Below are 144,179 nucleotides of genomic sequence, written 5' to 3' on the forward strand. Positions count from 1 at the left end.
AGAGAAAGAGGGACACGGTATGATGTTTACTATAATATCTTGAGCTAAATATTTAAATGGTTTATGATATAACCTGTGCTTTTCATATAATCAACATCAAAATATGACAAAAGTAACAAGGGTGACAATAAAAATAGTAGAAGAAAATAGTTTGATATTAATCACCTATTTGTAATTTACTATATTCTTATTATTCAATTTTTCTATCATTCAACACTACATTCCAAATTTTAATTTCATCATTTTTCGTCATTAAAGTTATTCAAAATATTTATCATCTCAACAATCTCAGGTAACTAAGAAAATTTAAAATTAAAATGACTAGATTAATATGAGACATATTTATCATATTTAAAATATTATATTAATATTAAATGATTTTACATATTATTGATAAAATCAATAATCTATTCATTAGATTTTATTTGGCCTCACATGACTAAAACCAACCTAGATCCATGTTAACTCCAGATATATCAAGCACCAAGAGGGATAAAATCTCTTGAGGTGAAAACTTTTCCTCAAGTTTTGCACTCAAACATGAGTTTTGCACATTAAGAGATTTGATTCCTCTCATTGCTTGTTATATAACAAGCCTATGGGCCAAATACCATGGACCAAATTATTATTAATACCATGCAAAAGAAAATTATTAAATCTAGATATATGGGAGGTAAGAAAAAATACATATTTTGGTAGAGGTGGAGAAATAGGGTGACTCACAAGGGAGAGATGGAGATAAATTGAAGGAAAGGGGAGAAAAGGAATGAGGAGAGAGAGAGGGGGAGAGGAGTGAGAGAGGTAGAGAAGGGTAAGAGAAGGAGAGAGAGAGAGACTTAAATATGGAGGTGGGAGAGAGAGAAGAAGGGAGGGAGAAGGAGAGGGGGAGGGAGATAGTGAGAGGATTAGAGGGAAGAGGGATATGGGGGAAGAGAGAGAGAGGTAGTAGAGAAAGGGAGAGAGACAAAGGATGAGATAGAGGACTTCAAAGAGAGGAGGAGAGAGGTAGGGATATAGAAATGGATTTCGAGGGGGATAGATGGAGGGTAGAATAAATATATAAAGAGCGATAAGTGAAGAGAGGAGTGACAAGGGAGAGATGGAGAGAGAGTGTCTATGTTTAGGGTTGAGATAAAAAGAAATAGAAGGAGAGATGGATACAAGGGGGGAGTGAGGGAGAGAGAAAGTGAAAGGAAGGGATATAGTAATATAGTTGGACAGAGAGAGAGAGAGAGATCAGGGGGCAGATTGATGGAGGCAAGAGAGAAAGGGAGAGAGAGGAAAGATGAGATAGAGGACTTTAGAGAGAGGGAGAGAGTAATGGGGCAAGAGAGAGGATTGTAGGGGAAAGACAAAGAGAGAGAAATAGAGAGAGAGAGATGGGGGAATAGAGAGGGAGGTAGGAGAGAAACAGAGAGAGTGGAAGGATGAGAGAGAGGACTTGAGAGAGAGGAGGAGAGAGGGAGGGATAGAGAGATGAAGTGGGAGAGGGAGAGAGGGATGGTAGAAAAAATACATAGTGAGTGAGAAGTGGAAAGAGATACGGAGTGAAAAGGGAGATATGGGGGCATAATGTACGTCTTTGGGGATGAGTTAAAGAGGAAAAGAAGGAGAGATGGAGAGAAGAGGGGGGGAGAGAGAGATGGGCATATAGTAATGGAGTTGGAAGGTGAAGAGAGAGAGAGAGAGAGAGAGAGAGAGAGAGAGAGAGAGAGACAGAGAGAGAGAGAGAGATAGGTGGGAGAGAAAGGGAGAGAGAGGATTTCATCACCTCTCAAAGGAAGGACTTCATCTACCTAAGACTTACAGTTTCATAGAATACGTACATGATGATAGTACTATGACTTTACCACTATTTCCATTTGATAATTTACGAGCTCTTTTCTAACTTGTGTTTTTCTGAGTACATGGAATTGTTAAGTGTAATATTTATTTTCAATTACTTGGTTGATAACTACTTTATATTATGAAAGTTATGGATCATTCAAGATCTATAGAGAGAAATGATCTATCTCTAGATGATGCTTTCTTAATAGTGCATTGAACACTAGAGTAGTATATTTTTGTTTCTCTCATCTATATATATATATATAATTCTCTCTCTCTCTCTCTCTCTCTCTCGCACATTGTGTGTGTGCATTTTAGGAGTTTAATGCTATTATATTAATTGACGGGGTCATTTCCACCAAGCTTGTTACATAAAAAATAATAAAATTATAGATACTACAAAATATGGAAAATAAACAACCCTATCACCTTCAGTTGTCATTTTATTTGTAGGAGATATGTTATTCATTTAGCCAGTTGCTAAATTCGATTGGATCAACAAACATAGTGAAATTTATATAATTTTCAAATGTGATCTATTTACCATGGATGCATTACTAGCGTTAATAAATGTTGCAAGGAATTGTGTAGAAATTCCCATTGTAGATAGCCTGATAATGCAATATACTAAAGCAAAATACTAGATCTACTTCTACAACAAACTTTACAGAAGCTTAATCAATTTGAACAAGATCAAATAGAACGCATATAACATAGAATGAGAAATCATACACATGAAACATAGAGGAATACTCAGGGGAAAGCCTTAGCTAAAACCTTGATCTCTGTATTATCATACAAGTGAAAATAATCTGGATTACACAAAGCCTTAGCTTGGAAGCTCTTCAGCTCTCAGTAAAATCCATCAATACATCTCACAGACTGAATAGACACAACATATGCCTTCCCTCAATCCTCCAAGCCTCCTATTTTCTTGCGAAATTTTTGTTGTGGTCCAATGATGCCACCTGTGTGAAGTCTGGCCTCATACAACTCACTAAACTTAGAAATAATTGTGCAATCCTTAAGGAATGAATTCATTCTGCATGCAAGAGATATTCACAATGGAATATCCTACAACTGATAGTACATTGTCCCACCATCTAATCTCAATTGGGTCTCTGAAAGAACTGACATGCATGAGTTATTTATGAGAGAATATTCAGTTATATGAAGTGCAGTAGTTACATGCATGCATGCATTAATTAACTGAACTCACAATTCCTCCAACTATTGGAACTAATCTAACTAGACTTAACTCAATTAATTGAGCTAAATAATTACAACTCAAAATTACAACTCATCCTTATCTCTTTAGCTAAGGGATAAATTCCTCAATAAAAGGAATAACTATTACACGTCCTCACATAGAATTCATGTTTGATTTTCCTTAACTAATTAACTCAAGATGAATTAATTAATTATTTTACAAACAGCTGCTAAGATCAAATTCAAATTTTAATTCACAATTTTAGTTGAGGGACCAACTAAAATTGGAATGTATCTTGAAATTCTATTTATAGCAATGTTATTTATAGAACTTCTATATTTAGCATTTCTTGTTGCTATTTTCAACACCCCCTCTCAACAAGAAAGGGGTTATCAGTCACCCCAATCCTGTCTCTGTGGAACTCAAACTTGCATTTTGGCAATGCCTTAGTCAAAATATCTACATCCCGCTCCTCGGTTGAAACATACAACAACAACATGATCCTCTTCACCACATAGTCTCGAAGATGATAGTAACATATATCAATGTGCTTCGACCTATCATGAAACACTGAATTATTAGAGAGTTTGATACAATTATCGCAATAGATCATGGTTAGATCCATCATTTGACCAAACAATCCCACTAGAATCTTCTGCATGCAAATGGCCTCGGACGTTGCTTGACTGGAAACCATGTACTCAGACTTTACTGAGTTAAGTGCAACTGACCTTATTTCCTACTGTACCAGGAAACTGCAGCTAAACCAAGGTTGAAGATTCCTCCAGAAGTTCTCTTTTGGTCTGATGTACTCCCTACCCAATCAGCATCCGTGAAGCCCTAAAGCTTCACTCCCTCTGTCCATCTGTACCACAATCCATACTAAGATGTGCCTCTAAGGTATCTCAGCACATGCTTCATTGCCTTCCAAAATAGCTTGGTAGGTTGAACCATAGGTTGACTCTGTTAGTTCACCGCAAAGAACAAATCTGGTCGTGTGTTCACTAGATAGATTAGTGAACCCACAAGTTGTTGATAAAGAGTAGCAGTTGCTACCTCACCTGAAGTAGCATCCTCCTTCCTCCAGTTACCAATTAGAGGAGTTTGCATGGGCTTGCACTTCTCCATGTGGAATCACCTGAGTATCTAATTGGCATACTTGCCTTGAGACACAAATACTTCCCCATCCTTCTGCTACACTTCCGTGCCTAGAAAGTAGTGCATGAGGCCCATGTCTTTCATCTCAAACTCTCTTGCAAGGTCCTTTGCAAGACTTGATTAACTGATCATCACCTATCAAAGTTAGATCATCAACATAAAGTACAATGATCAATGGCTTACCTTCTACCATGATGTTGTAAAGATTCATATCTACTTCACTCTTATTGAAGCCCAACCCAGTGAAATAGTTGTCGATCCTGGTGTACCAAGCATGAGGTGCTTTCTTAAGCCCATACAATGCTCGCTTGAGTTGTCACACATGTGACTCACGATCAAAGGTCTCAAATCCTTCGGGCTGCTCAAAGTACACCTATTCCTCAATCTTCCCATTGAGGAATGCAATCTTCACATCCATTTGATGGATCTTTCGACCCATTTGAGCTGATAGTGCTAACATTGATTTGATATATGAGTACCTTGGTACAGGAGAAAATGTCTCATTGTAGTCGATCCCCTCAACCTGTGAGAAACCACAGGCAACAAACCTTGCCTTATGTTTCTCAACACTGCCATCACTTGCCTGTTTTACCTTGTAAAGCCATAGGGAACTCACCACTGACTTGTTCGCTGGTCTTGGGACAACATCCCACACACTGTTCTGAATGATAGAGTCGTACTCCTCTACCATAGAATCAACCTAGACTGGTTGTTGCACTGCTTCCTCAAAATAAGAAGGTTCGATCACTACACACTCCCCAATTAGGGCCATGTGACCAGTGTACCGCTCAGGTGATCTCCTCTGTCTGTGTTGAGAGGATGGTTGTGCCACATTCTCTCGTGCATCTAACATCAACCTGTTAGCTTCTTTTGAGTGTTTCTGCTCATCTCTAGAAGCCTCTGCATGAGTGGATGTCTCCACTACTAGATCCTCTACATGCAGTTTCTCTGCATCAATATGAGGCTCCTCCTCCTTTGGAACCAAACATTCCTCCTCTGCATGCAACTTGAGCTCCCTCTCAAGTGACACTTGCATGGATTTCTACTTGTCAAACTTTAGATCTCTGCACATTACTATCTTCTGACTGGTAGGCAGGAACACTTGATAGTTGTGGGGTGTATCAGTGTACCCCAAAATTATCCCCAACTCAGCTATTGGATCTAGCTTCTTACCAACATCTTTGGTCACATGGCAATAAACCATTGGTACAAAGATCTTGAAGTGACTCAAATCTGGTCGCTTCCCAGGAAAGGCCTAAATTGGTGTCTTCATACCCTGTATATGGTGCAGACTTCTATTCTGCAATATACTACTATATTGCATGCCTCAACCCACAAATGAAGTGGTAGGGTTTGGTCATGCAATATCACTCGAGCTGCTCCCACAATAGATCAGTTCTTTCTTCCAGCCACCCCATTCTTCTATGGGTTATGGGGTGTTGTCAACTCCCATTTAATTCCTTTTGTTACGCAGAAGTCCTTAAAATGTTGGGAGACATACTCTCCACCCTTATCGCTTCGCAAGGCTCTTATTTCTTTTTAGATGTTTTCTCTACCAAGGCTTTGAACTCACAAAACCTCAAGAAGGTATGATCCTTCTTTTTCATAAAGTAGATCCAACATCTATGAGAAAAATCATCAATAAAAATAACATAGTACCTTTCTTTAGTGGTGGAGGATATAGGGAATGGTCCACATACATCTATGTGAAATCGCTCCAGGATTGCTCCAGCTCTACTATCTCGATCATGAAAGGAATATTTTGTATACCTACCCAAGGTGAAACCTTTGCATGTATCCACTCACTCCAGCTTTCCCTTGCGTAGTCTACTAGAAATTTGTTGCATGATCTTCAAGGCCCCGTGGTGCAAGTGGCCCAATCTTCTATGCCATATCTCGCCAACATATTGGCTCTGCACCACCTCTTCTTTGGAACTCAATGCAGCACAGTCTTCTACCTCCAGCTTCTAGAGATTCTTTAGTCGAATTCTAATTCGCTTGGTCTGTCCAGTGTCGATATGCCTCAGGAATACCTTTCCTTTACCAAAGACTACATCATATCCTTTATCTTCTAGCATAGCAATGGACACAAGATTCTTCTTTAGACCCAGTACATACATTACATCAGTGAGGGTGAGAGGAGCTCCATGCTCCCTTTGAAACACAACTGTACCTTCACGTGAAACATGGTACTTTCCATCATCGCCCATCTCAATGCGCATCTGGAGATCCTTCTCCTCTAGGGTACTGAATAGATTTTTATCACCTAACATGTGGAATGAAGCTCCACTGTCCAGCTACCAAACACATTCCTCCATGTATGAAATCATGCATGCGATGAGAGAGAAATCAAACTCAAACTATGAGGCCAGTGCCTCACCATCTGATCCCTTCGAGGATCCTTTCTTGGATTTCTTTTGTGGACAATTCGTAGCATAATGGCCCACCTCATGACAATGAAAGCATCGCACTTTTGATTTGTCAAAATTATTCCAACCATGGGAAGAACTTGATTTGGGATGGGACGCCTTCCCTTTCCCTTTCCTAGCTTTACTCGCTAAAGCTATATTTTCTTCATCATCTTGTTTTGATGAAGATCCACCTCTGGTGCTTCTTCTTATCTCCCCCTGCATCAGTTCTGACAAAAGTCGTTCCCAATATAGCAGCTTCTCTCTTCCATTTACCGAGTCTTGGTAGCTATGCCAGCGCTTAGGAAGACCGAGGAGACCAAGACTCACCATGTCATTGTCAGCAGTCGTGATCCCTACACTTCCAAGCTCATCCCTACAGGTGGTGAGATTGGTCAGGTATGTTGAGATCGTGTCTCCCTTTTCACACTTGATTTTCTGAAGCTTGTCTTTCAACGCCAGCTTCCTTTGATTGTTGTTCTTCTGATATAGATCCTTCAATGTTTTCCACATTGAATACGGTGTCTCCTTCCCATGGAGGCTCGAGACAATGTGGTCTCAAACTCCCTCCAGGAGGATTCTCCTCGCTCTAGCCACACATTTCTTCCATTCCACCTATTCTTGGGCATTAACTGTTGTGGGCTTGGGGACTTATTGATCAATGAATTCCTTCAAATTGTTTTCCTCTAATACCACTTCCATACTCGAGTCTCAAACAGTTGAATGCCATTGGTGAAATTGAGATGTGATAAGAACTCGATTTCTATAATTAGGAACTTGAAATTTAGAACTTCTCCCTTCTTGTATACTGTCTTTTTCTTTGATCACCTATGCTCCAATACCATGTAGAAATTCCCACTATAGATCACCTGATAATGCAATATACTAAAGCAAAATACTAGATCTACTTCTACAACAAACTTTGTGGAAGCTTAATCAATTTAAGCAAGATCAAATAGAACACATATAATAGAGAATGAGAAATTATACACATGAAACACAGAAGAATACTCTGGGAAAGCCTCGGCTAAAAACCCCAATCTCCGCATTATCATACAAGTGAAAATAGTTCGGATTACACAAAGCCTTAGCTCCGAAGCTATCCAACTCTTAGTACAATCCCTCAATACAACTCCAAACTGAATAGGCACAACATATGCATTCCCTTAATCCTCCAAGCCTCCTATTTCCTTGCACAATATTTCTTGGGGTTCAATGATGTCACCCATGTGAATTTTGGCCTCATACAACTCATTGAATTCATAAATAATTGCACAATCCTTAAGGAATTAATTCCTTCTGCATGCAATAGATATTCACAATGGAATATTGCTGCAACTGATAGTACACTATCCCACCATTTGATCTCAACTGGGTCTCTGATAGAAATAACATTCATACATGCATTAACTAACTGAACTCACAATCGGTTCCTCCAAATTTTCAAACTAATCTAACTGGACTTAAATCAGTTAACTGAGCTAACTAATTACAACTCAAGATTACAACTCATCCTTATCTCTTTAACTAAGGGATAAATTCCTCAATCAAAGGAATAACTGTTGCATTTCCTCACATAGACTTCGTGGTTGATTTTCCTCAACTAATTAACTCAAGATGAATTAATTAATTATTTTACAAACAATTGCTAAGATCAAATTCGAATTTTAATTCACAATTTTAGTTCACGAACTAACCATAATTGGAATGTATCCCGAAATGCTATTTATAGCAATGCTATTTTTAGTACTTTTATATTTAGCATTTCTTGTTCCTATTTTCAACAAATTTCACTAATAATAAACATATTGACTTAGTTTCAATAAAAAAATTGATTTCTCTTTAGACATATCATTGAATCTCATGAACCTTTTTCCTAGGTATTGAGATCATGTTCTTATAGAATCATTCTGACATTCTGTTTTTCATAAGATCAACTTCTTGGACTTCTTCTATATATTTTTCGTGAGGAATCACCCTTTTGAAAGAAATATCTCTTCCTTTAAGCTAATATTTACTTTCTTTGAGCCTAACAAACACCATTATTTCTTACTCTCCTCTCATGAACTAACCTAAATTCCTTCTCCTTTTCCCTTTTAACCATCACAACTTTCGAAATTTGTTCAAATTTCAGTCCTCCAACGATCTTAACATAACAACCTATCCTATTATTTCATTAGCTTTACATGTTTTTTCCTCAGTAGCTCCTCAACTTTCACTTTTTTGTCATATGCCTAACTTCTTGTCTTCCTCCACCTCCCACATACACAATTATTTTATGCCTACTTTATCTATTCTTTCCCTTCTTACCATTATTCCTACTTCACTTCTACACACTCAATACCTATAAAATCTATATTTTCACGTACATATAGGTAATCCCACATATATATATGAATATATCAATAATCACCTGTATGTGAATCACTTATATGTGTCTATCATGGGGACAGAAAAACAACAGTATCAATACAAATTATTTTTGTTTTTCCTATTGGCCATGCATCAGATTTATTATTGTGTGTTTATTAATATGTTTTCATTCACAAAAATGTGTGTTTTACGTGTCTCAACTCATTTTGCATATGCATGATTGGGTTATTTCATAGTTTTGTAATAATGTTATCATCCATATACACAATTGCATGGATACTCTACTCATGTTAGCATTTATATTCCTTCTTTAATGCATTTTTTTTCCTTAGTCACATATAACTATCAAGGATATGGAGAACATTGTTTTTTATCAAACATGGGTGGCTCAAGTTAATTTTTAATGTAATTAAATTAATAAAATTATTTGTATTTTAGGAATCATGTGTGACTCAGGGATCTCGTTTGAATAATTAATTAAATTCACCTTAATTAATTATTTTGACATTTTAGATGTGAGATTCATAGTTTTTTTAAGTATCATTATTTATATTAAAATCTCATTAATAAACAACTTTATTGACCAAAAACCACTTCTTTTAAAATTAAGATATATTCCATATTTCAAATATAATATCAATATACATTATATTTGATTTCTAAATCCAAAAAAATAAATAATCTTTAGAATTATTTCGTAAATGTATTTACTTTTATTTTATTCCTAAAAGATAAGTTGTAGTACATCCTTCTTACTCAAATGAAGTTTAAAAAAAAACATACATTGTCTATCAACTTTGCACTTTGTTGCAATGTACCTAACTTCTTGTCCTCCTACAAAAAAATTGTTGACCCTATCACCACAACAATTGCTTGACTCCACTGGCCAAGGAAACGATCACAACGGAGGGAACATTATCAATGCCTTCAACTATATCAAAAAAAGAGGGCGAGGGATAACTCAAGAATTTTACTATACTTACAAGCCTGAGAGAAAAAAAAGCTGTGTTGCTCACAAAAATGTTGAGGGGAAAAAAAGTTGTTTTGCTCACAAAAATATTGGATAATAAAAAACTCTTGGGGAACCACATGGGGAGAAAATGGATATATGAGAATTAAATGAGGCGCTTACACACAAGGAGGAAAATGCGGTATTGCCTTGATGAGCACATACCCATACAATTAATGCATTGGCATTGAATTAGATGTTGATCACATTATCAAATAATGATAGCAATTGGCTTGACAAAAGTTTGGCAAATTACTATACAATAGTGTGAAAATTTACCCTTTATTTTATTAAGCATAGGTAAAATAAATTCTTAATTTATTTTGTAGAAGTTTAATACTTCACTTATATTATTGTATTGCATTATTGGTAATATATTAAAATAATTTTAATTGGAAATTTTGTTGTGTTTTTGTAAATTTTAAATGGAAGTATGAAAAGAATAAAATGATGAAAAATATTTATGTCGGTTCTAAATTTAGATTTATTTTCAAAAACAGATTAATTTAGATATATATTTCATTTATGTATTTTGTTTTATTTTCAATTCATATATATATATATATATATATATATAATTTTATGACAAATAACTTGCTATTGCCCTTAGAGGTGCTCTATAGTGTAGGGGTAGATCTAAGGTAAATGTAAATTTAACATGTAATGCTTAACATTTGACATTTGGGTCCTATTGAGAAATCAATCTAATTATTATTATGTATAAACAAAATATAAATTTAAAATATGAAGAGGTTTGCAAACACTCAAAAAAGAGGTATGGTAAATATATAAAAATATATCAAATAGGATAAGAAATCAACACCTAATTGTCCCTAGAGGGGCTCTATAGCCTAGTATGGGTGTAGATCGCACATGAAAATGTAAATATAAATGTAGATGTAAATGTAATGTTTAACATTTAACATTTGTAATCTAATGTCTCCCCTATTTAAAAATCAATATAATTATTAGTATGTATAAACACAATATAAATTAAAAATATAAAGAGGTTTAGGAACACTAAAAAAAGATGTATGGTAAATAAATAAAATATAAATAAACTAGAGGTATGGTAAATAAATAAAATCTCCTTTTATATTTTATATTTACAAAAACTCAAAAAATATGTTTTATTTAGGTGAAGCATTTTGGCCAAATACCATGGAACAAATAATTATTAATACCATAGGCCAAATACCATATTTATAAAAGAGGTATGGTAAATAAATAAATATAAAAGAGGTATAAAGAGGTATGATAAATAAATAAAAATATATCAATTAGGATTAGAAATCAACGTCTAATTATATATCAAGCCTAAAATCAAAAAAATTGTTTTATTTAGGTGAACCCTATGGGCCAATACCATGGGACAAATAATTATTAATATTGTGGGCCAAATACCATATTTATAAAAGAGGTATGGTAAATAAATAAATATAAAAAATGTATAAAGAGGCATAATAAATGAATAACAAAAAAAATTAACAAGATACATGGTAAATAAATAAAACCTCTTTATACTTACTAACAATCAAAGAATATGTTTTATTGAGGTGATGTCTATGGCCAAATACCATGGGCCAAATTATTATTGATGATGATGATGATGGTTAACATCCATTGGGACCAACTTTGGTCTATCGACCTAAAGACACAAATTATTTAGTTTGATTTAAGATTTTATTCCTATGCTCAAAAAGCTTGGAGAGAAGCCTCCCAAGCTCACGATAATTTTGACATCATAAAAGGCTAGGAAGGTCAGTATTGTGACAAAGATATTGAAACTGGGATCTAATGTGGTTGTATGCAGGGCACTCTAAGAGGAAGTAGTTTTCATCCTCAATGTTCCTATTCTCATAGAGATGGCAGATCCTTTCCATCCATGGTGTTTTAGGAACTGCCCAACTACCTGTTTCACTATGGAGCTAATGAAAAAACATTATTGACCCTGATATTAATATTAATATTTTATATTATTATTAAATATAATATCCATATTAATATATTATAATAGTAATATTATTAAATTTAATAGCTTTGGATTAATGCAATATTAAATTTGTTATATTATAATATATATTAAAATATCATGATATATATTAACTCTAGATATATATGGGAGGGAAGAACAAAGACATAGAGTGGTAGAGGTGGAGAGATAGGGGGAGTGACAAGGGAGAGATGGAGAAAAACTGAAGGATATGGGAGAGGAGAAATCAAGAGGGAGATGAGTGAGAGATGTAGAGAAGGGTAAGAGAGAGAGACACAAAGATGGAGGGGGAGAGAGGGAAGGGGAGAGGGAGGGAGATACTGAGAGGATTGAAGAGTGGAGAGAAAGAGAGAGAGAGAGATGTGGGAAGAGAGAGGAAGGTAGGAGAGAAAAGGAGAGAGAGGAAGGATTAGATAGAGGAATTGCAAGAGAGGAGGAGAGAGGGAGGGAAGAATAAATACATAGAGAGTGAGAAATGGTGAGAGAGGGAGTGACAAGGGAGAGATGGAGAGAGAGAGTATATGCCTAGGGGTGAGATAAAGAGACAAAGAAAGAGAGATATAGAAAAGGTGGCTAGAGAAGGAGAGAGGGATGGATATAGTGACATAGTTGGAGAGAGAGAGAGAGAGAGTAATGGGGGAAGAGATAGGATTGGAGGGAAGGAAGAGAGAGAGAGAGAGAGAGAGAGAGAGAGAGAGAGAGAGAAGACTTGAGAGAGGAGGAGAGTCATGGGGGAAGAGAGAGGGTTGGAGGGAAAATAGAGAGTGATGGGGGAAGAGAGAGGGAGGTAGGAGAGAAAGGGTGAGAGAGGATGTATGAGAGAGTGGACTTGAGAGAGAGGGGGAGAGAGGGAGGGAAGAACAAATATATAGAGAGTGAGAAGTTGAGAGAGAGAGGGAGTGACAAGGGAGAGATGGAGAAATAGTGTGTATGTTTGGAGGTGAGAGAAGGAGACAAAGAAGGAGAGGTGGAGCGAATGGGGGAGAAGAGGATAGAGGAGAGAGGGAAGGATATAGTAATAGAGTTGAAGGGTGAAGAGAGAGAAATAGATAGAGAGAGAGGATGCAACGGAGTGGAGAGAGGGAGGGAGAGGAGGGAGGGATAGATATATAGATTGGAGAAAGAGCATGTATGTTTTGGTGGTGATATAGATAGACAAAGGGATATAGAAATATATATGGAAAGTGAAGAGAGGGAATCTGAGAGAGATGGAGAGAGAGAAAGAGGGACAAAGTGATTGATAGATATCGAGTGAGAGACCACATGTGTTGGGGGGGTCGAGATAGAGAGACAAAGAAGGATAGATGGAGGAAGATATATATATATATATATATATATATATATATATATATATATATATGGAGGGGGGAGAGAGGGAAGAATATTTATTGCACTACATGCATTGATTTTTGTTTATATGGTGATTTCTAGTCCTATTTTATTGCTTGCACTAGATACATTAATTTTAGTGTAGATGCTGATTTCTAATGATATTTGATTGCTTACACTAGATGCATTGATTTCAATGTAGATGATTTATAATCCTATTTCGTTACTTGCACTATATGTATATTTTTCAATGTAGATGTTGGTTTATAAACCTATTATCTGACTTACACAAGATGCATTGATTTTAGTGTAAATGTTGATTTCTAATCATATTTGATTGCTTGTATTACATGCATTGACTTCAGTGTAAATGTTGTTTTCTAATCTTACTTATTTTCTTGCATTAGATGCATTGATTTCAATGTAGATGTTGATTTCTGATTTGATGTAATTGGATGTATGATGGTACATTAGTTTTAAATTGATTGGATTAATATTGTGCATTGATTTCAGTGTAAGCATAAAATATTATTGACAATGTACATTGATTTTTGTGTTATAGTAATTCGACCTATTAATATTCGAGAGAAAGAGAGACAAGGTATGTTTACTATAATATCTCGAGCTAAAGATTTAAATGGTTTATGATTTAACCTATCCTTTTCATATAATCGATATGAAAAGACGACAAAAGTAACAAGGGTGACAATAAAAATAGTAGAAGAAAATAGTTTGAGATTAATCACCTATTTTTAATTTACTATATTCTTATTATTCACATTTTCTATCATTCAACGCTATTACATTGTCACTTTACATTCAAAATTTTAATTTCATCATTTTTCATCATTAAAGTTATTCACAATTTTTATCATCTCAACAAACTATGGTAACTAAGAAAATTTAAAATTAAAATCACCAAATTAATCTGAGATATATTTAGCATATTTAAAATATTATATTAATATTATATTATTTTACTTATTATTGATAAAATCAATCATCTGTTCGTTAGATTTTCTTTGGCCTCACATGACTAAAACCAACGTAGATTCATGTTAACTCTGGATCTATCAAGCACCAAGAGGGATAAAATATCTCGAGGTGAAAACCTTTCCTCAAGTTTTGCACTAAAAAAAGAGTTTTGCACCTCAAGAGATTTGATTCCTCTCGTTGCTTGTTATATAACAAGCCTATGGGCCAAATACAATGGACCAAATTATTATTAATACTATGAAAAAGAACATTATTAACCCTAATATAATTATTATTAAATTTAATAACTTTGCATTAATATAATATTAAATTTGTTATATATATATATATATATATATATATATATATATATATGGGAGGTAAGAACAAAGACATATTGTGATAGAGGTGGAGAAATAGGGGGATTCACAAGGGAGAGATGGAGATAAATTGAAGGAGAGGGGAAAAAATGAATGAAGAGAGAGAGAGGGGGCGAGAGGAGTGAGAGAGGTAGAGAAGGGTAAGAGAGGGAGAGGTGTAGGTTTTAACCCTATACAGAAATTACCTGCATACGAATTCTTAAACAAAGAAAATAAACAATGGGAGAGCATAACACATAAAACACATATGCATAGAGATTTTCCCCTGGATCCCAAAACCTGGACTACTACCTTGATTTTTCATTATGTTCCTTTCATTGTTACAATACATATTTATACATGCCAAAGCATCCAATACCATGGACCGAAATCCATCGCATCCAATACCATGGATCGAAACCCATCGCGTCCAAAAGTAATGTGCGAAAATCATGCACAGAACCATAGGTGGGTCTGCCCAACGTAACATAGGGTCCAAAACAAAAATTTTCCAGGGCACTGCCCCGGACCCCATAAAGTGAGGTTACGGGTGCCCTTCAAACCCCCTATTAACTATGTGGAAATAATATAATACAACCCAACAATCTCCCACTTGTTGTTTTCTTTCCACAGGGGGCCACAGGAGAGCTTAGTCATTTTTCCAGCCCTGAGATGCCCATTTCTTCTCTACACCAAGAGAACTTCTCATAGCTCACAGATTTTGTCAATGCATCTACAATATTCTTCAAAGTGTCCACCTTTACCAGCAACACCTTTCTGTCTTCTATCATATCCCTCACAAAGTGATACTGAACATCAATGTGCTTTGTCTTTGAATGATAAGCAGGGTTCTTTGCCAAGAAAATTGCACTTTGGCCGTCACAGTCTATTCTTATAGCTCCCTGTACTAACCCCATACTTGAACATAATCTCTGCAGCCAAACTGCTTCCTTGCTTGCATGAGTGGCTACCATGTATTCTGCCTCTGTAGTTGATAGTGCCACTACAGATTGTTTCTTACTCATCCAACTAACTGCACCTCCAAATAGGTTAAACACATACCCACTTGTAGATCTTCTTTGATCTAGATCTTTAGCCCAGTCTGCATCAACAAAGCCATGAATACCCAACACTCTGTCCAATCCTGGTCTTCATTGGTAGCACAAACCATAATCACTAGTGCCATGCAAATACCTGAAAACCCGCTTCACTGTTGTCCAGTGCTCCTTCCCAGGTTTTAACATAAACCCGCTCAATACTCCCACTGCATGTGCAATATCTGGTCTAGTACATACCATTGCATACTTCAGGCTACCCATTACACTTTCATATGGAACACGGGACATGTCCTCTTCCTCTTCTTGTGTCTTGGGACACTATTCAGTAGATAACCTCACACCTACAGGAATAGGAACCTTCACCGATTTACTATCCGGCATATTAAACCTTTGCAGTATTGTCTCGACATACTTCCTCTAGTTTAACCAGAGCTTCCTTTTGCCCAATCTCTTTTAATTTCCATGCCCAAAATATAGTTTGCAGCACCAATATCTTTCATGTCGAATTTGGAGGACAATTGGGTCTTCAAATCCTCGATAATTTCTTTGTCATTTCCAACCAGCAACATATCATCCACATAAAATACCAGATAAATAACACGGTCACCAATTAATTTAAAATACACACAATGATATGCTTTGCTTCTGGTGAAGCCAAGTCCCCGTATAAATGTATCAAATTTCTGATACCAGATCCTTGGTGACTGTTTTAACCCATACAGAGACTTCTTTAACTTGCATACCAGTTCTTTCTTACCCTTCACCACAAAGCCTTCAGGTTGCTTCATGTAGATTTCCTCTTCCAAATCCCCGTGATGAAATGCTGTCTTCACATCCATATGTTCTACCTCAAAATCAAAATCAGCAGCAACAGATAAAAGTAATCTATAGAAGTTATCTTGGCAACAGGAGAAAAAATATCACCAAAATCAATTCCCAACACCTGGGAATAACCTTTTGCTACCAACCGAGCTTTGTATTTCTCCACCTTTCCTTCTGCATTTGTATTCTTCTTGAACACCCATTTGCTGCCAATGGGTTTCCTTCCAGCCAGCAACTCCACCAGATCCCAAGCCTCATTTTTGTGCAAAGATGCCATTTCATCAACCATGGCCTCTTTCCAGAGTTTTCCATCCTCTAAATCCACTGCTTCCTTCACAGTTCTGGGATCATCATCAGTAACAGACAAAGCAAAATTTGAACAGAAAGCAGATGGACTATACCTTTCTGGCTGCCTTCTTTCTCAAGCTGATCTTCTCAGAGCCGGAGTTTGTGGCTCTTCATCTTCTGATTCCTCCTCTGCTACAGAGTCTGATTCTTCCTCCTTTAGTTCAAACTCTATCTTCACAGGTTCCTTTGGATGTACTTCATGTTTAATAACATCTTTCACCTCTATGAACACCACATTTCGACTGTACACAACCTTCCGTGTGACTGGGTTCCAAAGCTTATAACCCTTTAAACCATCTTTATAGCCAATAAAGATGCACTTTTCATATTTAATATCCAACTTGGTTCGTTTCTCCTTTGGAACATGTACATATGCATCACATCCAAAGACCCTCAGATGTGAAAGAGAGGGTTTCTTACCAGTCCATACTTCTTGTGGAGTCTTATCCTCCAATTCTGATGAAGGTGACCTATTGACCAGGTAACATGCAATATCTGCTGCCTCTACCCAGAATTCCTATCCTAACCTGGCACCACTAAGCATGCTTCTTGCCCTTTCCATCAACGTCTTGTTCATTCTTTCTGCAACTCCATTTTGCTAGGTGTATATGGAGTAGTATTTTTTCGTGCTATACCACACTTCTTACAGAATTCTTCAAATTCCTTGCTACAAAACTCTCCACCATTATCTATCCTCAACACCTTTATCTTCTTCTCTGTCTGATTTTCCACCAAAGCCTTAAATTCTTTAAACCTGTCAAAGACTTCATATTTCTTCTTAAGGAAATATATCCATGTATTCCTTGAGAAGTCATCTATAAATGATACATAGTACACAGACTTACCCAGTGATGGAACCTTCACAGGTCCAAACACATCACTGTGTACAAGCTCTAATATCTGTTTCGTCCTCTTACCATCAGAGGGGAAACTCACCCGATTTTGCTTCCCATATACACAATTTTCACAGAAATCAAAATCCAGAGAGCTATTATTCATACCTTCTACCATACCTTTACCATGAAGTATTTGAAGTCCCTTCTCTCTAATATGTCCAAGCCTTTGATGGCACAACATGGTCTTCTCTCCAGAGACCACTAGATTTTCTACTCCATTTCCAGGAACCATAGAACTATTGCACCCATCAACAACAGTTCTACCTTGTAGCTTGTACAGAGTTCCAATCCGAACTCCCCGCATCAATATCAGTGCTCCTCGAACCATCTTGCAGGTATCATTCTCGAACACTATCTTTAAACCTGCATCATCCAACTTGCTTACAGAAATTAGATTTCTGGCCAATGCAAGAATATGCAGAACACCCGGAAGTGTTACAACCCTTCTACCTTGCAACTTCAACTTTACTTTTCCACGACCAATGATTCTAGCCTTCCTATCATCTCCTAAGAAGACATCACCACCATCGTATTTCTCATACTCGCAGAACCACTCTCTATGGTGAGCGAAGTGAAAGGATGCACCTGAATCAGTAAACCATGCCTTTTGATCTACATGTGTACTTGAAGAAGCCAAGTACGCATCCCCACCTTCATCTGAGGTGGTTTTCACCTCTGCAGAAGGAGCATCATCAGATCCCTTTCCTTTATCAGGAGCTTTAGATTTACAATCCCTTCTGAAGTGCCCTTCCTTTCCGCATTTATAGTACGCCACCTTTGTAAGTATTCCTGGAGATTTATATCTCCCTCTAGATTTAGATCTCCCACTCAATGACTTATTTTTGTTTCTATTTAGGGACCGTCCTCGTACAGACAAGGCATCACCATTCTGGCTCTCCATATTTTTTCGTCTAATATCCTCCGTTAGCAAGGCTGAGACTATTTCATCAAACTGGAAAGCAGTTGCATTGCTACCTATTGCAATAACCAGACTATCCCACGAATCTGGTAGAGAACATAACAAACTGATGCACTTATCTTCATCTGAAATTTTAATCTCAATAGATGATAATTGACTTACCACAGTATTAAACGCATTCAGATGCTCTCTCACCGAGTCTCCATCTTTCATCCTCAGGTTATACAACTTTTTCCACAGGTACATTTTATTCACCAGAGACTTAGACTGGTATAAAGTCCCTAATTTGTCCCACAAAGCCTTCGACGTAGCTTCCCCTGATACATTCAGCAATACTGAATCTGAGACACACAATCGTATTGTGCTCTTTGCCTTCCGATCCAACTTCTTCCATTCTTCATCAGTCACTCCCGTTGGTTTAGTACCCAGATCTACGGCAATCCACTGATATTTATCCACCAACAGATCCTCCATCTTGAGTTTCCACAACTCAAAACTCTGACCATTGAACTTCTCAATCTCTATCTTTCCACTGCTCGCCATCTTCTTTCACCACCAGAATCAATATCGCAGATCTCCCACTGAACAGGGTCTACCACAGGCCCGAGCAAAAAACCCCTCAGCAACAATGGCGTCCCCTTGAAGCCAAAACAACTCTGATACCAAATGTAGGTTTTAACCCTGTACAAAAATTACCTGCATACTAATTCTTAAACAAAGAAAATAAACAATTCGAGAGCATAACACATAAAACACATATGCACAGATATTTTCCCCTGGATCCCAAAACCGGGACTACCAGCTTGATTTTTCATTATGTTCCTTTCAATGTTACAATACATATTTATACATGCTGAAGCATCCAACACCATGGAGCGAAATCCATCACGTCCAATACCATGGACTGAAAACCATCGGGTCCAAAAATCATGTGTGAAAATCATGTACAGAACCATAGGTGGGTCCGCCCAACCTAGCATAGGATCCAAAACCAAAATTTTCTGGGGCGCTGCCCTGGACCCCATAAAGTGGGGTTACGGGTGCCCTTCAAACCCCTTATTAACTATGTGGAAATAATATAACACAACCCAACAAGAGGGAGGCTTAAAGATGGAGGTAGGAGAGAGAAGGAGGGAGGGAGAAGGAGAGAGGGAGGGAGATAGTGAAAGGATAAGAGGGAAGAGGGATATGGGGGAAGAGAGAGGGAGGTATTATAGAAAGGGAGAGAGACAAAGGATGAGAGATATAAATTCAGAGAGAGGAGGATAGTGTTATAGACATTTTTGGGCACTACAACCCCAATCATAAATGTCCGTAAACCAAGGGCTCTTAAGTCCCTAAAAGTGTTGTTCCGACCCATAAAAGAACAAGGTCAACTGATTACATCTTCTCACAGAAGTTCTCCATGAAAATCTACTCAGAACTAGTCAAAACTGGACCATTTCACCTGCTCCATAGGCAAAATGTGTTGCATCCCACCTGAACACACACAGTAGGTGCGATGCATGTCAAAAATCCCTTCTATGGGGTGCGATGGGCGAGAAGGGACAAATGGCAGGGTCAATCCGCAAGGTGGAGGAGCATGGAATCTTCTAGAAACTTCTCTTGTGACACTTTCCTCTCTGAATTTGACCAGGGATGAGTAAGAGACCATCAATCTCCAAGTGGAATCAAGAACTATCAGAGAGAGGACACTAATCAAATCTCAAAAGCTGACTCACCCCCCTTGCAGACATCTATATATGGATCCCTCATCCCAGAGATCCAGAGGTTGGAATTTTGTATCTTGTAAGGAAGTGATGTTGGTTTCTTGGTGCAATATCATAGTGTTGGGCGGTCTAAGCTTTTCACGAGGTGAAGAAGGGCTTCTTGCTAAGAGGATGATGCTGGGTCAGAACCATTGGTTGTAATCCTCTTTGCTCTTTCTTGATTATTAATAAAGCTATTCAAGTTTTCCTCCACATGCTTGTGTGATTGATGTTTTATGCATTTGTATGGTTAATATACATGTGATCCTATATTGCTTATGATAATAGATCTATGTTCTCGTATAGTATTATGCTGCTTTGATTCTACAGGTACTCTTTGAAGCTGGGTATACAAGGAAGCAAGTAGCAAAGGACTATCAGAAGGGAGAGGAATCAAGCAAGGAACCGAGCACATGACTGAGGTTGGTCTCCTTTATTCTTCTCTCATCTATTTGCCATAAAGGAAAATGAAAGTGGTTTTAGTGTGTTTGTTTCTAAGGTAGCTATCACCCTTAGTGGGACTAGCAGTTCTGTATAGACATTAGTTTTCCCGATAACAAAATGGTGACTCCGTTGGGGAGCGAATAGATTGTTTGTTTATCTACATTTGTTTACTTTATAAACTTACAGATAGAGCCTGAAGCCAAGCTAGCTAGCCTTCGAACTGCATTTGTTTTACAAATGCAAAGTAGATAAATGCTGCTTCAGTCAATCTCCGGGTTTTGTTTATAAATTAAACATTTGATTTACTAGCTCTCTAATTTCCCTTGTGGTGGCTCTAGTAACCTCTTTAGATCTACCCCTATGATTGATTTACTGATTACCACTTGCTCGGCCTAAATCCCTGAAGTGAACTACAAGTTGTGACTCAGAACCCTTCAAACCCCTTATTAACTATGTTGAAATAATATAACACAACCCAACAAGAGGGAGGCTTAAAGATGGAGGTAGGAGAGAGAAGGAGGGAGGGAGAAGGAGAGAGGGAGGGAGAAGGAGAGAGGGAGGGAGATAGTGAAAGGATAAGAGGGAAGAGGGATATGGGGGAAGAGAGTGGGAGGTAGTAGAGAAAGGGAGAGAGATGAAGGATGAGAGATAAAAATTTAGAGAGAGGAGGATAGTGTTATAGACATTTTTGGGCACTGCAACCCCAATCATAAATGTCTGTAAACCAAGGGCTCTTAAGTCCCTAAAATTGTTGTTCCGACCCGTAAAAGAATAAGTTCAACTGATTACATCTTCTCCCATAAGTTCTCCATGAAAATCTACTCAGAACTGGTCAAAACTGGACCATTTCACCTGCTCCATAGGAAAAGTGTGTTGCATCCCACCTGAACAAACACAGTAGGTGTGACGCATGTCAAAAATTCCTTCTATGGGGTGCGATGGGTGAGAAGGGACAAATGGCAGGGTCAATCCACAAGGTGGATGAGCATGGAACCTTCCAGAAACTTCTCCTGTGACACTTGCCTCTCTGAATTTGACCAGGGATGAGTAAGAGACCATCAATCTCCAAGTGGAATCAAGAACTATCAGAGAGAGGAAACTAATCAAATCTCAAAAGCTGACTCACCCCCCTTGCAAACATCTATATATGGATCCCTCATCCTAGAGATCCAGAGGTTGGAATTTTGTATCTTGTAAGGAAGTGATGTTGGTTTCTTGGTGCAATATCATAGTGTTGGGTGGTCTAAGCTTTTCATGAGGTGAAGAAGGGCTTCTTGCTGAGAGGATGATGCTGGGTCAGAACAATTGGTTGTAATCCTCTTTGCTCTTTCTTGATTATTAATAAAGCTATTCAAGTTTTCCTCCACATGCTTGTGTGATTGATGTTTTATGCATTTGTGTGGTTAATATACATCTGATCCTATATTGCTTATGATAATAGATCTATGTTCTCGTATAGTGTTATGCTGCTTTGATTCTACAGGTACTCTTTGAAGCTGGGTATACAAGGAAGCAAGTAGCAAAGGACTATCAGAAGGGAGAGGAATCAAGCAAGGAACCAAGTGCAGGACTAAGGTTGGTCTCCTTTATTCTTCTCTCATCTATTTACCATAAAGGAAAACGAAAGTGGTTTTAGTGTGTTTGTTTCTAAGGTAGCTATCACCCTTAGTGGGACTAGCAGTTCTGTATAGACACTAGTTTTCCCGATAACAAAATGGTGACTCCGCTGGGGAGCGAATAGATTGTTTGTTTATCTGCATTTGTTTACTTTATAAACTTACAGACAGAGCCTGAAGCTAAGCCAGCTAGCCTTTGAACTGCATTTGTTTTACAAATGCAAAGTAGATAAATGCTGCTTCCGTCAATCTCCGGGTTTTGTTTATAAATTAAACATTTGATTTACTAGCTCTCTAATTGCCCTTGTGGTGGCTCTAGTAACCTCTTTAGATCTACCCCTATGATTGATTTACTGATTACCACTTGCTCGGCCTAAATCCCTGAACTGAACTAAAAGTTGTGACCCGAAACCCAGTCAAAGTCTCTTCCCTGGTCCAGCGCATTGTTTGTTCTGTGAACTTCAAATGCATCGCACTTCTCGAGTGTAGTAGGTGCACTGCATTTCAGTTTCCCTGTGTTATAGGTGCACTGACCAGACAAGGCCTTGTTCCTAAATTTTGGTTTCTGTGTTCACTCTTTCCAGTTCTATTCAAGGGTTTTGCTGCCTGTAGTTAGTACACCTCTGTTTGAAACCCCTTTCCTTGCTGTTATTCTACCTTCATTGTGGAAAGAACTGTAAATGTTTTTTTATTTATTTTGAGTCATTTTCAATTCTCCCTTACAAATAAGTAGCGTAATTATACTTTCGTTTCTTGATTTGAAAGTGTTGCAAGTGTCATTTTCAGTCATAGAATAGAATCTGATTGTTCTTGATAGTCGATTACACTGTTACTCTTGTATTTGATCTAAATTAGTAGTTTTTCTAGTGTCGAAAGCAAGTTTTCAATTCCAAATCGCAAAGTGTTGTCATTATCCTCATTTTGTCTTGAAAAGAAACTTGTTAGTAATTGTTGCTTTGAAAAATAATTCAGATTTGTGCATTAGCTTTCTTTTTATCATTTACATATTAAGAAGGCTGAAAACAAATACATGCATGTGCATTTGCATTTAGACTCTTTGATTGGTTTGATTTAGGACAATGCATATAGTGTGTGCTCTTTGCTCTTTGTTGAAAGAACGCCATCTCTCTTTCCTTAGTAGCTAGGATTTTCATTTGCAAAAAGAAGACTAAACAACTGTTTATCATATTAGATTGCATTTTAGGAATTGTACATCTACATGACGCGGTGAACCTGAAAGGAAAATTTCTTAAACAAGATCAACTATAAAATAAATTTAATGAATCTAAAAATGCTTTGGAACCCAATGCACAACATCTAGAAGTGTTGTGGGGAAAAATGCCTATGCAGGACGATCCTATCCACCTAAGGTGTGACAGTGCCTTAGCAACAAACGAGTACAGCTACACTGGTTTCTTCCTTTATGAAATGTGAAATAAGAGAGATCAATAGACCTACCGGTGTCTTTCGTTTGTCCCTCGATCCAATCTCCCTTCTCTTTGGGTGTTCACAGCTACTTGCCTTCTTGCTTATCCAGCTACAACTTCCTGCAAGATCACAAGAGAACAGCTACTTGCGACAAGAGAACAGCTACTTGAGACAAGAGAAGAACACCACACAAAGACAGATGTTCACATTTATAACTAGTTTAGGATTAGAAATAAACCAAATACACTAATACATTTATACATCAAAATACATCAGCATATAGGAGAAACCAAGATAGCTTTATTGATGAATAACAAGGTTCACGAAGAGATACAACCCATAGGGCTCCAATCCAGCATCTCCTTCCCAACAAATGGAATTCCTACCTTTAGCCCCTTCAAAGCATTAAGCACCCAATGATTCCAGTCTCAAACCAACAACAATTCTTTGCAATAATAAAATTCCAGCCTCTAGATCTCATGGAGGAGAGATCCATACATAGATGTTTGGAGAGGGGATGAGTCAGCTTGAGATCTGACTAGTGTCCTCTCCCTCTGTCAGTTATTGAGTCCACTTGGAGGTTATTGCTTCCAGTTGGAGATTTGGAACCTCTTACTCATCACCAGTCGAATTCCCTGAGGCAAGTGTCATTTTGGAAGCTTCCTGGGTTCTGACACCTTGAGGAATGAGTCTGCCACTTGTCCAATCTCGCTCAGCGCAGGTAGCCAGTGTTGGATTTGACATTCAGCACAGGTAGCCAGTGGAGCCATTGACATTCAGCGCAAATGGTCAGTGGAGCAGTTGACATGATCCTGAATTGACTTGTTTTTGAGCAGTTTCAGGTGGAGAACTTTTGTGAATTGCTGTGGTTTTTTAGCCTTGTTCCTCTAGGGGTAGGAACAACATGTTTAGGGACTTTGGATCCCTTAGATTATGGACATTTCATGCTCAATGCTGTAAGGCACAAAAATTTCTATAACAGTTGCCCCCTAAAGTATGAGGCTGTTTATCGGGCGAAATGCTTTATCAAGGGGATCCGAAGTTCATCCAATGCTGGGAGGAGACCTGTAATACAATACAATACAATACATTATTTTTCATACTGTTTTCATGATCTAGCTGAGGCGGGCATTCCCATGCTCAGCTTTATAAATACATTTTTCTGTACATAGAATAGACAATCGTCTGATGGTAGACTGATAATTTTGATGAAATTATCATCCTCTGAGTAGGATGATTATCTGCTGCAATGATGTACATGTCAATGTCTTTATCTTTCCTGAATATATATCGTAGCCCGGATGGATGAAACTAGATCCGGGGTCTTCAAACTCGTTCGATCTTCACTCTAAGTACAAGTCGATCCATGTGAGAAACGTTCTGAAGTCGAACATGGAAAGACATCGCTTGATTACCGCTCAATGATGTAAACCATTAACAAGCGCGAGAGGAATCACCGATAATGATAATGACCCTCAAGGTACTGCAGTAAATATCACGTGGTGTGAATAAAGGACTTGGCGTCGAACACCATGCAAAATCTTTCGGTCGAAGGTCATTGATGTATACCTGTCGCCGGAAGTGAGAAACTTGCCATTGTGGCATGCAAGCTTCAAAGTACTGAAGGGTTTGTTCCTAGATCAACTTCTTGGATAATGAGCTGATGTTGACAAGAAGCGATCCGTCACAGGAGGGCCTTGATGGATCCCACATCAGTGACACGGAATGGAGCTAATGATTTTAATGGAGGTGAAAACGATCTGTGACATATGATTCAGGGTGGCGGTCATGAATGGATGAAGGATAATGTATGGCAGTGGATGGGACATGGTTGACTCTTTCTGAACGACTTCTCTTGAACATATGGCGACACTGATGCGATGGATCGGTAGAATTACCCCAAATATGGATGGTATGGCGAGACCATGGTGATGTGGCCGGTGAATGAAACAACCCAACTCAATTGTGGTACGGAGGAAAAGTGTCATGTTCAAGAGCGACTTGCTACCATCAAAGTTTTCTTTAGTTTCTCCCAAATTTTCCCCAGTCATTGCTGACCAGTACCTCTTTATTTTTGTCAAGCTTGAGGAGGATAACATATGCTTGTTCTATAACCTGCCCTTCGGGCAAGCCCATCGCTATGTTTTAACGAGCCTAGCGATAGTGAAACTCGTTCTCGTCTAAAGACAAGTTTGTCGTTATTTAATGATTTTAACGAGTCTAACGACAAGGATAACTCGGTCCTTTTCATTTTTAGAGAGTCTGAAAAGGTACATAAAGTCAACTCCAAAATTCCTTTTTCTTCATCTAATCCCTTAAGTCCGAAAAAGTATAAAACAATACAGAAGGGATGAGCTTTCGATAGTTTTAACGAGCCGAATAAAACAAGCGCTCGATCTTTTTGTGCAATAATCCCTCAGGTCCAAAAAGATTAAAATCTAGAGGAGGGATAGCTCTTCCGGTCGCTTTAACGAGCTGGAAGCCCAAAACTCGGCAACCTTTTCATATTTTATGAGTCAGTTGAAAAGAGCTTAAAAAAGACTCGTCTTCTAAGGAACGAGTGATAAACAGGGATAGCAGCAGATTCCAGGTACAGGTTGGAATTTTCCAATCACGGCAGTGTCACAAGGATGGCTAGGTGAAATCACTCTTCGCAGTTGTTCCTCAAAATGGGTAAACAATCATATGGAGGTGAACGATCGACCAAATGAAAAGTGGAGGTGACGGTGCAAACACGACCAAGGCTTTAACGGCTGATGATATTACATTCACGGTGGTTATTTACCGGGTAGGTTCATTTTTTATTTTAAAATGAGCTTAAACGCTGGTGGAAACACTTGCTCATTGCTTATGTTTATTTTTTAACGAGCATGAATTCCACGTTAAAACTGCTCGGATCTTGCGTTTACTTTTTAACGAGCATGAACTTTGTGCTAAAACTGCTCGAAGATAATTTTGCATGCCCCCAGCATAATAACGCAAATCGAGGTGCATGCATGTTGGTCACTATTTAAGCATAGTAACGCTTGAGGTACAACCCATTACGGGGTTGCGCCAGTGAAATTCCGTCATAATCCATTAACTCGTAGGCTCCTTTTGCTAACACTCGTTTAACAATATAGGGGCCCATCCATAAAGAATTAAATTTACCTGCTCCCAATTTATCGGATTCTTGGTCATAAAGCAAGACCAAGTCACCTTCTCAGAAGACACGGGGTTTGACATTTTTGTCAAACTGCGCCTTGACTCGTTTCTTATGGGTTTCGTTAGCCAAAGCGGCATCACGACGGGTTTCATCCAATTGGATTAATTCCAAGAAACGTGCCTCTTCTTCTGAAGTTCCAGGGAGGAGATCAATTGCGAGTTTAAGCGACGAAATTTCGCACTGGATTGGCAAGACTGCTTCCAGGCCATACACCAGTTGAAAAGGTGTGAACCCAGTCGCATTCTTTACCGATGTTTGGTAAGCCCACAAGTCTGAGTATAGGATTAGGTGCCACCTTCTTTTATGAACCCCGATCATCCTTTGCAACATACGCTTCAGGACCTTGTTGATTGCTTCAACTTGTCCGTTGGCTTGCGGATAATACGGGGTAGAGCTGTCGTGAGATAACCCTAGCTTGGCAGCTAATTCGACCATCATGTGATTGCGAAAATGCGATCCATGATCTGTCACTATAGCCTGTGGTATGCCGAACCTGGCGACTACATGATTGAAAAAGAAAAGGGCAGCTGTTTCACCAGTGTTATCCAATGTAGGCATCGCCTCGGCCCATTTGGTAAAATAGTCAACAACGACTATGATATACCCATGGCCCCCGATCGAGGTGGGGTTACATTGCATGAAATCGATGCCCCATTTGGCGAAAGGCCCAACAGCAACCATTGGCTGTAAAGGTGCGGGTGGTCTTCTAGTTTTGCTATCAAAAATTTGACAAGCATGGCAACTTCTGACTGCGATTATGCAATCTTTGAACATGGTTGGCCAGAAGTATCCTGCTCGTAAGATTTTTTGTGTTGTTGCATATCCAGATTGATGCCCCCCACATGCGCCTGAATGACACTCATTCAGGGCTTTTTCGGCCTCCTCATGGGTAAGGCACCTCCTTAGGACTGTATCGATACCACGACGGTAAAGCGTATCACCGACGATCATGTAGTCTTTAGCTTGGTATTGTATACGTTTCTGTTCTAAGTGAGAGGTGTCAGGCCTGAATTTTTGGGTTTGGAGATAAATTATGATATCTCCATACCACTCATTGCTTGTAGATATCAGAAACAAATTCTCGTCCACGATTGATTCTTCGGAGGTTTCATCGTTGGAAGATGATGGGAGATCGCACAATAATTCTGCGAAAACTAGAGCTTTCTTTGATTTGGATTTTACAAATTCCAGATCAAACTCTTGAAGGATCGCTATCCATTTTGAATATTTTCCCCCCAGCAACTGTCGCGACAGTATATAAGTCATGGGGTTGCAATCTGATAAAATGGTAGTTTTCCGAAAGAGGACATAATGTCGAAACCTTTGAATTGCTTGAACAGCTGCAAGCGCTAGTTTTTCAACATAAGAATATTTACTTTCTGTATCATTTAAGTTTTTACTTAAATAATATATAGGATGTTCAATTCCATCGACTTCTTGAACTAAGACCATCGCAATGGTCGTATCCGCTGCAGCCAGATACAGGTTAAAATCTCTTTGATAGTCTGGGGCATACATTAATGATGCTTTTACTAGAGAATCTTTCAGATCATCAAAGGAAGCTTGCGCCACCTGATCCCAAACAAAAGGTACATCCTTTTTCAAAAGACGAGTATAACCTTTAGCAAGTTCTGCGTAATTTGGAATGAACCTCCTCAGAAAGTTTGCTTTCCCTTGGAGTTTCTGAATCTGAAGCAAATTTGAAGGTGGAGGCAAATTAATGATTGCCTGAACCTTGCAAGGATCGAAACGAATCCCATCCTTAGAGACTACAAAGCCAAGTAAACGACCAGAACCAACGCAAATACACATTTGTGTGGATTGAGTCTTATCTTGTAGTGTCGGCAACGTAGAAATATCGCCCTTAAATGCTGCAAATGATCAGTCCGCTTTCGAAAATGAGCCAGAAGGTCTTAGATATATGGTTGAACGATGTTCTTGATGTCATGGAAGGCATAATTCATTTCCCTCTGAAATGTCGCCCCTGCGTTCTTTAAACCAAAGGGTAATTTTCGATAAGCGAATGTGCCCCACGGACAAATAAATGCAGTCTTTGACTGGTCCTGTGGGCGGATATTTATTTGATTATACCCGGAAAATCCATCCATAAATGAAAAGATTTCACATCCGGTGCATTCATCAATTATCTGGTCAATGAAGGGCGTAGGGTAGTTGTCCTTTGGACAAGCTTGGTTTACATCCCTATAGTCGACACACACGCTAATCGTCCCTTGTTTTTTCATAACAGGGACAATATTCGATACCCAATCGGTTAGAGGAACCGGGTAGATGAAACCAGTATGGAGGAGCTTTTCAACTTCTGCTTTAATGGCAGCGGCTTTCTTGGGGTGCACCTGCCGAAGCTGTTGTCTTATTGGTTTGACATCAGGATACATTTTAATTTCATGTTCAACGATACTCGAGTCAATGCCTGGCATTTCATCATACGACCAAGCAAAGACATCTCTGAATTCGTGAAAAAGAGCATTATATATTTCTAGTTCTGAAGGGGAACAACCTTTGCCGACATAAATATTCTCTACAACATTTGTTTTAGTCGAGATATTTATGGCTATAGTCTCTTCAATATTGGACAAGTTTCGCTCGGAATCCACCGTATTTACAATATTTGATAGGAATTCAAAAACTGAAGGGTGATAAAGGTCATGTTGAGTATCTTCTTCATATTTCGGAAGAAGGGAACGATGGTGGCAATCATTCCATGGTGCCCCCTCAATCAACATTGATTGTAGAATTCCTTCGTTAGTCCCATGTACTTTTGACCAAGTATCTAATGGGGTACCATATTCTCTAGACCTATCTACCCAAACGCTTGATGAGCGTTGATTTGGGTTCGCCTCCCATGCTCGAAATATTGATTGCTACAATATTTATATAGGGCTTGGGGGCAAAACCATTGCATGATCCATTTTGACATCGTCTTCTAAGATCTTCGTAGAAGATATCATGTTGCAGGCTCTTACGAATGCTACTTCTCCTATATAGAATGGAGGTGGAAGTGCGAAAGTTCCCATTAATGTGGGGTCTTTCAGTAGGCCTACTCCGATGTCTTGAAGCGAATGGTTGCTTCCATGGATCATGGGAATGCTTCCTGCAACTTGTGAACCATTAGGGAGGAAGTTTTGTTGGTCGACGATCGTAATCCCTCCTTCAAACGGGAATGCGATCTTCCTAAAATAAGTCGACACAACAGCAGCCATGGCATAGATCCATGGTCTTCCCAGTAGGATGTTGTAGTCAAGATTCCCATCGATGACTTCAACATCTATTTCTACTGTTTTTCCTCCCAGTTCAAACTTCAAGTTATTAAGGATACCGTACGGGGTATAAGTCCTTCCGTCGAAAGCTTTTAATGTCGTCGAAGATCGCGACAAGGTTGGAGATCCTAAAGTTTTCCAGCAACTCATCGACATAATACATGTAGATGCCCCCTCGTCAATAATTGTTCGGTGAACAGTTTTGCTGAGGGCTTTCACTTGAATAAGGAAAGCTAGTTGAGCTGGTAACTGAGGATCATATTCTTTGTGGTCAAAGGATACAAGATTGGAATCCTTAGTATCAACCCCACCAATAGCCGATAACAAAGCCTGCCTTTGGGATGGGAAATTTTGTAGTACTTCAAGAGTCGACATAGCGGATGGCGATTGGGCCAAATCTTCTACTATGTTATAATGCTGCGCCGCTCTGGCGCGAGGATTAAATGTCGACTTGTGTACTACTCCCTTTGGCGGTTTTATTGTTAATTCAGGAATGATGGGTGGTACAACTTCTGTCGAAGTTGTTGTCAAACTACTTGGTTGATCTTTACCTTTGTCATTCAACAGCTGCGGATTCCCGTAATCTTTTTTCCTTGTCGAAATCAAAGCATCATTCTGCTGTTTTGAAACCGACAACATAAGCACTTGCGACAGGGAAGCATTTCCACTATCAACCAGATTTTGACCTGGGTTTGGGAACGGATCAGTTAACACAGCTGAGGTTTGCGAACTTTTGAAGAACCTTCTAAGCTCAGCTTTGTATGGACAATCGGCTGTCCAATGATCCTCGTCACATATCATGCATGGACTTTTTGGTTTCCCTTTCCTAGGAGGGTTTGAAGAAGTTTTTCCAGGAGATGACTCACCCTGTTTCTTCTTCTTCCCTTTGTTTTGCTTCTTCTTGCTTCCTGGTTGATTGGTTTCTTTGCCTTTATCTGCTGATACGACATTTACTTCCGAAGCAAGAATTTCATCTTTTGCATTTTGATCTGAATTCTTACGGGCTTTCTTAGACGAAGCCTTTGTCGATTTCGCGTTTGCCGTGCCAATCACGCCATCGCCGGCATGAGAGTCACTATTTGATTTAGGAGGAGGAGGAATTGAAAATTCCGGTCTAGGGGCGTCAGGTATTTTGTCGTAGAGCGTGCCAGACTGAGTATAAACTAAGTCTAGATATTGTGCACGAGCAATAACTTGCTCCTCTGTTACGACTCCCCCCTTTGCCACATCTTCTGTTATAGCAGGAAGTAACGACTTTATAAACCATTCAGCTAACAGCTGATCGGGAACATATGTTTTCACCATCCTACGACGACGACGCCATTCATGTATATGATCGGATATATGAGTGGCGGTTGTCTGCTTGAAGTTGGTTAATATTTCTGTTCCCGTTTCGTACCTTATCGGTAATTGAAAATGGGTTAAGAAAGTCGTGGCTAGGGAGCTAAAATTGTCGAATGAGGCTCTAGGTAACTCAATATACCATTTTGCCGCCGGACCCATTAACATCCTCTGGAAAAGGCGAAGCCTTATCGAATCATCATTTAGGGTGTTTGATGAACACCACAGATGAAAAGTCATCATGTGATTCGATGGGTCTTCACCTGGATTTCCATTGAATTTAGGAATGTCAGATGGAAGTTTGTGAGGAATCGCTGGCCACCAAGGGGCGTAAGCAATCAGATCGTTGGTTAACCGGTGTAAATCGGGTAACTCTAAAGTTGCCACGAATGGTAACTGTTGATTCAGGTTAGGTGAAGCATAACCAGGGTACGATGGAATCGCCTGAGCAGTGGGCCTTTGCATACCAGCATAATGTAATTGATGCTGGTATGATTGATACGGTTGGTGGACTTAACCAGCGTAAAGCGGTTGGTTTTGACCGTTTTGAATATACGGTTGTCCACTGTTCGCAAAGATCTGCTGCTCAGAACCTTGGTACACTTGTTGGAATTGTGGTTGTTGGTATTGCACTAGCCACGGTTGTGAAGCCATGTTCTGTTGCGCTATACTAACTGTTGGACCAAGGTGTGGGGTAATTGTATCCGTTTGGACCTGTGTCACCCCACCAGTTGGCGATTGTGGTTCTGACCCAGGGTCAAGGGGCTGTTGCATTACAACCTGAGAAATCTGAGGTTGACATACAACAGGCAACGTTTGAACTTGTGACACTGTTACAATAGCCGGTGTGGTCGGGATGTTCGACATAGGTACACACTATTGCATAGAATATACAACCCTCGGTTGTTGAGGTAGCATAGGTACCCAACCACTCGATGTAATTCCAGTATAACCTGAATACTATTGTGAACTCTCGTATGGATACCCTCCCGGAGGGGGCAATGAAAGGGCATACTGCCCCCCATACGGTAGCAATCCGGAACTCAAGGGGATTGTTTGTCCTTGGGACTAGATTGCCCAAATTGACCTCCAAATGGATCAATCTGGCGAGTCTCAACATAAGAGTTGCCGGATATTATTCCGGATGAACAAACTGGAACAGACCACACTGTCGAAATAGTCCCTTGGTGGACTCCTTCTAACGGTTGTGAGCTAGTCGGGACAGCTGGTATGCCGGCAAACATTGTCGGAGTGACGGCAGGAGCTTCTGCTGTCGCTGTGTCGTTTGACACAGTCCTAGATGTTGACGGTTGTTTAGACATTTTGAGTCTATCCAATAGATTGCCTAGCGATTCTACAGGAACTTCCACTTGTGGTGGATTAACTTCTGATGAAGGAAATAGAGTGACCCCGACTCCAAAATGGGTTGGAGTACTTGCTTGCGGATCCTCTGCAATTTCCTCTATCGCAATCAAACCCGGTGGAAGAGGAAGACCGTCAGGTCTGTAAAATATTTCTGGTGCCGAAGAAGGGGTTGAATCGACAGCGACAGTTGTTTGAGGAGCAAGACTCTCTGAACCGGTTACAAATGGAACTGGTTCAGTAGCACAAGTATTTGCCCCCAGACTAGGATCAGTGTTACTGTCCCTCTGTGGCTGTTGAGCTTCATCTATAGAGGCAGGGTTTCCAGAAATGTTTGGAGTAACCGGAATCTCAGATGTCGTCGGAACACTTGTTCTAACTTTGATAGGAGATTTTGAACCGGTTAAACGAGTTCGCTTTGTCCGTACTGTTTTCGATTCCGGAGACAAAGACGGTTGACTCGTAAGCCTCCGCGAATGACGGGGTTTCAATTGACTTTCTTCCACGATTACGGATTACTCGATCAACCAAAATACAAAAGGGGAAAGTGTGTTTCCGAATTAAATGAACTTTTTTAGACGCTTTTAGACACAACTTGCTTTTTCACTTTTAAAGAGTCGAGAAAAAGCTAAAGATGACTCTAGTCTCCTTCGATGTTTTAATGAGCCCGAAGTGAAAAATGCTCGGATGGAATTTTTCTGTTATAGAGTCTGAAAAAGGCCAAAAGGAACTGCTCTGGAGTTCTAGGCAGAGGGTGTGCCAAACTTTTCGCAAAACCACAGAATACTTTATAGGGTACGGGCGGTCGATCTTCGTGAATGCTGTGTTCACTGCATTGCGATCAGTAGGGCGGCCGACACGGCTTCCTAATGATAAAGGATATATGCCTATAGGGGTCTCCCAATATATACGCGATGGTATGTGGGAGCACAATCCATACTAGCGCTATCGTCCCTTAGGAGGAATCACCCACCTTCCACGAGATCGGCAGTCACTAGGCTTAATGACGCCGGAACACGTCTCTAGCCTAGACCTCTATGTTGTGCGTTATGTTACAATGCGTTGTTAGGTTCATTTAGTTTATTTTAGGTTGATCTTTTTAAAGTTTGCCTTTCAAGATTCACCACGAGATGTATGATACAAATTCCTAAATGCAGTCTAAAGATGATAAGCAAGCTTTATATCTTTCCAACTTTGAAAATCCTAGCTACTAAGGGAGAAGAAAGACACCATCTTTTCTCAAAGAGCAATCAACACACTCTAATGCACTTTTCCTAAATCCAACATGCAAACTATCAAATGCAAAATGCACAATGCAGGTGTTTGTTTTCCGCTTTCTTAGTATTGATGCCTACAAAGAAAGCTTTTTGTACAACTTTGAATTTGCTTTTAAATGATCAATACAAACAAGTTCAGCTTTTTCGAAATCAGAGAAGATAGAAGAGATTACACTACTTAACGATTTTCGAAATAAAGACTTGTTTCGACACTTAAAAGAGACAAATTCAAACTAATAAGCAAAAGTAAATATATAATCAATCTACAAACAGCCAATGAACTCTCTTCTAAGATCACAATCAATCAGATCTGAATCAAAGGCTACAGGATGACTATTTTACTCATGCAAAGGAAAACTGTAAATGATGCCACAAACACATAAAAACACTCATAGTATTTTTGTACAAAAGGAGGCGGAATCTAAGCAAAGAAAAGGAGTTATCTGACTGGTACCTATGTTGGTTAAATGCTGCAAAAAAATAGAGATCAAAACAGGGAAACAGAGAGCAGAGAACCCTAGTTGCACAAGGCCAAACTGGTTCAGTGCAACCTCAACACTGAGGACTTGACATTCAGCGCAGGTAGCCTTCACGGGACCTGCGTTGAAATGCAGACTGCCTTCACAGCAGTTTCACTGAAGGAGAAACTCTCGTTTCTCCTGGGTTCTGGGTCACAAATTGCTCAAAAATCAACAGTTTCAGGCCAAATCAAAAACACAAGCAAGGTATATTCAAAGGGATGCTTTGAAAGCTACTAAGATCTATCACAAGGATCATCAAATCATTCGTGGATCCATTGTTTAGATCATAGACAAGTCCAGCAATTGGATCAAAGCAGCAACTTTCTACTTTGCATCCGGGAAAGATGCAGTTTGACTGTTGCTGTCAAGTCTATGATGCAAACAAATGATAGAAACACAAACAAAATGACTAAACAAATTCTTCCCCAGCGGAGTCGCCAATTTGTTGTGGGGAAAAATGCCTATGCAGGACGATCCTATCCACCTAAGGTGTGACAGTGCCTTAGCAACAAACGAGTACAGCTACACTGGTTTCTTTCTTTATGAAATGTGAAAGAAGAGAGATCAATAGACCTACCGGTGTCTTCCATTTGTCCCTCTATCCAATCTCCCTTCTCTTTGGGTGTTCACAGCTACTTGCCTTCTTGCTTATCCAGTTACAACTTCCTGTAAGATCACAAGAGAACAGCTACTTGAGACAAGAGAAGAACACTACACAAAGACAGATGTTCACATTCATAACTAGTTTAGGATTAGAAATAAACCAAATACACTAATACATTTATACATCAAAATACATCAGCATATAGGAGAAACCAAGATAGCTTTATTGATGAATAACAAGGTTCAGGAAGAGATACAACCCAGAGGGCTCCAATCCAGCATCTCCTTCCCAGCAAATGGAATTCCTATCTTCAGCCCCTTCAAAGCATTAAGCACCCAATGATTCCAGTCTCAAACCAACATCAATTCTTTGCAATAATAAAATTCCAGCCTCTAGATCTCATGGAGGAGAGATCCATATATAGATGTTTGGAGAGAGGATGAGTCAGCTTGAGATCTGACTAGTGTCCTCTCCCTCTGTCAGTTCTTGAGTCCACTTGGAGGTTCTTGCTTCCACTTGGAGATTTTGAACCTCTTACTCATCACCAGCCGAATTCCCTGAGGCAAGTGTCATTTTGGAAGCTTCCTGGGTTCTGACACCTTGAGGAATGAGTCTGCCACTTGTCCAATCTCGCTCAGCGCAGGTAGCCAGTGTTGGAGTTGACATTCAACGCAGGTAGCTAGTGGAGCCATTGACATTCAGCGCAGATGGTCAGTGGAGCAGTTGACATGATCCTGAATTGACTTGTTTTTTAGCAGTTTCAGGTGGAGAACTTTTGTGAATTACTGTGGTTTGTTAGCCTTGTTCCTCTAGGGGTAGGAACAACATGTTTAGGGACTTTGGATCCCTTAGATTATGGACATTTCATGCTCAATGCTGTAAGGCACAAAAATTTCTATAACAAGAAGTATAGGCTAGAGACGTGTTCCGGCATCGTAAAACGTGGTAACTGTTGCTTTCATTGTTGGTTGGGTGATTCCTCCACTTTGAGATGACAAGTGCCAATATGGACTTGTGCTCCCACGTACCGTCGAGTATATATTGGGAGACCACAATAGGCTTTATCCTTTATCCACAGGAAGCCGTGTCTGCCTCCATATCGATCGCAATGCACTGAACACAGCATTTGGGAAGATTGACTGCCGTACGGTAAAAAGTATTCGGCAGTTTTGCGATTGGTTTGGTAATCCCTCTGTCTAGATTTCCAGAGTAGTCCCTTTCATTCCTTTTCAGACTCCTTAACGGAAAAGGTCCGTCTGAGCAGTTGTCACTTCAGGCTCATTAAAAATCGAAGGTGACTAGAGTCATATTTTGTTTTTTCTCGCCTCCTAAAAATTGAAAAAACAAGTTGTCTCAAAGCATCTAAAATTTATTTTAAATGAAATAATTATCACCTTTCCTACGTTGGTCTTAGGTTGAGGAAAATGGAGTCCACCAACCAAGGAGTTCCCCTTGGAGGAAATCCTAGTCCCTTCTCCTCTTGGGGAGATTTTGGTGCACCCCATATGGCCACATTGTCGCTTCCAGGATTGACAAACGGCTTACCCATATGGCTCTTCTCAACCTCTGTCATTTAGAACACCACGATTCCTGAACAATCGAGTCAGTAACTAGACGATTCCAGGGTTACCCCCCAACCCTCTACTTCATCCAATTCTTCTCCTCCTTCCTCTTCGCTTGATGAAGCTGGTAAAGCCAAAAATCAAGTACCTGAGAAGAAGAAGGAAAAGAAGAAGAAAGAGAAGAAGAAGAAGGAGCCAAAGGAAAAAAGGGGCAACCAAGCATCATCTAGTGAAAATCCACACACCGCACCGACCAGGCCTAGATCGCCATGTGTCATTTGCAAAGGAGACCACTATCAACGAGATTTTCCTTGCATCTCTCGGATCTTAAGGGACTGGTCTCCTCGTTTTCACAATCCGGTGTCATCAACCTCTGGTGATCATGTTGAAAGTACACCGTCAACTAGTGAATGTGAAGCCCCTGGGCAAAAAGGAAAGTGTAAATTTCCTTGTAAACTGTGTGAAGGCGACCACGTCATCCGCTGTTGTCCCTTCTTAGATGAGGCTAAAAGAGTTTTGGACGACCATCCGGTTTCACCGTTACGGCTTCCTTTTGGATATAAGAAACTCTTGCCGAGTCCGTCACTAGTCGAAAATCCGGCTGACACGTCCTTGTGGTCAGCCGAAGTGTCTATCATTGAAGATAAACCATCTAAATCCACACCAGACGAAAGTCAGAAGGTCGAGGCGGCAGTTGACCCGGTCTTGCCTTCAGAGGATCCATCTTCAGATGATACAGTCACTGAAGAGAACAAGGATGACATCGTCCAAATTATTTTCGTAAGCACAGACTCCGACGAACATGGGGGAAGTCTACTTGTTCCTTTACCGTAGGAAGGAAGTTTGTCAAAATCATATCCGGCCGTCTATTCGGTCCCACCTCCAAGCAAACCTGGTTGTTTCCTTTGACTGGAATCTACTAGGCAGACCCTGTTTACCGGCTAGTGTACCATTTCGAATCATTGCTCAAATATATAGAATGGTCATGGCCGTTACCATCATAGATGAAGGGGTTTTTGTGAGTATCCTTTCCTCATTTTCTTGGAAAGCACTTGGTTCGCCATCGCTTTTGCCTGAAATGAGAAATCTAACAGGATTTGACAAAGGAACCAGTCGACCGTTAGGGATCCTTCCCAATGTGCCCATAACATTGAGAGGGAAAACTGTTGACATGAACGTAATGGTAGTCCAAGGACCCCTGGATTATAATCTACTCCTTGGACGAGACTATATTTATTTCATGGGAGCCATTGTCTCATCACTCTTTAGAGTAATGTGTTTTTTGCACGAAGGAAGAGTGGTCAAGCTCGTATACTAGCTTTCATTTCCCGGTTCACACATAACAAATAGTCGTATACCATCCCTGAATGGTCTTCTCATGCAAGGAATGTCCCATCAATCCCCAGTCCATCCTCCTGATGAGCGCGAGTGATTTGGAGGATATGACTGAAACCCAGGGGGCATGCACCCCGGTCTGCTTCAGCAGGGAAACTTCAGGTATAGGATAGGTTTCCACGAGGGATATATGACTAGTCTAGCACACCCGTCTGTTTTGGAAAATGGGGATGAGACTAGAATAAGATTCCCTCATCAAAGTTATGTGAGTGGAGGCATCTGCGCCACTCACCTTTGTCTATTTCGGTAGACATCGCCAAAGAAGTGTTTTGTTTGTAACACAGATAGAACCATCTTTGGTAACCTGAAAGAGGTAGGCCTTTCCCGATAGAACAAATGTTTTGTCTGCAAATTGAGGGGTAACCTCGAAACTCTATTCTATACCTGGGGGCATGCAAACCTCTTGTAAGCAAGTGAAAAGAGACCAGCGTAACGCTAACCTCATACATTCACTAACTATAACTGCTTAAGTTAGGTGAGTGGTCGGACCGACCATTCGTTTCGCAGAGGGCCTTTTGTTCCAAAAGGCGTCGACGGAGTAAAGGAGAGAGTTTCCTACCTGACTTTAGTGGTTAGCTAACCCCATAAACAATAGTTGGTCACTCCTAGCTTGCATGCAAGAGGCTCGAGAGCAAAATTTTGTAAGGTGCAAGCTCCATAAAAATGGCATCTTAGATGAGACATCCTTATTATATGACTGGATTAATCGAGCAGTTTTAGCGCATAGTTCAAGCTCCTTAAAAAATAAACATAAGTCATGAGCAAGTGTTTCTCCCCGTGTTTAAGCTCATTAAAAAATGAACAGGTAAATAACCATCGTGAATGTAGTACTTCAGCCTTTAAATCCTTGGTCGTGTTCTCATCATCACCTCCACTCTGTATTGGCCGATCATTCACCTCCATTTGATTGTTTACCCCTTTTAAGGAACAACTACGAAGAGTGATCCTGTTAGCCATCCTTTTAACGCTGTCGTGATTGGAAAATTCCGAACCTTACCTGGAATCAGCTGCTACCCGAATTTATCACTCGTTCCTCAAAGACGAGTCTCCTTTAAGCTCTTTTCAACTGACTCGTAAAATATGAAAAGATTGCCGAGCCATTGGCCTCTCCAGCTCATTAAATTGATCGGAAGTGCTATCCCTCCTTTAGATTTTAATCTCTTTGGACCTGAGGGATCATTACACAAAAATATCGAGCACTTGTTTTGTTCGGCTTGTTAAAAGTACAGAAAATTCATCCCTTCTGTATTATTTTATACTTTTTCGGACTTAAGGGATTAGATGAAGAAAAAGGATTTTTGGAGTTTCCTTTACGCCCTTTTCAGACTCTCTAAAATTGAAAAGGATTGAGTTATCTTTCTCGTTAAACTCGTTAAAACCTAATAGCGTCAAACTTGTCCATAACAGACAAGAACGGGTTTCACTATCGCTAGGCTCGTTAAAACATAGCGATGGGTTTGCTCGAAGGGAAAATTATAGAACAAGCATATGTTATCCTCCTCAAGCTTGACAAAAATAAAGAGGCACTGGTCAGCAATGACTGGGGAAAAATTGGGAAGAAAACATGAAGAAACTTTTTTGGTAGCAAGTCGCTCTTGAACATGACACTTTCGCTCCACATCCGAGTCGGGTTGGGTTGTTCCATTCACTGGTCACATCACCATGGTTCCGTCACACCATTCACATTTGGGGTAATGCTACCAATCCATCATGTCAGTGTTGCCAATATGTTTAAGAGAAGTCGCTCAAAGAATTCACCTGTGTCTCACCCACTGCAATACATTTACGCTCCATTCTTTCATAACTGCCACCTTGACCCTTATATCACCAGATCGTTTTTACCTCCATTAAAATCATTTTCTCCATTCCGTGTCATTGATGTGGGATTCCCTAAGGCCCTCCTATGACGGATCACTTCTTGTCGACATCAGCTCATTATCCAAGAAGTCGATCTAGGAACAACCCTTTGAGTACTTTGAAGCTTGCATGCCTCAATGGAAAGTTTCTCACTTCCGGCGACAGGTTTACATCAATGGCCTTCAACCGAAAGATTTTGGGTGGTGTTTGACGGCAAGTCCTTTATTCACACCACGTGAATTGTACTGTAGTACCTTGAGGGTCATCATCATTATCGGTGATTCCTCTCGTGCCTGTTAACAACTTACATCATTGGCTGGTAATCAGGCGATGTCTTTCCATGTTCGACTCCAGAACATCTCTCACATGGATCGACTTGTACTTTGAGTGAAGATCGAACGAGATTGAAGACCCCGGATCTAGTTTCATCCATCCGGGCTGTGATATATATTCAATAAAATAAAGACATCAAATGTACATCATTGCTGCATAGATAATCATCCAATCTAAGGGATGATGGCTCTACAAGAATCATCAGTCTACACTTAGACGATTGTTTGTGTCATGTACATGAAAATGAATTTATAAAGCTGAGAATGGGAATGCCCGCCTCGGTTAGGTCATGAAAAAATTATGAAGATAATTTATTGTATTGTATCTTATTACAGGTCTCCTTCCAGCTTGAAAGAACTTCAGATCCTCATGATAAAGCATCTCACTCGACATCAACAAATTAATGACCTCATGCTTTAGGGGGCAACTGTTATAGATATTTTTGGGCACTGAAACCCGAATCATAAATGTCCATAAACTAAGGGCTCTTAAGTCCCTAAAAGTGTTGTTTCGACCCCTAAAAGAACAAGGTCAACTGATTACATCTTCTCCCAGAAGTTCTCCATGAAAATCTACTCAGAACTGGTCAAAACTGGACCATTTCACCTGCTCCATAGGCAAAGTGTGTTGCATCCCACCTAAACACACACAGTAGGTGCAATGCATGTCAAAAAACCCTTCTATGGGGTGCGATGGGCGACAAGGGACAAATGGCAGGGTCAATCCGCAAGGTGGAGGAGCATGGAATCTTCCAGAAACTTGTCCTGTGACACTTGCCTCTCTGAATTTGACCAGGGATGAGTAAGAGACCATCAATCTCCAAGTGGAATCAAGAACTATGAGAGAGAAGACACTAATAAAATCTCAAAAGCTGACTCACCCCCTTGCAAACATCTGTATATGGATCCCTCATCCCAGAGATCCAGAGGCTGGAATTTTGTATCTTGTAAGGAAGTGATTTTGGTTTCTTGGTGCAATATCATAGTGTTGGGTGGTCTAAGCTTTTCACGAGGTGAAGAAGGGCTTCTTGCTGAGAGGATGATGCTGGGTCAAAACAATTGGTTGTAATCCTCTTTGCTCTTTCTTGATTATTAATAAAGCTATTCAAGTTTTCCTCCACATTCTTGTGTGATTGATGTTTTATGCATTTGTGTGGTTAATATACATTTGATCATATATTGCTTATGATAATAGATCTATGTTCTTGTATAGTATTATGCTGCTTTGATTCTACAGGTACTCTTTCAAGCTGGGTATACAAGGAAGCAAGTAGCAAAGGACTATCAGAAGGGAAAGGAATCAAGCAAGGAACCAAGCGCAGGACTGAAGTTGGTCTCCTTTATTCTTCTCTCATCTATTTACCATAACGGAAAATGAAAGTGGTTTTAGCGTGTTTGTTTCTAAGGTAGCTATCACCCTTAGTGGGACTAGCAGTTCTGTATAGACACTAGTTTTCCCGATAATAGATAGAAGGAGGGGTAGAGAGATGGATTTGGAGGGGGTGAGAAGTAGGGTAGAAGAAATACATAAAGAGCAATAAATGGAGAGAGGAGTGACAAGGGAGAGATGGAGAGAGACTGTCTATGTTTAGGGTTGAGATAAAGAGAAATAGAAGGAGAGATGGATACAAGGGGGAGAGAAGGAGAGAGAAAGAAAAAGGAAGGGATATAGTAATGTAGTTGGATAGAGAGAGAGAGAGAGAGAAAGGGGCATATTGGTGGAGGCAAGAGAGAAAGGGAGAGAGAGGAAATACAAGATAGAGGATTGAGAGAGAGGGAGAGAGTAATGGGGCAAGAGAGAGGATTGTAGGGGACAGAGAGAGAGAGAGAGAAATAGAGAGAGAGATATGGGGCAAGAGAGAGGTGGGCAGGAGAGAAAAAAAGAGAGAGGACTTGAGAGAGAGGAGGAGAGGGGGAGGGATAGAGAGACGAAGTTGGAGGGGGAGAGAGGTATGGTAGAACAAATAGATAGTGAATGAGAAGTGTAGAGAGAGATGGAATGAAAAGGGAGATATGGAGAGAGAATGTGCATGTTTGGGGGTTAGATAAAGTGGAAAATAAGGAGAGATGGAGAGAATGGGAGTGAAAGAGAGAGAGATAGGCATATAGTAACGGAGTTGGAAGGTGAAGAGAGAGAGAGAGAGAGAGAGAGAGTGGGAAATAAAGGGAGAGAGAGAGAGAGAGAGAGAGAGAGAGAGAGAGAGAGAGAGTGGGAAAGAAAGGGAGAGAGAGGAAGGAAGAGAGAGAGAATGTGAGAGAGTGAAGAGAGGTAGGTAAAGAGAGATGGAGATGGAGGGGGAGAGAGATGGTGATCCAGTATTTCTTCGTCTACCGAAATTATCAAAGATCTTTTATTTCTATGATGTTGTTAGAATTTAAGTTAAAAGAGAATAAAATAATACATGTGCATGCTTAAACAAGAGGAAACATGACAACGATAAACAAATCAAGAACACGATACATTTGATAACAAAGTTCACCTAGTGTGGGATACATCTCTGGGCCCAGTGTCAAGATAGTGGAGACATCTTCATATAATGCTAGCAAAGGTGATGATGTAAATGGAATATTATTTTTCATAACAAGTTCATATGCCTTCAAAAATAGTGGCTTGTCTCTCCACAAGATGCTCTCCCTACAGGAACTCTTACTCAAAATGGGCTTCCTTCAACATGAAAAACTAAAAAGATCTCATATAATGTGGCAATGAGTTTTCCCTCAACATAGTTACAGAGGGATCCCAGCAACAATACATAGCATGACACGCTAATGACATCTCACATAATGTGGCAATAATGATCCCTTGACATAGTATCAAACAGGGATCTCAAGAATAATACATCATCTCAACAATAATGAAAGGAAACATAACATGACTCTTTCATGTACCTTCACTTTTGGAGTTGGCCAACAAATGAAAAACTCAATTACTGACACTGATTGCACCAATAAATTTTTGGCGTCAAGTAGTGTAAAATCGACTATCCATTCGTCAAACTTTGACACTGTAAAATCTGGGCCTTCAGGAATCTTTTAAATTCCCCATGATTCCCTAAAGATTTTTCTCCATGCACTGACTGGAGAGATTCCCTTGAAATGTAAAATCTAATCTCACCATTGAAATCCTTGTGGAATTCTAAGACTTTTGAGTGTAAGGTTGGCTATATTCTTACTCTAGCGAATTTCAACCTCCAAGGGAATTTGAAGATTCCTCAAGATTCTTCAGAGATTCCCTGCTAAGGGGAGCTTACAATTGTGATGTTTAGATATCAAATATGAATTCACCGTCATGCTCCCTACGAAAATATGAGAAAAATTATTGTAAACCTGATAACATTTTCACAATGTGAAAGTTTACCTCCTACGGAATATTTTTAGCATCTCAAGGTTATCTACAAAAAATATGTCTCGAAAAGTGTACCAACATAGTTCCACCTGACCCCTTAAAATCATGGTTCTATTCTCTGTCCCACTCATGGTTCTGCCAGATAAGAATTCCTCCACCATTGGCTTCGCCTCTGTCTATTTTCTCTCTCCCCCGTCGAATGGAAAAACCAAAGCTTATAAAGGAGTTAGGTGGCAAACTTTACAAAGCACCTACCCTCGGTGGATTGGTTAGGCATTTTGTTTGATGCAGGGAGGTTGGGGGTTCAAATCCTACCGACCACCAACCTTAGTATATAGTGCGAGTTTGATATCTTTTTGTTTCATTAATACACGATCATTTAACATTTTTCTCGAAAATGGTCAGTTAAATACAATACATCATTGTTGGTTAGATTTTACTATATTTGGTTCTGGTGGTGGTAGGGTTTGACCACCCGCCACCATATATATGGTATGAGGACCATTGGGGTGGCAATGTTTGTGGCCCGCCACTGCACCATTTTTTTGTTTTTTTTTTTTGTTTTATATATAATATATCATTTTTTTTTTTTTTGGTTGACAATAAGGTTTATTAGGAAAATTAAGGGTTCAAAAATTCTACCATTCCAATGGCCAGATTGCATTCATAGATCTTTGTGAATTCATAGGATCATTAAACCTATCACTTGTCCAACATTGACCAGCTTTATCTTCTTCATACAAACTTGGATTTGTGTTTTGTTCACATCATTGGAATTAAGGCGATGAGCACTACAACCTGATCCTAGTTCGAGAGAAATCTAACCACTTTTAATTTTGAGCTATTATAAGTCCTCTTTGACCTCTAAGTGTGTCTATAGCCACCTGTATCATTCCTCCCCACTGACGATATTTTGGTCCTCTAAAATCATGAACATAATCGACAACTTTTGTGTACATTTTCTACACCGCAAGTGTCCTGATAGGTCACCATTCTTTCTCCTTCACCTTTGACTTTCGAATCCATAAGAAACGAGCCAACACTTGCATGCTCTGCAAACTTGTAGTACAATATTTTTCAAATTACGTGCTTAACTACATGAATAATTATTACGCAGGCATCCCATACTTGTCATGTGTTTATAACACATACTCTGTGGTCAAGTTTACATCAAAATGGAAACAATGCCCCAACTATAAATACAAGGCCAAAACATCATTGTTTCTTCAACAAGTGATGGAAAACACATAATCATTTTTACAGTTTAAAATGTAACACATGATTTACAAAGTGAGGCCATGATAAGCTACCCAATCTAGAAAAACAATTTCTTATTCAACAAAGTGAACCACAAAGAATGTGGTAGATTTTCTTGATGAACATTTTCACTATTTGGTTTCTGCATAGGAATTTTGTCCTGTTGAGGTTGCTCTAGATGGAGCCTCCAACATTGGCTCTTTCATGAACACCTATGTTGCAATGACTACAGAATGTCTTCTTCCTCTAGATCTACTTCCTTCCCTACTGTGGAGAAGGCCTTTCATGCCTCATACTCTTTCCTACTGCCAGTCTCTTCAAGCACTCAAAAAACACATGGTTATGTAAACCATAAAAGCTAATTTCTTTTTTTTTTATTCCATGATTTATGTTCATCATTAACAAGCTTGTAATGAAAATTAACTTTAGAATACTAAGACTTGTTATACCTTTCCTAGCTATCTCTTGTGCAATTATGGTGATGACATCTTGCCTCAGCTCTTCCTATGCAATGTGCACTGCCATGGGATGATGGTGATGTGTTCCCATCATTCTCTTTCCTCAATGGTTTCATCAATGTCTTGGAAGCTTTTGACACCTTTGAGATTTATCCTTCGGTGTATCCCGAACCAGAAAATCAAGGTACTTTCACGACCTCCAATGGTTGAGTCATGCATTGGACATTAACACTAAGTCCTCCTCCTTTGTACATCATCTTGGTAAGGAGTCTCATGGTAGTTACTGTAATTGGCACCTCCACATTTCCAACAAAAATAACATCATGTGCAGATGAAACTAAAGAAAAATTAACATTGTTTACCTCAGTTGTCAATTTTGAAATAGGTGATGAGGGATTCTCTAAGCCTTTGCTTCTCTCCAACTTCTCCAAGGCCTCTGGCATGGCTTGTAGTTGAAGTTGCAGCCTCTGCTTCTCCTCTTTCTCTTATTTTAGAAGTCTCCTTAATTCAGTATGCTATGCTTGAAGACTCTAGTCATTCCACTTCAATCCTTCCAAGGCCTCTTCCATGGATCACAAATGAAGCTACAATCGTTACTTTTCCTCTTTCTATTCTCATAGAAGCATTTTAAATTTAGTGTTATCTTCTTCAAGTATCTTATTGATATCCTCATTTGAATGATGAGAATATGATGAAGGCGATGATTGTTCATTGGAAGGTGTTGATGGAGCATCATTCTCTACTCTCTCTTTCTCCCATTCCTCATAAGCTTCATACATTATGTCCACCATTTTGGACGTCCAGAGCAAGGCCTCATACATTTCTTTGTCATCCTCCACTGTTTAATGTTCAATTGTTCACACTCGCAATTCACATTATTGATAAGACCACACTGATACAAAAATTCATCAGGGACTTCTTCATGTACCAGAATTATCCAAGATCTTTGACTTATGTGATGTTGTTCGAATGGCATTTAAAAGACCATAAAAAAACCACATGTTCATGCTTAAACATGAGGAAAAATGAAAACGATTAGCAAATCATAGAAACGATACATTTGATAATAGAGTTCACCTAGTGTGGGATATGTCTCTGGGGCCGGTGTCAAGATAGTGTAGGCCGCTTCATATAACGCTACAAAAGATGATGATGTAAATGGAAGACTCTTTGTCATAAAAATGTCATACACCCTCAACAAGAGTGGCTTTTCACTCCATGAGATGTTCTCCCTGTGAGAACTCTCATTCAAAATGGGCTTCCTTCAACATGAAAAACTAACAAGGTCTCACATAATGTGGCAATGAGTATCCCCTCGACATAGTTACATAGGGAGCTCAACAATAATACATAGAATGACAAGCTAATTAAATCTCACATAATCTGGAAATAATGATCCCTCCACAAAGTATCAAATAGGGATCTCAAAAATAATACATCTTCTTAGAAATAATGAAAGGAAACATAACACGATTGCTTCATATACCTTCACTTCTGAAATTGGTTGAAAAATGAAAGGCTCAACCACAAAAACTGACTGCACCACTGAAGCTTTGGCGTCGCGTAATGTAAATTGACCATCCATTTGTGAAATTCTGACACTGTCAAAATCTGGGCCTTTGGGAATCTTTTAGATGCCCCATGATTCTCCAAAGGTTTTGCTCCATGTGCTAACTAGAGATATTCTCTTCAAATGGAAAATTTGATCTCACCATTGTGATCATTGTGGAATTCTGAGATTTTTGAGCATAGATTTGGCTGCATTCTAACTCTGGCGAATTTCAGCCTCCAAGAGAATCTAAGTTTCTTCAAGACTCTTGAGAGATTCTCTATCGCTTAGTAGCTGCAATTTTTTTTCTCAAATAGAATATTTGAATTCAACATCGTGTTCCCTATGAAAATCTAAGAAAAATTACTCTAAAATTGATAACATTATGACAATGTGAATTTTTACCTTCCATGGAATTTTTTCAGCATCTTAAGATTCTTTGCAAAAATTATGTCTCGAAAAGCGTGCCAGCATAGTTCTGCCTCGACACTACAAATCATAGTTCCATTCTCTTTCCCACTCATGGTTTACCTAGATCAGATTTATGCCACTATTGGATTGGCCTCTGTCATCTATTCTCTCTCTTCCCCGTCAAATAGCAAAACCAAAGCTTATAAGGAGGATGGGTGGCACTCTTTAAAAACCCATCACCCTTGGCAGATTGGTTAGGCATTGTGCTTGAGATTGGGAGGTCGAGGCTTCAAATCCTGCTGACCTCCAACCTTATTATATAGCGAGTTTGATGTTTTTTTGTAACAGTTTCATATTAATACATGATAATTTAATTATTTTTTTGGAAAATGGTCAATTAAGCACAATATGTCGTTTTTGGTTAGGTTTTACCGTATCTAGTTCCAATGGTGGCGGGGTTTGACCACCCACCACCATATATATGGTGTTGGGTCGTTAATATGCCATTATTATTATCACTTTTGAACACTTATTCCACCCATTTCTATTATTCTTCATCATGTCATTTATTATAATTTATTATATAAATCCATTTTATTATGATTTATGCTTCTATGAATGAATATTATTTATTCTCCTTTATTTCTAATAAATTGATGATTATGCATGATTTTATCAATGATAGTTTTAATAAATCAGTTGTAACATTATTCACCATTTTTAGCCTTCAAGATAATTTCCAGATTGAAGATTTGATCATTAAAAGTGCCAACTCAGAAATTCGTTGGAATAAGAAGTGACGATTTTGCGGTTGATATTCTGAGCAAATGAAGCAGAATCTGGAAAATCCGGAACATGGGTTTTGTCCAGAACGGACCCAATTAACTTTAGTGAAGGACGGTTTGCCCAAATTCAGCTTGTACTGAGAGAAACACATGGTTCTTTGAGCATAATTTTCTCAGATTTGTTGTTGCGGCCGTCCTCCAAATCTCAGCTGCAAAGCCAAATTCGTCTTGATCTGGTTGAAAGCTGGATGGAAATATATCTTCTTGTTGATCAATTGGTTAGAATCAAACCAATTTTGTAGTAGAAATCATGTTGTACTTATCTTTATTGTAACTTCTCTCTGATCTCTCTTTATTTAAATCAGAACAAAGATCAGAGATGGGGATGATTTGGGGGATTCGAATGATGGAAAAATGATGGAATTGAGGATTTAGAATTAGAATTAAGAATTCATGACAGGATAGGAGGAAGAAAGGATTGTTTCAGGCTGTAAGTCTCAAAGCTGTTGTTGTTGTAATGATTTTACCATTTAATGATTAATACCTAATTTGGGAGTTGTTCATTCCTTTCATTCTGAAGTAGCCCAGCAGCATCCGCTGGCGGCTAAGGGCCCAGCCTCTGGTGGAGCACGCTGCTGCTGTGTACCATATCTTTAAAATTGTTGCTATGTGATGGTTTGATTTATTTCCTATTCTTTTGAATTGCATTATTTACAGTTTCATGTTTTTATAGTGTGTTGGTAGAATATTTTATGGAATTGTTTTATTGCACAAGTTGAGATTGAATCGCGTGGCTGTTATTTCCATCATAACAGAGATTACTATCCTTTTCAAATTATATTGTTATGTTGTTCATTTCAAATGTAAAGCTTTGATGTTCATTTCAGATTGTTGGTTATTCGATTCCACTAATCAGAGTTTGCTGTTCAGATTTATTAAATGTGATTTGTTGTTTAATTCCTTTAATTATAAGTTTGTTGTCCATTTACTTCGCTGTTCAGTTTGGTTGATTAATTGCAAGAGTTTTCTTTTAAAGAGTTTTCCTAGTTATTTTCAATGACAGATTTAGTTCAATTTAGATTTCCTTTTGATTGCTTTAAAGCAAGACTGTCAACTCTAGAGAACATTGGTTATTGCTTCCTCGTTCCCAGATTGATTGTCTTGTTCTGGTTTGATTTCAATTGCATCAATATCTAGAGGAATGAGTTATTGCTACTGTATCCTCGATTCATGGTTGTTTGAGTGAATGATTTAGTTTAAGAACATTTCAGTTTCTTTCCATTCCATTTCTTGATTGATTTCTTATCTGTCGTTCCATTTCCTCTTATTCGCATTATCTTTGATCTGGTGTGAAGAATGATCTGAAACTGTAGTGGGCATTGACATTTTCTGTCTAGTCTCCAGATTGATGATCTGTTCCTTGATTACTTTTGGTTACATCAGTTTCCAAAGGGATGAGTTATTGCTACTGGACCCTTGACTGATACATTGCTTATTTTTCCGAATGCATGATTTAAGTCTTAAAGTGCTTTGTTGTAAGTAGATTTTATTTCCAGCTTTCATTTACTTTTGGATTTTGATCACTATGCTGCAAAACATTACTCTTGAGTAAATAACCGCCTCAGACTAAGTACACTCTTGAAATAAAAATTTGTCCCTGGGTTGATAATTAATGTGAAGGTAATTAGGAGTTAAAAAGGCACCTTTTTATCGCTCCACATTTTGGCGCCATTGCCGGGGAGAGTGTAGCCATTTCTAAAGAGTAGTGTGAATCTGATGAGTGCCTGCTAGGGAAGAGTTGGATCTTAAAAACGGAAGGTAAGAACCTGCGTGCGGAGCATGTAAAAGCCCTACTCCATTGTCCGCTTTCCTAACATATTTGTTGTTGCTTTGTTGGGTAGAAATAGATGTTTGAATTTTTGTGTGAATGAATTAAAAGAGAAAAATAAAAATTTTGAAAAACAAATCTCATGATTTCTCTCAAGTGGTGATGTAAGCACCACCCATTTCACTAACTGATTGACAGGAACATTTGAAGAAGGAGCTCCGAAGAAACACATGAAAAACAACTTCTGTTATGGTAAGAAATGGCTCACATTTCTACTTTTGAATTTCCTATCAAAGATCTAGGAGGAGTGACAGAAATGCACATAATTCCCCCATCTTCTCTACCAAATTTTCATGGCTTGACAAATGAAGATCCAGATACATTCTTATTTGAGTTTGAGATACTTTGTAGAGGATATGATTTTGTACTAACGATCAAAGGTTGAAAGTGTTTCCTCTTACTCTGAAAGGAGTAGCTCTCCGATGGTTCCTGAGCCTAGGTGGGAGCTGCATCCAAACATGGAAGGACATGAAGAACATATTCTTGAAGAAGTACCAAGACTATTGCAAATCCAATGAAGATATTTTCGGTATGATACAAGGGGAAGATGAAAGTTTGGAGGATTATGTAGATCGATTTCATTATAACCTTCAAAAATCAAAGCATAAGAATTTGGAAAAAGAGATCTTAAAAACACTCCTTCTTAAAGGAATCAAAGATGAATTTTAGAACTCTTAAATCTGATAGGAAAAGGTGATGTTTTTCAGTTATCATATGATGATGTTTGTGAATTGTGCATAAGGTATTCAAGAGGAATCTCCAAGGCTGGTAAGAATTCTAGAGATGTTTGTTCTTTCTTTTCCAAATCTGCTACAAGAATAGGAGACATAAGAGCTGAAATCAATGCTTTATTTGAAAATTTTAAAGTTGATTTTATTAGCTCTCTAAATGAAAAATTGGACGTTTTGCAGGTTCATAAAAATGAAGAATTTGATGAAGTGTTTTGCCCTCATGACCGAAAGGAGCATCTCATAGATACTCACTCTTCCTTATCTAGGATGGAAGTGGCATATCAAAGAGATGGGAAAGCTGCAACAAGGCCTACAGGTATGGTTCAAAACACTTTTTCTCCATTTTCATACTTGCATAATCCATTATGGAATAGTAATGTGTTAGGGCAGCCATGTCAATTTCAATATAACAACCAATCTTATCTACAAGTTTGGCATGGTTCACCTTATGATTGCATGACTACTCTCCCTCATCTTGTAGCACAAGCACATTCTCCATATTCTCCACCAGCTCTTCCACAACATCCTGCTTGCATACCAAATTCATCCACTCAACCCAATCAATCACATCATCACAATGCTCCATTCCTTACACATTTTTCTGCTCAACTAATTCCACACCCTCACCATAATAAACCAGTACAACATGCTTACAATGTTGAACTGCCCAATTTACCCACCCTTCCCACCCATTCTATCTCACATGCGCCATTAGAGAAAACTTATAAAGAGATTCAGAATGTTTCAAATTTAAAAATTGTAGAAGCTATGGAAGAAAATGAGGTTTCTTATAGTATGTATCAACAAGCTATTTTAAAAGCTCAAGAACTTCATGATCTGATAGATATGAGAAATCAAGAAAGTAACAGATACATTGAACATTGGTTTCACTCCATCATTTGTTTGCAACATCACTCTATGCTTCAACAATTTTTGATACCATTTTTTGAAGGGAACTTGGCTTCTCATACCCTAATATCGAGTAACATGCATTTTTCAAATTTGGGTATGTGCATACATGGAGCCCTATTTCGAAAATGGTTCCACTGGAAGTACTCCTATACGTAGTCATATTCATTTTTCAAATCAAAATAGGTTAGTGTAGAAAATAAAATAAATAAGGGAATAAATAAATGCATTTTGTTTTTTTTTTTTGTAAAACTAGTTGTTTCTTTTGTTGCAACATGCTATTGAAATCAACATCGATGATAAATGTTTCAATTCGTTTGTGTATGTAGATGATTTATAATAGAAATAACAATTCTACAAACACTTATATTCATCTTTATCATCAATATGAAAAAATGGCTGAATATCATTTTTTGGCTTGCGGGCTTGATGAGATTTCTGGAAAAACAGTCGAGACAGTCATGTTTTGAGGGACCAAAAGTGAATATTTTTAAAACCTGTTTCTACCTTAGGTAGCCCTTGATGTATACTTTCTAATGTTGGCATTATGATGCATGTGTTGTACTTGATGGCAACCCTCTCATAGAAGATCATCTCACTTGTATACATTCAGATGAATCTTCAGAAGAAATATCAGATGTGACAGAGTGCATGGGTTACCGGACAACACAAAGGGATCAGATGACAGTTCACAAGTAAGCTTTGCCTTCAAGTCCAAAGGGGGAGATTGTTGGCATTATGGCTAAAGTGTTGTCCTTGATGGTAACCCATTCAGGTGATAGATCACAGTACTTCAAGTCAGCAGTAGAGATTGATGATCAGCTATCAAATATTGAAGAAAATAAGCGGTACGCAGGTACACCTTACAGAAGGTGCGTATACGCAGGCCGGTGTTACATAAAGTGCGTACATACCCGTAGTTATCCTGTTCAGGAGGTGCGTAACCCTAGTGCACTCACTTCAAGGCAGAGAAAAGCACACATGGGGTTTCTTATGTTTAACCCTTGGTATTTAGCCGACGGTATTGTGTTATTATGGTTTTGGCCCGTGGTATTGATCCATGATTTGAGGAAGAGCTTGCCTATATAAAGCAAAGGAGATCATTTGGCTTGAGTATGCTTTTGGGTTGAACATCTTATGAGAGCTAAATCTGAAATATTATGATCTCTTGGGAGTAATGTCTAGATCTAAATAAGGCGAATCTACTGATGGATTGAGATCTCTTCGGCGCATGATTAGATCTGTAGATCTGACTGTATGGGTTATTCTTGAAGTCTTGAAATTATCTATACCCGAAGGTACGCAGATACAGTGAAAGAAAAGAGCGGAGATACGCAGGCACAAAAGCGTCGCAGGTGCGCAGATACGCAGGACCAGAAGCGCTGCAGCTGCGGAGGTGCACAGGCAGTTCATTGGACACAGAGCGTAGGTACGCAGAAAGTCTTTGAAGCACAGTGTGTGGGTACACAGGTGCTCAGTTGAGAATAGTTTGTACTGTACGCAGGCATTACATGGGTGAAGCTGCGTACTTCTCTTGAATTATATTTAGCTATCCATGTTTATCATTGCTGTGTTCTGGGTTTTGAAGTGATGTCTGGTTTCTGATATTATGACAGTATTCTGAGAAGTGATAGAGTTTGTTTCAGTTTTTGATAGATGAATGGATCGGGTTCATAATGACTTATCTTCATGTGATCTGATGGACTAGATCTGGTTGATGACTCACTTGTATATGTATGGATCTAGTGCTTGGGTGATTCAGAAGCTTGTTTATGTTGTTGTTGGGTCCAGTATGAAAATTGGATGAAATGTGGCCTTTCCGATTATGTGTTGTGCTTCAGTGTATCCAGTCTGAAAATTGATGAAACGTGGTACCTGGAGGAGAGAAGATTGTAGGTCAGCACCTATGTACTAGTATCTAAGCTAGTACAAGAGCTAAAGGAAATCTTTGGAGCATTGTAGTAGGTAGCAGCCTGCGTACTAGTAAATGGATCGGCTAGTATAAGAGCAAAGGGGGTTGTAGCTCCCGTGTTAGTATAAGACTGCACCAATACAAAATATTGTAAAAGGATTTTCTTATTAAAGAAGATTGAGATGACTTGCAGCAGGTGGTTTTCTCCCGCATTGGGTTTCCACCTTATATCATGGTGTTCATGTGTGTGCCTTATGTGTGATGATCTATTCTATGTTACTTCATTTGTTAACTGATAATATGGTTGATAATGTTCTAAAGCACTCATTGAAGATCAATTAACATAATCATAAGAAGTTGTGGAAGTAGCATATATAAATCAGAGTTTGGAAATGAAAAGTTTTATAAATGTGATAATACTGATTCACCCCCCCCTCTCAGTATTATTTTCAACATCTAACTCAATTTTAACCACTCAATTTGGATTTGAAACTAAAAAGTTAGAAACAAAACATTGACAGGGTGTCTAGTGGGCAGCTCAGGAACAGAGTTGGGATAGTCAGTTTTTGGAGGCATAAATGTTTGAATTTTTAAAACCTGTTACTATGGTAGATTTCTCTATTAATCTAGTTTACAATGCAATTGTAATCACTCATTTTTGATATCGTATGGGGAAGTTATGATCAAAATACTGACTGTCTATCGTAAATCAACACTCTTAAAACTTTGTCTTTTCCGTTGTTCCTTAAAGTATTTGACCTATCAATTCTTCTTGTCTTCAAAACCTATTTCTATTGGAGATAAATAAATGAATATACTTTCATTTTCAATTTAACTCATTTGAATCCGACATCAAACGAAAAACCTATGCTTAAAACACTAAATGTTGGTTTGAGCTGGGTAATCGAAAATGACTCTGTTATGCAGGTTGTTCTAACTAAAATTGACATATCATATCATTAAATTTTTAAAACCTGTTTCTATTGGAGATACGCCTTTGAATTAGCTCTCATTTCGCTTCGGAATCACTCAATTTGGACGAAAAACAAAGAAGTTGTGATTAAAACACCGCTGGTTAGTATGGTCGACCACTTCTCTCTCGCAGGTGACAAATAAATTTTACTTTGTTATTTTATCTGTGGATTTGTTATATAGAGTAACTACTTGTTAGTTTTTTGCATAATTCTTGGATTAGGGGAGCCTGATCACCTCTCTTTCTCCATGATTTGATGTTTTGTTGCAGGTAGACACTCGTTTTTTGCAGGTCTTGGGAAAATAAAGAAGGTCAATTTATGGATGAGTGATTTTTGAAAGAAATTTTAATGAAACAAAGGAATTTCATCCAAGTCATTACCCAACGGATTCATAATAGAAGAAATGAAGAATTGATTTCGATTTGAAGATTCATGTCTTGTCACTGCTGCCAAATTATTTTTCAAAAAGATCTTTTTTTTTACATAATATCATAGCTGTTGTAACTTAATTTACATATTGTTTTTAAATAACATGTTGTTTATTTTCTAATTTCTCTTATATTTTGTGTTTTAGGTATTGCTTCATTCAAAGTGTAACTCATCCTCATCATCAATGCCATGAAAAACTAATTTGTTTTTTTGCATGTTTTCATTTTATGATTGTTCATTTTGCTGTTCCTTTCTGAATGGAACAACACTTATGCCCTTTCACGTTTTGTTGTTCCTTTTCCAAAGGAACGAAACTTTTCATTTTTGTCGTTCCTTTTCCAGAGGAACGACACTTGCATTTTTGCTGTTCCTTTTCCAAAGGAATGACACTTTTCATTTTTGTTGTTCCTTTTCCAAAGGAACGACACTTGTGTTTTTGTTGTTCCTTTTCCAAAGGAACGTCACTTTTCATTTTTGATGTTCCTTTTCCAAAGGAATGACACTTTTCATTTTTTTGTTCCTTTTCCAAAGGAACGACACTTGTGTTTTTGCTGTTCCTTTTCCAAAGGAACGACACTTGCGTTTTTGTTGTTCCTTTCCAAAAGAACGTCACTTTTCATTTTTTTTGTTGTTCCTTTTCCAAAGAAACGGCACTTGCATTTTTGCTGTTCCTTTTCCAAAGGAGCGACACTTTTGATTTTTGTTGTTCCTTTTCCAAAGGAACGACACTTGCGTTTTTGCTGTTCCTTTTCCAAAGGAACGACTCTTTTCATTTTTGTTGTTCCTTTTCCAAAGGAATGGCACTTGCATTTTTGCTGTTCATTTTCTAAAGGAACGACACTTTTAGTTTTTGTTGTTCCTTTTTCCAAAGGAACGACATTTGCATTTTCACACTTTTTTTATGTGTATTTTTGCTTTTTGGTGTGCATTTCCTTTGTTGCTCCCTACAAGGAACAACACTTTTTTTGAGTGTTTTTGCTGTTCCTTCAAAAGAGCAACACTTTGGGAGTATTTTCGAGAGCAACCCTTCCTTCCTCTTGTGGAATTATTCTTAGTTCATCTCAACCACATTTTATTGATTCCCTTTTATGGCATGAAGTACACTACTTTTATGAGGACAAGAATTATGGATTCTTTTGAAGCGAGTTAATATCATTCACGTTATGATCTTTAACAGGACAACTCCTTGATGATAGATTCTTTTCAAAAGGGACACAATTATTTATATATTACTTTACTGCATTGGTTTCTGTTGTACATGATACTAATTGATCATCTTAATACCATGATGGTTCCATCCTACCTGGTTATAATTTTCTCTGTCTGTAATAAATGAGATTATGGGTATTTTTTTTTCTATTGGCATGTTCAACTTCTTCCACCATCCCTGCTCTTAAGGAGTACTGAGCCTCCCTCTTTTTATCACAAAAATGTGTAATAACAACAAAATTTTGTTCGCAGATGGAGGATAGGGGGTCTCATTACGAACCAGCCTAGCATGTTCATAAGGCTGTAACAAAGTGACATTCCCATTATGGCCACCACACCAGGGTTATGATCCACTGGATAACCAGATTATCCTTGGAACATGAGGTCTCATCACGAGCCGACCTGATCACTTCTGCTACATCCCAGTGAATGGCAGTGTGGTTATCTAGTTACCACGCCAGCGCACTGGTCTCTTCTATAAGAACAACACTGAAACTCTCTCGTTATGAATTGAGGATTCTGACTCATATGGGTTAAAAAGCAACCCTGCCGAGGCTATGGATGCCTGCTGGCAGCAGAGGCTCTGCTTATGGTATTGAAGTTATATCTTATCGTCACTTATTACTATAATACCCTTTTCTTATTTTTTCTTTTTTATCAGAGAAGTTATTTCCTTAATTGTTTTTCCCTATTTTGAACCTCTATGCATGTTTTATGATCAATCACATCATTTTCAGCTAGCATACTATCAGTAAAGCATCTTTTTGGCATATTGTTGTTCTTTTTATCTTTTTCATAACTTATAATCAATCCTAAGCGTCCTATCTCTTATTCATAACTATCTTTACATACTCTGCTCTCATTATAACCATAACTCTTGTCGTCCTATCATTGATATGTGTACTCTACTATTGTATTGTTCATTCCCTTGCCTTGCCATCAACATAACACCTTTCATAGGCTTTATGGTCATGAAATCCCTTTTTCAATTGGAGAGGGGAATGTATGCATTATGGGATTGCATATGACATGATTACTGCACTCTGCAATAACTTGTTGGTTTGACAAAATATCAGTATTGCATGTATACAAAAGTTTTTCTGATTGAAATTTTTGCATGCATCTTATCTGTTGCTATTCAAAACTAACACTATGGATTCAAGAACATTGTATGCCAAATAGTGCTTTTTTTGCAGGAAAAAAACAAGTATGGGCAGAATTCTATTCATAGCATGACCAAACTATTGCACTTAACAGAAGAGGCTCGCGAACGTGAACAATTCTTCAGACATGATGTGCTTACCTGGATTCCACCTTTTGTATCACTTTCAGCACCAACTCTACCTACATCATCTTCAACAAATGCCAGTCCATATATGTCATTCCATATTTTTGGAGGTAAAACTTGAGGTAAAATCACATAATTTTCTGATTTATTACGAATTTAGGAGAATTTCATAAAAATCCATTTTGAGCATTATTTATCATCCTTCACTCCACATCTGTACCACTTCCCATTTTTCAATGACATATCATCTTTCAGTTTGGGGGAGTGTTGCTTTCATTCATTTCTTTCTTATAACCATGTTATTCATATTCTTTATCATCCATTGCTATTCTTATTCCTTCTCAACACCTCCCTTCTTCCATGTTGTTTTACACCAAGCATAGAATTCAACAGCTGGTAGCAACCACCTCTATTTGTTTTCTAGCATCGCATGAGGGCATGCTAATTTTTCAGAGAGGGGGAGGAATTGCTACGCATGATGGATGTTTTCTATTTTCTTTCTCATTTAAGGCATACAATTTCATTGTAGAAATTGATTTACATAATATTTTTAAAACTATGAACTCATTCTTGTGATCTCTAGGAAACACAAACATACTATTAAAATATACATACCTAGATAATTTCAAGATAAATTGGTTCATAAAATTTCAAAAATCATGCACTCTCACCTATAGCCATTTTGTTTATATCTCATGATCCGTGCATCAAAACAGTCTGATTTTTGGATCATAAAGGCATTCATATATTATAAATTTACTTGTCAAATTTCAACAAAAGCTAGTTTGTAGTTTTTGAGAAAATGGTTAATGAAGTTTGCTGTTACTTATATCATATTTTGTTGCAACTTCATATATACATATAGTTGAATGTCAATGTAAAAATTGTTATTCCTTCATCAAGATTACTAAAATTGAATATTCATTAATTAAGGAAGAATTCATTTGTTCTATCCATTTCATGAGCTGAGATGAACATATTTTTTATTGTTTGGTTAACACATGGGTTTTTGTCTTTGGGTTGCATGAGGACATGCAATATATTCAGTTTTCATTTCATGAGGACATGCAACATATTGAGTGTGGGGGTATGTTGGGCCGTTAATATGCCATTATTGTTATCACTTTTGAACACTTATTCCACCCATTTCTATTATTCTTCATCATGTCATTTATTATAATTTATTATATAAATCCATTTTATGATGATTTATGCTTCTATGAATGAATATTATTTATTCTCCTTTATTTCTAATAAATTGATGATTATGCATGATTTTATCAATGATGGTTTTAATAAATCATTTGTAACATTATTCACCATTTTTAGCCTCCAAGATAATTTCCACATTGAAGATTTGATCATTAAAAGTGCCAACTCATAAATTCACTGGAATAAGAAGTGACGATTTTGCGGTTGAGATTCTAAGCAAATGAAGCAAAATCTGGAAAATCCGGAACATGGGTTTTTTCCAGAACGGACCCAATTAACTTTGTTGAAGAACGGTTTGCCAAAATTCGGCTTGTACAGAGAGAAATGCAGGGTTCTTTGAGCATAATTTTCTCAGATTTGTTGTTGCGGCCGTCCTCCAAATCTCAGCTACAAAGCCAAATTCGTCTTGCTCATGTTGAAAGCTGGATGGAAATATATCTTCTTGTTAATCAATTGGTTAGAAGAAAACCAATTTTGTAATAGAAATCATGTTGTACTTATCTTTATTGTAACTTCTCCCTAATCTCTCTTTATTTAAATCAGAACAGAGATCAGAGATGGGGATTATTTGGGTGATTCGAATGATGGAAAAATGATGGAATTGAGGATTTAGAATTAGAGATTTAGAATTAAGAATTCATGATAGGATAAGAGGAAGAAAGGATTGTTTCAGGCTGTAACTCTCAAAGTTGCTGCTGTTGTAATGATTTTACCATTTAATGATTAATATCTGATTTGGCAGTTGTTCATTCTTTTCATTCTGAAGTAGCCTAGCAGCATCCGCTGGCGGCTAAGGGCCCAGCCTCTGGTGGAGTACGTTGCTGCTGTGTATCATATCTTTACAATTGCTGCTGTGTGATGGTTTGATTTATTTCCTATTCTTTTGAATTGCATTATTTTACAGTTTCATGTTTTTATAGTGTGATGTTAGAATATTTTATGGAATTGTTTTATTTCACAAGTTGAGATTGAATCGCGTGGCTGTTCTTTTCCATCATAACAGAGATTACTATCCTTTTCAACTTATATTGTTATTTTGTTCATTTCAAATGTAAAGCTTCGCTTTTCATTTCAGATTGTTGGTTATTCGATTCCACTAATCAGAGTTTGTTGTTCAGATTTATTAAATATGATTTGTTGTTTAATTCCTTTAATTATAAGTTTGCTGTCCATTTAGTTCGCTGTTCAGTTTGGTTGATTAATTGCAAGAGTTTGCTTTTAAAGAGTTTTCCTAGTTTACTTTCAATGACAACTTTAGTTCAATTTCGATTTCCTTTTGATTGCTTTAAAGCAGGACTATCAACTATAGAGAACATTGGTTATTGCTTCCTCGTTCCCAGATTGATTGTCTTCTTCTAGTTTGATTTCAATTGCATCAATATCCAAAGGAATGAGTTATTGCTACTGTATCCTCGATTGATGGTTGTTTGAGTGAATGATTTAGCTTAAGAACATTTCAGTTTCCTGCTATTCCATTTCTTGATTGATTTCTTATCTGCCATTCCATTTCCTGTTATTCGCATTATCTTTGCTTTGGTGTGAAGAATGATCTGAAACTATAGTGGGCATTGGCATTTTATGTCTAGTCCCCAGACTGATGATCTATTCCTTGATTAATTTTGGTTACATCAGTTTCCAAAGGGATGAGTTATTGCTACTGGACCCTTGACTGATACATTGCTTATTTTTCCGAATGCATTATTTAAGTCTTAAAGTGATTTGTTGTAAGTAGATTTTATTTCCAGCTTTCATTTACTTTGGGATTTTGAGCACTATACTGCAAAACATTACTCTTGAGTAAATAGCCACCTCAGACTGAGTACACTCTTGAAATAAAAAGTCGTCCCTGGGTTGATAATTAATGTGAAGGTAATTAGGAGTTAAAAAGACACCTTTTTATCACTCCACATATGGTATGTAGACCGTTGGGGTGGCATGTTGGTGGCCCACCACCCCATAAATTTTATTTTTATTTTTTATATATGATATATCATTTTGTTTATTTTTGGCTGAGAGTAGGAGTTATTAGAGAAATTAAGTGTTCGAAAAATTCGACCATTTGGATAGCTGGATTTCGTGCGTCGGGTCTCCATGAATTTGTAGGATCATTAAACCTTCACATTGTCCAACTTTGAACAAAACTTTAACTAAATCTATCTTCTTCATATGAACTCTTATTTGAGTGTCGTTCACACAATTGAAATCAAGGCAACGGGTAGTATGACCTAGTCTTAGTTCAACATCAATTTGACCACTTTGAAGTTTGAGCTATTATAAGCCTTATTTGACCTATGAGTGTGTCTAGATCCACCTAGATTAGAGGGGGGTAAGAGAAAAGACATATACGGATACTGGTGGGGAGAGAGAGAGAGGGAGTTATAAGGAAGGTGGAGAGTGAGGGAGAGAGGACAACAGGAGGGAAGAGAGATAAAAGTGGGGGAGAGGGAGAGCATGGGAAGAGACAGAGAGGGAGTGATAGATAGATATATTGGAGAAGGAGAGCATATGTTTTGGGGGTTATATAGACAAACAAAGGGGTAGAGATATATAGGTGGACGGTGAAGAGAAGGAAGGGAGAGATGGAGACAGGGCGAGGGGAATATAGATATTCATAGATATGGACTGAGAGAGGATGTTTGTTTTGGGGGGGGTGAGATAGAGAGACAAATAAGGAGAAATGGAGGGAGATACAGAAATATATGGAGGGGAGAGAGAGGGAAGAATATTTCTTGCACTATATGCATTCATTTTAGTGTAGATGGTTATTTCTAATCCTTTTTTATTTCTTGCAATAGATGCACTGATTTTAGTGCAGATGTTGATTTCTAATGATATTTGATTAATTACACTACATGTATTGATTTCAATGTAGATGATTTCTAATCCTATTTGATTGCTTCAACTAAATTCATTGATTTCAGTGAAGATGGTGACTTTTAATCCTATTTGATTGCTTTCACTAAGTGCATTAATCTCAATGTAGATGTTGATTTCTAATTATATTTGATTTCTTGCACTAGATGCATTGATTTTAGTGTATATGGTAATTTCTAATCCTATTAGATTGATTGCAGTAGAAGCATTTATTTTAGTGTTGGTTTTTAATCCTATTTGCTTACTTGCACTAGATGCATTGATTTGAGTGAAAATGTTTATTTCTAATCGTATTTGATTATTTTCATAGGATGCATTGATTTTAGTGTAGCTGTTGTAATCTAATCCTATTTGATTTCTTTCACTTGATGCATTAATTTCAGTGTAGGTGTTGATTTCTAGTTATATTGTATTGATTGCATTAGATAGATTGATTTCAATGTATATGATTTCTAGTCCTATTTGATTGCTTGCACTAAATTCATTCATTTTATTGTAGATGGTGATTTCTGATCTTATTTAATTGCTTGCACTAGATGCATTGATTTCAGTGTAAATTTTGGTTTTTAATCTTATTTCCTTACTTGCACTAGATGTATTGATTTGAGTGTAGATGTTCATTTTTAATCATATTTAATTACTGCATTAGATGCATTGATTTCAATGTATATTTTTTTTTCTAATTCAACCTATTAATATTGGAGAGCAAGAGAGACAATGTATGATGTTTAATACAACAACTGAAGCTAAATTTTTAAATGGTTTACAATTTCAACTGCCCTCTTTATATATTCGACATGGAAATATCACAAAACTAACAAGGGTGAAAATAAGAATAGTAGAAGAAAATAGTTCGAGATTGGTCACAATGAATACTATCTATAATTGACTACATTCTTATTATTCACATTTTCTATCATCCAACACTATTACATTGTAACTTTGCATTCAAAGATTTTATTTCATCATTTTTCATAATTAAAGTTATTAACAATATTTATCATCTCAAGAAACTAAGGTAACTAAGAAAATTTATAATTAAAATGACAAGATAAATCTTAGACATACTTAGCATATTTAAAATGATTATATATATATATATATATATATATATATATATATATATATATATGATAAAATTAATCAAATGTTCGATATATTTTCCTTAGCCACACATGACTGAAACTAGCCTAGATGTATCTTAACTTCGGATCTATCAAGCACCGGGAGGGATCAAATCTCTCGAGGTGCAAACCTTTCCTGAAGTTTTTCAATCAAAAAAGAGGTTTGCACCTAGAGATATTTGATCCCTTTCACTACTTAAGAGATCCATAGTTAAGATGGATCTAGGATGGTTTTTTAATAAAAAAAAGTCTTGAAAAATCAAGACTTTGGGTTTAACCTTTTCTTCCTTTTAATTAAAATGCATCTTAAGAATTATATTTATATTTACAATAATGTATACAAAATTATTATTACACTGCCCTAAGCAATGTGAGTTTGAACTAGTGTAATCTTAAGTCAAGTTTCTCGCTCATGTAATGCTAAATAGTTGCATGGATCCTTCATCAATGTAAGCATTTGTTGTTTGTAGTACATGAGTGTGATTGTTAATTGATTATAAACATAATGGTTGAGATGGTCCTTTTAAATAATCATTTTTGAAATCACTTTTATTATTTATAATATTGTGTTACTATAATACTAAAAAATATTCTGAAGATAATAATTTAATATTTATTATTAATTAAGATTAAATTAAATAGGATTTTCAAATATTATTTATATTTCATAGTTAAATTGTTTATTATAATGTGGTTCAAATGTTTTGATTTATCCATTAGAAATATATAATTTAAAAAAAATCTATATTATGTAAATTGAAAAAATATAAATTATTTGAAATATATTTTTGGTATTTTATTGTTGGTTTGATCCACCAGGAGTTTAAACCTTGAAACCCATGATTTACATGACACTTCATAACACAACAATGATGAATTAAATTTCCCCAAAACATTATCGAAATTAACTCCAAATCTATAAGCGCTGAGAGTGATCAAATATCTCGAGGTGCAAAACTATTTTTTGAGTGCAAAACTTGAAGAAAAGTTTGCACCTTGAGAGATTTGATCCCTCTCAGAACTTCATAGATCCAAAGTTAAGATGGATCTAGGCTGGTTGCAGTTGTGTGTGGCCAAGGAAAATCTATCGAACATATGATTAATTTTATCACTAATATGTAAATACATTTAATATTAATATAATAATTTTAAGTATGATAAATATGTCAGAGATTTATCTAGTCATTTTATTTTAAATTTTCTTAGTTACCTCAGTTTGTTGAGATGATAAATATTGTTAATAAATTTAATGATGAAAATTTATTAAATGAAAATTTTGAATGCAAAGTGACAATGTAATAGTGTTGAATGATAGAAAATGTGAATAATAAGAATCAATTCAATTAAAAATAGTCTTCATCATGGTCAATCTCAAACTTTTTTCATCTACTATTCTTATTGTCTCCCTTGTCAGCTCTATCATATTTCCATATCGACTATATCAAAAGGACAATTGAAATTATAGACCATCTAAATATTTAGTTTGAGTTTTTATAGTAAGCATCATACATTGTCTCTCTTTCACTCCAATATTAATAGGTTGAATTAGAAAACAACATCTACACTTAATTCAATGCATCTAATGCAAGTAATCAAATAGGATTACAAATCAACATCTACACTCAAACCAGTGCATCTAGTGCAAGTAAGAAAAAAGGATTAGAAACCAACATCTACACTGAAATCAATGCATCTAGTACAAGCAATAAAATAGGATTATAAATCACCATCTACACTAAAATCAATGCATTTAGTGCAAGCAAACAAATAGGACTAGAAATCACCTACTTTGAAATCAATGCATCATGTGCAAGCAATCAAGTATATTTAGTAATCAACATCTAAATTGAAATTAATGCATCTAGTGTATGCAATCAAATGGGGTTACAAAACAACATCTACACTGAAATCAATGCATCTAATGCAATTAATCAAGTAGGGTTAGAAATCAACATTTACACTCAAATCAATGCATCTAGTGCAAGTAAGTAAATATGATTAGAAACCAACATCAATACTAAAATCAATGCATCTAGTGCAAGCAATCAAATAAGATTAGAAATCACCATCTACACTAAAAAAAATGCATCTAGTGCAAGCAATCAAATATAATTAGAAACCAGCATCTACATTGAAATTAATGCATCTAGTTGAACCAGTGTCGCGATTATGAATAGATGGCGACAGACTGGTTCAGCAGAGGATTCTAGGGTTTAGCTAAGAGATTGACAGAGGGCAACAGGTACCCATGGAGGCCCAGGGAGGAGGGAGCTCCACTCCCTCCTATAGTAATGTGGTTACAAACAGAGGAAGAGGAGGGAATAAGGCCAAACCTCCATAACCCTTGGATGTCAAGACAAAAAACACTGAAACGCAGAAGGCAGAAGGCAGAAAAACCCAATCAGATCAAGGGGCCCTCAAAGAAGACTAACAGGAGGGGAAAGCGCAAGATAGAGATCAGGGAATAGAGAAGAAAGCCAAGATGGGGCCTTGTAAACCCAAGACCATACCAAACCTCAGGTTATTCTGAATGATCCAGCTCTGCAAGCGCACAGGGATCACACGACAAACTATCTCATCATTTGCAAATTTATGGGAATCTAGCCATCAAAGAAAGCATTGTACACTTGGATAAAATATAACTGGAAACCAAAGGGTGAGTTAAATATACATCTTAGATCCAAAGGTTTTTTACGATGGTGTTCATGAGCATGGAAGATAGAGACAAGATTTTTGAAGGAGGACCATACTTATTTGTAGATGTTGGTCTCTATATGTGGCCATGGATGATGAACTTTGTGCCAAAATGAGAAACCTTCACTTAGGTACCAGTATGGATTAGACTCTACTCCCTATCTCTAGATTACTGGATGCTAGAGTCTTTAAAAGCTATAGGCAATAAATTAGGACATTTCTTAAAAATTTTAGAGGCAACTCTACGGGGAAAATACACCTCCTATGCCCGTATATGTGTGGAGATGGACCTATCAGGAGCCCTTCCAGATGAGGTCATTCTAGAAGTCTATGACGAGGAATGGGTTCAATCAGTTGATTATGAACATGTCCTGTTCAGATTTCAAAAATGTCATGAACATGGGCACCTATCTAGAGATTGTCCTCTTAATAGAAGGGAGGAAAATGTAAACACCAGCAGAGGGAGAGACCAGACAGGTTTCACCAAAGTAGGAGGAAAAGGAAAAGTGGGGGTTGGGGGGGGGGAAGGAAGACACAAAAGAGCCCTATTACAAATGATAACAAAACAAGAAGTCACAACAGTTTTGATATATTAGGATAAAACGAAGAAGATGGAGGCGATCAAGAGAGTACAGAGAATCAGTCAGCAAGGGGGAAGGAAAAGAAAACAGTATGGAGTTCACTCAAGAATAGAAAGAACACATGAAGGACCCTTTGAGTACGAGCGAAATAGAAAAAGACCAGGAAATGACTCAAAGTGAAAGTGGTACAGAGGACCAAGACTTACAGGAGATACTAGAAAGGGAGAACCTAGAGCTAGAAAGGTTCCTAGAACAAGGAGGAAACCTAGGAATAAACTCCATCCCTTAAGAGGATGTGGACAAGGTACAACATATATTCCTAAACAAGTCACATCAAACAAATGCAGGAGTCAAAAGAGGGCATGATAATCAAGAAAATAAAGGAACTTCCTCAATAGGATTAATAACAGGAAAACTGACAAAATATCCAGGTAAAAGGAGGGGAAGAAAAAGACAGAAAGAACTACTGCTGGAATGTGGAAAACTCATGATTGACTCAGGAAGGATGAAATATATTTCCAGTTACTCCTTTAAAACCCCACCTCAATGAAAACCACAACCTAGAACATTAGAGGACTAGGGAGCAGAAGAAAACAAAGGAACCTAGGTAACAGGATCAGAGAGGAAAAGCTTGACATAGTTTTCATACAGGAAACAAAATGCTCAGTGGAGAAGATCCATGAGAGACATAGCAAATGGTTAAATAGATATGAATACCTTGAAGTTAAGGCAAATAAATCGGCTGGTGGCATTCTCACTCTATGGGATCCACAGAAATTTGGTGTTATTGATGCGGAGGCATCTAGACGTCACTTTTGTCTGATTTTCAACCTAGTGGGTGACAGCCAATGTTACATGATCACCAATGTCTATGGTCCATAGCCAATGGAGGACAAACTTCGACTCCTCACAACACTGGAGAATTTGAAGAAGAGATACTGCTATAGACATATTTGGGCACTGCAACCCCAAAGTCATATGTCTATAAACTAAGGGCTCCTTAAGTCCATAAAAGTGTTGATTCACACCCTAAAGGATCATGGTCAACTGATTACATCATTTCCTAGAAGTTCCACATGAAAAACTACTCAGAACTGGCCAAAAATGGACCATACAGACTGCTCCATGGGCAAGGTGTGATGCATATTGACTGCTTAACTGGCCAGGTGCGATGCATACTCAAATGGCCTTCTATGGGGTGCAATGAGTGAGAATAGAAAAATGGCAGAGACAGTTTGCAAGGTGGATGATCATGGAATCTTCCAGAAACTTCTCCCGTGACACTTGCCTCTCTGAATTCGCCCAGGGATGAGTAAGAGATCATGAAATCTCCAAGTGGAACCAAGAACTATCAGTGGAATGACACTAATAAAAAATCCAGAGCTGACTCACACCCTTGCAAGATATCTATAAATGGATCCCTCATCTGATAGATCTAGAGGCTGGAATTTTGTATTTTGTAAGGAAGTTTTGTTGGTTTGTTGAGAAGAGACATTGCATTGTTGGGTGATTTTCTTGTTCATGAGGTGAAGAGGGCTTCTACAACTGGGAGGATGATGTTGGATCAGACAGTTGGGTTGTAATCCTCTCTTACATTACTATTAATAAAGTTCTTTGAGTTTTCATCCTTATGATCTTGTATTTGTGAATCTTATTGTTTATGAATGTAATTGTATGGTCAATATGTCTCTGATTCCATATTGTTTATGATGTTTTAGATAGAGATGCTTTGATAGTTTGATGTTTCTTTGTCTTTATAGGTACTCTTTGAAGTGGGACAAGTAGGAGAGGAGTGGCAAATTCTATCAAGGAAAGGAGAAATCAGGCTAGGATCAAAGCAAAAGATCCAGGTTTGTCCTCTGTTCTTCTCTTCCATCTATCACACCTAAAGAAACTCTTGAAAATCTTTAATTGTTTGTTTCTAAGATAACTATCCATCTTAGTGGGACTAGCAGTTTGAATCAACACTAGTTTTCCTTGAAACAAAATGGCGACTCCACTGGGGAACGAATAGTTTGTTTTGTTTGTTTATTGTTTGCTTTATAAACTATAGACGGAACCTGATGTTAAGCCAGCTAGCCTTTGAAATTCCTTTGCTATGCAATTGCGAAGTAGATAAACATTGCTTTAGTCAATCTCGGGTTGGTTTATGAACTAAACAACTGACTTACAAAGCATACTAAGTGCCCTTGTGGTAGCTCAGACCTCATCAGATCCCACCCTTAAGCTTTGTGTTTACTATCCATCATTACTCAGCCTAAATCACTAAACTTAGTTGCAAGTTGTGAGAAAAAACCAAGCTCAGTTTCGCTCATTGGCCCATCGCACAGTTTGTAATTGTGCAACCTGGATGCATCGCACCTCTTGTGTGTTGCAGGTGAGATGCATCCTTATTTCCCTATGTTGCAGGTGTGATGATTGAGTAAAATGTGTTTTCTTCTCTGAAATTTGGTTTTTTTCTCTATGTTTTCAGCTTTATTCAGTAGTTTTTCTGTTCATGATTAGTACCTTCTTGCTGTAACCATCTTCCTTCACATTATTTCAGCCTCAATCAGTTAGGAATTGTAAATATTTTTGTGTATTTGTCGACCATTTGCAATCCTCCTTTGTCGAAAGTAGCATAATCGAACTGTCGTCTTTGATGCAAGTGTCGTAATTGTCATTCTGAATCAAATGAAGAGTATCATAAAGTCTTCCTCTTCTAGATAGTTCATTGTACTTTTGTCATTGTACTTGATTTTGAAATTATTAGTATTTCAAGTGTCGGAAACAGTTTTAAATTCAAAATCGAGAAGTATTGTCTTAGTCTTCCTTTCGTTTTGAAAATAAAAAATTGTTAGTACTGTCGCTTTGAAAGAAAATAGTTCAGATCTATACTTATCTTTCTTTTTTGTCATTCACACATTAAGAAAGAGGAAAACAAATACATGCATCTGCATCTGCATTTTGACTGCTTGCGAAATTTGATTTAGGAAAGTGCATTTAGTTTGTGCTCTATGCTCTCTGCTGAAAGAAAAAAAAAATTATCTTCTTTCCTTTGTAGCTAGGATTTTCATTGCTAAAAGAACATAAATGACTGTTTATCATTTTAGATTGCATATTTAGGAATTTCACATTTACATCATGCGGTGAACCTTGAAAGACAAACTTCTAAGCAAGATCAACTCTAAAATAAACCTCAACGAACATAAAAACGCTTTGGAATCTAACGAAACACATCTAGAAGTCTAGGCTAGAGACGTGTTCTGGCATCGTAAAACCTGGTAACTATTGTTTTCTGTTGAAAAGTGTGCAACAAGAAATGCTTGTTGAGATTGCAACAAGATGATGGAGCTTAGTGAAAAGAGTCGCCTTCACTAAGTGGGCCCGCAGGCTATTTTTGGCGCAAGTCTATTTTTAGACTATGTCTATTTTTAGACATATGGATCATGTCTATGGATGATTGATCAAGTTGGGAAAAATAGATGGACTTCTATTTTTGATGAAAGTGTGAGTGATCACAGTGTGAGTGATTACAGTGTGAGTGATCACAGTGTGAGTGATCAAAGTCAAAAATAGAAAAGTCAAATATTATTATCTCACAATAATATTTGGACTATAAACTTAATCTTATTCTCTTGGAGCACTTCAGTTTGAGCTACGGAAGTGGCACATGCAGCTGTCAGAAGGAAATTCGTTTTTCTTATGAGTCAGTTGAGTTGTTGCATGCATGACTTCAGTTAGAACTCAAGTGAGTTGAGTTTAGTGGACTGGAGGTACAGTTGATGGAGTTGTGTTCAGTTTAGCTTTGTTAAACTGGTTGTATTTAGTCTAACTGATCAATAGACTAAAGATGAGTTGGGTGAATTAGTTATTAATTAATTCACAAGTTATTAACTCATAATGCAACTATAGAATACATCAGTTAACTCAGTTGCATGTCAGTGCATGTTTAGTTCAGCAGGGACAGGTGTTAGAGGATCAGATTGCTATCAGTTGTGACTATAGCTGTGCATGATGATTTGCACAATCAAAGGATTGAGTATGCCAATGAGTTTGCTCACGTATGTTCATGATATTATAGCTGTTGCTCACGTCCAACATAGTGTGGGTGACTATTTTGCAGTGTAAAATCGAGTTTGGGAAGCTATTCTCATCAGTTCTCGAGCAGGTTTGAGCAGTGGAGGCAGGCAAGCAGCGGGAGAGATTTGGAGATCAAATCTGAGCTGTATTGTGTGTAACAGGTGGAGATACTTGTGAGAAGTATTATGCTTTGTATTGTTACATGATTCAATCAATATAATATACAGATAGTGTGGGGTTTTTAGCGAGATGCTTTCCCCGGGATACATACTGTGTTTATGAGTTTGATTGATGCTTCTATGTGTGCCTGTGAATGTTTCTGCTTCTGTAATTTGATGATCAACGTAGAGGAGATTATGTATTATACATGTTCCGCTTAAATTGTATGATCAGGATAATCTCTGTTGAATATGTGTCATATTATTCAAAATTTCTACATTTTCATCAAAGGTTGGGTGATTCCTCCTCTTTTATACGATAAATGCCAGTACAGAGTTGTGCTCCCCGTACCATTGAGTATATATTGGGAGACCACAATAGGCTATTATCCTTTATCCTTAGGAAGCTGTGTCTGCCACCCTATCAATCGTAATGCACTGAACATAGCATTTGGGAAGAGTGACTGCCATACATAATTCCTTGGTAATTTCTCTATAATTTATCACCAAGGTGTATTTTGCAGTTTTACGATCGATTTGGTAAACCTTCTAGCTAGACTTCCAAAGCTGTCATTTTCGTTCCTTTTCGACTCCTTAAAAGAAAAGGTCCATCTAAGCACTTGTCACTTCAGGCTCATTAAAAATTGAAGGTGACTAGAGTCACCTTTAGCTTTTTCTCAACTCTTAAAAAGTGAAAAAGAAAGTTGCGTAAAAGTGCCTTAAAATTCATTTAAACCAGAATAACATTTTTCCCCATTAAATTTTGAGTTGATCAAGTAATCCACAATCGTGGAATAAAGTCAATCAAAACCCCATCATTCACGAAGAATAGCAAGTCAACTGTCTTTGACCCTAGAAACAAAACTATCTTGGGCAAAGCGTTCTCATTTAACTGAGTTGAGTTCACCTGATTTATTTCAAACTTGTGTTTCAACATTGTCAGAGACTACAGTTACTCCAATTATTTCTAGTACATTTTCCTTTACAGAAGAAGTTCCGTAGTTACAAGAGGACATTAGAATTGATCCTAGTGTAACGGTAGACACCTCTATTCCTGAAGCAGCTCCACCTACGACTCATCAAGAATCTGAAGTTCACTTACCTGAACATCTAGAAGTTGAATTCCAGAATTAAGAAGGTGTCACCCCTCTATTATCTATTACAACAGAAGCTACACATTCTTTGGCCCCAAAAATATTTTACGGACCTGACGGTCTACCTTTTCCACCTGGATTGATTGTTATAGAAGAGATAGTAGAGGATCTTCCACCCAGTACTCCAGTGCATTTTGGAACTGGTATCCACTTACATCCTTTTACTACGGAAGTTAGTTCTTTTTCATCGCAAGTTCCTGTCGAATCGCTAGGAAATATTTTCGATAGACTAAACATGTCTGAACAACCTTCAACATCTAGGATTGTGTCAACAGACACAGCTACGGTGAATCTTCCTACTACCATTCCTATAATGATTGCTGGTATACCATCTGTCCTGGCAAGTTCTCAATAACAAGCCAGAGTCCAGTCAGGGACTGTTTCGATGAGATGGTTCGTTCCTATTTCTTCATCCGGATTCTCATCTGGTATTTCTTATGTTGAAACTCAACAAGTCAATATGATGTGTCTTCAAAGGCTAATATACCCTTTAAGTAATGGATTGCCACCATATGGGGGGAAGTATGCCTTTTCATTGTTCCCTCCTATAGAACAACCATATGAGAGTTTACAACAAAGTTTAGGTCAAACTGGAATTACATCTAGCAGTTTGGTAGCAATACTACCTCAACAGCCAAGGGTTGTATGTTCAATGCAACCAGTCCATCCTGTGTTGAATATTCCCACTACACCTGCTATTGTGACTGTATTGCAAGTAAAAACACTACCTGTTGTATGTCAACCTGAAGTTTCTCAGGTTGCAATACAACAGCCTCTCGTCTCAGAGATTCAATCACAACCTCAGGTTAGTGCCTCCTTATTTGGAGCGACTTAGGGTCAAACAGGTACTATGACTCTAAATCTTGGTCAATCATCCAGTATTTGACAACATCAAATGGTCCAGCAACCATGGCTGGTTCAATACCAACAACCACAATTCTAGCAATCATACCAAGGACCTAAGCAACAAGTCTTTGTAAGTAATGGGCAATCGCATTTCCAAAGTGGTTATCAAAAACCATACTATAATGGTTATGCCCATCAACCTTATCAAAGTTACCAGCATCAAATACATTATGCTGGTATGCAAAGACCTATTGCTCAGGCGATTCCATCTTATCTTGGGTATGCTTCACCTAACCTGAATCAGTAGTTTCCCTTTGTAGCAACTCTAGAATTACCAGATCTAAACCGGCTGACAAATGATCCAATTGCTTATGCCCCTTGGTGGCCTGTGATTCCTCATAAACTTCCCTCTGATATTCCTAAATTCAATGGAAATCTGGGTGAATATCCGTCGAGTCATGTAATTACTTTCCATGGTGTTCGTCCAACACCCTGAATGATGATTCGATTAGGCTTTTCCTTTTCCAGCGAACGTTAACAGGTCTGGCAGCTAAATGGTATATAGAATTGCCTAGAGCTTCATTTGACAACTTCAGTACCCTTGCCACTACCTTTTTAACCCATTTTCAGTTACCCATAAGGTATGAAATAGGGATAGAACTCCTTACCAACTTTAAACAGGTGAAAGCCACTCATATATTTGATCATATTCATGAGTGGCGATGTCATCGAAGAATGGTGAAGACGTACGTTCATGATCAGCTTTTAGCTAAATGGCTTATAAAGTCATTTTTACCCTCTATTACAGAGGATGTGGCTAAGGGAGGAGTTGTTACAGAAGAGCAGGTCATTGCTTGTGTGCAATATTTAGACTTGATCTATACTTAGTCTGCCACACTCTACAACAAAATTCCTGATGCTCCCAGACTAGAATTTTATGTTCCTCCTCCTCCTAAATAAAATAAAAACTCTCATGTCAGTAATGGCATGATAGGTACGACAAGCACAAAAACCGCAAAGGCTACATCTAAGAAAGCTTGTATGGTTTCTAGTCAAAAAGAATATGAGGAACCTCTTGCCTCGGCGGTTACTGCCGTGTCAACTGACAAAGGAAAAAATGCTAAGAAACTAGGAGGCAAGAAGAAAGGGACAAACAAAAAGAAGAAACAGGAGGATTCGACTCCTTAGAAACCTTCTGGAAACCCTACTAGAAGGAAGAAACCGAATCAGCCATGTTTCATATGTGATGATGACCATTACACAAAAGATTGTCCACATCGAGTTGAAGTCAAGAAGTTTTTCAAAAAGACTTCAAATACCTCAGCGGTATTGATTGATCCGTTTCCAAATCCAGAAACTAACCTGGTTACTAGTGATTGTGCTTCCCCATCCCAAGTGCTTATGCTATCCATCTCAAAACAACAAAATGATGCTTTGATATCTACAAGGAATAAAGATTATGAAATCCACAATCTTCAAACGGCAAGGCTACCGATCAACCAAGCAGTTTGACAACAACTTCTTTGGAAGTTGTTCCACCAACATTCCTGAATTAAAAATAAAACTGCCTAAGGGAGTAGTACATAAATAAAAATTTAATCCTCGTGCTCGAGAAGCGCATAATTATAATATAGTGGATGATCTAGCCCAATCGCCATCCACCATGTCGACACTTCAAGTACTACAAAATTGTCCATCCGAAAAATAGGCTTTGTTATCAGTGATAGGTGGGATTGATCCAGTGGATTCCAATCTAGTGGCCTTTAATCATAAAGGATATGAACCTCAGTTACCAGCATAGCTCACTTTCCTCATACAGGTAAAAGCCCTCAACAAAATTGTTCATCAGACAATAATTGATGAGGGAGAATCTACCTATATTATGTCAATGAGTTGCTGGAAAACTTTAGGCTTTCCACCCTTGTCATGATTTTCAACGACATTGAAAGCATTTGATGGAAGAACATACACACCATATGCGATATTAAGTAACTTGGAAATCGAACTGGGGGGCAAGATAGTAGAAATTGAAGTCGAGGTCATTGATGGAAACCTTGACTACAACATCCTACTAGGTAGGCCCTGCATTTATGCTATGGCTGTTGTTGTGTCAACATATTTTAGAAAGATTGCATTCCCCTTTCAAGGTGGAATCACAATCATTGACCAACTCACCTTCCTCCCCAATAGTTCTCAAGTTACCAGAAGCATTATGTTGATCCATGGAAGCTCTCAATCGCTTCAAAATATCAGAGTAGGTCTCCTAAAAGACCCTTCATTAATGGGCACTTTTTCCCATCCACCTCCGAGTAATCTAGCGGAAGCGGCCGCAGTGGAAACCTGTCACATGATATCTTCTACATCATCAAATATTAAGAATAATCCTTAAGATTTTTTTAGCATGGATCATCACCAGGTGCTGCCCCCAAGCCCCATAGAATTCTTGTAGTAATCAATATTCTGGGCATGGGCGACAAACCCAAATCAACGCTTGGCAAGCGTTTGGATAGATAGGTCTCTAGAGTATAGTAACTCTTCTGATCCTTGGTTGCATGTACATTCTATAGACGAAGGAATCATTCAGTCAATGATGATAGGAGAAACACCATGGGAAGATAAACACCATCATTCCCAACCTCAAGATAACAACGAGGATTACTCTAACGACCTTAATCATCCTCCAGTTTTTGATTTTCTATCTAATACTGTAAATACAGTGTATTTAGAGTGAAATCTATCCAATATTGAAGAAACTATTGCCAGTAATATCTCGACCAAACTAGATGTTGTAGAGAATATACATGTTGGCAAATCTTGTTCTCCTTCAGAACTAGAAATATACTGCGCTCTCTTTCACGAATTCAGAGATGTCTTTGCCTGGTCATACGAAGAAATTCCAGGCATTAACTCGAGCATCATTGAGCATGAAATCAAGATGTATCCTGATGTCTAACCAGTAAGACAACAGCTTCAACCGGTTCACCCGAAGAAAGGGGCTGCCATTAAAGCAGAAGTTGAAAAACTTTTGCATGCTAGTTTCATTTACCCCATTCCCCTCACTAATTTGGTATCGAATATTGTTCCTGTAATTGAAAAGCAAGGAATGATTAGAGTGTGCGTTGACTACAGGGATGTAATTCAGGCTTGTCTGAAGGACAACTACCCTACTCCCTTCATCGACCAGATATTGATGAATGTGCTAGATGAAAAGTCTTTTCATTTATGGATGGATTTTCCGAATACAATCAAATCAATATCCACCCACAGGACCAGTCGAAGACTGCATTTATATGTCCATGGGGCATGTTCGTGTACTGCAAACTACCTTTCGATTTGAAGAACACAGGGGCAAAATTTCATAGGGTAATGAATTACGCCTTCCATGACATCAAACACATCGTTCAACCGTATCTTGACAATTTACCGGCTCATTCGCGAAAGCGGACTGATCATCCACAACATTTGAGAGCTATATTTCTGTGTTGCTGACACTACAAGATATGACTCAATCCACACAAGTGTGTGTTTTGTGTTGGTTCTAGTTGGTTACTTGGTTTCGTAGTTTCTAAGGATGGAATTCGACTCGACCCATGTAAGGTTTAGGCAATCATCGACATGCCTCCACCTTCAAATTTGCTTCAGATTTAGAAACTCCAAGGGAAAGCAAACTTTCTAAGGAGGTTCATTCCAAATTACGCCGAACATGCTAAAGGTTATACATGTCTTTGAAAAAATAAGTTCCCTTCAACTGGGATTACGTTGTGAAAGCTTCCTTTGATGCTTTGAAAAGTTCGCTAGTAAAAGCATCATTAATGTATGCTCCTGATTATCAAAAAGACATTAACCTGTATCTCGTAGCCACAGATATGACCATCACAATGGTTTTAGTACAAGTGTTGGACAAAGATTATCATTGATGTCAATATGGCAATATTCGTGGAGCAGACAAAAGAGGCAAAACCCATCTATATATGCATGAACAGCTATCAGAGCAACATAATTAGAGGAGCATAAAAACAAAGTTAAAACATAATATATGTGTGGACCCATGGGACCATTGCAATACGTTGCAATTTAATATCATGTCGGGATTATGTATTGAGAGTGGTAAAGGCCCTGCCACATTAAAACCTCCGATTTGCGGTCACTGATCGTTGTGTCGGAATTTCAGGAGCGGAAGTCATGAAGTGTTAAGAGACCCCTTGCGATTGCTGATAGCGATGAACACTGCAGACCCGACAGACACATAAACCATGGCTTAATATCATATTACATCCGTAGCAATCGAATGTCCTAAAGGGATGACACTATAATCTGTCGATTGCGATAGAGGTATGGACCCGATGAACTCATCAAAAACAATTTATATATATTATCACGTCTAGCAGGGGAATTATCCATCGGCAAATGACTATGGTATGTGCCTCCGAAAATCACGATTGACGATTGTGATAATGTTGTGGAGGCGTGGACCTGATACAGTTTAAATTGAAGGTGAATTAATATTGAAGTCTGCCTTGAGCCATTTTTCTTGTGTTTCCTTTGTATATGGATCCTTTGGTTTACGCGGCATTTAGAGGCAGAAATACACTACCGAATGCTCTCAATAGTTCAGTAGGCTGAATCATGGTGATTATGATTGTGATAGGAAGAACTCATATATATATATATATATATATATATATATATATATATATATATATATACATATATATGTTGAAATGCTTCATTTATGGAATTGATCTCAGGCATTTATGTTACGAACAAATAACAATTCACGACTCGTGAACTTGAAAAGAAAAAAAGGCACCTCTTTGATATTTTCAATAAGCATCATTTCTATTGTAATTCGGCCCCTCTTCCTCTTGAACGTGTCCCGTGAATCATTGGTTAATTTGAGCGTAGAGGAAGCTAAAGCGAATGGAGGAGGGAAGCTAGAATGTCGAGCGAGTGTTGAGGAAGCTGAAGCTCAAGCAAGCGAGGAGGAAGCCAAAGAGCCAACAAGTGAGCGAAAACAAATGGACAAAGATATGAGGATGTATAAAACAGTAAAAACAGAGAACTGTTGGTGCCGTTGTTGTGATGAATAACCTGAGTATGAGATAGTGGAAGTAGTAGAGGAAAAAGGGGTAGCGGAAGCTGAATAGAGTGCAGTAGCATATCAGTGTATACCAAAGTTGGGTTGGAGCCCAAGAGGTTTGAGCCTCAGTACTGAACAGGACTAAAGTCATTAGGGGTAGGTGCTCCAAAGTGCAGAACCACTGCTAACCAGAGTTGATGCTCTGGAGGTTGGAGCCTCACTGAAGTCCACTATTCACAGTCAAATATATACTTATATTGTATTTATTTCATTGCACTGTCTTGAGTTTTTTAATAAAAGCACTTATTCTAGCTGTTGATTTCTGCATTCTCTGTATACATATACATATCTATATATGCTTTTGGCAATCACTAGAACAAAAAAAATAAAAAAAATAAATACTGATTCACCCCCCCTCTCAGTATTTCCAAGAACAAGAAGAAAATGGAATAGAACATCCTGTCTATTATTTAAGCCGCAACTTAAATGATACAGAAAGCAAGTACTCCTACGTTGAAAAGCTGGCTTTGGAAACTATCCAAGCAGTACACAGATTTCGACACTATATACTCTTTCACAAAACTACCATCTTGACAAATTGCAACCCTCTGACATACATCCTGTCGCGTCAATTGCTAGGGGGCAAGTATTCAAAATGGATAGCCATTTTTTAAGAGTTTGATCTGGAATTCACCAAATCCAAATCAAAGAAATATCTAGTTTTCATGGAGTTACTTTGCGACCTCCCATCGTCGTCCAACAATTTAACATCTCAAGCATCGATCGTGGATGAATCATTATTTTTGATATCATCAAGCAACCCATGGTACGAAGATATACTAATCTATCTCCAAAATAAAACCTTTATGCCTAACACCTCCCACTCAGAACAATGACGTACGTGATACCAAACAAAAGACTACATGATCATCAGTGATACACTTTACTAACGTGGTGTTGATATAGTTCTGTGAAGGTGCCTCACGCATGAGGAGGCTGAAAAAGTCCTGAATGACTGTCACTCAGGCACATGTGGGGGGAATCTATCCGGCTATGCTACAACACAAAAAATCTTGCGAGCTGGCTACTTTTGGCCTACTATCTTCAAAGATTGCATAATAGCAGTAACAATTTTCCATGCTTGCCAAATTTTTTATCGCAAAACCAGATTACCACCCACACCTCTACACCTAGTAGTTGTTCTTGGGCCATTCGCCAAAAGGGTCATAGATTTCATGACATGTAACCCCACCTCAGCCAGGGGGCATGGGTATATCATAATCGTTGTCGACTATTTTACAAAATGGGCCGAGGCGATGCCTACATAAAACAATAACGGCAAAACAACTCCTCTTTTCTTTTTCAATCACGTAGTCTCTAAGTTCAGTGTTCCAAAGGCTATAGTCACAGATCATGGATTGAATTTTCGCAATCACATAATGGTTAAATTGACTGCTAAATTAGGACTCTCCCACGATAGTTCTACTCCATATTATCTGAAAGCTAACAGACAAGTTGAAGCAATCAACACAGTCCTCAAGTGCATGTTGCAGAGAATGATTGGAGCCCACAAATGGGATTGGAATTTAATCTTCTACTCAGCTCTATGGGCATATAGAACCTCGGTGAGAAATGCGACCAGGTTTATACCCTTTCAGTTGGTGTATGGCCTAGAAGCTGTCTTAATGATTCAATGTGAGATTTCATCTCTAAAGCTCACAATTGATCTACTCCTCGAAACTTCAGAGTAAGAGGCTTGTTTCTTGGAACTAATCTGCTTGGATGAAACCCGTCGTGATGTCGTGCTGGCTAATGAAACGCATAAGAAACGTGTGAAAGTGCAATTTGACAAAAATGTCAAGCCTTGTGTCTTCTCCGAAGGCGACCTGGCCTTACTCTATGATCAGGACTCTCATAAATTGGGAGAAGGTAAGTTCCAATCATTATGGATGGGCCCCTACATTGTTAAAAAGGTATTAGAAAAAGGATCCTATGAGCTGGTAGATTACGATGGAATTCCACTATCACAACCTCGGAACGGGTTGTATCTTAAGCGATAATATGCTTGATCAAGTGTAGTTATCTCTTTAAATGATTTTGTTTCATTTTTGTTTTCGTCAAGAGTTGTCATTTTGGTTAAGTAATCCACTTTGCATTTATTGCAGATGTCAGACTTTTTGGAAACATTCGTTGGGTACGTCGATGGAGCTAGTCATAAACATGGAACCAACCTTCTGCAGCCTGGGCCATCTATGATGCAAGTGGCGAGTTTGTGAGTTTCAAGGGTATATGTATTGGTCAATCAATGAACAACATCACTGAGTTCAGTGCGTTGATAGAGCTTCTCTCTGATACCATTTCACATGGCATACACTGACTTACTGTCAAGCTAGATTCACAACTCATCATTCTACAACTTACTGGCATCTATTCAGTTCGAAACCCAGCTATCTATCATATGTTCCTAAGAGTCAAGATTTTGGAAAGGCAGTTTGATTTCATTCAATATGAACACATTTCTAGAAACTTGAACACTTTAACTGATTCATTAGTGAATTATGTGCTAGATAGACATTTGCAAAATTTGTAAAGAAAATCATTTTACATCAACACTTGCATCTGGATCACATAACTTAACCAAAATAAACTCTAAAAATTGAAAATATATAACTGTTTATAGTTTCACATACTGTTTTTTGTACAAGGTAAAATCGATCATGTGACTAAGTAACTCAAAAGTAAATGCAGAAAAGCACCCTATACTAATGATGTTGGTGATAACATGTCACCACCTGTGCGATCATACACAGGAGCCTAGTCCATTGACTTAGAATTCCAGTAGTATGGCATTGTAGCCTCAGAGGTAACTCGTTGGTCCTCACATCCTAGATACCAAGGGTAAGACTCTCGATCTAATCTTGCAATACTGCTAGGGTCTCTACTATGTCCAAATCATGAAGGACAACCCTCCCTATAGCTTCACCTGCTAGAACGCCAGCTGCCGCTAGCATACCGACTAGCCAATGCACAGCTCAGTATGCATTGCACCCTACCTTTGGACTAGGTGATATGCATACTGACTGGCCAATGCACAACTCAGTATGCATCGCACATTTCGATATAGGGCAGGTGCAATGATGGGAGAACATTTTCTTGAAACCCCAGTGGCTCATAAGAAAGGGAAAACTTGCTCAAAATTAGAAAAGGATGGAATGAAAATGAAGAGATCAGGCTTAGCTCCTACCTGGTCCTGACGGCACGGAGAATAGTCCACCGGATCTCCTGAAATCAACTGATGAAGTTTGAGGCAAAAAACCACTCTAGAGCTCCAAATCCCAAATTTGAAATGAAATGGGCAAAATGAGGGGTAAAACTACTTTTTATGTTACTATTCACGTAATTCAAGTAAAATGTTAGTTTTTAATTCATTTTTCAAGCATATATATGTGTATTTCTAATCAATTTGATGGAGACATTGAGCAGGTTGAATGACCAAGAAAAGAATCTAAACGATAAACTGAATATCATTGACCAATATTAAGAGCAATGTTTCTGCAAGGTTCAAGCTCATTAAAAAATAAACCCACCTCTAGTAAATAACCTTTTGTGATCGCTTTGCTATCTGCCCTTTACAACTCTAATTGTGTTCCTTACGTCACCTCCATTTCATTCGGCCGACCATACGCTTCCACTTGATTGTTTACCCTTTTGAGGAATGTCTGCGACAAGTGATTCTGATTGCCACCCTCTTCACACTGTCGTGTTTTGAGAAGTTCCAAACTTACCTGGAACCAGTTGCTACCTAGAAATATCACTCGTTCCTCCAAAACGAGCCTGCTTTAAACTCTTTTTAGACTCGTTAAATATAAAAATATTGTCGAGCTATTAGCCTTCCCAGCTTGTTAAATTAAATGGAACACTATCCCTCTCATATATTTTAATCTTTTTGGACTTGAAGGATCATTAAACAAAAAGATCGAGCACTTGTCTTTGTCAACTCGTTAAAACAATCGAAAAGTCATCCCTTTCGTATTATTTTACACTTTTTCGAACTTAAGGGATTATGCCACGAAAAAGGAATTTTGGAGTCCCTTTTTTGTCAGTTTTTAGACTCTCTAAGCAAGAAAAGGACCAAGTTATCTTTGTTGTTAAACTTGTTAAAACAATAGCGACAAACTTGTCCACCTAGACAAGAATGAGTCTCACTGATTGAGTTGGGTTGGGTTTCTGTTCACTGTCACCATTGGTCCGTCGTGCCATCCATGGGGTTAACACTACCAGTCCATATCAGTGTCACTAATATGTTCAACAAAATTCATTCAGAGAATTCACCATTTAGCAAACGCCTCATCCACTGCATTACATCCACGCTTCATTTTTCATGACCACCATTCCTAAACCTTATATCATCATATCGTTTTCACCACCACAAAAATCATTTGCTCCATTTTTCATCGTAGATGTGGGATACATCAGGGCCTTCCTACGATAGGTCACTTCTTGTCGACATCAGCTCATTATCCAAGAAGTTGACTTAGAAATAACCCTTTTAGTACTTTGAAGCTTGCATGCCTCAATGGCAAGTTTCTCACTTCCGGCGACAGGTTTACATCAATGACCTTCGACCGAAAGACTTTGCATGGTGTTTAACATCAGATAATATATTCACACCACGTGAATTGTACTATAATACCTTGAGGGTCATCATCATTATCGGTGATTCCTCTCGTGTCTATTAACAGCTTACATCATTGGTTGGTAATCAGGCGATGTCTTTCCATGTTCGACTTCAAAACATATTTTCACATGGATCGACTTGTACATCGGGTGAAGATTGGACGAGTTTTGAAGACCCCGGATCTAGTTTCATCCATCTGGACTGTGATATATTCAAGAAAATAAAGACATCAATTGTACACAGAAGCTACACAGATAGTCATCTAGCCAGGGAAGATGACTCTTCATGCAAAGAATCACAAGTCTGCAATAGCAGACAATTGTCTGTCCTATGTACATGAAAATGAATTTATAAAACTGAGCATGGGAATACCCGCCTCAGCTAGATCATGAAAATAATATGATGATGATGATGTATTGTATTGTATTTTATATCAGTCACCTTCCAGTTCGAATACCTCGGATCCTCATGAAAAGCATTTCACCGGACATCAGAATATTTACGACCTCATGCTTTAGGGGGAAACTGTTATAGACATATTTGGGCAATGCAACCCCAAACTCATATGTCCATAAACTAAGGGCTCCTTAAGTCCCTAAAAGTGTTGTTTCACACCCTAAAGGATCATGGTCAACTGATTACATCATTTCCTAGAAGTTTCACATGAAAAACTACTCAAAACTGGCCAAAACTGGACCATACAGACTGCTCCATGGGTAGGGTGTGATGCATACTGACTGCCTAACTGGCCAAGTGCGATGCATACTCAAATGGACTTCTGTGCGGTACGATGAGTGAGAATGGACAAATGGAAGAGACAATTTGCAAGGTGGATGATCATGGAATCTTCCATAAACTTCTCCTATGACATTTGCCTCTCCGAATTTGCCCAAGGATGAGTAAGATATCATGAAATCTCCAAGTGGAACCAAGAAATATCAGTGGAATGACACTAATCAAAAACCTAAAGCTAACTCACACCCTTGCAAGACATCTATAAATGGATCCCTCATCTGAGAGATCTAGAGGCTGGAATTTTATATTTTGTAAGGAAGTGTTGTTGGTTTGTTGAGAAGAGACATTGCATTCTTGGGTGATTTGCTTGTTCATGAGGTGAAGAGGGCTTCTAAAATTGGGAGGAGGATGTTGGATTACACAGCTGGGTTGTAATCCTCTCTTACATTACTATTAATAAATTTCTTTGAGTTTTCCTCCATATGATCTTGTATTTGTGAATCTTATTGTTTATGAATGCAATTGTATGGTCAATATGTATCTAATTCCATATTGTTTATGATTTTTTAGATAGAGGTGCTTTGATAGTTTGATGTTGCTTTGACTCTACAGGTACTCTTTGAAGCAGGACAAGTAGGATAGGAGTGGAAAATTCTATCAAGGAAAGGAGAAATCAAGCTAGGATCAAAGAAAAAGATCCATGTTGGTCCTCTGTTCTTCTCTTCCATCTATCACACTTAAAGGAACTCTTGAAAATATTTCATTGTTTGTTTCTAAGATAGCTACTTGTCTTAGTGGGACTAACAGTTCGAATCGACACTAGTTTTCCCTGAAATCAATACCCAGCTTTACCCTGGATTCTGGGAGGGGATTTTAACATGACAAAATCACTCATGGAGAAGAAAGGAGGAACTAGAACACTTGGTAGAGATTCAACTTGCTTCTAGAACTTCATCACCAATATGAAATTGGTTGATATGGAAACAAATAATGGAATCTACACTTGGAATAAGAAAAGAGGGGGCCATACCCAAGTAGCCTCAAAGTTGGAAAGATTCATTGTTTCAGAGGAACTTCTTCTCATGGGAAACAACATTACTACATACATATTACCTTTTGGAGGTTCAGATCACTGGCCTATCCAATTGGAAGCTTCTTTTTTTGGTAAACTAGGGAACTCCCCCTTCAGATTCGAGAATGCTTGGCTCACACACTCAGATTTCCTCACAAACATTGAAAAATGGTGGAAGGAAGAGCTTAACCTTCAAGTTACAAAAATGTTCCTTCTACACTGTACGCTCAAACACATTAAAGGTAGACCCAAAGAGTGGAATAAAAAGGAATTTGGTAATATATTCAAAGCTAAAGGAGATGTGGAAAAGAAACTAAAGGAAATAAACCATATTCTTATCAAAGAAGGCTATACAGATAAGAGGAATGATATGGCAGAGTCACTCCAGCAGGAATGGGATAACAGATGTCTTCAAGAGGAAATATTCTAGAGACAGAAATCCAGAGTTCAATGGATTAAAGAAGGGGAGAGAAATACCAAATTCTTTCATAGATCCACCATAGCTCACAGAAACAACAATAGAATTGTGAAACTTAAAGATCAACATGGAATAGAAAGAAACACTCATGAAGAGATGGAGAAGGTTCTAGTCTGGCATTTTCAGAAAATTGTTGAGGAAACGTCGGAAGACAGAACCCAGTTTATGGAAAAATTTTCTCATTACATTCCTAAATTGGTTACTATAGAAGATAACTACAATCTCAACAAACTAGTTACAGAGGAAGAAATTGAGGAAGTTGTTAAAGAGATTCACAATGGGAAAGCACCAGGCTTGGATGGATTCAATGTGGACTTTTTCAAAGCTTGTTGGAGGATAGTTCAATAGGATATCCTGGAGGTAGTGGAATACTCTCGACATTTTAAGATAGTCTTAAAGGCACTCAATGAATCTTTCATAGCCTTAATCCCCAAACAGGAAAAGGCCACCTCTATAGAAAGATTTAGGCCTATAGCACTATGCAATGTGGTATACAAAATAATATCCAAAGTAATTGCCAACCGTCTCAAACCACTACTCCCATCCCTAGTGCCAGAGGAGAAAATAGGCTATGTGGAAGGGAGACAAATTCTAGATAACATAATTCAAGCACATGAAATGGTTCATTCACTCAACACCAACAAATAGGCAGGAATGATAATTTAGCTGGACATAGAAAATGCCTACAAAAAAATTAGTAGGTCGTACATTAGACCAATATTAAAAGCATATGGCTTTGATTACAATTGGATTAAATGGGTTATGGCACTTGTCACCACCACCAGCTATTCATTTCTTCTCAATGGCTCTCCCTCTAAAACCTTCAGGCCTTCTAGAGGTCTCAGGCAAGGCAATCCTCTTTCTCCTTTCCTTTTCATTCTAATGATGGAAGGGTTAGGGAGAGAAATCTAAGCTACTAAGGAGGAAGGGAGAATTCAGGGTCTGAAACTCACTCAAGGAGGGGATATGGTGACACATCAACAATTTGTGGATGATATTATGCTTCAAGGCACATCCACTGTCAAGGAAGCCAAAGCATTCAAGCATATTCTGAGTGAGTTTTGTAGGGCAGCAGGCACATAGGTAAGTCTTATTAAATCAAAGATTTTCTTTTTTAGTACATATATTTCAATACAAAGAAATATTTCTAGAATTTTGGGCTTTCAAAGGGAGTCACTACCTGCGAAGTACCTGGGAGTTACCCTCACTGACAAACCCCTACACAAGGATACCTGGGAGCCTGTTATTAACAAGCTAAAAGACAAGATTAGCAAATGGAAAAATAGAGTACTAAATCTAGCAGGGAGATTGATTCTAACTAAGGCTATCCTCCAAAGTATCCCTATCTATATGCTTTGAGACATTCCAGCACCAACTGGTGTAATTACCAATATAAGAAATATTCAGAGAGACTTTCACTGGGGGAAAGGTGAAGAAAAGAAGAAATGGGCCCTTGTGGCATGGGACAGGGTATGCAAACCTAGGTCCCATGGTGGTTTGGGTCTTCATGACCCAGGAATTTTTAACAGAGTTCTTGGAGCCAAAATCTGGTGGAGATGGCTAAAGGAAATACAAGCCCCCTAGGAAAAACTATGGAAGCAAAAATATGCAAGAGGGTAGCAGGAGAAGAACCTCATCAGAATGACATGACGAGTTAAAGGTTCTACAATATGGAATAGGGCATGGGAGAATAGGGCCCTAGTCCAAAATCATAATTTCTGGGAGATACGGAATGGAAATCTAGCCTAGCTCTTGGAGGATAATTGGCAGCAGTCGGACAATCTTCGAAGTGAAGAATTAGCAGACATTCACACCGATACCATCAACAAAGGATTAAGGTGGGTAAGTGACTGTTGGGACCATTCAAGGAACAATGAGAAATGGAGAACATGGAAACTTCTAGACTACAATGGAATGGGCGTGTTGAACAATCAAGCTATAGCCCTTAAAGGCATTTTAGACAAAAGCCAAATCTTGACCTCAATTGGATGATCAACTAAGATGGGGAAAGAACAAAGCAGGTCTCTTCAACCTTAAGGAGGCCAGAAGGATAGATTCATGGCTTAACCTTCCAAACATTGATAAGACATGGAAAGAACTCTGGGATAATCCTCACTGGATGAAAGTCAAACTGTTCAAGTGGCTAGTACAACAGGGCAAAATTCTGACATGGGATAACCTAAGGAAAGGAGGCTTTGTTGGCCCCTCAAGATGTCACTTATGTGGACAACAGGAAGAAACTACAAATCATCTCCTGAATAGATGCACTTTCACTACAATACTTTGGAATTGGGTGGGAGAAGTCTTCGAGCAGACATATAGAAATGTAAATGACATCACTGCTACTTTGAAAAATTGGCTGAATTTTTTTCAGATAATGAGATCATTAACTCCGCCTGGATGTTGGTCTTAGGTTTCATAATCTGGAATTTTTGGAAGGAGCGCAATAATAGGATTTTCAAGGATAAAGAGAGCACAGTGAGCAGTATCCTTAAGCTAATCATTAAACAACTCAAAGAGATCGTTCACATCCTGGGAGGTGAAGCCACAAGAAAACCCACTAGACAAAGAGAGGGCATAATACTGAAGAAGTTAGAGCTCAAGGTTCATCCCCCTCAAGGTTCTATGCAGATTAAAAAGAATACCTTAGTAGACAAGGCTTCATGACACCTCCCTTCACATGGCCTTTTAAAATTTAACATTAACGGGGCATCAAAAGGGAATCCGGGAGAACATGGAAATGGAGGGGTCATGAGGGATGAGGAAGGAAACATACAAATTATCTTCCACAGTTATCTAGGAAAAGCTACCAATAATATGGCTAAGCTCATGGCCATGGAACTATGCCTGGAAATACTGCTCAAGTACAACATTCACAATGTCATCATTGAGGCTGACTCAGAAGTAGTCATTAACTCATTGAAGAGAATAAATGTTGGTGCTGCACCAGAGAAAATCTCAGGACATTAGTAGCTTCTGCAAGTCTACCAAAGAATCCAAGCGCACTTAAGAATGCTAAGAACTCTTAGGCTGGTTCATGTCCGCAAGGAAGCCAACAAAGTTGCGAACTGGCTTGCCAATGAGGGGGTTCGAAACAAGAATATAGAATTGTGCTATAGATGGGAGGAGGTAATGGATGACAGGTTGAAGGAGGAATGCTCATCTAAGGCCCTCAGTGACAAACAACAGTATCAGGAAAATTCAAGGGAAAGAATTTTACTTTATGAAAAAGATGGATAAATTCACCTCAGATGGCCCATCAGCGGAGATGTACTATCGGTTCTAAGGGAGTTTCCAGAAACAGAGGCAAATATCTATTCACAGGAGGTAGGATTCCATGGAAGATGAAGGTGTTAAAGGAAGATATTACTAGGGTCAAAAGCTATCTGAGACATACCACCTACTTCGGGCTACCTCTATCCTAGGAGAAGTTTTCCCGAAAGACAAGAAAAGCCATTCAGCAGGAGACATGTGGAGGTGAATGGACAATGATTACCACCTTCATCGTCAGGTATCTCCTGTGTAATTGTGTGATCGGCTTTGGTCCGTGGCCATCAGATCTAGGGAGGAAAGATGAATGGCCACCTTTTAATATGCAAGTTGGTGGGGCCAAAAGGATAAAACCACTTATGGTTTACCACCCTCATAAGGAACCTTCCAAACCAAAGATGTTTTTAATGAATAGCCAGCGATTCCACTCAGGTAGCAACACATGTGTTATAGACATTTTTGTGCCCTACAACTCCAAGCATGAAATGTCGATAAACCAAGGGCTCCTAAGTCCCTAAAGGTGTTGTTCTAACCCCTAAAGGAACAAGGTCAACAAATTACAGCTTCTCCCAGAAGTTCTCCACCAGAAACTGCTCAGAATTGGTCAAAACAAGATCATTGCAGCTGCTCCATTAGTTAAGTGCGTTGCATCTCACCTAAATACACTATGAGGGTGCGTTGCATTTCAAAAGTCCCTTCTGTGGGGTGCGATGGGTGAGAAATGACAAATGGCAGTGTAATTCCGTGAGGTGGAGAGGCAATGGAAGCTTCTAGAATCTTCCCCTGTGACACTTGCCTCCCTGAATTCAACCAAGGATGAGTAAGAGGCCCTCAGTCTCCAAGTGGAAGCAAGAACTCACAGAGAGAAGACACTAATCAAATCACAAGCTAACTCATCCTCCTTACAGATATCTATATATGGATCCCTCATACCAGAGATCCAGAGACTGGAATGTTGCATATTGTAAGGAATTGTTGTTGGTTTCTAGAGACAAAGATTATATTGTTGGGTGATTTATGCTTTGCTTGAGGTGAAGAGGGGCTTCTTTGCTGGGAGGTTGATGCTGGGTCGGAACCACTGGTTGTAACTCCTCCTGGATCTTTTCTTGTTTATCAATAAAAACTATTTGAGTTCTCCTCCATGCTTTTGTATCATTGATGCTTGTTACATTTGTATGGCTAACTTAAATCTGATCCTAAGTTGTTTATGAATATAGATCCATGTCTTTGTATAGTGCTCTTCTTCTGTGATCTTGTAGGTACTTTGTGAAGCTGGGCATGCAAGGGAGCAGGTAGCTGGAGACTATCAAAGGAGAGAGGGATTGGATCAAAGAATTAGCGCAAGACACAGGTTGGTTCTTTCTATTCCTCTCTATCTATAATTCATAAAGGAAATACAAAAGTAGTTTTTCTCTGTTTGTTTCTAAGGCAGCTGTCACACCTTAGTGGGATAGAGCAGTTCTAAATAGACACGTTTCCCTGTATCAAAATGGTGACTCCGCTGGGGAGTTTCTAATTAATTTGTTTGTGTATCATTCTTTGTTGTTTGTTTCATAAACTGATAAGTAGATATCGAACTGCATTTGCCATAACAACTGCAAAGTAGATAACTATTGCTTCAATCCATTCACTGGATCTGTTTATGATTTAAACAGCTGATTCAAAAACTATCTGATTGCCCTTGTGATAGCTCTTAGATCCTCCTTAGAACTACCCCTGATTGTTGCATTACTGATTTCTTTTTACTCGGCCAAAAACCAAGGACTGAAATGCAAACTGTGACCCAGAACCCGGGCAGAGTCTCGTTTCTGGCCCAGCGCAGGTACTATTCAGAGATCCTGAATTTCAGCGCACTTCCCGAAGGGGAAACCTGCGCTGCATTTCAGATTCTCTGTGTTACAGGTGCGCTGATCAGACTAGCTCTGTGCAGTTGTGGTTCATGTGCTTCATTCTTTCCAGTTCTATCCCTGAATTTTGCTGCTTGTGATCAGTATAAGTCTGTTTGAAACCTCTTTTCCTTGCTGTTATTCTGCCTCCTTTGTACAAAAGAACTGTAGATGTTTTTGTGTGTTTGTTGAGTCATTTACAGTTTTCCTTTGCAAAAGTAGCATAGTCGTACTGTCGTCCTTTGATTTGAATCTGTCGCAAGTGTCGATTTCGATCATAAGGGAAAGTTTGATTGCTATTGATGGTCGATTATCCTGTTACTATTGCCTTTGGTCTGAATTTGTAATTTTCTGGTGTCAAGAACAAGTGTTCATTTCAAAATCGTAAGGTGTCGTAATCATCTCTGTTTTTTATTTCGAAAAAGAGCTTGTTTATATTTGTCGCTTGAAAAGAAATTCAGATTTGTACATCAACTTTCTTTTTAGCATCAATACTAAGAAAGTCGAAAACAAATATGTGCATGTGCATTTTCATATAGACAATTTGTTTGGCTTGATTTAGTAAAGTGCATTTACAGTGTGCTCTTTGCTCTTTGTGAAAAGATTATGTCTTTCTTTTCCCCTAGTAGCTAAGATTTTCATTGCACAAAGGAGATAAAAGTTTGTTTATCATCTTTAGATTGCATTTTAGGAATTACATCTACATCTTGTGGTGAACCCGAATGGCAAACTTCATAAACAAGATCAACTTAAAATAAATTCAATGAATCTAACAACGCTTCAGAACTTAACGCACAACATTTAGAGGTCTAGGCTAGAGACGTATTCCGGCGTCGTAAAGCCTGGTAACTGTTGTTCTCACTGATGGTTGGGTGATTCCTCCACTTTGAGACGATAAGTGCCAGTACGTACTTGTGCTCCCACGTACCGTCGAGTATATTTTGGGAGACCCCTATAGACTTAAATCCTTTATCCATATGATGCCGTGTCTGCCGCCCTATTGATCGCAATGCACTGAACACAGCATTCAGGAAGATTGACTGCCGTACCGTAAAAAGTATTCTTCAGTTTTGCGATTGGTTTGGTACTCCCTCTACCTAGATCTCCAGAGCAGTCCCTTTCATTCACTTTCATACTCCTTAACGGAAAAGGTTCATCTGAGCACTTGTCACTTCAGGCTCATTAAAAATCGAAGGAGACTAGAGTCATCTTTTGTTTTTTCTCGACTCTTAAAAACTGAAAAAACAAGTTGTGTCGAAGCGTCTAAAATTCATTTAATTCAGAAACATACTTACCCTTTATTTTAGTTGATCAAGTAATCCGCAATCGTGGAAGAAAGTAAATTGGAACCTTGTCCTTCGTGGAGGCTTACAAGTCAACCGTCTTTGTCTCCGGAATCGAAGCCAATACGGACAAAGCGAACTCGTTTAACCGGTTCCAAATCTCCTATTAAAGTTAGAAAAAGTGTTCCAACGACATCAGAGACTCCGGTTACTCAAAACATTTCTAGAATCCCTACCTCTACAGAAAGCCACAGAAGTACAGTGATACTGATCCTAGTCTGAGAGTAAACACTTCTGTTACCGAACCAGTTCCATCTACAACCAGTTCGGAGAGTCTTACTCTTCAAACATCTGTCGCTGCCGATTTCACCCCTTCTTCGGTACCAGAAATATTTTACGGACCTAATGGTCTTCCCCTTCCACCTGGTCTGATTTCCATAGAAGAAATTGTAGAAGATCCTCAAACAAGTACTCCAACGCACTTTGGAGTCAGGATCACTCTATATCCTTCTTCGTTAGAAGTTATTCTACCACCAGCGGAAGCTCCTGTAGAATCGCTAGGTAATCTTTTGGATAGACTACAAATGTCTGAACAACCGTCAGCATCTAGGACTGTGTCGTCTAACACGGCGACGGCAGAGCTCCCTGCTATCACTCTGACAATGTTCACCGGTATACCATCTATCCTGACTAGCTCTCAGCCGCTAGAAGGAGCCCACTCAGGGGCTATTTCGACAGTATGGTCTGTTCCTGTTTGTTCATCCAGAATAATATCTGGAAACTCTTATGTTGAGTCTCAACAAATTGATCCATTTCGAAGTCAATTTGGGCAGTCCGGCCCCCAAGGGCAAAACACTCCCTTGAGTTCTGGATTACCACCGTATGGGGGGTAGTATGCCCTTTCATTATCCCCTCCGTGAAGATATCCATATGTGAGTTCACAACAACATTCAGGTTATATTGGAATTACCTCAAGTGGTTGGGTACCTATACTACCTCAATAACCAAGAGTTGTATATTCGATGCAACAATTCTTACCTATGTCAGACATGCCGACTACGCCAGCTATTGTGACGGTGTCACAAGTTCAAATGCTACCTGTCGTATGCCAACCTCAGGTTTCTCAGGTTGTAATGCAACAGCCCCTTGACCCTGCAACTCAACCACAATCGCCGACTGGTGGAATGACACAAGTTCAGATGGGTACGATTACCCCTCATCTTGGTCAAACTGTTAGTATCGGTCAACAGCACATGGCTTCACAACCATGGCTAGTACAATACCAACAACCGCAATTCCAACAAGTATACCAAGGTTCTGAGAAACAAATCTTTGCTAATAGTGGGCAGCCGTACATTCAAAACGGTCAAAATCAACCATTTTACAATGGTCATGCCCACCAACCTTACCAAAGTTACCAGCATCAAATGCATTATGCTGGTATGCAAAGACCAACTACTCAGGCAATCCCATCTTACCCTGGGTATGCTTCACCTAACCTGAACCAACAGTTACCCTTTTTGGCAACTTTGGAGTTACCTGATTTAAACCGGTTAACCAACGATCCAATTACTTACGCCCCTTGGTGGCCAGCGATTCTGCATAAACTTCCATATGATATTCCTAAATTTAATGGAAATCCGGGTGAAGATCCATCGAATCACGTGATGAACTTTCATCTATGGTGTTCATCAAACACCCTAAATGATGATTCGATAAGACTTTGCCTCTTTCAGAGGACATTGACGGGTCCGGCGGCAAAGTGGTACATTGAATTGCCTAGAGCTTCGTTCGACAATTTCAGCACCTTAGCCACAACCTTTTTAACCCATTTTCAGTTAACAATAAGGTACGAAATGGGAACAGAACTTCTTACCAATTTCAAACAGACGACGGCCACTCACATATCTGATCATATACATGAATGGTGACGTCGTTGTAGAATGGTAAAAAGGTATGTCCCCTATCAGCTCTTAGCTGAATGGTTTATCAAGTCATTACTACCTTCCATCACGGAAGATGTGGCAAAGGGGGGAGTTGTAACGGAAGAGCAAGTTATCGCTCGTGCGCAATATCTGGACTTGATTTACACTCAGTCCGGCATGCTCTATGATAAAATACCTGATGCCCCTAGACCAGAATTCTCAATTCCTCCTCCTCCTAAATCGAACAATGACTCTCATGCCAGCGATGGCGTGATTGGCACAACAGACACAAAATCAACAAAGGCTACATCCAAAAAGGCCCGTAAGATTTTAGGTCAAAATGAAAAAGACGAACTTCTTGCTTCGGAAGTAAATGCTGTATCGACAAATAAAGGCAAAGAAACCAAACAACCAGGCAGCAAGAAAAAAGGCAAAGGGAAGAAGAAGAAACAGGAGGAATCATCACCTGAAAAATCTTCTTCAAACCCTCCTGGAGATAGGAAACCAAAAAATCCATGCTTGATATGCGATGAGGATCATTGGACCGCAAGTTGTCCACACAGAGCTGAGGTTGAAAAATTCTTTAAGAATTCGAAAACCTCCGCGGTGTTAACTGATCCATTTCCAAATCTAGGAACAAATCTGGTTGAAAGTGGAAATGCTTCCCCGTCTCAAGTGCTAATGTTGTTGGTTTCAAAATAGCAAAATGATGCTTTGATATCGACAAGGAACAAGGATTATGGGAATCCACAGCTGTCGAACAACAAGGATAAAGATCAACCAAGTAGTTCGACAACAACTTCGATAGAAGTTTTGCCACCCACCATTCCTGAATTGACGATAAAACTGCCAAAGGGAGTAGTACACAAATCGACATTTAATCCCCGTGCTAGAGCGGCACAACATTATAATATAGTGGAAGATTTGGCCCAATCGCCATCCGCTATGTCGACTCTTGAAGTACTACAGAATTGCCCATCCCAAAGGCAGGCTTTATTATCGGCCATTGGTGGGATTGACCCAAAGGATTCCAATCTTGTATCCTTCGATCATAAAGGATACGATCCTCAATTACCAGCTTAACTAGCTTTCCTTGTTCAAGTGAAAGCCCTCAACAAAACTGTTCATCGAACGATTATTGATGAGGGGGCATCTACATGCATTATGTTGATGAGTTGCTGGAAGAATTTAGGATCTCCAACCTTGTCGCGATCCTTGACGACATTAAAAGCATTCGACGGAAGGACATATACCCCATATGGTATCCTAAGTAACTTGAAAGTTGAACTAGGAGGGAAAACGGTAGAAGTAGATGTTGAAGTCATCGATGGGAATTTTTATTACAACATCCTACTAGGAAGACCATGGATATATGCCATGGCAGCTGTTGTGTCGACCTATTTTAGAAAGATTGCATTTCCCTTTCAAGGAGGGATTACAATCGTCGATCAACAAAACTTCCTCCCCAATGGTTCTCAAGTTACTAGAAGCATTCCCATGATCCATGGAAGCCCCCATTCGCTTCAGAATATCGGAGTAGGCCTACTAAAGGATCCTATACTAATGGGAACTTTCGCTCTTCCACCCACAATCAATCTGGCGGAAGTAGCGTCGATAGGAACCTGCAACATGATATCTTCTAAAAAGATCTTAGAAAATGATATCGACATGGATCATGCAGTGGTTTTGCCCCCGATCCCAACGGAAATATTGTAGCAATCAATGTTCCTAGCATGGGAGGCAAACCCAAATCAACGCTCATCAAGCGTTTGGATAGATAGGTCCAGAGAATATGGCACCCCTTCAGATCCTTGGTCGCAAGTGCATGTCACCGAAGAAGGAATTGTCCAATCTATGGTAATTGAAGGGACACCATGGAATGATTCCCACCATCGTTCCCTTCTTCTGGATTGTGGAGAAGATAATCAAGATGACCTGTATCATCCTTCAGTTTTTGAATTCCTATCAAATACTGTAAACACGGTGGATTCCGAACGAAACTTGTCCAATATTGAAGAGACTATCGCCATAAATATCTCGACCAAAACAAATGTTGTAGAGAATATTTATGTCGGCAAATGTTGTTCTCCTTCAGAACTAGAGATATATAATGCTCTTTTTCGTGAATTCAGAGATGTCTTTGCTTGGTCATATGATGAAATTCCAGGCATTGACTCGAGTATCGTTGAACACGAAATTAAGATGTATCCAGATGTCAAACCAGTATGACAACAGCTACGGCAAGTGCACCCCAAGAAAGTCACTGCCATTAAGGCAGAAGTTGAAAAACTTCTCCATGTTGGTTTCATCTACCCGGTTCCTCTAACCGATTGAGTATCGAATATTGTCCCCGTTATGAAAAACAAGGAACAATTAGAGTGTGCGTCGATTATATGGATGTAAATAAAGCTTGTCCAAAGGACAACTACCCTACACCCTTCATTGACCAGATAATTGATGAATGCACCGGATGCGAAATCCTTTCATTCATGGATGGATTCTCCGGGGATAATCAAATAAATATCCGCCCACAGGACCAGTCAAAGACTGCATTTATTTGTCCGTGGGGCACATTCGCATATCGAAAATTACCCTTTGGTTTAAAGAACGCAGGGGTGACGTTTGAGAGGGCAATGAATTATGCCTTCCATGACATCAAAAACATCGTTCAACCATACCTCGACGACCTTCTGGCTCATTCACAAAAGCGGACTGATCACCCGTTGCATTTAAGAGCGATATTTCTACGTTGCTGGCACTACAAGATACGACTCAATCCACACAAATGTGTATTTTGCATCAGTTCTGGTCGTTTACTTGGATTTGTAGTCTCGAAGGACGGGATTCGTCTCGACCCATGTAAGGTCCAGGCAATCATAAATTTGCCTCCACCTTCGAATTTTCTTCAGATTCAGAAACTCCAAGGGAAAGCGAACTTTCTGAGGAGGTTCATTCCAAATTACGCTAAACTTGCTAAAGGTTATACACGTCTTTTGAAAAAGGAAGTACCCTTTGTCTGTGATCAGGTTGCGCAAGCTTCCTTTGATGCTTTAAAAGATTCCCTAATGAAAGTATCATTAATGTACGCCCCTGATTATCAAAAAGATTTTAACCTGTATCTGGCTGCAGCAGATACGACCATTGCAATGGTTTTAGTTCAAGAAGTTGATGGAATTGAACATCCTATATATTATTTAAGTAAAAACTTAAATGATACATAAAGAAAATATTCTTACGTTGAAAAGCTAGCACTCGCAGCTGTTCAAGCGATACAGAGATTTCAACACTATGTCCTCTTTCGGAGAACTACCATTCTGTCAGATTGCAACCCCATGACTTATATATTGTCGCGACAGTTGCTAGGGGGCAAATATTCAAAATGGATAGCAATCCTACAAGAGTTTGATCTGGAATTTGTAAAATCCAAGTCAAAGAAAGCTCTAGTTTTCGCAGAATTATTGTGCGATCTCCCATCGTCGTCCAACGATGACACATCCGAAGAAACAATCATGGATGAAATTTTGTTTCTCATATCTGCAAGAAATGAGTGGTATGGAGATATAATAATTTATCTCCAAACTCAAAAATACAGGCCAAACACCTCCCACACCGAACAAAAACGTATTCGATACCAAGCGAAAGACTACATGATCGTCGGTGATACACTCTACCGTCGTGGTATCGATACAGTTCTGAGAAGCTGCCTCACCCATTAGGAGGCCGAAAAAGTCCTAAATGATTGTCATTCAGGCGCGTGTCGGGGGCATCAATCTAGATATGCTACGGCACAAAAAATCTTATGAGCAGGATACTTTTGGCCGACAATGTTCAAATATTGCATAACCGTAGTCAGAAGTTGCCATACTTGTCAAATTTTCGATAGCAAAACCAGAAGACCACCCACACCTCTACAACCAATAGTTGTTGTTGGGCCATTCGCCAAATGGGGCATCAATTTCATGACATGTAACCCCACCTCGACCGGGGGGCATGGGTACATCATAGTCACAGTTGACTATTTTAACAAATGGGCCGAGGCGATGCCTACATTAGATAATACTAGTGAAACAGCTGCCCTCTTCTTTTTCAATCATGTAGTCGCCAGATTTGGCGTGCCACAGGCTATAGTCACAGATCATGGATCGCATTTTTGCAATCACATGATGGTCGAATTAGCTACCAAACTAGAGTTGTCTCACGACAGCTCTACTCCATATTATCCGCAAGCCAACGGAAAAGTTGAAGCAATCAACAAGGTCCTCAAACGCATGCTGCAAAGGATGATTGGAGTTCACAAAAGAAGATGGCACCTAATCTTGTACTCAGCTTTGTGGGCTTACCGAACATCGGTAAGGAATGCAACTGGGTTCACACCTTTCCAAAAAGTATATGGCCTGGAAGCAGTCTTACCAATCCAGTGTGAAATCTCGTCTCTCAAACTCGCGATTGATCTCCTCCCCGGAACTTCAGAAGAAGAAGGTCATTTCTTGGAATTAATCCAATTGGATGAAACCCGTCGTGATGCCGCCTTGGCTAACGAAGCCCATAAGAAACGAGTCAAGGCGCAGTTCGACAAAAATGTCAAACCCCGTGTCTTCTCAGAAGGTGACTTAGTCTTGCTTTACGACCAAGAATCCGATAAATTGGGAGCAGGTAAATTTAAGTCTCTATGGATGGGCCCCTATATTGTTAAACGAGTGTTAGCAAAAGGAGCCTACGAGTTAATGGATTATGACGGAATTCTGCTGGCGCAACCTCGTAATGGTTTGTACCTCAAGCGTTACTATGCGTAATGGTAACGAGTGTGCTTTTGTTATATTTTTGTTTTCGCTAAAGTGTTTATTTTGGTCAAGTAATCCACTTTTTACATTTGTTGCAGATGTCAAACCTATTGGAGTCATGTGTTGGATATGCCGACAAAGCGAGTCGTAGTTCGCGGAACCTATCCTCCGCAACCTGGGCCATTTTTGATCCAAGCGACGAGTTAGTAAGTTTCAGAGGTGTATGTATTGGTTGATCAACGAATAACATCGTTGAATATAGCGCGCTGATAGAACTTATCTCTGATGCCATCACACATGGTATACGCCGACTAATTGTCAGGCTAGACTCACAACTCATAATACTACAACTCAATGGTATATATTCCGTCCGAAACCCAGCTATTTATAGCATGTTCCTAAGGGTTAAGATTTTGGAAAGACAATTTGATCTTATTCAATATCAAAATATTTCCAGAAACTTAAACACATTAACTGACTCATTAGCAAACTATGTGTTAGATAGACATTTGCAACATTTATAAAAAGAAACACACCATCAATGTTTGCATGTGGATCATGTAGCTTAACCAAAATAAAACTCCGAAAATCAAAAATATATATAATTGTTTATGGTTTACACATAATGTTCTATAACCAAGACAAAATCGGTCAAATGACCCAAAAACTCAAAATGCTAGGGGGCACCCTAGTCTAATGATGCTCATGATAGCAAGTCACAGCCTGTGCGATCATGCGTAAGAGACGATTCCATCGTCTGGGCACACCAGTAGTATGTCGTTGTAACCGCAAAGGTAGCTCGTCGGTCCTCACATCTGGAATACCGAGAGTGAGGCCCTAAACCTGCTCCTGTAATGCTGTGAGAGTCTCGGCCACATCGAGGTCACGAAGAATAGCCCTTCCGATGGCCTCTCCTGCTGGGGCAGCAGCTGGTACTCTCAGGCGAACTACTGGAGGGACCAACATCTGCATGTACACATGAGTTTGATTAAAGTCTTGATAGAACAAAGCACAAGGACATTATAAACAAAAAATGATAAACAGGAATATGGTCAAAGATTTTACCAATGGCGCCCCACTGCTCGCCATCTGGCAGTACTAAATCTGGATCACCCCGAAAGTCCATGCCAACGTATGGATACTCAGAATAAATCATCTCCTGACGATCAAACCACCTGAAGAAGGTATCAGAAAATGAAATCTGAGACTGGCCAGCATGCCTAGACATATGGTCAACCCATCTCTGCATACATGGTTCAGTAGGAGAAGGTAAATCGAGTGCAATGTACTGCGGCTGCATCAATGGTATCTTCTCCAAGGCAAAGGTGGTCAAAATAGAACCATACCCAAAGTTCTTCAACCTCCCGCTCTTTATCTTGGTCAACTATTCTTTCATCACAAGAAGTACTGCGTCGCACCAGTTGAACACCTTCGGTTGGAGGCATTCCAAGGCATGCTGCATGTAAGATCGGTTGGCTACATGAAGAGCCGCACCACCGACCATCCTACCAAAAGTAAACAGAATGGTCCTGAGGGACCTATCAGTGACATCACGGATGATGATATTGCCATCTTTACTCGGCTGAGATCCTTCTCTGCAGTACCGGCGGACATAATCTCTCACAGAATCGCCTCCTCGGGCCGAACCTGACAAAGAGATGGGGGCACCCCGCCTCGACAAGCCAGTCAAGAAATAGATGTCTACTATAGTCAAGGGGATAGATTTGCCCCTAATCTGGAAAACCTGATTGGTAGGATCCCAAGCATCGAGCAAATACTGTAGTAAGTTGATCTGCTGCCTCATGGTAGAAATGCGGAAGAACTTCAGCAAGCCACAGTTCTGCAGCGCGTTCACTGTAACTGGATCATGTAGGGCAAGCATGTCCTCTTCTTCATGCTCACGTTCTTGCCATGTAATGGTCATCTTACTCCAAAGATCTCTAAAAAACAAACAAGAGAGGAGTTAGATCCTGATTTTGGTGAGAAACAAGCAAAATTTCCATCAAAAATTGTGCATCAAATTCCCTTTTTTGCACCCAACGCACCTACAACAGTGTTCTAGGTGTGTTGAAGGTCAGATAGCCTTTAGACAGGCCAACATTCAACGCAGTTTTCGATACACTGAGGGTGCGCTGATGGCAGAACGAGTTCTTCAAACCCCAAGGACTCAGAAAAGCTAGGAATCAACCTCAAAATGCAAAATGGAAACCATGAAATGAAAGAGCTCAGGTTTAGCTCCTACCTGGTCCACACAGCACCGAGAATCATCCACAGAATCTCCCAAAATCAGCTGATGAAAATCGAGGGGGAAAAGCACCTCCAAAGCTCCAACAAACCAAGTTCAAATGAAATGGTAAAATGAGAGGTAAAAAACACTTTTTCATTACTTTTACGTAGTTCAAAGTAAAATATTAGTGTTCTAACTCGTTTTCAAACATATATTGTTCATTTCTGACTAGTTTGATGAAGCAGTTGAAAATACAGTACGATCTTTGAAAGGACAAAGCTATTTATGGTAAAATCAAAACAAGGCCATTTAATCAAGAAATTTTAGCACATAGTTCAAGCTCGTTAAAAAATAAACATAAGACATGAGAAAATGTTTCCACCTGCGTTTAAGCTCATTAAAAAATGAACTATTTCCCCCGGTAAATAACCATCGTGAATGTAGTATTTCAGCCATTAAAGCCTTGGTCATGTTTGCACCGTCACCTCCACTTTTCATTGGCAGATCATTCACCTCCATTTGATTGTTTACCCATTTTGAGGAACAACTGCGAAGAGTGATTTCACTAGCCATCCTTGTGACACTACCGTGATTGGAAAATTCCAAACCTTACCTGGAATCAGCTGCTACCCGTCTTATCACTCATTCCTCAAAAGATGAGTCTCCTTTAAGCTCTTTTCAACTGACTTGTAAAATATGAAAAGATTGCCGAGCCATTGGCCTCTCCAGCTCGTTAAAGGGACAGGAAGTGCTATCCCTCCTCTAGATTTTAATCTTTTTGGACCTGAGGGATTATTACACAAAAACATCGAGCGCTTGTTTTGTTCGGCTCGTTAAAACTATCGAAAATTCATCCCTTCTGTATTGTTTTATACTTTTTTGGACTTAAGGGATTAGATGACGAAAAAGGAATTTTGGAGTTACCTTTACGTTCCTTTTCAGACTCTCTAAAATTGAAAATGACCGAGTTATCTTTGTCGTTAAACTCGTTAAAAATATTAATAGCGACAAACTTGTCTTTAGACGAGAACGAGTTTCACTATCACTAGGCTTGTTAAAACATAGAAATGGGTTTGCCCAAAGGGAAAATTATAGAACAAGAATATGCTATCCTCCTCAAGCTTGAAAAAAATAAAGAGGTACTAGTCAGCAATGACTGGGGAAAAATTGGTAAGAAAACTCAAAGAAACTTTGTTGGTAGCAAGTCGCTCTTGAGCATGACACTTCCACTCCGTGTCCGAGTCGAGTTGGGTTGTTTCATTCACCGATCACATCACCATGGTCACACCATACCATCCACATTTGGGGTTAATGCTACCAATCCATCACATCAGTGTCACCGACATGTTGAAGAGAAGTCATCCAGAGAAGTCACCTGTGTCTCACCCACTACCATACATTATACTCCATTCTTTCATGACCGCCACCCTGAACCTTATATCACCAGATCGTTTTCACCTCCATCAAAATCATTTGCTCCGTTCCGTGTCATTGATGTGGGATTCATTAAGGCCCTCCTGTGACGGATCACTTCTTGTTGACATCAGCTCATTATCCAAGAAGTTGATCTAGGAACACCCCATTCAGTACTTTGAAGCTTGCATGCCTCAATGGCAAGTTTCTCACTTTCGGCGACAGGTTTACATCAATGGCCTTCGACCGAAAGATTTTGTGTGGTGTTCGATGCCATGTCATTTATTCACACCACGTGAATTGTACTGCAGTACCTTGAGGGTCATTATCATTATCGGTGATTCCTCTCGCGCTTGTTAACAGTTTACATCATTGACTCATAATCAAGCGATTTCTTTCCATGTTCGACTTCAGAACATTTCTCACATGGATCGACTTGTACTTCGAGTGAAGATCAGACGAGATTGAAGACCCCGGATCTAGTTTCCTCCATCCAGGCTGTGATATATATTCAAGGAAATAAAAACATTAAGTGTACATCATTGCAGCACAGATAATCATCCTACCAAAAGGATGATGGCTCTATCAAAATCATCAGTCTACACTCAGACGATTGTCTGTCCTATGTACATGAAAATGAATTTATAAAGTTGAGCATGGGAATGCTCGCCTCAGCTAGATCATGAAAATATTATGAAGATAATGTATTGTATTGTATCTTATTACAGGTCTCCTCCCAGCAATGAAAGAACTTCGGATCCTCATAATAAAGCATTTCACCCGACACCAAAAGGTTAACGGCCTCATACATTACGGGGCAACTGTTATAGACATTTTGCTGCCCTACAACTCCAAGCATGAAATGTCCATAAACCAAGGGCTCCTAAGTCCCTAAAAGTGTTGTTCTAACCCCTAAAGGAACAAGGTCAACAGATTACAGCTTCTCCCAAAAGTTCTCCACCAGAAACTGCTCAGAATTGGTCAAAACAGGATCATTGTAGCTGCTCCATTGGCTAAGTGCATTGCATCTCACCTAAATACACTGTGAGGGTGCGTTGCATTTCAAAAGTCCCTTCTGTGGGGTGCGATGGGCGAGAAATGACAAATGGAAGTGTCATTCCGCGAGGTGGAGAGGTAATGGAAGCTTCCAGAATGTTCCCCTGCGACACTTGCCTCACTGAATTCGGCCAAGGATGAGTAAGAGGCCCTCAGTCTCCAAGTGGAAGCAAGAACTGACAGAGAGAAGACACTAATAAAATCACAAGCTGACTCATCCTCCTTACAGATATCTATATATGGATCCCTCATCCCAGAGATCTTGAGGCTGGAATGTTGCATATTGTAAGGAATTGCTGTTGGTTTCTAGAGACAAACATCATATTGTTGGGTGATTTATGCTTTGCTTGAGGTGAAGAGGGGCTTCTCTGCTGGGAGGTTGATGTTGGGTCGGAACCACTGGTTGTAACTCCTCCTGGATCTTTTCTTGTTTATCAATAAAAACTATTTGAGTTCTCCTCCATGCTTTTGTATCATTGATGCTTGTTACATTTGTATGGTTAACTTAAATCTAATCCTAAGTTGTTTATGAATATAGATCCATGTCTTTGTATAGTGCTCTTCTTCTGTGATCTTGTAGGTACTTTGTGAAGCTGGGCATGCAATGGAGCAGGTAGCTGGAGACTATCAAAGGAGAGAGGGATTGGATCAAAGAATTAGCGCAAGACACAGGTTGGTTCTTTCTATTCCTCTCTATCTATAATTCATAAAGGAAATACAAAAGTAGTTTTTCTCTGTTTGTTTCTAAGGCAGCTGTCACACCTTAGTGGGATAGAGCAGTTCTAAATGGACACGTTTCCCTGTAACAATGTGGAAGAGGACTGATAAATAAAGTCGCCTTCATCACGAGGCATTCAACAAGCTATTTATGTCATACAATATGAACTCCAGCCGTTGGATCAGAAGGAAAGGATCAACGGCCAGAATTGATTGGGCAACTTTAAGGTTTTTCGTGCGCAGTTGTGAGGACCGATTTGATCTGTGGCCGTTAGATCTAGAGAGGGAAGATAAACGATCACCTTTTGGCGTGCATGTTGGTGGGGATGAAAGGGGAAAACCACTAATGGTTTACCACCTCCATAGAGTGCCTTCCAAACCAAAGATGGTATTAAGGAAAAGCCAATGATTACACTCAAGAAGAAACACATGGTGAAGGACCGAAAAAGCAAACAGCCTTCATGGTGTGGTATTAAGCGAGCTTTTTTATCCACACGATATAGACTATAGTCGTTGGATTAGAAGGAGAAGATCAACGGTAAGCGTTGATCGGGAAACTTTAGGATTTTTTGATAACTGCACCCCTACGCAAGTTGACTCTTAACAGTCGGATTGTTACATGATAGCTCTTCGGTCAGTTTTGGACAATCTTGACCTTGTCTTGGCCTGTTTTTTTTTTTTGGAGGTTTTTTCGGACACTTGGGGTATTTTCACTCCCCTTTGTAGGAGTTTGTGCCTCTGGGCATTTGTTGTAACATATGTAAAACATTTTTTATCTAAGATAATAGAAGGACTGTCTCTTGCTTAAGAAAAAAAATAAAATAATAAATTAATGCATCTAGTCAGGCTTGGAATTTCAAATCCTTTCTTCCTGTCAAATAGAAATTTGTTGACGTTTTTTGTATTTTTCATGGCATTCATTTTATTTTCTACCCAAATTTGTGAATGTCAACCTCCCCTTATCTCGAAACTCTCTTTCAACTACTTTTGCATCTCAATTTTCATTAATCTTCCTCTAAAAGTGCCTTGTTTTTCCTAAGTTAGCATAAACATGTTAATTGTTGCAATTTTATTCCATAGTAATATCTTTCGTTTAATTCTCTTTCTTTTTAATCATATAGTCTCTTATTTATTTTTTTGCTACGTAAAGACTAATTCTATTAATAAAAGGAAAATAAGGTTACAAGGAGGTCAAGACCTTAGAGGAAGCTGAAGCTATCCAAAAGAACTAACAGTCTATTCCAGAGTTGGGATAACCAGATACAAAAGACCGAGAAGCCATACATACAGAGAAACTGGCCATATTGGCAAACCACATTACAGGACAAAAGAGAGTTAACGCTATACTTTCTATGATGCCTAGATAACCATATACAAAACTGAAAGACCAAGGACTAGATAGACTTGCTAGGCAAGGACCTGCTATGAAGCATATTGATGGAAGATCAAATAAACTTGCCGACCCAATATTTGATACAAAACATATTGACAAAATCCAAAATAATACAACACAATGGACAAAAGAGCCAGAAGAAAACCGCGACAATGAACGGGGCCTCGAAGGCATTAGGCATCCATATGGGGGTCCTGAGCATCCTGCTCCATCCATGAGTCATCAACATTGCCCTCAACACCTATACCACCGCCACCTTGGAAGAGCTACCAAGTGTTGAGTGCCATTAGAGGAGTTCGCCGGGTTGACAGAGGCCAAGACATCCAGTGTGTTGTCTTTTGGAGGCTTGAGGACCTCAGGGAGATTACCCTCAGCCCGCAACACACCAGAACTGAGTACAATTCCAACCTCTTCACCCTGGAGTTCGCTATCATCTTGAGATTGTGAAGTAGAGGTGTGCACAGAAACATGAGGCCGAGCTTCTTCCTCCGCCAAAATTACTGTGATACTGGCCGAGAGAATCGGTCTATTGAGACGACTGTAGAATTTGAAGCGGGTGGTCTGGAACGAGTTGTGGCGGAACGGCTTGCTATTGTCATAGGAGGGGAAAGCCGAGGCTAGAGGGATTATATTCTGAGGAGCAAACTCAGAACACCCGCGGTTACCACTGCTGCCTCCACGGCGAGAGCAGCCACAGTGACGCACCATTATCAAAGGAGGGAAGACACCTCAAGAAGATGAAGAGGGCCATAAATACGACCAATCTATCAGGGAAGAGTAGGGATGCAGGAACAAAGATTGGTGTATGAAGGAAGAATCAATGGGGATGACAGGAAAAACAACCAACAGAGCCATAATTAAATAACCATGCGAAGAGTCTCGAATAGGAGGCGCAATCAATTCCGAGCGCTTGATGATCTGCAGGTACCATTTAATAACCGGCGTCATTCGCTTGAGAATGTTGGAGGTTGTGAGAGCTTGCCAGTTGCATGTCCAGGTGTCGTCGATGCTTAAATCCTCATTAATTAGGCCTTGAAACACCCGCATCCGGGTATATAGTCTCTTATTTTCAAATTAAAGGAATAATTTATTTCATTCTCAATTTTATTTTATGTTACAAAATATTTGACATAAAAAATTATTTCAATTTTCAAAGTAGATTTAAGGATATAGATTTTGTTATTCATATGATAAATGTCTATTTATATAATGAAAAATAATCAGACGTTAATTCCATTAATTTTTATATCTTTAAATTTTATATGATTTTAATTTAGTATATGTGTGTGTGTGTGAGTGAGAGAGAGACAGAGAGACAGAGAGACAGAGAGAGGGAGAGAGAATTGATAAAGAAAAAAACAACTAAGGCTCATACTTAATGCTTTTGACTAAAATATTTATAATAATGAAATATGCATAATTTATTTTTATTCTTACTCATACAAAGCATTATCTCTTCAAACTTTTGAAAATATAAGCAAAACAACTAATCCTTCTTATTTAAGAGTTATGTGTTATAATTATATTAAATTGAATTTCAATTTCATCTAACCATTAAAACAATTAAATTATAAAACAACCCAAAACATATTATAACTAATTAAATCAACATTAAAGCTAAAAAAACAATTAAATTATTTTTAAAAGTCCACCAAAAAATACAATTAAATTATTTTAAAAATACACAATAGCATTTTGATTTTTTTTTTTTTAAATAAGAAAAGCCTCCAACCTCAAGTGCATACCACTCACTGAAACAACTAAGTTTTTATTAACCTCAAACCATGTACATTCATAAAGCTCATAAAACTCATAAAACTAGCCGCCTCAATCCATCATACAACCTCAACAATCACATTGGGAGTAAGTCCTAGCATTTATTTAACAATTCAAAAACACCTCAAATACTTCAGTGCTTTACTGCACTGATAGCAATAAACAATAGACATTTTAAACTTTGGTTTGGCATGCAAGTGGGATCAGTATAGCCTCTCAAATCTTGAGGAAGTGTGAAGTGCATAGATATTCTTATGTCAATAAATTTAATGTTTTGGGTGCATTTAGTATTATTAGTATGAATGCTATCTCAATCCATTTAAATTTGAATATGTGAAGTTTCAAAATGCATATGAGAAATTCACACAAATAAATAAGATATCAAATTTGGAATTTGATATATGCAATCAAGCATATTATTATATAATAATCATTTTAAAATCTTATAATCATATGATGTCTTCTTGAAAGATTGTTCCAGAAAGTTTTTAGTTGAGACAACAATTTGGTTACTAGGATTGTACAAAGTTTGAACCGTTAACCAATTTAGTTATAAACACACAAATTCTAATTAGAAATAATTATGGGTGTTATACTACATTGCATTATACAACAAATTGACGTGAATTGTATAGATAAGAGGCAATTGCATTTGGTTTCCAAAAATAAAAATATTTTACCAAAACTTTTATGAGTAATCCCAGTTATAGAGCTTGAGAGTGCAGTTGTTGGAAACCTGAATTCCCAGTTATAAATATTCAATGCAATTATGCTTTGCAGCCAAATACTTGTCTTTAAACTTATGCTAAGTGGAAAATCCATTAAATGGTATTGGTATTATAATTTTTGACGGTTTAAATTTAAAATCAGACATAATTCTAACGGGTTGCAGATATAAAAGATACATCATATCTAACGGGTTTTTAGCTTGCCGTCAAATACGTCTTGAAACCCAAAATACGTCTTACATAATGTCAAATTCCAGGCTTGCATCTAGTGCAAGAAATCAAATAGGATTAGAAATCACCATCTACATTAAAATCAATGCATTTAGTGCAAGTAATCAAGTATCATTAGAAATAAATGTCTACACTAAAATCAATGCATCTTGTTGAATCAATAAAAAAGGATTATAAATCACCATATACACTGAAATTAATGCATCTACTGCAAGAAATCTTCTTCCATCTCCCCCCCCCCCCATCTATATCTATATTTCCCTCCATCTCTCCTTCTTTGTCTCTCTATCTCACCCCCAAAACACACACGCTCTCTCACTCCATATCTATCAGTATCTTTGTCCATCCTTTTGATGAAAATGCATCTTAAGAATTATATTTATACTTACAATATTGCATAAAAAATTATTATTACACTAGCCTAAGCAATGGGAGTTCGAACTACTGTCATCTTAAGTCAAGTTTCTAGGTCATATAACACTAAATAGGTCCATAGAATCCTCCATCAATGTTATCATTTTTTGTTTGTGTTACATGATTGTGACTGTGAATTGACTATAAACCTAATGGTTGAGATGGTCCTTTTCAATAATAATTTTGAAATCACTTCTATTATTTATATTTTGAAAAGACAAAATAGGAAAGATAAACATGAGATTATATTTCTTATTCACAATGATACATATTTATAATACATAGGAGTGACCCTTGGTTTCATATTCCAAGTGGTCCCTTGGACTCATTTTGGCTGTTCAACTTCCACACCAAACCTTAGAGGATTAGGTGTCCAACAATTATAATACTAAAAAATATTCTTAAAATAATAATTAAATATTTATTATTAATGAAAAATAAATTAAATATTATTTTCAAAGATTATTGATATTTTGTAGTTAAATTTTTTATTATTTTGAGGTTCAAGTGTTTTTATTTATCCATTATAAATATGTAATTTAAAATATATGTTGAAATATGGAAATAAGAATATTCCAATTTAATTTGTCCTCGAAATAAATTGTGAATTAAAATCGAATTTAGTCTTAACAACTACTTGGAAATGATTAATTAATTTATTTTAAATTAATTAGTTGGAGAAATTCAAGTAAGAAGTCTTTCTGAAGTCATGCAAGAATTATCCCTTAAATCAAGGAGATAATATTGAATTATATTTGAGTTGTAATTAGTTAACTGAGTTTACTGATTTAAGTCTAGTTAAATTAGTTCTAAACTGTTTGAGGAACTAATAGTCAGTTAACAGTCAGTTGATGTATTAATGCACTCAACTAGTGCTACTCTAGTTAACTAAAGATTCCCTCATCAGAAACTCATGCATGTCTATTCTGAGAAAGACCCAGTTGAGATTAATGTCAAGGACAATGTACTATTAGTTGCATGTGTTTTCTCATGGAGAAAACTCATGCATGCAGTGAAGGATTTAATCTATGAGGATTGCACAGTTTTGGAAAGAATTTTTCCACTTGGTAACAGGAGAATCATTCACAAGGAACAACACAAGGAAATAAGAGCTTGGACGATAGAGAGGAAGGCTGGAGAGAAGCCAAGATTTCATGTGAGCATATGTTAGGATTGTATTGACAGCTGGCTAGCTGTGAGAGCTAAAGCTTTGTATAATTGCTATGTATTTCCACCATGTATGATAATACAATAGTGTGGGGTTTTTAGCTGAGGCTTTCCCCAAAGTATTTTCATGTGTATTGTTCCATTGATTCTTCTTCTTTTGGTTATATTTTTCAGCTAGATCTCTAATATTCCGCAAACTCATAGTAGAAGTAGGTTGTAGTATTCTTCTTTGATTTATATTGCATTATTGGGCTAACCTACCATCATATTTTCTACAATATCTATCTATATATATATATATATATATATATATATATATATATATATATATATATATATATATATATATATATATATATATATATATCTTTATGTTTTTTAATTTTTTTCTTGTTGGTTTGATCCACCATGAATTTCATCCTTGAATCCCATGATTTACATGATGCTTCATAACACAACAATGAGGAATTAAATTTCCCCAAAACATGATTTAATATTTTTTAGTTAACATATATCATGTAATATATGGTAATAATTAAAAAAAAAACAGTTTACCCTTTTCCTTCATGAGAATTATGTAAAGAATTTTAACCAAAATATATTAACATATATTTACGAGGAAAATGAGCTAGACTAATGTCACTTGTTTTTTGTGCTCTACATCTTGTGTAGGGATCATTGTATATATAATCCTTCATTAGGTAGAGATGCTACTGGGATTAGGTTAATATCATGTTAAATATTCTACTTTGGTGGAGGACCATTAGGTAACTCATTTGGTATAACATTAGCATATTCTTATGTTACCTTTGCAGCTTTATTGGTATTGGTATGTCTTTTTATTCTTTTCTTTCCATCATTGACATGTAGAAGAATCTTGTTACCTTCAGTTAACAAGTTTTCTAAATTAGATAACATATTTTGAGGTTCCCCTTCATCCTAAAGGGGTGATAAGATGCCTTTAGATCCATCCTTCCAAAATGTAAATGTATTCTACTTGCCATCATGCATCAATTTTTATTTCATAATTCCATGGCCTCCCCAACAACATGTCGCATGCATACATTGGAATCAAATCACACCATATTTCATTTTTGTACTCAACCTTTCCTATAGAAAACTTGATCAAACATGTTTTTCCAACACTCTCTTCATTCCCCTTTTTAAACCATACAATTAGGTATTCATGGGTATGTTTATCACTACGTAGGTTAACTTTATCTACCATCTCTATGGAAACCATATTCTTACTACTACTACTATCAACAATAATTTGACATGCCTTTCCCCTCTAAATGCAACTATTTTGAAAGATATCTGTGGGAAGTCATGAATCATTCTTATTGCTACTCTATGTTTGCTCATTTTTTGGAATCAAAATTTCTCTCCTCATCATGACATTTTCCTCCAAATCTAGGGTGATAATCCATCCTTTTCATGCAAGCCCACATTCAAATCAACAAGTGAAATTTTACAAGTTCACTGAAAACATCAAAGTATTAATATGTGAACTCGAATTTATGGATATTGTTTATATTTTTTCCTTAACGTGATTATAAGCCAAAATTTCCTTTTATAAGGATCTAGGGGATCCATCCCCTTTGTACTCCTATGCATACACACTATTTTAACCAATTTTAAAATGGTGCAACCACCTTTGGCATGCTAAAACACATATTCTTACCTTTCCTTCACATCTCTATTGACATGACAAATTATCCTTATGTTCCATCCAAATGACTACTTGAAACATAACCCTCAGATTTCACTCTTTTTAATCTAGCAAGATCAATGAACTTAATTTGTATCCTGACTAACACTTATTATTTTGGTCGTCATGATAATTTATGTATGACTCTTACACCTACAAAAGAATTTATCAACTCTACAATTTTAAGCTTCTTCCTCTTATTAGGGATAACCAATATCCCATCGAATCAATTCTTCTAATGGAAATAAAATAATTGTCATAGCCTTATCACATACATAACAAAAAGTAGTTCAGCTTTGAGTGCTTTTACTATTGATAGCTTAGGAATAGCATTAGTGCCTAAGATAATTCTAGTTTCTACCTCAGGAATAACATTAGAGACCCTACATCAGTTTCAATGGGTCAAAGGAGCGAATTGACTAAGAAAATATCCCTAGATTCTCTTCTATGTCAGCTCATAAAATAAGGGAAACATCAGGACTTGACCTGTTTGGCGGAATTACTAATTCCTCATGGAGTATGCAAACGGGAAAGAGCACTAAAGCATGGAAACATCATTTCTTTTTCCTAAGGGAACTCACGAAGGACTTGTAAACCCTAACCCTACATGTTATCTATGCAATGCTTGGGGCATTATGAAAGAGGTTGAACAATTTGAAAGGATTGCCTATTTGACTATTGAGCAGATTCTCAGACTAAGGCATCAGAAGAGGTTAAGAAAGGTGATCCATTAATGAAAAAGGTATTATAGACTTTATGTGAAGTTTGCTTATGTTACTTAGGGAAATGGATCGAAAAGATTGCGAATAACATAAACACATAAGAAAATTGAAACATAAACATATTCATCAACACAACGACAATTTGATAATGGAGTTCACCATACTTCTTGGCTACCTCTCTGGGTCCTTAGCTTCTAGTGTGACTGCTTTATTAGTCTTCAAAACTATTTGACAAACATTAGCTCAAAAATAGAGAATCAAATTAGAAAAAGGATCTCACCTGGCCTGCATGGATGCAATTTTCCTCATTATAGTAGGCTTCTACTTACCCTACACTATTATTCTCTCTCTAATTTCATCTAATCCCTTGATTTCCTCTTAATAACATTCAACAACGGTATGATGCTTATACAACCAATACATACCTAAAAACATATTGTACTCTCCCAATAGAAACACATTATAGGTTTGATATCATTGGCATGCCTTGAAGCTCGAAAGCACATGATTTCACCTAGTGGCTTACTCTTCTCTTAATCCTTATTGCTAACTAAAACAACCACAGTTCTTCATGTGCTTCCTTGGTAAACTATCATTTCTCTTCAAGCTTCGCGCTAATGTAACCATAGTTAGAACTAGGATCAATCAAAATATAAATAACTTGATTACATAGCTTACCTTCCATCTCAATAATGGATGCTTGGTAGTCTACTTGACAATTATCCATTGCTTCATAAATCATGGGAAAATGATGTGCCATGTCTCCCATGGTGTGAACCTCTTGTGCACTGTAAATATCTGGACATACAATTCTCTACTGTGGGAAGTATCATTTCTGGTGGTATCATCCACATGTGCAGCAACACAAAAGATATTTGGCCTCACGTTTGTGTTTCTATTTTGTAGGCTAATTTGCATGACCCTTCTCAATTAAACTAAATTTTTTTTGAACTCAGCTTGAATTAGTTCTAGTCATGTTTCCTTCCTTATCTTCAATCTCTTAAGCTACTTCCTTTTATCCTTTCCACTGCACTTTTCTTTCCACTCACCCTTGGATTCTAGCCTTCATTTTTCTTGCTCATAATAATGCTTCAATTTCTTAATGGAATATTTTAAATTTTTACGCTCATGCATATCAATTCGGTCTCTAAATGATAAAGGAATCCTGCTAATGAATCATTGCACTTTTTCCATATTTTGCAAATTTCCAACCTCACATCATAAAACTCTTTTGCCTTGCTATCATAATAGTTGTATGAGATGTATTTGTATCTAAAGAGACCCTGAAAGTCACCCCATGTCAGCCTCTCTTTAGTTATACCAATGACATTCTTTAGATCTTCCACCATATTTTTTCTTTTCCTTTCAGAATGTAGGTGCCTATCATTAACTTCATGTTTTTAGAGTAATCATCAATCCTAAAGAACTTTTCAATACCAAGAAACCATGCTTCTACATTTTCCGATTTCTTTATTTCCCCATTAAATTTGGGTGTTTTGGCCTTATTTAGTTCCTTGCGAATGTGATATTCACCTCTCTTACTATGATGATGATGATGATAGTGATAATGTTAATGATGCCTCCTAGTAGTAGAACTAGAAGGCTTACCAAAGTGGTCCACCCAAGTACTAGTGATTCCCTCTAGGGTGCTCAATGGAGCATTCCCTCTCACAATGCCTCCACTTTCTCTACAGGGGCTCTTCCTGTACCTGCTACCATTGTTGGCTTGTTGGGGCCTAACCTAGGTTTTAGAGGCGAGTTAGCTGAACAAATCCCGAAACTACTGGCCCTTTCGGCAATAGTTCGCGGTGCACGAACTAAGGTCTCACCCGAGGTAGTATGAGAGGGTGTTAGAACTAGGATTCCACACCCTAGGGATGTCTTGATGAAGTTTTGGAAAGTCCACGGCCCAAACCTGCATGCTTGCGGGGCTTCCCTGCAGTTGTCTATACTTCGCACCTTATGCAACTGTCTTCACACAACTATGTGTAGAGTGTGAAGGAGGTATTCTCTCGATGCTTTATTCTTACTATTATTATAGTTCTTAGTTTAATTGCGTAGTACCAATATTCTTATTTATATTTCAACATTCATAACCAGTACGCACACATATAAAACTGTAAAGAGATGCATAATATAACAGAAACACAAATACCTAGTAATTCAGAATCAACTTATCTTTGTTATTACGTCTCTCAGATACAATCCCAACTCTTACCCTGCGCACTCAGCTGCAGGGGTCTACGCACATAGCTGCAGGCTTTACTAGGCCTCTGTGCACTCAACTGCAGAGCTTCTATCTACTACCATGACCCAAGACTCAGACTTATATACTCAAAGATGGTTCCTATACATTATTCATCTTCATCCTTCTCTTTTGTCTAAAAATACTTTACAACTTAGAGTGTCGCTCTATTTATAGAATCCCATGGTCCATGCAACATTACAACATATTACTTTACATACTCAAGGGCGTACAATCCTTTGACTTGTCTTTACACTTCACACTCTATGCAATTCACGGAGTCTTTACAATACAACTTGTCCCAAAACTCGGGATTTAAGCCCCAAAACCGTTGCGCGAGGGATCTGATGCCCAACAAGCCCCCACCAAAAACATCGTGACTTGCCCTCGAGTCACTCGGCAGGTGTAGTGATCTTTGCGTGGAGTGTATGGAGCAAGTTTTGTGCTTCTCATAGGTCCGCAAAGCACTGTTCCAGCTTCTGTTGCATATTCTGCATACGTTCCTCCGAAAATTCATTAGTAGGGTCATATCCCTACCTCAGCATATAGATTCCCTGGATGTGTGCCAGCTTTCCCTCAATCTTGGTGGTCACTGTGAATGCTTCATCGATCCAAGGCTAGAGGCATGCCTTAAGCACTGCTTCTTTTTGACACGTGGCATCCACCTATTCCTTAAATGCTCTTGCCTCTTTTATCTTAGGTAGTCGCTGAGTAAGGGTGACCATCTGCGCAGTCCCTCAGATATTGTCATACTCCTACTGTAACTCATGCGATTTTGTCTCTAGCTGCTGAATAGTTGGATCCTCCTGCAGTGAGGTGAGCGTGAAGAGTGAATGATTCAACATGGTCGTGCAATCCTTTACTGTGCGCTCAATTCGTGTTGGGAGTGGAGCCTGATTATCTTCTATATTCAAAGGTATTGCCACATAGGACCCCAGTTCGAAATGGGGGCGGCAACGCCGCCCGTAAAATATTCGCTGCAGGGGGGGTCCAGGGAAGGGCGGCGCCCCCGAAGCTAAAAACAGCTATAAAATTGCCTTGTAAGAGTATAGTAATTTCTAGTCAATCTGGGCCTTTCATTAGGCGGATGATCTGACGGTAGAACTTATGTTTAGTTTAGGGTTTTTTGCCCTAGAAGGCAACCCCTCTCTTTGTATGAGGGTATTGTATTTGAGGCTGTGAGATAGATGTGTATTCTGTGAGCGATGAATAGAGAGGTGAGACTGTGAGAGAAAACAGAGGATATTACAACGGATTTGCTGTAGGTTGTGTCTCTTCATTTTGCTGGATAATAGAAAGGAAGGACTGGCTGTTCGGGGTGGACGTAGCCCAAACTTGGTGAACCACGTATATCTGTGTCTCTCTTGTTTTGTCCGTTTTCTGTGTTTATATTTCTGCAATAATTTATGTGTTCCATTGCTCCGTAATATACAATTTTATAACAATTCGTTCCAACCCCTTTTGAATAGCGTGGGCACAATGCTCTCTTACTTTTGGGGGTGCGCAAGGCTGCGCCCTCAACTGCAGCTTGACGATCTGCAGGTTCAGCTCCAACTCCAGCAGCCAGTTGGTGAATCCACTCTGTTGTGAGTAGCACTGCCGGAACGGCCAACTCTGGTACGCTACCACATGCCTGCTCCACATCCTGTTCCAATCCACAAGTCTATGTAGCCAGCTCGTCGCGCTACAGGCTGAGTTGTTCCATATTTATCTTCTACTCGCTTAAGACCTGGAGTGCAAAACCCTCCCTGGCTCGTAACTCTGTTGTAACCCCATCCTGGAGCTGATATAGGGTTTCTCTCGGCAGGGCTGCCAAGTTCAACCCCAAACCCTTCATTCTTCTTATCGCGACCCTATCACCGTCGGCTACTGCTGATACCGTGCCTTCGGGTAACAGAAAAGTGTTCATTGTGCAGGTGCGCAGAATCTATTCTGCTTCCGATGTTCTTGCCACGACGTATGGTGCCATTATTGCTACTTCTGGGGGTCGCACCTATAACTCCTGCAAATACACTATGAGCGCCCCCAACACAGTTGTCTGCTCCGTCATCAATTCTTCGAAGGTGTCCTTAGTGACATAGCGAACCATTTTGCCAATGTCAGAAAGGTCATCCTTAGTGAGCATGATCGGATCCGCCGAGGTCTTTGTTGCCTTCACCTTCTTCCTCGAGGTTGGTTTATCAGGGATGCACAGCCGCTTAAGTTGGGTTGATGGAGAACCGGGGTCCACACATTCCTCTATCTTATCCTCTTCCTCTATTTCCTGCTCCGTGGACATTTCTTGGCCCTCCCCAGGCTCTTGTGTGGGCGTAGTGGCGGTCTCCTTTGCCTGCGTTGTTGTTGTTTTTGCTGCTTCCTTAGCATTCTTTTGCACGGAAACTGCCAATTTTTCTTCGCGCTGTGCCCTTACCTTTGCAGCACCTTTTTCATTCTTCTGCTTCTTTGCTAACTTTGCGATGTGGAGCTTGGCTTCTGCTTTGTTCCTTTGTGTGGCCTCTTTATCCAAGTCTATTAAATCAGGAGCCACCACTCGAGAGGCCAAGAATCCAGTACCACAAAGATTGCATCATCCACTATGATGAATGGAAGATTCGTCCACTTGCGTGCGGGATCATTCCATGCCTGGATATACAAATTATGCATATCGGCTTTAAATTCAGCCGAGCTCTACAAGCTGTTGTAGACTATTAGGGAGAGGTGCGGCCTTCTATTTATCCATATTCGGATGCTCACCTCCATGAGCACCCAAAAGACCTTCATCTCAGGAATCCTCTTCGCGTCCTTCATTGCCCAGAGAGAGGCGTACCTTACGGCTTTTGGTAGATCCTGCTCGATGCTAGGGAATTGACTATCCTCTGGCAATTATCCTACCACTAATAGGATGGATACGCGAAACCACGCGTAGTGGAAGGTCTTACCTTGCTCCTAGGCCTCTCTACAGTTCGTGAGGAATTCCTTACAAAGGAATCCCACCCAGTTGAATTGGAGCCCTTTTTCACACTGCTCTGCCAGTGCAACCGCTGGTGTTGGGATTCCCTCGGCATGGTACTTCCTCATCAGTTTGTTGACCAGCAACTGGGTGGAAAAATGCACCCCTTTATCCTTGATGCTCGCTATGGCATACCCTCTTTTCTTCTTCTTGATCTTATACTTGGCTTTCATTGCCTCTATGAAGGCCAGGTCACCACTTTTTCCTACAATTTCCTCGGGGTCATTGCCTTGGTAGGGTAGCCAAGTAACCTTGTGAATTAGCATGGTTGTGATGGGGATCAGCTCCTCCAACCATAGATACCCATTATGCACCAGGCACAACAACTGCCCGATGATGAAAATTGTAATGGGCACGTAGTGATAATGAGGCATCCATCACATATTCAAGAGCCCGACCTTCTCTTTTATGCACAACCATTTTCGTGGCTCCAAGGTGATGACAAACCCCTCGGTGTTTTTCTTCATCAAGCTCTCGACCGCTAGGTGTGGAAACTTCTCACTGTCCACGAGGTCCCAATCCTCAAATTTCAGTGTAGGCACCCTGCCTAATGGTGGACCTTTGAAGGTGATTCCATTAGGGATGAGCAGGGTTTGTAGTGCACTCATTATGGCCTCCAAGTCCTTGGGAACCTTTGATTTACCTTTTCACGAGGGAATGCACTCAGGAAGCTTTTTTGCAGAAACCATGGGAGGCACATCCTCCTCTACATCATCTTGCTACTCTATCTGCACGATGAGGTCCTACAAATCATCTTCCTCTTCTTCTGATTCAACATTGACCACCTTGCCCTTCTCCTCCATGGATAAGCGGCCAAAGCATGGGTTTCGCGGGACATGCAGACTGGTCCTTGTGCCTCATTACTATTCTTTGGTCTTGGCGTTTGCAGAGATTCGGGAACCTTCGGCGCCATACCCTCCTCTGCAGGATTATCGTGAACCATTTTACGATGCACAACTTCTCCAACAATATCCTTGGAAAACCTTACACTTGGCTTGGTTGCATTCATCATGTCTAGTCTATAATTAGCTCTTCACACACTCAATTTCTCTAAATTCGCTGAGCACTCCACACTCTGTAATAGCTCAATTCTCGAAAGACCAAGTGTTGTTCCATGGCAGGTGCTTGTGGTTTTATAGTACTCTTCAAATTCAGATTCGATCGTTTCCCCCAAATTCAGATCATAAGTGTTCCCCTAGCGGCAGATTTGCCAAAATATTGCCTATAACTTCTGTCTTAATTGTCCGTGCATGCTCCATTTTGCCTTAATTCCTCCATCTTATCATGAATAGTGACATGAACAATCACTTTATAGTCCATCCAAATGGAAATGCATGCCCTAATTTGTGGGCACGAACCCTGTGACATACCAACTCTGTGCGCACCCATATTATCGCACAACTCCCAAACAGGTTGTTTTATAGTCTCGAGCTCTCTTTAAACTATCTGGAGTGGTGAGACTGTTCCTTCTTCAGTTAGTTAGGTGGTCGCACCATCCTAGTGTAGCTCTATCGTGCTCCATTGGATAATCCGTGAACCATATTTTATTGTCCTCTCCGTGCATCCTTTTGAGTGTAGCGCGCTCTCCTGATTTCGACGTAGCATGAGACGCAGTCCCAACCACGACATTAGATCGACTAGTTTTTGATGATATTCTTCCCCTTCATCAAGAAGTGAGTGCGCATCTAGCTGTACTAGTCAAGATTTTCAAACAAGAAAAGCTTTCTTCAACTTGTTCCCCAACTTTGTGAATTCTGCGTCCAACAACATACTCTTCTTTCTCAGCAGTACCTTGTTTCTTTCCAGTTCGCGAAGTTGTCCGTTCCCTTGCTGAATGGCTTCCTAAAGTCTTTCATACTCTCCATCACGTGGCTTTGTGATCTCTTCTGGCAGGTCTTCGCATGTTTTTCCTTTGTCAGAATTATTGTAAACAAGGCCTTTTGTGGAGGTTCTTCAGGGATACCAGTTCTTGCTTCATTCTATAGCCTCTAAATTGACTTTGCGGCCATGTTTTTGCATATTTCCCTATAAGCTCATTTGACCACTAGGATGCATAGGTCCCACTTTGTACATCATATCTTATGTCCTTTATTCATGACTTCGCATACCTTGATGAACGCTTCAATCCTGATAGTTGGTAGGGAAATCCTGTTCTGGATTTCTATTTTGATACTGGTGTGTGTTCAACCAAGCTGTCTATTATACATCTGTACCCATCAAGAAAGGTGTGCACACAAGTTATTTTTCCTCTTACAATTGGTTCTCATTACTAACTGTAGTTTTCCAAATTGTATGTGCATCATTATTCTACATTCATGCCAACTTTCTGAATTTCCTTGATGCATATCCCACCATCCTGTGGGTGTAGCACACAGAGACCATTTCAATGCATTGAAACGTTGTTATTCAGGCACTGCATTCTCAAATTCACAAAGAAATTCTTCCACCATGGTTAACCCATCATATATTGGCAGGTTGCGTACGTCTGTAGTTACACAACACAGTGATTTTATCAATGTATTGCAATTAAATGTTGTCAACTCATGCAGCCGATTCTGCCATCTTTCTATTTCTTCCTCTGAATCCGAGGTGCAAGAGATGCCGCGCTCCCACAAAATTATTCCATCAACAATTGGATTCACTGATTCTTGCTTAGATGCAGCGATCTAATAAATGCAATCGAGCTCATCATCACTATCTTTGTCACACACTGGTTCAATGTATCATGTGCCTTCAACAGGGTCTAGTGGTATGACCACGTGCAATGCCTTCTTCTCAAAAATCATCTTGCACTTCTTGAAATTAATAATTCCATTCATATTAGTAGCCCAATTGATGCCTAACAATGCGGGATATGAATTTCTATCATAAAAAATCTCTATCATTTCAAAGTTTTCCAGTGTGCTTGTGCCTTCAATATCCACAGTTATTCCTTGCAATCACCCCATTGGTATGATTTTCTGTTGGTTTGCCATTCATAATTGAATGGGATACCACTGCAATGTGGGTTTCCCCATTCATTCCCAAGTCTGTTTCAGTAATACATTTGCATTTGATCCTAAGTCCAGAATTACCTGGTCCATCTGATATTCTCCTATCTGCGCAGTCAACCTCATTTCCCTTCCTGTGCAAGAGGCATGCTTTCCTACCTTTCAGACCATGCACGGTTCTTTAGACCCTGCACACCAAGTAATAAGTTCCTGTAAACCTTTCACCACCCTAGTGTCATGCAGAAATTTCATACATGTCTCCAGAAAAGTAGTAAGCATGGAAGGATCCATTCTGGACTCTATTTGATCCTTTCTACCTAAAGTAGAGGATTCTGTTAAGATCTTCTTGGCTTCCATAAATGTTTCTTTTGCACGATCCAAATCAAATTCAGGTTCTTTTGCAGGAACCCTGTGAACCCAGTGATTTTCTTCTGGTTGTTTCCCCTTATTATCCCCTATTGCACTGCCACTTCTAAGCATCATATTCATGTTTGGGTCATCTTCACACGGTTCGGCCCTCATCATCTATACATTCTGAGTCAGGGCCGGCTGGAGTACCCCTTTCTCACACATCTTCGTTATCAAGGTAGGACAATCATTTGTCAAATGATTGAACTGATTACAATACAAACACGATGCCCTAGTAGGATTTGTACAATCATGGGTGTAGTGACCAGGCCCTCCGCAATTGTAAAAAATCAACCATCTGCAACCCCTTCCGAGTCCCATTCCTCCTCTTCCTCATCCGCACCCATGAAATCCAGTGCATGCCATCATCGTGGTTGGATCCAGCCCTTGCATCTCGGTCTGCATTCTATAAGCAGGGGTTTGATCCATCATTATTCAAAACTTTGACAAGTGTGCTCATCATGCCCTACTGACCTGCAAAATTTACTAAAAAATAGTTGCGACATCCACGTATACTTCTTCAATAGGTGACAATTGTCTATAGTGTGCTTTCCCCTTATCTGATAGATCATGGACCATAGGGCAGGCACCGCTCTAGGCCCTGCTTGCACCTTAGGTCTCAATGGCATAGACCCTCCTGCCACTATGTAGTTCATGAACACTAGACAATGATCCTTGTCGTGCCCCTATCCTTTACACTTTACACACCATACTTCTTCTCATGCGTCTATTCATGGCACCCTATCTTGGTTTAGGCTCTGCATTTCCAAACTCAAATTCTGCAACTACGCGTCGATTTGGTGGACCCCTAGAGCAGGATCTTGTATGGGAGTCTCATGCAGTCTCATCACTATTTCCAATGCTTTAGCCTAGGTGGTCAACTTTTGTTGCAATAACATTATCCTTAAATGCGGTGAGAGTGACGCTACGAACCATGCACGGTGCTACACATCTATCAATGTCATATTGGCTTTGCGAATTGTGTTTTTTAGCCTTTGATCTAAATACCAAGGGGTCTCGCCCAGAAGCATCGTGATCTCCCTAAACCCAATAATCGATTGTGTTTTTTATTTCGGCCTATTGAATTCCCTATTTAGCGTTGTCTGAATCTCTGGGATTCCTGCATTTGGATGATCGTTTGAGTGCTTAATATACCATGTTAGAGCACAATCCTGCAACGTGCTTACCAACATGAACTTTTTTATATTGTCATCCACTATGCCTTGTGCTTCCCATACTGCATTTACCACAAACTAAAACTAGTCTGTGTCTTTGTTTCCTACCCCTCTGAATACTGGAAGTTTAATCGCGCTAGCCATACTAAACTGTAGCGGTTTTGGAGGTGGAGTGGGTGGAGATATCGGTGAAAATGATGAGGTGGGTGGCAGTGTAGGTGGTTGTGGCAATCACGGGATCCCTTTCCTTATCAAACTTACCGCGCTTCTTGGAAAAAACACTACAAGCTCTTCCCCACATTCCCTTCATGGTGAAATCAAAGGACTATTCTCTGTTTATTCATTTCTATAGGGTCTTCCACTTCACATAGTCCTAAAAAATAATTTACTCGCAGAATCCTCTTCTCACACAATAACATTTTAATCCAGGTATTCAAAGTCTTGATGTACTTACCTCTCGGTCCCTTGAGAAAACGTCTCTTTGCGTTGCTGTAACTGAAAGTCGTATCTACTGTGAACTCAGTGATGAATCTACCTATAATTCAATCAATCTAATGGTCCACAATTCACATGATCCTATCCTCTGAGGCTTCTAGCCTGTGCACTACTTCTGGAGTCCACACGATTGGTTTATCAAGTCTACACCTCCCTTGACTGTCTGCTAACTTCAAGATCCACTCATATAGCTCAATAGGGAAAGAAGCAAAGAAAATTTCATGGACTTTTGTATATAGATAGCGATCCAACCACTGTTCTTTATATATTCGCGGATTCCTGTTCTCCTGTGTCATGAACACGTGGATTTTCTTGCCCATCCACTCTTCAATTTCCTTCTATTAGGACCCTATAATACTAGTGATTACCCCATTACCATTGTAGTTGTATCCCTTTTTAATATTTTTGTGCCCCTATTATCCCCATATTGTTATTACTGTGCCCAATAGAATCCCTCTATTGTTATTTTTGTATCTTTATATTATTATTGTTAGGTCGGCTGGGTTATATTGTGACTCCTTAGACTCCTATATATGGAAAGGAGGTTTTTTCGTTTGAATCATCAAGGAATCATTCATTTTTGTAATGTAAAGGAGGTTTCCCCCTTGAAGAGGCTGAATAATAAGGCATTGATCTATCTTTTCTATCTTTTTGTGAGCTGGTTTCATAACATTTGGTATCAGAGCTTTTGGATTTTAGGGTTTCGCTGCATCAAATAGGTCATTGTGGAATTTTCGCTATACCTTTTTTTCTACGACATTTCAGAAGAGAAAAAAAAAACCCATTTGAGGTGAAATCACACTAAACCTCAGGTCCAAATTTCAAGCTTTTTGTGCTATATTTGCGGGGATATGATATGAGGAATTTGGTCTTTTTGCAGACTCCTGAATTACATTCCAAATAGGTGACTTGGGGGAAATCATCATAAATTTCTCTTTGAGCATCGGATTGAAATTTCGTAAGAAGTTACAGAAAGAGGATGTACTATAGTTTCTTGTATAAATTTTTTCAGAGCCAGAAGTCGAAACAGGGACACGTGGCATGTCATACAATTTCGCTCTACTAAACTAGTCTATAATCAGGTCACTATGGGAGATTTGGCATAACTCTTCCTTGGAGAATTCAATTTGGATTAGACTAGTGGCATTGGAAAGAGGACATAGAGAGCTACTGCAAGTCAGAATTTCAAAACTGGATGATCCGAAATTACGGATATACATCAAAGGCAATATCAAGCTCCTATAAAGTGAAAAAGATGTGTAGATTTTTTTAAATTCTTGCTTAAGCTTGGTTTGAAAAATTATTTTGAAGGAATTCAAAGGAAATAGTAGAGCATTATTATCAGCAATTGATTCACCAAGGAAAGAAAATGCAAACACCTAGTAAGCAACCTGAAAGCTCTAGCATGACTCATGAATAAGAAGAAGGAATGCTACATGATATATCAAAATTACAAGACCAAGTGCAACAAATGTCACTCTCACAAAAGATAACAGAAGCTAATATAAATGGCATGGAAGCTAAGATGAATGGCATGGAAGCTAAGATGGACAATTTGAAGATATATTTGAACACAAATTTGAAGATAGGCATGGAAGATTTGAAGACAGATTTGACAAATTTTCTACAAGAAATACTTACTAATGGTGAAAGGGTAGTAAAGGAAACTCATGATGCGAACAAAAGAAATTTGAATCATGATTTCATAGACTCTAATGTTGGATTGAAGACCCACCATATTCAAAAAATCGATATGAGGAATTTTAATGGCAAGGATCCCGCAACATGGATATTACAGATGGAACAATTTTTCGATATCAATAATGTGCAAAACACACAAAAGGTACATATTGCAACTTTATATTTGGAACCAAATCAGTTTGTATGGTATCAATGGATTTGCTCTTGTAAACAAATTATTACTTGGGCAATTTTTACAGAATATTTGACAACAAATTATGAGGATACCAAAAGCAACACTTTTTTTATCCAATTGATAAGTCTCAAACAAAAGGGTTCAATAATCGAGCACATTAAGGAGTTCCAAAAATTTAACATAAGGGTAAAAAATATTTCAGAGGAGCATAGGATTGATGTGTTCATATAGACATTAAAGGATAATATCCAACATGATGTTCGCCTTTGGGAACCTGATTCATTAGAGAAGTCAATCAAGTTAGCAAGAAAAATGGAAAGAAAAATTATGGCAACCCGGAAGCATACCACTCGCAACTATAAAGATGGAAATGTTGTTGCCCCTAGTCTTCCACAACCTATAAGGTTGACACCACAAAAATTGGAAGAAAAAAGAGAAAAAGGGCTTTGTTACATTTGTGATAACAAATACACTAAAGGTCATAAGTGTGTTGAGAAGAAATTATTCTACATAGATTGTGAAGAGGAAGAAGAAAAGGAGCAAGAAAGGTCAAAATAAGAGGATATACTCTAGGAACAAATCCTACATAAAGAAGAAATGAATTCGACCATATCTTGTAATGCATTGGCTGGAATTACCACTCCTCAAACCATCAAGATAGAAGGACAAATCAAGAAGAAAAAGGTAATAGTGTTGATTGATTCAGGAAGTACCCACAATTTTATTCATTGTAAGGTAACAAAAGAATTGAATTACTTCCTATATCCACCACCAGAGTGTCAAGTGATGGTTGCAAATATAGGAACAATAAATTGCTCTGGAAAGTGCCATAACATCAAACTATCCATGGGAGAATATGTATTGACTCGCCCAATGCTTTCCATTCCAATGGGAGGTGGATTCCAGTGCTACGACATCAGACATCCCTCAGGAAAATCCTGGTCCTAGCAATAGAACCATTTGTTGGCTTGTTGAGGCCTGACCTAGGTTTTAGAGGTGAGTTAACTGAACAAATCCCGAAACTATCGGCCCTTTCAGCAACAGTGTGCGGTGCGCGAACTGAGGTCTCACTCGAGGTAGTATGAGAGGGTGTTGGAACTAGGATTCCACACCCCAGGGATGTCTTGATAAAGTTTTGGAAATTCTGTGGCCCGAACCTGCACACTTGCGGGGCTTCTGCGTAGTTTTCTATACTTCGCACCCTGTGCAACTGTCTTCATGCAATTATGTGTAAAATGCGAAGGAGGTATTCTCTCGTTGCTTTATTCTAATGTTCTTATAGTTCTTAGTTTAATTGTGTAGGCCCAATATTCTTATTTATATTTCAACATTCATAACCAGTGCGTGCACATATAAAACTGTAAAGAGATGCATAAGATAACAGAAACATAGATACCCAGTAATTCAGAATCAACTTATCTTTATTATTACATCTCTGAGATACAAATCCCAACTCTTACTCTGCCACTCATCTGTAGGGGTCCACGCACACAGCTGCAGACTCTACTAGGCCTTTGCACACTCAGCTGCAGAGCCTCTATCTTCTACCATGACCCAAGACTCAGACTTATAGACTCAGAGCTAGTTCCTATACATTATTCATCTTCATCCTTCTCTTTTGTCTAAACCTACTTTACAACTTAGAGTGTCACTCTATTTAAACAATCCCATGGTCCACGGACCATGGGTAGGCCAACATTACAATGTATTACTTTACATACTCAAGGGCAGACAACCCTTGGATTTGTCTCTACACTTCATGTTCCGTGCACTTCATGGAGTCTTTACAGTACAACTTGTCCCAAAACTCAAGCTTTAAGCCCCAAAACAGTTGCATGGGGGATCTAATGCCCAACAAGCCCCCAACACAAACATTGTGATTTACCCTCAAGTCACTCGGCGAGTGCAGTGATCTTTGCACGAAGTGTATGGAGAAAGTTCTGTGCTTCTTGTAAGTTCGCGCAGTTGTCTATACTTCGCACCGTGTGCAACTGTCTTCACACAGCTATGTGAAGAGCGCGAAGGAGGTATTCTCTTGATGCTTTATTCTTACTATGCTTATATTTCTTAGTTTAATTGCGTAGGCCCAATATTATTATTTATATTTCAACATTCGTAACAGTGCGCGCACATATAAAATTGTAAAGAGATGCATAAGATAACAAAAAAACAGATGCCCAGTAATTCATAATCAACTTATCTTTATTATTACATCTCTCAAATACACTCCGAACTCCTACCCTGTGCACTCAGTTGCAGGGGTCCATGCACACAACTACAGACTCTACTAGGCTTCTGTGCACTCAGCTTTAGAGCGTCTATCTACTACCACAACCCAAGAATTCGACTTACAGACTGAGATCTGGTTCCTACACATTATTCATCTTCATCCTTCTCTTTTGTCTAAAACTACTTTACAACTTAGAGCCTCACTCTATTTATACAATCCCATGGTCCACAGACCATGGGTAGGCCGACATTACAATGTATTACTTTACATACTCAAGGGCGAACAACCCTTTGACTTGTCTTTAGACCTCGCACACTTCGTGGAGTCTTTACAATAGAAATTGACCCAAAAATCATGCTTTAAGCCCCAAAACTTGCGTGGGGATCCAATGCCCAACAACCATTGACCACACTTTTTCTCTCTTATGATACCAAAAGGCTCAACATATCTCTCTCACTAGACCCCAACCCATACTAATTCTATCTTTGCAAGATAGAAATGATTTTCAATATAACTCATCTTAGCTTTCCTTTCCTTAGTGCTTACTAGCCTTTTATTATCTACCTTACAACTCCTAATATCATCTTGTAGGCCTCTAAAGGTATCCATCCAATCAAGAGATTTTTCCCCTCCACTGTTCTCCACTAAATTTTCTTCATGCCCATGTTGTTACCTATTAGAACTATATTGAACCATCCCGCTAGTCATTCCTTGCACCTTACTATCGTTGTAATGCTTGTGATATGTTTTCAATCATGCACAATTATTATATACATTTGATATAAATAAATGAATAAACATAATCATAACCACCATCTTACTTTCATGGCAATTCCATTGTGGCTAGTTGTAACAAAACAAACCATGTTAGTGTATCAATACTAATCAAGATCAAGCCACATGTAATATCACATCTGCATGCATACTCAACAAAAAATATATTAGTCAACACAAGTTGTTAATTGACATAATGATAAAAAAATCATGTCAATTGTTAATACCATGTCGCATCCTCAATTCACAAGGTAATTTAAATCAAACATGAATTCAATTAATTAATTACAAACTATATTTTAACTCAACATTAGTTTAGTTACTTTTCTAAACATTAATAGGAGACACCCTTACAGGAACCTGTTGTTACCTACCCATGATAGAGCCCATCTAGTCCAATTGTTAAACCTCAATACTATGATACCACCTATAAACACCCCATGTTAACCTCAGTGAAGTATTCACTATACTTACCCAACTTCTTAGGTGCATTTAGAGAGACAAGGTAATTGTTTTGTTTAGGTTCCTTTGCCACCTCAAAAATCACGTTGGATGTTTTCATCATGTGTGTCTTAGTGAGAAAAATCCTAATGATATATATTTGGTCCACTTTGGACTCCAGAACCTTAAGTTAGAATCTTTCAAGTTTTATTCATTTCAAAGTTTCACTTTTCACCTTACTTCCACACGCAGCCCACATGGCATAACCCCCTATATTGACATAGGAGTATGTTGAGGCATGTGGTACCTTTATTCATAATGCACCATTTTGATTTTATCTATCTATATATATATATATAACAATGATTGGGGTCAACATTATTTTATGCGACAAGTTGCAGAAGTATAGCTATGGTGGTGTTGAAGCCCTGAAAATTAGGTCTACAACAAGCGGGATACCCATTCGGTTCGGACCTTGGTTAGCAGCTCCTTTCTGTTTGGTATAGTGGGTCCGACAGGGGATATGGGACCAGTTTCCCAATATGTGTGTGTGTGTGAGAATTGATATTTCCTTCCTAATGATTCCTAAGTAAAATGCTTTTATTCTAAATCTAATCTAACAACATGCAATTGTATTCTAATAAATAGAAATATCTAATTCTAAACTAACCCGGGATGTAATCTTTTTGTTATGTGATCTAAAATGTTCAAATAACAGTTGGTAATAAATATCATTCAACTATTATGAGAAAAGAATTCAATAAAGATAAACCATTTTGTATAAAAAGTTAGACGAGACAGTTGTGAAAAGCATATCACATAATAAGCTACTCATATATTCAGCATAAATAAATAGCTATCACTGTACAAAAGTGCCAAATGATAACTCAAGAATTTAAGCATTCATACATAAATAACTGAACATGAATATCACCTTAAACATAAGTAGAAACAGTTAAGAGATAAAAGTACCATTTATAACTAGTTCTACTCATGGGCTTCAAGAAATAATGATTTATCACTTCTTAATCCAACATCCACTAAGAGTACAAAAGTGCAATATCAGTAGTACATATTAAATGCAGATATCAATAAATCCTATTCCATTCATTCATCAAAACCTCGTCGGAGGGTGAAAAAGTTCATGTTCTGAGGACAAGTTTTTGATAAATTTCTGGACCCTTCTCTAAATGCATGAGAAGGGTTTAAATACTACTAACTAAATCTAAAAATAAATTATTACAAAAATGTAGGATGTGGTTTAAATGACCGTCCTCATTTTAGGAAAAAATAAAGCAAAATTAAAATTAAAACTGAATCTAAAACTAAAACTAATAACTAACTATCTATGTATCTGTTCCTTGTAGTCACAAGCGTTCAACATTTGCTTGAAGAGAGTTGGCTGGCCAACTTCGACTTTAGCTGTCTTATGAAAACATAATTGCTAAGAGTTGGCACCATATTCTCGGTAGAATTGATGATACATTTGAGAGTCATAAACTAGCTATGTGGTTTACCAAGTATGCCCAGTAAGAATCCCAATTCAACTTGGTTAATCTTTTGATGGATTCTGCCCTTTCTTGAGCCTTCTATCTCAAGTTTGTTTGTAGATTTTGTACATTCGGTAGATATTTACATACCATTTGAAGACAAATACTACTGGTTTTGGGTTCTAGTTTTACCTTTTGCCTTTAGCACTTTTTTCTACAAATTTCTAAGCTTACAGGTGACTGAGCAATTAGAGGCTTTCCATCTTGAGGGGTCTTTCCTGGTGATGTGCGATTAGGCGCTAATCGCACATTGGAAACTGCCTCCGTTCCTTGATATGGGCTTCCCTGGTGTGATTTTTCACCTCTTGCGCGCTTTTTGTTAGAGGATACAAAGCTTAAATTTTGTGAAGATAACGACTCTGTGAGTTCGTGGTTTTGAGCTTTAAATTCTCTATACGTGATATTAGCATTATCTAGTACCCATTTAACCATGTCCGTGTTATAGAAGAATTTTGGGCCTCGCCGCTATCCTATGCAAGAATGAACATGCTAGATCTATAATAGATGCTTCAGAAGCCCATGTGAGCCTGCAGTAGTCGTAACCTCCATTACCTTGGGATCTTCTTCCTCAAGTAAACTATACATGCCTTCCCAAGTAGTAATACCGACATCTTTGTTACAGGTGGTGTCTGTGTACAAGGGCGTCATCTCTTTATCTTCAGAAATCGGAGCTTTACCCTTCTTTCCCATAATATCATGAACACTACTCTATATACTTCTCTGCTCTTCGCCCTTCCAGTTTACGAATGAGGTAAGAATAATGATGAGAAGAAAGGTGACGGGAAAGCTTTAAATGCAGAAAACATATAAAATATACCACCTTATGTGAAATGGCTCCTCGATCAGATCAAAACCATATTTCATTAATGATTTCCAACTAACTCATTGATTAACATTAAACCGCATGACAGGGCATCGGTTTATGGAAAAATCTTTCTCTAACAACAAGCCCTATATATCTGCGATAAGGCGATTTTGTGATTTGCTTCACAATATCATAGATCGAAATATCCCATATCCATTGTGTGTGGAAATTATACATTACAATGTGTTTTTTGCGAAATGAGATTTGCGAGATATGCCATCGCATATCAGTGGTTTAAGGAATTTCAGCGTAAGTGATGTTTGAGGCATGCGATGCAATGAGGGTCTTTTGATGCGTGATTTCGCATCTCGATTTCACACTCTTAGAATCCCGCTTGTAGGAAGGCATTCATTAGCCTTTTTGCGATGTGATGCGTTTTAAGGAGTGATTTTATTCTCACATATCATAAAACTTAAGTATTTTTAGATTTTTCGAGGGTATTTTCCTAATTTTCTGATAGTAAGCTTTATTGAAAAAGGAAATATAAGCATAAACCATTTTTTTATATTTTTGAATAAGGGTCCCCACTTATTTAGTATTAGTGATAAAACTAAATAAGCAGGGGGGTTGTTGCTGGCCACAACAATTGGCGATTCACTTGGAAGAACCAGTTACCTATGCTTTTCTTTTGAATTTTCTAAACTTCCAAAACAAATTTTTTTCTAGAAAATCAAACTTTATTATAGAAAGATAAAATACATTATGCTTTTCAGCTGTCAATGATAGTTTGTTTCTTCTATGTCAAATTTGGTTATTTACTTCCTAGAGATAGTCATTGTATCTACATCAGTCACTACTTGGTTTATAAAGATAAAAACAAATGCTTCTCTGTAAATCAGTTTTAAATATGCTCATTTGTCATAGGTAGAGCCTCTGTTGCCAACAAACGTTTATAGCCTCGACAGGGTTACCTGTTATCCAGCAATGATCCTATATCCTACTTAGAGAAATATACAATTTTCAAAGAGAAATCCATATCTACACTTATTTCTTTCATTTTCTTTTAATCCTTAAAGAACAATGCCTTGGTTTGGAAGCCAAATTATGATACTGCCACTCACTTGATTTATATCTTTGCTGAATAAGATGGCTCGTGATGAGACCCCTTGTCTTTTGATTGCAACAATCTTGAGTCATTGCCCTATTGTGGTATGCATTTTTGGCAAAGTCAGTAAGCTATAATACCTATGATCATGATAAGTCGGCTCGTGATGAGACCTATTATTTTTTAAGTTAAAGTGTATCTCTAGATTATTCCTTGAAGCTCGTAATTTCCTAGGTGGGGAGGAAGTCATTGTTTTCTTAAGAATAGCTTTGGACGACAATGGTAGAGTTTTTGGAAAGAGCCTTTCTATAGAGAATATTCGTTTTGTTATTGATACCTTTCATTTGACTGATATAAAACAAATTCTCACTAAAGGTCACTTTTTATCAAAATTTACAAGGTTGAAACTAGTATCATATTCAGGCTTATAGCCTTTGACTGTGTCTTTCAATAATAATGACCAATTTTCTAAATCATTTCTATTTATACAAGCGAAAAATAAAAACTAAAAGAAATACTTGTCTTTTTCGTGAATTTCAAATGCAACCATTTACAACTGGTTTTATTATCAAACTAAAGGAAAAACTAATCTACAAAAATATAGAAGAATGATCTCCTATGGAAAGTATTTTTTGAGGATCTGCCCGTTAACAGGTAAAGATTCCCTTTTTCCTATTAAATCCTGTAACATAAAAGTAGATGGGCCTATGATTTCTACAATTTGGAAAGGGCCAAGCCACATTCGTTGAAATTTCATATGTTTGTCGTTTTCTTCGTGAGCCTTGTCCCATTTTAAAACTAGATCCCATATCTAAAAGTATTTTCTAGACATCATGTTTGAGTCAAAAAAAGCTTCTACTAATGCTTGGTGATGCGCATGAGTTATTTTAGCCTGTTCTCTTTTCTCTTCTAGCTTAAGGATTTGTAGTTGCCTTAGTTGTAAGGAAGAAGTTAGTGCTTCATCAATATATTGAACTAAGGAAAAAGAGGGAATTTCTAGATGAGTTGGAAGAACCACTTCTTTCCCATAAACTAAATTAAAGGGAGAAGTGCGAATAGAGGCTTTTTGCGTTATTCGGTCTGCCCATAAAGCATATATTAAAGACTTGTGCCAATTTTTGTGAGTTTGATCAATGGTTCACTTAATGATTCTGATTAAGTTTTTATTCTTAGATTTAGCTAGCCCATTCCCCTGTGGGTAATAATTGGCAGAGTATTTAAGCTTAAAACCTCTTTTGATCACAAACTTAGTCATAGTATTGCCAGAAAAATACGATGCATTATCAAAGATTAAAGCAGAGGGTAAACCAAACCTAGTGATTATGAACTGGTTTATGAAATCAATGATGTGTTTGGCATTAGCTGTCTTGAGAGGAACTGCTTCTACCCATTTAGTAAAATAATATGTAGCTATAAGGATATACCTATGCTGTTTAGAAGAGTGAGCAACAATCTCACCTATTATATCCAATCCCCATTGATCAAAAGGCTGTTCAATGTTGACTGGTTGCAAAGGCAGCAATGGTTTCTTTTGTCTCCCAGCAGCAATTTGACAAACTTGACATTTCCTTACATAACTATGCGCTTCTTTGAATAGTGTGGGCCAGTAATAGCCTGCGCGGATGATTTTATGTGCAGTGGCATCTCTAGCATAATGTCCACCTACTGTTCCATCGTGGAGTTCCTGCAACACCTTTTCAGTTTTAGATTTCTCAAGACATCTAAGGAGAACATAATCATAATTCATCCTAAAAAGTACATCGTTCACGAGCTGATATTTCTTAGAGTTCAACCTTATAGCTTTTTTCTTTGTATAATCGAGGTTTGAAGGGGCATATTCGTTCTTTAGATAAAATATGATATCAGCGTATAATGAATCAACATTGTTTAGGCTTACCTCGTACATTTGTATCTCTGCAGATGGTATTTTAGAAATAAGTGATGCTCCAGCCAGCATTTTGTAAAAGCCTTGACCTTTTACAATACTTGCTGGTTTAATTTCAACGTCATATTCTTGTAATGCGGTAACCCAATTAGCTCTTTTCTCACCCACATCTTTCTGCACTAAAATATTTCTTACCGCTGGAAATGGTACTATGATTTTTGTATGGGTTTTAAGCAAAAAGGGTATGAAATATTTTATCGATTTGAAAATAGCATATGCATGTTTCTCTACGTCTGAATAATTTAACTCAGTCCCTTGTAGATTTGAACTGAAAAAAGCAATTGGGGCTTCTGCCTTGTCTTGATTTGCTTGAGTGAGTATCGCAGCATATGATCTATCAGAGGCAAATGTATATAAAATGAAAGGATCGGAAAAATTTGGAGTGATGGAGCATTAACAATTGCTTGTTTGATCAGATTGAATGCTTCATATTCGTCTTGGCCCCATTTGAAGATTGAGTTATTTTAAACTTTGCTTGTAAAGGGGATATGATTCTTGAAAAATGTGGAACAAATCTCTTTACAAAATTAATCTGGCCAAGGAAAGATTGCATAGCTTTCTTGTTGTGAGGCAATCTCCTTGATTTTGTTAGGACAAATATGAATTCCATATTTTGACACTATGAATCCAAGAAGTTTTCCTTCACTTAATGCAAAAAATGACTTTTTTGGGTTAAGTGAAATTCCATACCTTTGACAACATTGGAATATTTGTTTTAAATCATTGAGATGGTTGCCTCGCTTCTTGGAATATACAGTTATATCATCCAGGTAGATTACTACTGATTTTCTTACTAATCCCTTATATGTGATGTCCATGGCCCTTTGGAATGTGGCACCAGCATTAATCAGACCAAAAGGCATCTTTTGATATGCGTAAGTGCCCCATTTGGTTCTGAATGTGGTTTTTAATTGATCATCAAGATGGACCAAAACTTGGTTGTAGACAGAGAAACCATCCAAGAAGGACATTAATTCTAATCCAGCAACTGCCTGCAATATTTGCTCCATAAGAGGCAAAGGAAAATTATCTTTTTGGCAGGCTTTGTTAGGATTTCGAAAGTCAATGCAAATTCTAATGTCTCCATTCTTCTTTCTAGCAGGAACCATATTGGAAACCCATTTAGAATATCGAACGGGAAAAATGATTTTGGCTTTCAATAACTTATTGAGCTCAGATTTGATCTAGTTTTCTAGATTAGGATGGATCTTTCTCAGCTTCTGCTGGACAAGTTTTTCATCATTTATCATTGGGATAGTATGTTGGATGATAGAAGTGTCGTAAGTCTTAAGTTCATCATATTTTTAAGCAAAGACACTTTTTTATTGTTTCAAGAGACGAATGTATGATACTTTTTCTTCAGGAGCTAGGCCAAGGCCTAGGTTGATATTCAGCGACTTGGTATCAGTTCCTAGATTTACTAATTCATAGTTCAGAGTTGAACTTTGAAGTTTTGAATTAGTAGATCTTTTGAATTGATCTTTCAAATCATATAGGTCTTCTAATTTGACTACTGATTTTTGCATAGCATTATTAATGCTATCTTGTTGCAATTGTCTGTCATGTTGGTCCTCATCAATTATCTGATTGGTGTAAGATCCTTCTGATGTGAGGAAGCTTACAATATCGGGATCATCATTGAAAATTCTCCAATTGGTAATGTTATCAGGAATTGAGGGCCTAAAGATTAATTCGATTGAAAATCTATCAGGGCTAAAGTCTTCAAAGGGAATAAGCTTGGAAGCTACGTTTGCCAAGAGGTCGGCACTAGCATTTTGGAGTCTGCGAATTGATGAAATATTGGATGTTATAAAATGTTCAGTCAAATCTTTTACTAAAGATTGATAATGCTTTAAATGACCTGATATACAATGTATAGTATTCTGTACCTGTTTGATAACAATTTCAGAATATCTGAAGACTTGTAGATATTTGACGTCTAATCCGATTGCTTTGTATAAGCCTTGGACTAAAGCCTCGTATTTTGCAGTATTATTGGTGCAATCGAACTCGAGTCTACATGTTAGCATAGTTTTGTTTCCCTCTGGACTAACTAATACGCATCCTGCTCTTGCTCCTTCGTTAGACTTAGAACCATCAAAAAATAACTTCCAAAATAAATATTTATTTACACGACTATCTATAAAATTAATACATTTAGAACTATCTGTTTGAGAAAAATTTTCTACTTAAGATAAAACATAATGTTCTAAGTAAGGTGAATTGTGAGCATTAAAATTTCCTAAGAAAGAATCAACATAATAGTTGCCAATTATATTATTAATGTATGCTAACGGTTCACTTTCTCCTTCCAATTCTATTACTATGTATTTTCGATGTCTTTCTCACTCAACCTTTATCTGATTTGGTTTACCATTGTAAGGGAGCCACATGTGTGACCAATCGGTTGCAAAATATCCATGAAGTTTTTCTGACCAATCTCTGCTAAGAATTAAGCCATAAAATTCTGGAATATCTGCAACTAAAATGTCAATAACTTGACATACCTTTGGATTAGATGATAGCCTTATGGTAACCTGATTTAATTTGCCGATCACTTCAACTTATGATTGATCTAGATGCACTATGCAAACAACATATTTCTGAGGTTGAACGTTCAACTTTGAACATATTGATTTAGGTAATATATTAGATGAAGCTCCAGAATCAACTAAACAATTATGCAAATTTTTGTTGAAAACTTCATAAGTAAGAAGAAATGGCGGAGTATGAGATCTTGACCTTCCTCCAATTAGAGCGATGTCATTTGGATCAACTTTATTAATCACAGTATTTGGAGGTTTTCCCATTTCATGAGAAGCTTACGAGATTACATCAGCGGGCAAAGGTGAAACTGGTACTACATTTAATTCTTTCAAAAGTACCTTTTGCTGATGTTTTAACTTGCTCAATTCATAAAAAGTAATATTAGCCCTAGTCTTCTTCATGCCTTCTATGATATTATACTCCATTTCATCCGAAACAATCAATGTTTTAGGTGGAGTTGGTGAATTTGTTTGGATTGGGCCTGTTTGAGTTGCTTTGGATGTTATTTTCTTGGCTGCGACTTTATCCTTAGGCATTGAGCTTTCGCTCTTTGGCTTAGGAGTATGTTGAGGAGGATCAAGTTCATTTCTACTTCGAGTACTGACAGGCGATGCCCTTTGATCCTCTTCATCTGGGAGGATGAAATCCCACATACCTTGTACTTCTACGACCTCTTCTTCATCGGTAAGCTCTTCGGTAACAATTTCCTCTTCTTCTTCTGATTCGGCATTAGTAATAGCATTGGGAGGCTTTGAATCAGTTGAAGGATTTCTTCTATAAGGCTTGTACGATTTTTTAGAAGAAGTCTCTGCTACTTGTTTCTTAGTGTCAACCATTTCGTTAAACATGGTTTTCAAAACTTTCTGCAATCCCTCTAAATCAAATGGGTCTTTGGGCTATTTTTTCTTTGGATCTTCTTTGAAAGAAACCTTTTTATATTTACGTTCTTCAACGGTGTTTTTCTTTTCTAGACCTATGATACATTTCTCTACCACTATTTCTTCCTTCATATTGTCAGCCAAAATTGTTTTATTAGCTCTATCAACGAAGATTGCTATGTTTGATGGTAAGGCAGATATGTACCATTCACTTCACACTTCTTCGCTAGGCTTATAAGCAATAGGAATTTTTTTCAATAGTTTATTAACACATCAGTTAAAATCTTCGATAGGTTCTTTTGACTCAACCAAAAGGTTAGACAAGTCATTGATCAATGTTGTAGTGGACCTGTCATCACTGAACTTAGTCAAGAATTGTTCTTGGAAGATATCCCAACAAGTAATAGACCCAGATGGTAATGAGAAATACCATGATCCGACTGCTCCTTGCAATGTGTAAGGAAAGAGCCGAATGACAGCGTCTTCATTAGTAACCCCATTGATATTTATGGATAACATGAAGTTGTTTATGTGTTCTTCCGCTAGCATGCCTACTTCATGATTAAACTTGGGAAGCCTTTTTTCAGGATGAGCTGGTATTTGTCTCAAGGGTGTAGGCATTAAGACTACCCTGGGTTATTCCATGGCATTTGTGCCATCGCTGAAATGCTAACAGAGGAAAGTGCAAAAGATGATCCATGCGGTTGGGAAGATGAGGATATTGTAGTTCCAGATGATTGAGAAGCAGATGTCGAAGTTCCAGTGGTGTGGTGGACAATAATTTGAAGTGGAGGGGTGGATGGTTGACTTCGGAATGGAGAGGTTGAGATGGATGATGTGGATGAAAGAGTCTCACTATCAAACCCTTTAGGTGATTTCCTTGATCTCTTCCTAGTAGGTAGAGGTAACTTGGTTGGCTCAATACCAAACATTTTTCTCTTTAATCTAGTAAGAGGATGAGCAGGGTTATATTGCAAAGTCACATTGCCTTGAGATTTATTATATTTTTGAGGTGATATAGAAAATTGCTAAAGTTTATGAATCAAGGATTCAACTTCAGGAGGTTCAATAGTAGATTTCTCTGAAATGTGAGGGTTTGTGGCAGTGGTTGTTGTTATTTCGACTTCTTGTTCAATATTTAAAGATTCTAAGTGTGATGGAGAAGTCAGGGGAGTTGGTGAGGGCGATTTACTCTCAGAATGGTATTTAGATTTAGACTTACTTTCCATTCACAGTTTGGGGCCCTCAATCTAGCACCAAATATGTTGAAGCCCTGAAAATCAGATCTACAACAAGGGAGATACCCACCCAGTTTGGACCTTGGTTAGTAGCTCCTTTTCCATTTGGTATAGTGGGTCAGACTGGGGATATGGGACTAGTTTCCCAATATATGTGTGTGTGTGTTGAGAATTGATATTTCCTTCCTAATGATTCCTATGTAAAATGATTTTATTCTAAATCTAATCTAATAACATGCAATTGTATTCTAATAAACAGAAATATCTAATTCTAAACTAACCCAGGATGTAATCTTTCCGTTATGCGATCTAAAATGATTTCAAATAACAGTTGGTAATAAATATCATTCAACTATTATGAGAAAAGAATTCAATAAATATAAACCATTTCGTATAAAAAGTTAGACGAGACAGTTGTGAAAAGCATATCACATAATAAGCTACTCATATATTCAACATAAATAAATAGCTATCACCGTACAAAAGTGACAAATGAAAACTCAAGCATTTAAGCATTCATACATAAATAAATGAACATAAATATCACCTTAACACATAAGCAGAAATAGTTAAGAGTTTAAAGTACCATTTATAACTAGTTCTACTCATGGGCTTCAAGCAATAATGATTTATCTCTTCTTAATCCAACATCCACTAAGAGTACAAAAGTGAAACATCAGTAGTAGATATTAAATGCAGATATCAATAAATCATGTTCCATTCATTCATCAAAACCTCCTCGAAGGGTGCAAAAGTGCATGTTATGAGGACAAGTTTTTGATAAATTACTGAACCCTTCTCTAAATGCATGAGAAGGGTTTAAATACTACTAGCTAAATCTAAAAATAATTTATTACAAAAATGTAGGATGCGGTTTAAATGACCATCCTCATTTTAGGCAAAAATAAAGCAAAATTAAAACTAAAACTGAATCTAAAACTAAAACTAATAACTAACTATCTGTGTATCTATTCCTTGTAGTTGCAAGCATTAAGCATTTGATTGAAGAGAGTTGGCTGGCCGACTTCTGACTTTAGCTATCCTGTGAAAACGGAATCGCTAAGAGCTAGCGCCATCTTCTCGGCAGAATTGATGATACATTTGAGAGTCATACACTAGCTGTGTGGTTTTACCAAGTATGCCTAGAAAGAATCCAATTCAACTTGGTTAATATTTTGATGGATTCTGCCCTTTCTTGAGCCTTCTATCTCCAGTTTGTTTGTAGATGTTGTACATTTGGTAGATATTTACATACTATTTGAAGATAAATACTACTGGTTTTGATTTCTATTTTTACCTTCCACCTTTAACACTTTTTTCTACAAATTTCTTGACTACAGGTGACTGAGCAATTAGAGGCTTTCCATCTCAAGGGGTTTTTCCTGGCGATGCGTGATTAGGCACTAATCGCACATCGAAAACTGTCTCTGTTCCTTGATCCGGGCTTCCCTGGTGCGATTTTTCACCTCTTGCACGCTTTTTGTTAGAGAATATAAAGCTTAGATTTTGTGAAAATAACAACTCTATGAGTTTGTGGTTTTGAGCTTTAAATTCTCTATACGTGATATCAGCATTACCTAGTACCCATTTAACCATGTCCGTGTTATAAAAGAATTTTGGGCCTTGTCGCTATCTTGTGCAAGAATGAACATGCTAGATCTGTAATAGATGCTTCAGAAGACCCGTGTGAGCCTACAGTATCCGTAACCTCCATTACCTTGGGATCTTCTTCCTCAAGTAAACTATACATGCCTTCGCAAGTAGTAATACCGGCATCTTTGTTATAGGTGGTGTCTTTGTATAAGGGTGTCATCTCTTTATCTTCAGAACTCAGAGATTTACCCTTCTCTCCCATAATATCGTGAATACTTCTCTGTATACTTCTTTGCTCTTCGCTCCTGCATTTTACGAATGAGGTAAGAATAATGATGAGAAGAAAGGTGATGAGAAAGCTTTAAATGTGGAAAACATATAAAATATACCACCTTATGTGAAATGGCTCCTCGATCAGATCAAAACCATATTTCATTAATGATTTCCAACTAACTCATTGATTAACATTAACATGCATAACTAGGCATTGGTTTATGGAAAAATCTTTCTCGAACAACGAGCCCTACAGATATGCGATAAGGCGATTTTGTGATTTTCTTCGCAATATCACAGATCGCAATATCGCAAATCCATTGCATGTGGCAATTATACATTACAATGTGTTTTCTGCGAAATGCGATTTTCAAGATATGCCATTGCATATCAGTGGTTTAAGGCATTTCAGCATAAGTGATCTTTGAGGCATGTGATGCAATGAGGGTCTTTTGATGCGTGATTTCACATCACGATTTCACACTCTTAGAATTCTGCTTGTAGGAAGGCATTCATTATCCTTTTTGCGATGCGACGCATTTTAAGGAGTGATTTTATTCTCACTTATCATAAAACTTAAGTCTTTTTAGATTATTCGAGGGTATTCTCCTAAGTTTATGATAGTAAGTTTTATTGAAAAAGGAAATATAAGCACTAACCGATTTTTTTAAATTTTTGAATAAGGGTCCCCACTTATTTAGTATTAGTGATAAAAATAAATAAGAAGGGGGGTTGTTGCTAGCCACAACAGGTGGTGATCATAAAAAAATACCTGTATATTGCTCATTGACTCAATGAAAAATGAATTCCAACATGCCTTCATTACATTGTTTCACCATATAGTTTATAAAGTGAATATTCAACGACTACAAGGAGTATAACTAAACAACCTCCTTTTGCCTAAATAGCCCAAGTGATGTTGTGAGTGGTGACATAGAGTTAAAGTAAGGGTGTTATAGACATTTTTGTGCCTTGAAGCTCCAAGCATGAAATGTCCATAAACCAAGGGCTCCTAAATCCCTAAAAGTGTTGTTGCAACCCCTAAAGGAACAAGGTCAACAAATTACAGCTTCTCCCAGAAGTTCTCCACCAGAAACTGCTCAGAATAAGTCAAAACAGGATCATTTCAGCTGCTCCACTAGCCAAGTGCATTGCATAGCACCTAAATCCACTCGCTAGGTGCGTTGCAACGCACCTAAATTCACTATCAGGGTGCGTTGAGCGGGAAATGACAAATGGCAGTGTCATTCCGCGAGGTGAAGAGACAATGGAAGCTTCCAGAATCTTCTCCTATGACACTTGCCTCACTGAATACGACCAAGAATCCGATAAATTGGGAGCAATTAAATTTAAGTCTTTATGGATGGGCCCCTACATGTTAAGCGAGTGTTAGCAAAGGGAGCCTACGAGTTAATGGATTATGATGGAATTCCACTGGCGCAACCTCGTAATGGGTTGTACCTCAAGCGTTACTATGCGTAATAGTAACCAATATGCTTTTGTTATATTTTTGTTTTCGCTAAAGTGTTTGCTTTGGTCGAGTAATCCACTTTTTACATTTATTGCAGATGTCAAACCTATTGGAGCCATGTGTTGGATATGCCGACGGAGCGAGTCGTAGTTCGTGGAACCTGTCCTCCGTAGCCTGGGCCATTTTTGATCCAAGCAACGAGTTAGTAAGTTTCAGAGGTGTATGTATTGGTCGATCAATGAATAACATCGCTGAGTATAGCGCGTTGATAGAGCTGCTCTCTGATGCCATCACTCATGGTATACGCCGACTAATTGTCAGGCTAGACTCACAACTCGTAATACTACAACTCAATGGTATATATTCCGTCCGAAACCCAGCTATTTATCGCATGTTCCTAAGGGTTAAGATTTTGGAAAGACAATTTGATCTTATTCAATATCAACATATTTCCAGAAACTTAAACACATTAACCGACTCATTAGCAAACTATGTGTTAGATAGACATTTGCAACATTTATAAAAAGAAACACATCATCAATGTTTTGCATGTGGATCATGTAGCTCAACCAAAATAAAACTCCGAAGATCAAAAATATATATAGATGTTTATGGTTTACACATAATGTTCTGTAACCAAGACAAAATCGGTCAAGCAACCCAAAAACTCAAAATGCTAGGGGGCACCCTAGTCTAATGATGCTTGTGATAGCAAGTCACAGCCTGTGCGATCATGCGTAGGAGACGAGTCCATCGTTTGGGCTCACCAATAGTATGTCGCTGTAACCGCAAAGGTAGCTCATCGATCCTCACATCTGGAATACCAAGAGTGAGGCCCTCAACCTACTCCTACAAAGCTGTGAGAGTCTCGGCCACATCGAGGTCACGAAGAATAGCCCTTCCGATGGCCTCTCGTGCTGGGGAAACAGCCGGTACTCTCAGGCGAACTACTATACAAACGGGACCAACATCTACATGTACACATGAGTTTGATTAAATTCTTGATAGAATAAAGCACAAGAACATTATAAACAAAAACGGTAAACAAAAATATGGTCAAAGATTTTACCAATAGCACCCCACTGCTCGCCATCTGGCAGTACTAAATCTAGATCACCCCGGAAGTCCATGCTAGCATATGGATACTTGGAATAAACCATCTCCTGACGATCAAACCACCTGAAGAAGGTATCATAAAATGAAATCTGAGACTGGCCAGCATGCCTAGACATATGGTCAACCCATCTCTGCATACATGGTTCAGTAGGAGAAGGTAAATCGAGTGCAATGTAATGTGGTTGCATCAGTGGTATCTTCTCGAAGGCAAAGGCGGTCAAAATAGAACCATACCCAAAGTTCTTCAACCTCCCGTTCTTTATCTTGGTCAACTATTCTTTCATCACAAGAAATACTGCGTCGCACCAGTTGAACACCTTCGGTTGGAGGCATTCCAAGGCATGCTGCATATAGGATCGGTTGGCTACATGAAGAGACGCACTACCGGCCATCCTATTAAAAGTAAATAGAATAGTCCTAAGGGACCTGTCAGTGACATCACGGATGATGAGCTTGCCATCTTTACTCGGCTGAGATCCTTCTCTGCAATACCGGCGGACATAATCTCTCACAGAATCGCCTCCTCGGGCCGAACCTGACAAAGAGATGGGGGAAACCCTGCCTCGACAAGCCAGTCAAGAAATAGATGTCTACTGCAGTCAAGGGGATAGATTTGCCCCTAATCTGGAAAACCTGATTAGTAGGATCCCAAGCATCGAGCAAATACTGCAGTAAGTTGATCTGCTGTCTCATGCTAGAAATGTGGAAGAACTTCAGCAAGCCACAATTCTGCAGCGCGTTCACTGTAACTGGATCATGTAGGGAAATCATGTCCTCTTCTTCATGCTCACGTTCTCGCCATGTAAGGGTCATCTTACTCCAAAGATCTCTGAAAAACAAATAAGAGAGGAGTTAGATCTTGATTTTGGTAAGAAACAGGCAAAAATTCCATCAAAAATTGTGCTTCAAATTCCCTTTTTGCGCCCAACGCACCTGCAACAGTGTTCTAGGTGCGTTGAAAGCCAGATAGCCTTCAGGCAGGCTAGCATTCAACGCAGGTTTCGATACACTGGGGGCGCGTTGATGGCAGAACGAGTTCCTCAAACCCCAGGGGCTCAAAAAAGCTAGGAATCAAGCTCAAAATGCAAAATGGAAACCATGAAATGAAAGAGCTCAGGTTTAGCTCCTACCTAGTCCAGACGGCACCGAGAATCGTCCAAAGAATCTCCCGAAATCAACTGATGAAAACCGAGGGGGAAAAGCACCTCCAAAGCTCCAACAAACCAAGTTCAAATGAAATGGTAAAATGAGAGGTAAAAAACACTTTTTAATTACTTTTATGTAGTTCAAAGTAAAATATTAGTGTTTTAAACACGTTTTCAAGAAAATATTGTTCATTTCTGACTAGTTTGATGAAGCAATTGAAAATACAGTACGATCTTTGGAAGGACAAAGCTATTTATGGTAAAAATCAAAACAAGACCATCTGATCGAGCAGTGTTACTGCGAGGTTCAAGCTCTTCAAAAAAATAAACCTGGACCGAGCAAATGTTTCCACCCACGTTTAAGCTCGTTAAAAAAAGAACTATTCCCTGGTAAATAACCACCGTGAATGTAGTACTTCAGCCATTAAAGCCTTGGTCGTGTTTTCACCATCACCTCCACTTTTTCATTGGCCAATCATTCACCTCCATTTGATTGTTTATCCATTTTGAGGAACAACTGCGAAGAGTGATTTCACTAGCCATCCTTGTGACACTGTCGTGCTTGGAAAATTCCAAACCTTACCTGGAATCAGCTGCTACCCATTTTATCACTCATTCCTCAAAAGACGAGTCTTCTTTAAGCTCTTTTCTGACTCGTAAAATATGAAAAGATTGCCGAGTTCTGGCCTTCCAGCTTGTTAAAAGGACAGGAAGTGCTATCCCTCCTCTAAATTTTAATCTTTTTGGACCTGAGGGATTATTGCACAAAAATATCGAGCGCTTGTTTTGTTCGGCTCGTTAAAGCTATCGAAAATTCATCCCTTCTGTATTATTTTATACTTTTTCGGACTTAAGGGATTAGATGACGAAAAAGGATTTTTAGAGTTACCTTTATGTTCCTTTTTAGACTCTCTAAAAATGAAAAGGACCGAGTTATCTTTGTCGTTAAACTCGTTAAAAAGGTTAATAGCGACAAACTTGTCTTTAGACGAGAACGAGTTTCACTCTCGCTAGGCTCGTTAAAACATAGCGATGGTTTGCCCGAAGGGCAAATTATAGAACAAGCATATGTTATCCTCCTCAAGCTTGAAAAAAATAAAGAGGTACTGGTCAGCAATGACTGGGGAAAAATTGGGAAGAAAACTCAAAGAATCTTTATTGGTAGCAAGTCGCTCTTGAACATGACACTTCCACTCCGTGCCCAAGTCAGGTTGGGTTGTTTCATTCACCGGTCACATCGCCATGGTCACGCCATACCATCCACATTTGGGGTTAATGCTACCAATCCATCACATCAGTGTCACCGATATGTTCAAGAGAAGTCATCCAGAAAGGCCACTTGTGTCCCGCCCACTACCATACATTATACTCCATTCTTTCATGACCGCCACCCTGATCCATATATCATCAGATCGTTTTCACCTCCATCAAAATCATTTGCTCCATTCCATGTCATTGATGTAGGATTCATTAAGGCCCTCCTATGACGGATCACTTCTTGTCGACATCAGCTCATTATCCAAGAAGTTGGTCTAGGAACACCCCATTCAGTACTTTGAAGCTTGCATGCCTCAATGGCAAGTTTCTCACTTCCACCGACAGGTTTACATCAATGACCTTTGACCGAAAGATTTTGCGTGGT

The sequence above is a fragment of the Pinus tabuliformis genome, chromosome 3_2, assembly GCF_031772625.1.
Source record: "Pinus tabuliformis cultivar Carrire ecotype Pingquan chromosome 3_2, CPIR1, whole genome shotgun sequence".
Classification (NCBI taxonomy): Eukaryota; Viridiplantae; Streptophyta; class Pinopsida; order Pinales; family Pinaceae; genus Pinus; species Pinus tabuliformis.